The 144,179-nt window shown below is 41.3% G+C and overlaps 2 protein-coding genes across 7 annotated transcripts in view; one reads left to right on the top strand and one right to left on the bottom strand.

Moving 5' to 3' along the window:
- The first annotated feature begins 34,830 nt into the window (after nt 1-34,830).
- LRCH1 (leucine rich repeats and calponin homology domain containing 1) lies at nt 34,831-137,267 on the top strand. Of its 3 annotated transcripts, none has more exons than XM_072135224.1 (20): nt 34,831-35,281; nt 94,038-94,182; nt 97,968-98,094; nt 98,944-99,049; nt 102,568-102,704; nt 103,931-104,061; nt 104,733-104,817; nt 107,010-107,118; nt 107,930-108,042; nt 110,029-110,096; nt 111,071-111,157; nt 112,648-112,725; nt 112,811-112,847; nt 113,754-113,798; nt 114,056-114,125; nt 115,184-115,285; nt 121,294-121,403; nt 122,693-122,830; nt 123,308-123,385; nt 136,582-137,267. In XM_072135224.1, the coding sequence occupies exons 1-20, from the start codon at nt 35,032-35,034 to the stop codon at nt 136,693-136,695; spliced, it is 2,130 nt and encodes a 709-aa protein (XP_071991325.1). In that variant the 5' UTR covers nt 34,831-35,031; the 3' UTR covers nt 136,696-137,267. The 3 variants fall into 3 exon arrangements, with proteins under 3 accessions (XP_071991325.1, XP_071991326.1, XP_071991327.1); XM_072135226.1 differs by lacking the exon at nt 34,831-35,281 and adding an exon at nt 83,952-84,060; XM_072135225.1 differs by lacking the exon at nt 115,184-115,285.
- A 5,078-nt stretch (nt 137,268-142,345) lies between these two features.
- ESD (esterase D) overlaps nt 142,346-144,179 on the bottom strand; it is a 13,411-nt gene continuing 11,577 nt past the window's right edge. For all 4 annotated transcript variants that reach the window (XM_072135220.1, XM_072135222.1, XM_072135221.1 and 1 more), the window contains 3 exons: nt 143,340-143,438; nt 143,058-143,225; nt 142,346-142,932 (listed from right to left, as the gene is read on the bottom strand). In XM_072135220.1, the coding sequence (XP_071991321.1) occupies nt 142,852-142,932; nt 143,058-143,225; nt 143,340-143,438 (348 nt within the window). In that variant the 3' untranslated portion in view covers nt 142,346-142,851. The remainder of the gene's footprint in view (nt 142,933-143,057; nt 143,226-143,339; nt 143,439-144,179) is intronic.

Raw genomic sequence — 144,179 nt, 5'->3', positions numbered from 1 at the left:
GCACGGAGAGGGCTCGCGGGCCGAGCCCTCTCCATAGTCGGTAAGTCTCTGCTGCATATTGCAGCAAAGGCTTACCGGTAACACCCGCGATCGGTGCCGTTTTTCACTGCGTTTAACCCCGTAACGGAAAATCGCGTCCAAAGTCAAAACTGGCACTTTTTTGCCATTTAAAAAAAATTAAAAATTCTATAAAAAGTGATCAAAAGGTCGTACAGTCCTAAAAATAATATCATTGAAAACATCATCAAAAGTCGCAAAAGATGACACCCCCCTCATCTCCATACAACGAAGTATGAAAAAGTTATAAGCACAAGAAGACGTCAAAATAAGGTTTTAATTTTTGTAAATGTATGAAAACATTATAAAACCTATACAAATTTGGTATCCCTGTAATCGTATTGACCCAAAGAATAAATTAGATGCGTCATGTGTGGCGTGAAGTGAAAGCCGTAATATCCAAGCCCACAAGAATACGACACAAATGCGTTTTTTCACCATTTTCACTGCATTTGGAATTTTTTTCCCGCTTCCCAGTACATGGCATGGAATATTCACTGCGATCACTATGAAGTGCAATTTGTTACGCAAAAAACAAGCCATCACATAGCTTTTTACGTGTAAAAATAAAAAAGTCATAGATCTTTGAAGGTGGGGAGTGAAAAATGGAAATGAAAAAACGGGAAAGGGCCCGGTCCTTAACCGGTTAAAGCGACATCCCTGGCTGGCTGGACTACAGGATGAGCAAGAAGGTGTGGATAGAGATGGATTGTCATTGGAGCTCCTGCTCTGGGTCCCCTGATTCCTCCTCTTCAGGGAACCCTGGAGGGAAGCTACAATCCAAATTTCTCCATCCTCTTTCTACTGTATTTGTGAACTCAGGATGCCAATACGATTAAAACCTGAGATAAAGCAGGGATCAATAGGTTACTGCTTAAATTGTCAAGTTGGCACTTTGCGACATATAAGTGGGTTTTGGTTGTAGCTTGGGCACTCTGTCTCCAAAAGGTTCGCCATCACTGTTATAGAGTGTTAAGTCATGATAATAGAGATGATTCATAAAAGTGAGTGAACTCTGCCTACTATAGTTAGTATTTGTACCATTTTCAGCAGGTGTGTGCCATCTTGTGGACTAAAATGTACACTGCATGCTAGTATTTCCTTACTGGCTCAAGCCTTGATCAGTACTGCAATACTATTGAGGAAATTACTGAAATTACCGAAATTACAGCATAAAGAATTACACTAAACCCCATAAAACCATATTCTGAACCATGTTCTGAAAGTAGATACTTGTCCCATCAAAATTGCACCAAGGAGTTTAAAGACATAGGTACCCTCATGCAACTTTAATAAAAATGGTGACATTCTTATGAAATATGCATAAAAATTGACTTAGATGTCAAAAAATGTGCCCCAAATAGAAAATAATTTACTTCACACCTTCTAAATGTAACGGATGTGTTCATCTATTATATATATTAGATGGGAAGCAAATACAATTCATAGATACCTAATGGTCACATATTTACATGAATAAATTATCATAAACTTGCAAAAACGAAAAAGTTCATAAATTTTCAACAATAGGTTATACTAACCCCAAAATGGTAACACTGGAAAAAGCATCTCATCCCGCAAAAAAAATGCCGTCACATGGCCCCAATAACGCAAAAGCTAAAATGTTATAGCCTACAAAAGGAACCAATGAGGAAACTAAAATCCTGGCAGCTGCAGGGCGCTCCTTCCCTTTTGCGCCTCGCTGTGCCCCCATAAAACAAGTAGCGGCCAAATGTGGGGGGTCTCTGTACTCGGAAGAAATTGTAGAACAAATTGTATGGTGGGTTTTCTCTTTTTATCTTTTGGAAATGTGTACATTTTAGGGCTAAATAAACAGTCAAGTCTGTCCCCATAGATGATTAATAATAATAATTCTTTATTTATAGCCTACAGATTATGCAGCGCTACACAGAGCTTGCAAATTGGTCCCTGTCCCCATGGGGCTTATAATCTAATCAACCTACCAGTATGTTTTGGAGTGTGTGAGGAAACCAGAGGACCCGGAGGAAACTCACACAAACACAGAAAGAAAGTAGCCTATAGGTTATTAAAGTGCCCATGGTACCCCCATAGATTACTGAATGAGTTGTCCACTTTTAACAAATATTTGAAATTGTTTGTGTAATTAAAAGTTGTGAAAAGTTATAAAATTTGCCAACATACTTTCTATATCAATTCCTCAAGGTTTTCTTGGGGTCTGCTCCCAAGTAATCACAGTGCTGACCATATGCCCCAGTAACCAGTGCTGGCGCCAAATACTCACACTGCTGCCCCCATGCCCCGGTAGCAAGTGTTCCCATTAGGTAGTCACACAGCTGCCCCATGTCCCAGTAGTCAGTGCTGCCCCCAGGTAATAACAGATCTGCCCCCATGCCCCATGTAGCCAGTACTTCCCCCAAGTCACCAGTGCTGCCCCCAAGTAGTCACTGCTGGCTAAGAAATGGGACAGGAGCTGGGTGTATGCACCTCCTCCAGCAACACCAGACATCCCCCGTGCTGGGGTCAGGTCGGCGTTCGGGTATCCCTCCAATTTTTTTTTAATAAAAACACCTCCTCCCCAAGCCTAACCCCACTTCCTTTGGGCCGCCCTAGGCCCCGTACACCAGTGCCTAGTAGGTGGCAATTACGGCCCTTCATCCACAAGTTGTTATAGTACCAAGTGTCCCCATAGAATATTATGCAGACCTACAGACCTAGATTGTTATAAATAAATCAATTATTATTATATTATTGATTTATTGGGTATTACTTATTATACAACACAGTTGGGCACATTTACTTACCCAGTCCTGTCGCGATCCCCGAGGTGCATTGTCCGGCGAGGATGAAGTCTGGCACAATTCACTAAGCTCGTGCGCCTGAGTTCCTGCATGTGTCGCTTCCCTGCTGAGGTCCGCCGGAGTTCTTCTTCTTCTTCCCAGTGTATGTGAGTGCATGTCTTACGACACAATTACAATGTTAAATCCCGCTCTTAGTCCGAATCAGTCGGGTTGTCCGACGGCCGAGCCCCCCCCTTTTGTGTCGCATGAAAGTCAGCGCAATTGCACCAAAATTCGATTGTGTGCAGCAAAAACCCCTGTTAAATTCAGCGCAAATCGGAAATAGTTGGGAAACCCGACGGAAATGCGGTGTGCGGACCCTTAGTAAATGTGCCCCAGTGTTCCCCATATATGAACACAATTCCATGGTGTTCCTATAAAGGAATATGTAGTCCCCATCATATATTATCATACAGTACCTCCATGGGTTATTATAGCATACAGCTATATCATAATATATACTGTACTGTTACTGACAGCCAATACACACGTGCCAATAAACTGACGTGACTTAAGGCAGAGGCCCCGCCCACGCGCTGCACATTGTGACGTCTCCAACGGAATGTGCAGGTGCCTGTCAGTTAGTGGCGCAGAGGTGATAGCGCAGCCGTTATTAGAGGAGGACCTACAGCCAAAAGGAGAACCCATGCGCCCGAGGAGGAGGAGCTATAGGGCAGCAGCAGAGGAGAAGGAGCTACAGACAAGAGAAGAGGCGGAGGAGAGGACCTGACAGCCAGAAATCGGGGGAAACTCCTATTGCAGGTATGAAGATTGTATTTTGTAGGCACAGGCTCCATCTAGTGACCGATGGGAGCAGGTTTATGGTTGCACCAGCGGTGGTGTAGGGCTTCCGGGGATTTAGGTGTTAATAGGATCTTGGATGTTCTGTGACATCCTGAGGCATACAAAAGTCCTACAAAAGTGACTATGTCGCATTCATCTGTGTACTTGCATATATGTTGATCTATGTGTACATGTACCTGCTGTAATGATATAATAAAGTACCTGCTGTATATAATAATATAGTGAAGCACTTCCTATTCTAATCGTGGATAGTTCAATAATTATGTAAGAAGTGCTATTTGAATAGTGTATAATATTTTTCTATTAATCAAACAGCAAGAGTTCTGCTAACAATTTTACTTGAATATTAAATATCATATGGTTCAAGAATATATATTTTCTGTGTACTGGTATATGAATATATATAAAGGGTAAAGCCGGTATCTTGAATTCACCATTTGGGATCAATGGCATGTTTTTTTCCAGTGGGAATTGATTATGTAGAATATAAGGAATCAAATATCAGATTTTAAATATCGCTTTTGGCTCAAAAGTTATGAAAGAGTGATTCATGCAGATTCATAACGCTTGGGTCCAGTGCATTCAGCTCTATATTTAGCTCCATGGACAATAGGTTGTATAGCTTTTAAACCACAAGAGATATTCTACATCTGATAGCAGTAATAAATATTTGACCAAATTTTGGTCTTTGTTAATCTGCTATATGATGACCTTCCCATTGACAAAATTTGCGCTTGATCCAATATGGAGGCTTTCAATGTGGTGGCCATATTTTGCATAATATATTTTATGGTCTGGATATTGCTGTATTTTTGGATGTCAGGTCTGAAGAATGTAATATTAATTGTCCGGTTGGAGAACAGTGTGATGTTTGTGGGATCTGTATACTTATTGACCCATTGTTGCATGGTCCGTATGATTCTCCCTCTTCAAGTCTGTGTTGTTTTTCATTTGTTGTTATAGGTCTGTATCCATATTAACAGTTGTTCCAATCATTTTGGGGGAATGTCCTCAGTTTTTGTTATTTTTCATTGTATTGTACTTTTATTTATTCAATCTTCAATGGTCTGTAACGTGTTAAACAGTCGCAACAAAAATAGGTTGTGGGTAAGTTTCTCTGACTGGGTCCTCATCAATTTACTCTTATTTCACAAAAAAGGCCTGGAAATGGCCTCACAAAAGACCCATTGGTCAAGAGGTTGGGAGGAAATTCATATTCACTATTAAAATGTTCATCTTTATTCAAATCTGGTACGGAATGAAGACACCGCTGGGCTGGAACCCTGGAAGGCACCGCAGAAGCACAGGAAGGCAGGATACTGGTACGGAGTGGGGGCACCGGGAGGCACGGCAGAAGCGCAGGAAGGCAGGAGGCCACCACTGGGCTGGAACCCTGGAAGGCACAGCAGGAGCACAACCGCACGGGAATGGACCACAGGAGACGGACCACAGGACTTGGACCAAAAGATAGGGACCATCAGACACGGACCACAGGCTACGGACCACCGGACACTGACCACAGGATATGGACCACAGGATACGGACCACAGGATATGGACCACCAGACTCAGACCACAGGCTACAGACCACCGGACCCGGACCACGGATATGGACCACAGGACACGGACCACAGGGATGCGTCTGGAAGCGCACCAGAACATGGAGGCGTCTTGGAACGCCCAGGAAACAGGACCTTGGGATACACACAGGACCAGGACCTTGGGATACACACAGGAGGCTTTCACTTCAGTGGGAAGACATGAAGATCCGCCCAGGAGTGAAGGTAACTGCAGGGTTATATGGGAAACCCCGAAATGACCAGCGCCAATGGGGAGGATGCTGGCCCTTTAAGTTCAGGGAAGTGAGCGCGCGCGCCCTAGGAGCAGGAGCATGCGGCCTGGAGGCAGGAGGCGTGCGGCCTGCACGCCGGGACCCGGAGCACAGACAGAAGCCCGGAGAGGTAAGTGAGGGCAGGGGGACGGGGACCGGCAGGCAGCGGAGCACAGGTGTACCCGAGATCCGAGCAGGTACACCTGGGCCTCTCTTAGGGCCTCTCTTCTCTTCTTTTTCAGCCTCTTCTTGCACTTCCTCCAATTCATCTTGGTGATGGGACACCTGAGGAGGAAAGCAGAAACAGGACAAACCTTGATGAGGTGCTTGGACTTGGCAGGGAACAAGCCGAGGATACCCTGGAGACATCTGGAGAGTCTTTTGGCCAACAGATGGATAACTTGCTATGAGCCCTCAACAAGCAGTACGGCCGGGGCTGAAATGGTTCTTGGAAGACCGGAGCAGCACTGGGAAGCTGCGGAAGCAGGGATGGCTCTTGGGAGGCCGGAACAGCACTGCGAAGCTGTGGAGGCAAGAGTGGTTCTTGGAAAGCAAGGACAGCTTTGGGAAGCACTGAAGGCTGAAATAACTCTTGGAAGACCGGAGCAGCACTGGTAAGCAGCGGAGACTGGAGCGCCACTGGAGCAGCACTGGCAAGCTGCAGAGGCTGGGGCGCCACTGGAGCAGCACTGGCAAGCTGCGGAGGCTGGATCGCCACTGGAGCAGCACTGGCAAGCTGCAGAGGCTGGGGTGCCACTGGAGCAGCACTGACGAGCTGCGGATGCTGGAGCGCCACTGGAGCAGCACTGGCAAGCTGCGGAGGCTGGAATGCCACTGGAACAGCACTGGCAAGCTGCGGAGGCTGGGGCGCCGCTGGAGCAGCACTGACAAGCTGCAGAGTCACTGGAACAGCTGTGGGAAGCTGCAGAGTCACTGGAACAGCTGCGGGAAGCTGCGGAGTCACTGGAACAGTTGCGGGAAGCTGCGGAGACAGTGGGGGTTGGTATGGGACCCGCGGTGGTGGCCAAGGCAATGGATGCAGGAAACAGTCACAACTTGAGATGACAGCAGGGACGCAGAGGAGCACTGGAAATGCTGGGACAGAATGAAGACACCGCTGGGCTGGAACCCTGGAAGGCACCGCAGAAGCACAGGAAGGCAGGATACTGGTACGGAGTAAGGACACCGCTGGGCTGGGACCTTGGGAGGCACGGCAGAAGCGCAGGAAGGCAGGAGGCCACCACTGGGCTGGAACCCCGGAAGGCACAGCTGGAGCACAGCCGCACAGGAACGGACCACAGGAGACAGAGCAGAGAACTCGGACCACAGGATACGGACCACAGGCTACGGACCACTGGACACGGACCACAGGATATGGACCACAGTATACGGACCACTGGACATGGACCACAGGCTACGGACCACCGGACACTGACCACAGGATATGGACCACAGGATACGGACCGCAGGATATGGACCACCAGACACGGACCACAGGCTACAGACCTCCAGACCCGGACCACGGATATGGACCACAGGACACGGACCACAGGGATGCGTCTGGAAGCGCACCGGAACATGGAGGCATCTGGGAACGCTCAGGAAACAGGACCTCGGGATACACACAGGACCAGGACCTTGGGATACACACAGGAGGCTTTCACTTCAGTGGGAAGACATGAAGATCCGCCCAGGAGTGAAGGAAACTGCAGGGTTATATGGGAAACCCAGAAATGACCAGCGCCAATGGGGAGGATGCTGGCCCTTTAAGTTCAGGGAAGTGAGCGCGCACGCCCTAGGAGCAGGAGCACGCGGCCTGGAGGCAGGAGGCGTGCGGCCTGCACGCCGGGACCCGGAGCACAGACAGAAGCCCGGAGAGGTAAGTGAGGGCAGGGGGGCGGGGACCGGCAGGCAGCGGAGCACAGGTGTACCCGAGATCAGAGCAGGTACACCCGGGCCTCTCTTAGGGTCTCTCTTCTCTTCTTTTTCAGCCTCTTCTTGCACTTCCTCCAATTCATCTTGGTGATGGGACACCTGAGGAGGAAAGCAGAAACAGGACAAACCTTGATGAGGTGCTTGGACTTGGCAGGGAACAAGCCGAGGATACCCTGGAGACATCTGGAGAGTCTTTTGGCCAACAGATGGATAACTTGCTATGAGCCCTCAACAAGCAGTACGGCCGGGGGCTGAAATGGTTCTTGGAAGACCGGAGCAGCACTGGGAAGTTGCGGAAGCAGGGATGGCTCTTGGGAGGCCGGAACAGCACTGGGAAGCTGTGGAGGCAAGAGTGGTTCTTGGAAAGCAAGGACAGCTTTGGGAAGCACTGAAGGCTGAAATGATTCTTGGAAGACCGGAACAGCACTGGCAAGCTGCGGAGGCTGGGGCGCCGCTGGAGCAGCACTGACAAGCTGCGGAGTCACTGGAGCAGCTGCGGGAAGCTGCGGAGTCATTGGAGCAGCTGCGGGAAGCTGCGGAGTCACTGGAGCAGCTCTGGGAAGCTGCGGAGTCACTGGAGCAGCTGTGGGAAGCTGCCGAGTCACTGGAGCAGCTGTGGGAAGCTGCCGAGTCACTGGAGCAGCTGTGGGAAGCTGCGGAATCACTGGAGCAGCTGTGGGAAGCTGCGGAGTCACTGGAACAGCTGTGGGAAGCTGCGGAATCACTGGAACAGCTGTGGGAAGCTGCGGAGTCACTGGAACAGCTGCGGGAAGCTGTGGAGTCACTGGAACAGTTGTGGGAAGCTGCGGAGACAGCGGGGGTTGGTATGGGACTCGCGGTGGTGGCCAAGGCAATGGATGCAGGAAACAGTCACAACTTGAGATGACAGCAGGGACGCAGAGGAGCACTGGAAATGCTGGGACAGAATGAAGACACTGCTGGGCTGGAACCCTGGAAGGCACCGCAGAAGCACAGGAAGGCAGGATACTGGTACGGAGTAAGGACACCGCTGGGCTGGGACCTTGGGAGGCACGGCAGAAGCGCAGGAAGGCAGGAGGCCACCACTGGGCTGGAACCCCGGAAGGCACAGCTGGAGCACAGCCGCACAGGAACGGACCACAGGAGACGGAGCAGAGAACTTGGACCACAGGCTACGGACCACAGGCTACGGACCACTGGACACGGACAACAGGATATGGACCACAGGCTATGGACCGCCAGACACGGACCACAGGCTACGGACCACCGGACACGGACCACAGGATATGGACCACAGGATACGGACCACCAGACATGGACCACAGGCTACGTACCACCGGACACGGATCACAGGATACGGACCACAGGATACGGACCACCAGACACGGACCACAGGGATGCGTCTGGAAACGCACAGGAACACAGAAGCATCTGGGAAAGCTCAGTAAACAGGACTGCGGGATACACACAGGACCAGGACCGCGGGATACACCTTTCGCTTCAGTGGGAAAACTTGAAGATCCGGCCAGGAGTGAAGGAAACCGCCGTGTTATATGGGAAACCCGGAAATGACCAGCGCCAATGGGGAGGACGCTTGCCCTTTAAGTTCAGGGAAGTGAACGGGAGCACGCGGCCTGGAGGCAGGAAACATTTTCCTCCATGTCTCTACACATTCTTATTTTCTAGCATCTCTTATGTGTCTAAGAAATGAAATACACATTTTGCGTGTCCTTTTCTGGGTCACCATATTTTACCTGAAACTTGGAAAAAGGAACAGGTCATATTTGATAAGAATTAAGAGGATTGGCAACACTTATTTGATACCCAGGAGGACTACCTCTGAATAAACTGAATGTATGTTTGCTTTTTCTGCACCCATTGGAACGTGGAGCGAGGACTGTCTCATGCTGGTGGATCAGGCATGTCGGATTGTCAGGCCTTCCAAACCATCAGATGGTTTACAGGTAGGCAGATACATTTTTGTCCTTCATGTTTCTACATATTCTTTTTCCTAGCAAGTCTTCTGTGGCTCAGAAATGAAAGACACATTTCTTGTGTTGTTTTCTACGTCACAGTATTTTACCTGATGCATGGAAAAAAGAGAACTTTTTTCTATTTGTAGACTATCACACTTTTTGGACCTCTGGAGATGGAATGGTCAGCGGTAAGGGGATGAAGGAGGCTGGATCTTTTAACACCATATGTAAGCTATGGTGGCTACATATATAATGTTAAATTTGAAGTCCTAAGCCTGATGATCCAAAATATTTACACGCATGTAAATCTTTAATCATGTTATGGTAGGGTTTTCGTATTGGCGTTGCACACCTGTTTCTTGCTCTCACTGTGAGCAAGGAACAGGTAATTTTTGTTAAGAATGAAGAGGATTGGCAACACAAATTGGATACCCAGGAGGACTACCCCTGAACAAACTGGACGGATGGTCGCTTTTTCTGCACACATTGGAACATCGAGCGGGACCTATTGTGCACTGAAGGAACATGGCATGTCGGAGGGTCAGGCCTCCCAAACCATCAGATGGTTTACAGGTAGGCAGATACATTTTTTTCCTCCATGTCTCTAGACCAGTGATTTTCAACCTTTTTTGAGCCGCGGAACACTTTTTATACTTAGAAAATCCTGGGGCACACCACCAATAGCACAAAATGACACTAAAACAGTCATATTATATATATAGTTTATAATATAGATTCTAAATTTATTTTACTCACTCAGTAAATGAGTGTGAAACCTCTTCCTCAACAGTTCTCGGTTTCTCCCTGTTTTTAGTATATGGTGCTGATTATTATGTGGCTCATATACTGCAAAATAAAGGGGTACAATGAGAAGTACTATGGCCATGAGGCCAGAGTACAAGTGCCAGCTCATATACTCAGCATATGATCTGGTACTTGTAGTACTCCAGCCTCATGACTATAGTATTTCTCATTTTACATCGCTGTGCATTGCCGGGAAACAAAACACAGGGGGCACCATAGTTTGGGGAACTTTCCCCGCGGCACACCCGACCATGTGTCGCGGCCCACTAGTGTGCCACGGCACACTGGTTGAAAATCACTGCTCTAGACAATCTTTGTTCCTAGTATGTCTTCTGTGTCTCAGAAATGAAAGACATATTTCATGTGTCCTTTTCCGGGTCACAGTATTTTACCTGGTGCATGGAAAAAAGATAATGGGGCAGATTTATCAAGTGTCTGAAAGTCAGAATATTTCCAGTTGCCCATGGCAACCAATCACAGCTCCCCTTTAAAATATTCATGAGCACTGGTAAAATGAAAACCCAGCTGTGATTGGTTGCCATGGGCAACTGGAAATATTCTGACTTTCAGACACTTCATAAATCTGCCCCAATGTTTTACTATTGATAGATTGTCAAATTTTTGGACCATCTGGCAGGCTCTGGAGATGGAATGGTCAGCTGTAAGGGGATGGAGGAGGCGGGATCTTTTAACATCATATGTAAGCTATGGAGGATACATATATGATGTTAAATTTGAAGTCCAAAGCCTGATGATCCAAAATCTTTACACGCATGTAAATCTTAAAATCCTGAGATGATAGGGTTTTCAGATTGGCGTTGTCCACATTTTGGAAGCCCATGAAGAATACCACTGAACATTCAGAAAGGATGAAGGATATTTCTGCACCCACTGGAACATGTAGCGAGGAGAAGTGCGCGCTGGAGGATAGCGGCAGGTCAGACTGTCAGGCCTTCCAAACCATCAGATGGTTTACAGGTACAGTACATTCTTTTTTCCTAGCATGTCTTCTGTGTCTCAGAAATAAAAGACACATTTCATGTGTCCTTTTCTGGGTCAAAGTATTTTACCTGATGCATGGGAAAAAGAGAACTTTTTCTATTTATTTGAGGATTGTCAAATTTTTGGACCATCAGGCTGGCTCTGGAGATGGAATGGCCAGCTGTAAGGGGATGGAGGAGGCTGGATCTTTTAACATCATGTGTGAGCTATGAAGGTTACATATATGATGTTAAATTTGAAGTCCTACACCCGATGATCCAAAATATTTATATGTATGTAAATCTTTTAATCATGTTATGATATGATTTTCGTATTAGCGTTGCACACCTGTTTCATGCTCTCACTGTGAGCAAGGAACAGGGCTTTTTTGTTAACAATGAAGTGGATTGGCAACACCCATTGGATGCCTAGGAGGACTACGCCTGAACAAACAGGACGCATGGTCGCTTTTTCTGCACCCATTAAAATGTGGAGCGAGGACTATCACGCTTGTGTCGTTTTCTGGGTCACAGTATTTTACCTGATGCATGGGAAAAAGAGAACTTTTTCTATTTATTTGTGGATTGTCAAATTTTTGGACCATCAGGCTGGCTCTGGAGATGGAATGGCCAGCTGTAAGGGGATGGAGGAGGCTGGATCTTTTAACATCATGTGTGAGCTATGAAGGCTACATATATGATGTTAAATTTGAAGTCCTAAGCCTGATGATCCAAAATATTTATATGTATGTAAATCTTTCAATCCTGTTATGGTTTGGTTTTCGTATTGGCGTTGCACACATGTTTCTTGCTCTTACTGTGAGCAAGGAACAGGGTATTTTTGTTAAGAATGAAGTGATTTGGCAACACACATTGGATGCCCAGGAGGACTACCCCATAACAAACAGGACCCATGGTCGCTTTTTCCGCACCCATTGGAACGTGGAGCGAGGACTATCGCGCGCTGGAGGATCACGGCATGTCAGTTTATCAAGCCTTCCAAACCATCAGATGCTTTACAAGTAGGCAGATATATTTTTGTTCTCCATGTCTCTACACATTCTTTTTTCCTAGTATGTCTTCTGTGTCTCAGAAATGAAAGACACATTTCATGTGTCCTTTTCTGGGTCACAGTATTTTACCTGATGCATGGGAAAATGAGAACTTTTTTCTTTTTATTTGTGGATTGTCAAATCTTTTGGACCATCAGATGGGCTCTGGAGATGGAATGGACAGCTGAAAGGGGATGGAGAAACCTGGAGCTTTTAACATCATATGTAAGCTATGAAGGCTACATATTTGATGTTAAATTTGAAGTCCAGAGCCTGATGATCCAAAATCTTTAAATCATGTTATGGTAGGGATTTCGTATTGGCATTGCACACCTGTTTCTTGCTCTCACTGTGAGCAAGAAACAGGTCATTTTTGTTAAGAATGAAGAGGATTGGAAACACACATTGGATGCCCAGGAGGACTACCCTGAACAAACAGGACAGATGGTCGGTTTTTTGCACCCATGGGAACGTGGAGTGAGGACTATTGCGCACTGGAGGATCACGGTAGGTCAGATTGTCAGGCCTTCCAAACCATCAGATGGTTTACAGGTAGGCAGATACATTTTCGTCCCTCATGTCTCTACACATTCTTTTTTTCCTAGCATTTCTTCTGTGGCTCAAAAATGAAAGACACATTGAAGGTGTCTCTTTCTGGGTCACAGTATTTTACCTGATGCATGGAAAAAAGAGAACTTTTTTCTATTTATTTGTGGATTGTCAAATTTTTGGACCATCAGGTGGGCTCTGGAATGGACAACTGTAAGGGGATGGAGGAGGCTGGATCTTTTAACATCCTATGTGAGCTATGAAGGCTACATATAAGATGTTAAATTTTAAGTCCTAAATAGAGATGAGCGAGCACTAAAATGCTCGGGTACTCGTTATTCGAGACAAACTTTTCCCGATGCTCGAGTGTTTGACTCGAATAACGAGCCCCATTGAAGTCAATGGGAGACTCGAGCATTTTTCAAGGGGACCAAGGCTCTGCACAGGGAAGCTTGGCAAAACAACTGGGAACCTCAGAAAAGGATGGAAACACCACGGAAATGGACAGGAAACAGAAGGGGCAGCATGCATGGATGCCTCTGAGGCTGCTTAATCGCACCATTATGCCAAAATTATGGGCAACAGCATGGCCATTAAAGAGTGACCGAATGAGGCTAGATATCATCTAAAACATCCAATAATTGACCCTGACACTATAGGGGACGGCATGCAGAGGCAGTGGCAGCAGCGGCAGGCTAGAGAGTGTCATGGCGACATACACATACATACATGGCGCTGGGCAGCGGACCATACTTACATAGGTCCCCGCTACCGGAGACCGGAGACAGCAGATCTCCAGCGGGAACTGCAGACCACGCGGCACGAACAACTTCTGCTGCGTGGTCTGCAGTTCCCGCTGGAGATCTGCTGTCTCCGGTAGCGGGGACCTATGTAAGTATGGTCCGCTGCCCTCCTCCACCTCCCCCTCACCTTCCCCGCGTTCCCCGTCGCGTCCCGTCGCCGCGTCCCGTCGCCGCGTCCCGTCGGGTCTCCGCCACGCCCCCGGACCCCGCGCCTTATAGTCCGATGCGCCTTATATATGTAATTATTACATATATAAGGCGCATCGGACTAATGCGCCTTATAGTCCGGTGCGCCCTATAGGGCAAAAAATACAGTAAGCACTTTAGTACACTTAGCACAATGTGCACTTTATTCCCATTTAATCTTTCCCCTGACTTTAGCGTTCTTCATGCACCTCATGCATATACACTTTCCAAAATGGTCTTAATAACGGTTATACATTTTTTACCATTTACAGTCATATTTCATTAATTTCATTAATAACACATAAGTACTATTACTACATGCACTCACTATATGCACTTTATATCACACACCATGTGTACACTCACACATTCATAGTATCATAGTATCATAGTATATAAGGCTGGAAGGAGACGCAAGTCCATCAAGTCCAACCTTCAAGTCCAACCTTAGAGTTTATCACAACCATTTTTAGGAACTACACTTTATTCAACAAGGTAACTGTCACGCATATTCAGTTCCGCAACGGTATTGTAGTGGTCACAGATGTATTTTAGCAGTATTGCAGTGTTCACAGCTGTACTGATTCATGGATTCTTTTAGATATTTTTATCTTTATTAATATTAATAAACATATTAATTTCATATTAAATTCACTAGATGGCGCACTTTAACTTATGCACATGTCACTTTAGAGTTAATATTAAATATATACGAAATAAAGGGTTAAGGCTGCACTATGCAACTTCTATATAAAATGGTTACTATTATTAATATATATATTTTCTAAGGTTATAATTGTATTTATGCCTGTTCCATTAAAGATGTCCGTGATATTTGTATATATTTTTAAGGTTATAATTGTATTTACGCTTGTATCATAAAGAGGTCCATGATGGTTATACATAGTATTTAGTTTGCCCAAACTGTTGCCCTTACCTGACATGGCTTGGTATTGCGCATTGCTTTGGCGCATGCGCGGATCTCGGCGGCGGTCCCGCACTTCCGGTCCATGATGACGCGCAGGACCGCGGCAATGCGCTCACACACACACCTGCCATGTTGTCATAATTCAGGTAACATTATTGGTTATAATCTGGTCAAATGTCTGTGCCATACTGTGTATATATATGCGGTCCCTACAACACCACAGCACACCCCCAGGAAGAAGCGCCGGCGAAACGTGCGTCGGGGTGCTGTGGTGGTGGTAAAGCCTTTCTCCCGCAGTTTTGCATTATGTCACGCCCGGGTGGGTAATATGAATGTGTATAAAACTTGGCTCATGTACTTGGTCATTACAGTGGAGATGTATTTATATTGACTTGCTTTGGACCACCACCACACTCTTTTGTGTCTTGTGGAATATTTTATGTGTTTTAACAACATATGTCTTGATTGCTGTAAATAGCTTATAATAAAGATTGTTGATATTTTATTCCCAACGTACGGTGTTTGGTCTATGTTGGGTATTGACTTTTTGCCCTATATGCCTTTATTGGTATTGTTGTTGTTGTCTTGGTGTTAGGATCTATACAGGAACTGGGTTGTCTGATTGGTATTCACGACATAGTGACCAAGTTCCATAACGTATCTGGTGAAACACCCGAAAAATGAGCCTGACACAGCTCCTTTGATAAGGGGACGACATGTGGAGGCAGCCATTGAGACGACTTCCATGATTAAGAGCGACAGTATGGGGCATTCATATTGCGCTGCTACGATTGCAACTTCAGGTCTCCAGCATGGCGGTGACAGATGGGCCGAGTTCCACTATGTATCTGGTGAAACACCTGAAAATTCTGCCTGACACAGCTCGTTTGATAAGGGGATGATGTGCTGCATATCCTCTCGTGCTCCAGCATCTGGGGTATAGAGAGTTGAAAGTTGCGCATGGAGACATTGGTGGACGCTGTGGAGGATCGTGGAGGCAAAATGGACAGGAAACAGCAGGGGCAGCATGCATGGATCTAATCTTGGGATGGATCTGGCAGTCCACTGCCAGCCGAGCTTTCGCCTGTCCAAGCCCCTGTCTCTCGGGTCCTCCCCACCCCAAATGGGCCTGGGGGCCAGAAGCGTTTACTTTGAAAAAATTATAATTTTCAAAGCAGGCCGGGTCGTTTGAATATTTCATCTAGGAATAATGGAATAGGATAGCGGTTCTATTTTTAATTGTTTTGTCGGAAAGGTTCCATGATTAAGAGCGACAGTATGGGGCATTCATATTGCGCTGCTATGATTGCAACTTCAGGTCTCCAGCATGGCGGTGACAGATGGGCCGAGTTCCATCATGTATCTGGTGAAACACCCGAAAATTCTGCCTGAAACAGCTCGTTTGATAAGGGGACGATGTATGGAGGCAGTGAACTAGTAGTAGATTAAAAGTGCTGCAGTTAAAACTATGTCAGTTGGATCTTGGGATGGAGCTGGCGCTCTGCTGCCAGGCGAGCTTTCGCCAATCCAAGCCCCTGTCTGTAGGCTACTCCCCAAACAGCACTTCTAAGAACCTTTTGTATAAGATCAAGTGTAGTAGTGTTCTTATAAGTTTGGGTTATGGCGGGTGAGGGGAATGTAAACAGATGCGCAAGAAGCGCTGAAATAATATCGGTAAATGATAAAAGTTTGCCAGTATATTTTGTGGATTACACAGCAGGGTGGCGACAAAGTTAACAAGTTTGATGTGGAAGCCATGAAAACAACCCAAAATTCTACCTGACACAGTTCGTTTGATAAGGGGACCATGTATGGAGGCAGCTATATGGACGACTTTTGGAGGCAGCTATGGCGATGACGTGTGGAGGTAGCAATGGAGACAACGTGTGGAGGCAGCTAAAAAGACGACGTGTGGAGGCTGCTATGGAGAAAATTTAATTTGGATAGTGCCTGTATGTGGCAGTCCAAAAAAGCTTTCAAACCAGAGGAGCAGGTAGGTGGTCCTCCAGAAAAATTAAATAAATTGAGTGCCTGTATGTGGCAGTCCAAAAAAGTTTTCAAACCAGAGGAGCAGGTAGGTGGTCCTCCAGAAAAATTAAATAGATTGAGGGCCTGTATGTGGCACTCCCAAAAATTGTTTAAAACAGAGGACAGAGAACAGAGAACAGAGGTGGCCCTCCAGAAAAATTAAATACATAGAGTACTATAGCTAGAGCCAGTTGGCCCTGGCAAAAAATAGCCAGTTTCCTCTGCTTTAGTGTACAAAGAGGAGGAGGAGGAGGACAATGAGGAGAAGGAGTGCATACATTATTCAGGTTGAGCTTCTTTCACCTGGTGGAGAATGAAAATCCGGAGAAATCCAGGATTTATTCATCTTGATAAGCGTCAGCCTGTCAGCGCTGTCAGTCGACAGGCGTGTACGCTTATCGGTGATGATGCCACCAGCTGCACTGAAAACCCGCTCGGACAACACGCTAGCGGCAGGGCAGGCAAGAACCTCCAAGGCATACAGCGCCAGTTCATGCCACATGTCCAGCTTTGAAACCCAGTAGTTGTAGGGAGCTGTGTGATCATTTAGGACGATGGTATGGTCAGCTACGTACTCCCTGACCATCTTTCTGTAAAGATCAGCCCTACTCTGCCCTACTCTGCCCTACTCTGCCAACGCGCAAGAATTCACTCCCCTCACTGGCCTGACTGTCCCTTTCCTCCTCCTCCAACTTCTCCAACTCCTCTTCTTCTGCCCATACACGCTGAACAGTGAAGGACTGAACAATGGTCCCCTCTTCTGTCTCGCCAACATTCTCCTCCTCTTCCTCCTCCTCCTCCTCCACCTCCTCCGATATGCACTGAGAAACAGACCTAAGGGTGCTTTGGCTATCAACAAGGGAATCTTCTTCCCCCGTCTCTTGTGACGAGCGCAAAGCTTCCGACTTCATGCTGACCAGAGAGTTTTTCAACAGGCCAAGCAGCGGGATGGTGAGGCTGATGATGGCGGCATCGCCACTGACCATCTGTGTTGACTCCTCAAAGTTACTCAGCACCTGACAGATATCAGACATCCACGTCCACTCCTCATTGTAGACTTAAGGAAGCTGACTGACCTGACTACCAGTTCTGGTGGAAGTTGACATCTGGCAGTCTACAATCGCTCTGCGCTGCTGGTAAACTATGGATAACATGGTTAAGTTGAATTCCACCTCGTGGGCACGTCACACAACAGTCGGTGAGCGGGCAGTTGGAGGCGGCGCTGCGCTGCCCTGAGAGTGGAAGCATCTGTGCTGGACTTCCTGAAATGCGCACAGATGTGGCGCACCTTCGTGAGCAAATCAGACAGATTGGGGTATGTCTTGAGGAAACGCTGAACTATGAGATTTAACACATGGGCCAGGCATGGCACATGTGTCAGTCTGCCGAGTTGCAGAGCCGCCACCAGGTTACGACCGTTGTCACACACAACCATGCCTGGCTTCAGGTTCAGCGGTGCCAGCCACAGATCGGTGTGCGCCGTGATGCCCTGTAATAGCTCTTGGGCGGTGTGCCTTTTATCGCCTAGGCTCAGCAGTTTGAGCACCACCTGCTGTCGCTTAGCGATGGCACTGCTGCTGTGCCTAGAGCTACCGACTGATGGCGCCATGCCCACGGATGGTAATTCGGAGGAGGAGGTGGAGGAGGGGTGGGAGGAGGAGGAGGCATAGTAGGCCTTTGAGACCTGGACCGAGGTAGGCCCCGCAATCCTCGGCGTCGGCAGTATATGACCAGCCCCAGGGTCAGACTCGGTCCCAGCCTCCACCAAGTTAACCCAATGTGCCGGCAGCGATATATAGTGGCACGAATGATGTTCTCTGACACGTGCTTGTGCAGGGCTGGGACGGCACATCGGGAAAAGTAGTGGCGGCTGGGGACCGAATACCGAGGGGCGGCTGCCGCCATGAGGTTTCGAAAGGCCTTGGTCTCTACCAGCCTATACGGCAGCATCTCCAGGCTAAGCAGTTTGGAGATGTAGACGTTGAGGGCTTGGGCGTGTGGGTGCGTTGCACTATACTTCCTCTTGCGCTCCAGCATCTGGGGTATGGAGAGCTGAACGCTGGTGGATGCTGTGGAGGATCGTGGAGGCAAAGATGGGGTTTTCGCACGGGAGGTGTTTGGGCCGTGGTCCTGGGCAGGGGGCTGACTAGCAGATGACACAGGGGAAGGAGCAGTGGTGTGCCCGGCCGGAGGTGAACGGGCTTGGTGCCATTGAGTGGGGTGTTTAGCATTCATATGCCTGCGCATACTGGTGCTAGTTAAGCTAGTAGTGGTGGAACCCCTGCTGATCCTGGTTTGGCACAGGTTGCACACCACAGTCCGTCGGTCATCCGGTGTTTCTTTAAAGAACCTCCAGACTTCTGAAAATCTAGCCCTCGCCACGGGAGCTTGACTACGGGCAACATTTGGGGCTGATGCACCAGCTCTGGCCCTGCCTCTCCGTCTGGCCCCACCACTGCCTCTTCCAACCTGTTCTGCTATAGGACTCGCCTCCGTCTCAGAAGCACTGTGTTCACCCGGCCTATCAACCCAGCTTGGGTCTGTCACCTCATCATCCTCCGATCCCTCAGTCTGCTCCCCCCTCGGACTTCCTGCCCTGACAACAACTTCACCACTGTCTGACAACCGTGTCTCCTCATCGTCCGCCACCTCTTTACACACTTCTTCCACTACGTCAATAATGTCCTCATCACCCACAGACTGCGACCAGTGGAAAACCTGGGCATTGGAAAATAGCTCAGCAGCAACCGGACAAGTGGTTTGTGACTGTGGGAAGGGTCCAGAAAACAGTTTCTCAGAGTATGCCGGTTCAAATGCCAAATTTTGCTGGGAGGGGGCAGACTGGGGGGAAGGAGGCTGAGGTGGAGGAGCTGGAGGAGTGCTGATTTCGGTGACATGGGTGGACTGCGTGGAAGACTGACTGGTGGACAAATGGCTAGAAGCATTGTCCGCAATCCACGACATCACCTCTTCGCATTGTTCTGGCTTCAACAGTGCTCTACCACGAGTCCCAGTAACTTGAGACATGATGAACCTAGGGAGTGTAGCTCTGCGGCATTCCCCTGCTCCCTCATCAGCAGGTGGTGTCTCACCCCGCCCAGGACCACGGCCTCTGACCCCTGCAGTAGTTGGACGCCCACGTCCACGCCCTCGTCCTCTACCCCTAGCCCTCAGGTTAAACATTTTCCAAATTAAAGTGTAAACTTTAAATTATTTTTTTTTGTGTTTTTTTTTTTTTTAACAAAACGATGCTATCCTATTGCTATGGCTAGTTTCTAACCTACACTGACAGCACACAACTGGATTTTGTGCTGTGCCTGATGACTTTGAGTTATAAAAAGAAATAAACGTAAAAAAAAATAAATCAGAAGACTGTGCCTAATTCAAATCAAACCCCTAATATTTGTCCCACTTCGGTGTTTGAGGTGGATATGTGTGTCACTAAGAGCTAAACACAACGGTCGCAAGTCTCCCTGCAAAATCCTCACAATATGGTACTAGCTGCACTACTACTGCCAGCAAGCCCAGCCACAAGCAAACAAAAAAAAAAGTAAAATATAAGGTTATTGTAGGCCTAAGTAAGCCGTTGGGGTTCTCCTATGGCTATTTTCTAGCCTACACTGAAAGCACACTGCTTTGCCAGATTACTTTGAGTTATAAAAAGAAATAAACGTAAAAAAAAATAAATCAGAAGACTGTGCCTAATTGAAATCAAACCCCTAATAAATTTTCCCACTTCGGTGTTTGAGGTGGATATGTGTGTCACTAAGAGCTAAACACAATGGTCGCAAGTCTCCCAGCAAATTCCTCACAATATGGTACTAGCTGCACTACTAGTAGCAGCAAGCCCAGCCACAAGCAAACCAAAAAAAGTAAAATATAACGCTATTGTAGGCCTAAATAAGCCGTTGGGGTTCTCCTATGGCTATTTTCTAGCCTACATTGAAAGCACACTGCTTTGCCAGATTACTTTGAGTTATAAAAAGAAATAAACGTAAAAAAAAACAAATCAGCAGACTGTGCCTAATTTAAATCAAACCTCTAATAAATAGTCCCACTTCGTGTGTTTAAGGTGGATATGTGTATCACTAAGAGCTAAACACAACGGTAGCAAGTCTCCCTGCAAATTACTCACAATATGGTACTAGCTGCACTACTAATGGCAGCAAGCCCAGCCACAGGCAAACCACAAAAAGTAAAATAAAATTTTTTTTTTGCCCTAAGAAGGGCTGTTGGGTTCTTGTAGAATCACTCCTGCCTAACACTATTCTAATAGAACACCCTAACGCTTTCCCTGACCAGCAGCCGCTCTCTCCCTAGCGGCATCCAGACAGAGAATGATGCGAAGTATTCGTCCGTGCAACGAGCCGTTTCGAGTACGCTAATGCTCGAACGAGCATCAAGCTCAGACGAGTATGTTCGCTCATCTCTAGTCCTAAGCCTCATGAACCAAAATATTTACATGCATATAAATCTTTAAATCATGATATGGTAATTTTTTTCGTATTGGTGTTGCACACCAGCTTCTTGCTCTCACTGTAAGCAAGGAACAGATTTTATTTGTTAAGAATGAAGAGGATTGGCAGCACACATTGGAAGCCCAGGAGGACTACCACCGAACAATCAGAAAGGATCAAGGCTTTTTCTGCACCCATTGGAACATGGAGTGAGGAGAAGTGCGGAGGATCATGGCAGAGGATCATGGCAGGTCAGACTGTCAGGCCTTCCAAACCATCAGATGGTTTACAGGTAGGCAGATACATTCTTTTCCTCCATGTCTTTACACATTCTTTATTCCTGTTATGTCTTATGTGTCTCAGAAATGAAAGACACATTTCATGTGTCCTTTTCGGGTCACAGTATTTTACCTGATGCCTGGAAAAAAGATTTTTTTTCTATTTATTTGTGGATTGTCAAATTTTTGGACTATCAGGCAGGCTCTGGAATGGCCAGCTGTAATGGGATGGAGGAGGCTGGATCTTTTAACATCATATATAGCATGTTAAATTTGAAGTCCTACGCCTGATGATCCAAAATATTTACATGCATGTAAATCTTTAAATCATTTTACAGTAGGGTTTTCGTATTGGTGTTGCACACCTGATTCTTGCTCTCACTGTATGCAAGGCACAGGTTATAATTTTTAAGAATGAAGAGGATTGGCAACACACATTGCTTGCCCAGGAGGACTACCCCTGAACAAACAGGACGGATGGTCGCTTTTTCTACACCCATTGGAATGTGGAGCGAGGACAATTGCGTGTTGGAGGATCACGGCATGTCGGAGGATCAGGCCTTCCAAACCATCAGATGTTTTACAGGTAGGCAGATACATTTTTGTCCTTCCTGTGTCTACACATTCTTTTTTCCTAGCATCTCTTTTGTGTCTTGGAAATGAAAGACACATTTCTTGTATCCTTTTCTGGGTCACAGTATTTTACCTCATGCATGGAAAAAAGAGAACTTTTTCTATTTATTTGTGGATTGTCAAATTTTTCAGGTGGGCTCTGGAGATGGAATGGCCAGCTCTAAGGGTATGGAGGAGGCTGGATCTTTTAACATCATGGGGCACATTTACTAAGGGTCCGCAGCCGCGAATCCGACGGGTTTTTCCCGAATATTTCCACTTTGCGCTGTCGTTCACTGGATTGTGGCGCACGCGATCGATTTTTGGCGCCGACTTTCACTCGACAGAAATCGGGGGCGTGGTCACCGGCCAACCCGAAGGATTCTGAAAAAACACGGAATTTAAAAAGCCATTTGTGTCGCAAAATCATACACCAGAAAAAAGCAGGTGAACTCCGGCGGACCTCGGCGCAGCAGCGACACCTGGTGAATATCGGCGCACGGACCTTAGCGAATCCCAGCGGAACCCGAAGCAGCACCGGAGAACCCTCCGCTGGATCGCGACTGGTCCGGGTAAGTAAATGTGCCCCCATGTGTGAGCTATGAAGGCTACATATATGATGTTAAATTTGAAGTCCTAAGCCTGATGATCCAAAATATTTATGTGTATGTAAATCTTTCAATCATGCTATGGTTTGGTTTTCGTATTGGCGCCATTTATTTGTGGATTGTCAAATTTTTGGACCATCAGGTCAGTTTTCGCATAAATTAATGTATTTCCCCAAAAAATTCAAAAGTTTCTAAATCGCAGGTGAAACACTCAAAGGGTTAATAGACTTAAAGGGGTATTCCAGGAATCGGCATAATTCATATACAAGTGGGCACTTAAAATATAAGCTAATGTGTAATTAGTTGTTATTTAAAATTTTGCTCCCCTTAGCAGAAAATGCTGGTGACATAGACTGTAATGAGGAATTAAAATGCTACTGGCCCTTTAATCAGTCCGTTAATTTCCTCCGTGCGGTCCGTTGCAGGACAGAAGATGGCTGCTGGTCACATGTCCACATCACATGTCCTGCACCTGCCTGGGCAGGGTCATGTGATCACCACTTTTTTGGCTGTAGTCGGTTGGTTGCAGTGCATCCAGTATGGCCAGTGTTGTGGTGATGGCAGTTACACATCATTACTATGGTAACAGATCAAGAAAACCTGTTACATCATCACTGGGAGCAGAGCATAAGTGGTAGGAGGAGTTACTGAGAACTAAAGGATCATGGAACTTGTAGTTTCCAGTGGCGGCCATCTTAGTGATAACTCCACCTACTTTAGAGAGGCCATAAATTTTGTAAATCAAAATTTATGGCCGTTTTGTGACTAATGACATTGAGTTTTGTTGTATTCATTTATTTATATCATCATGGGTTTTTGTGTCAGACGTTCATATTCCCGGAATACCCCTTTAATAGAAGTTGTTTTACATACGTTGAGGGCTGAAGTTCTATAGTGGGGTAATTTATGGGGTTTAACTATTATTTCAAAGTCACTTGGAAGCTGAGTTGTACCTCAAAATGTGAGTTTTGGGGATTTTCATGAAAATGAGAAAAATCGCACCTAAAGTTCTGCGCCTCATAACATCCTAGAAAAATGACAGGATGCATAAAATATCATCTCAGCATAAAGCAGACATATCAAGCTTTTTGGGTAGTTTTACTTCCTGTCTAGAAAGCAGAACATTATAAACTTGGAAAATGAAGAATTTTTACGAACTTTTGCCAGATTTTCACTTTTTTTCAGACCGAAACGCAAAACTTATCACTTAAATTTTACAACTAACATGAAGTACAATGTGTCACGAGAAAACATTCTCAAAATCACCTGGATATGTTAAAGTATTCCACAGATTTGAAAAATCGAGTCTGGTCATTAAGCTGAAAACTAGTGTCGGTGATAAGGGGTTAAATCATGTTATGGTAGGGTTTTTGTATTGGCGTTGCACGCCTTTTTTTTGCTCTCACTGTAAGCAAGGAACAGGTTATTTCTTTTAAGAAGGAAAACGACTGGCAACATGCTTTTGATAAACAGGTGTATTTCCCTGGAATTGAAAAAAAGGATTGTGCTACTTTTTGAACTCTGGGTTGTGGAGCGAGGATAAGGAAGTGCTGGAGGATATGTGCATGTCAGATTGTCAGGCCTTCCAAACCACCTTCCCTCCATGTCTCTACACTTTTCTTTTTCCTAGAACCTTTTCTGTGCTAGAAATGAAAATGGAAGACTAATATCATGTGTCCTTTTCTGGGTCACACAATTCTACCTGATTCCAGTCAAAAAGACATTCTGGACTATCAGGAGGGCTCTGGAGATGGACTGGCCAGCAATAAGTGAGTGGAGCAGACTGGAGTTTTTTAACATCATGTCTAAGCTATGAAGGCTACACATATGATGTTAAATTTGAAGTCCTGAACCTCATCATTCAAAATATTTAAATGCCTGTGACTACTATATACAGTATACTACAGATACCTGAGTATATGAAAACAATAATCTCATATAGTTGTAGCTCCCGGCATTGCCCAGGATGGTAAATAATGGCTCTTTGCTTTACCAAAATAGAATCGCTATTATATCTAGGTATCTATCTATATCTATTTCTCCCTGTCTCTCTCCCTCTCTTTCTCTGATTTTCTCTCTCTCTTTGTCTTTCTATATCTTTCCTGTCTCTATTTGTCTTTCTCTGACTGTCTCTCTCTATTAGTCTTTCTCTGACTGTCTCTGTCTAACCGTGTCTGTCTCTCTTTAACTGTCTTATTCTCTCTTTATTTGTATCTCTCTGACTCTCCTGGTTTGTCTTTATATGTCTCTCTTTAATTGTCTCTCTCTCTCTGGCTGTCTCTGTCGCTTTTTGTGTGTCTGTCTGACTGTCTGTCTTTGTCTCTCTGTCTGTCTCCCTCTGTCTTTCTCTGTATGTCTCTCTCTATCTCTGACCATATTACCTCACACATAAGCTGTCTTATACCCATTGCCTATAGTAACCAATGAAAGCTCATATTAATGACCTGTGGCAAAATAGCAACCAATCACAGCTTAGCTCCTAACTGCAAAAGCAGTGTAATTTGGAAAGCACAGTCCCTGAGGGAGCAGCTGTGCAGAACTTGTAAACCCGACGGTGCAGCTTTAAATATTAGATATAATGCTTGGATGTCCAATCTCCCGAACAGCCGCGCCAGAACTGTATTAACTATGAAAGTTCCATTGTGGTCGTTTGGCAGACGGGACTTCCAAGCCTTACATATTTCTATATAGTGCAGGGATTCCCACTATTAACTCTAACCCGCACACAAAAAGTGTCAGCTCTGATACACATGGTGACAAGATGGAAAAGAAGCGCTTGAGGGTGAGTATAGTAGAATTTTTCTATCGAGGAACTGCATGAGGCATTTTATTACTGGGGGAGGGCTACCTGGCACATTTCAATAGTGTGGGCTTCTGCATCTCATTAGTCGGGAGAGGCTGCTGGGCATTCATTTTCCACTCTAGGCTTATACTGAAATCAATAGGTTTTCTCAGTTTTTTTTAGGTAAAATAAGGTACCTCAGCTTATACTCTGGTCAGCTTATACACTAATATATACGGTATTTAAATCTTGGTAAGGTAGGCATTTCATCTTGGTGTTACTCACTTACTTTTTTGCCCTTGCTGTGAGCATGTGACTGTTCATTTCTATTAAAGGGGTATTCGGAGCAAAAAATTAACACAAGATGACCTATAGCGGGTCACTGCCTCCTATATTAAATTCTATTTGTCAGCAACAATTGGAGTACATTTAAAACTAAATTTTATTAATAAACACTTAAAATAGTAGTAATATATTCACAATGCAAAAACTTGCTGTGGGTTTAATGAAACATCCGTATCTCATATAATGTATCTTCACTATACATGTCCAAAACCACCCTATCATGAATAGACGATCGAAAGGTAGGTCTTACCAGATTATTTTGTTATAGTGAAATTCATACCCACTTGTAGTGGATGTAATTTAAGACCATAGGTTCGGTGATCCACTTTCTGGAGGGTACGGGCAGGTGCAAATGTAAAGCCCTATCCCCCTTCAATAGCTCCCGCCCTAACAAGGGCAGTCCCAAATAGTACTGCCCCTAACAGACCACTTGCACCTCCCGGGAGTAATCTATAAAGCAACCTGTGTATGTGGCATGGAATACATAGGTAAAATAATTCAAGAGTTCCGGAGGAGAATAGGGGACCATTGAGGAGATATAGAAAATGAAAGGGATACCCTAATTGCCCTTCATGTGCACCTGGCCCATGGACGCACACCATCAGTCCTGAAATTCATGGGAATCGACTTAATCCCATATCCCGTGAGAGGAGGGGATTGGGATAGGAGGGTCCTTCAAAGAGAGGCAAGGTGGATACACCGCTTGAATACGGTGGCCCCACAAGGGCCTGCATTTATGCTTGTTTTCTGTAAATGATGGATGTATTTTTTTGGATACATATGAATACTTTTATACTGTCACTTGTGTGCATCTATCTATATATATATGGTTCTTACCTCTATATAACTCCTACCCCTCCACTTTCTTAGAAAAAGAAAGACAAGTTTCTTAAATGTAATGAGGATAACAAAATAACATATTCTCTAATTCACTGTTATTAACAAAAATACAGCATTTCACAGATATAAGTCTAACCTGTCTCTATCAGTCATGGTGTACACAATTTCAGTTGCCTCTAGACACAATCATGTAACTTCTGACTTCAGGTCAGGGACACCATCTTGGATTTCTGTGTGACACTGTGCAGCTTAGATTTCTGTCTCTCTGCTCCATACACTCTTGCCCTTTTCCCCTGCAGTCCAAGATGGAGCTCACAGACACTAACTCACTTCCTGCCAACAAACAGCACATTGTGCTGTGAGAGAGGCTGCAAGCTACAGGCAGATAAGTTATCTGGGGGGAAGGGGAGGCAGGTACATATCTGTGAGAACAGATATCTAGCAGAGCTGATAGTGTGTGATAGGCGTCTCATTTATCTCATTTCACTTTCTATGTGTCAGATACTAGTACAATGTTCAGAAGCTTAATAAAAATGTATATAAACCCTGTAGACTGATAATTTAACCACACTGTCCGTTCACAGAACTAGATGGATCATAATGTCCCATAGAGAGGTCATGCCCACACCCTGGAATCTCACACTCACCAGCCTAGGGAGTGATAGGAGCTAAAACAGCAATAAAACTGAGTAAAATTGTAAGGGGTTAAAATGATCTTTATTGTGTAAACATCACTAGGGGATTGAGATCTGAGAATTTTCTTTTGTGGGATGACCCTTTTAAGAATTTAGACACATGAGTTGGATGCCTAGGAACAAAGCCCCTAAAAAGACAAGGAGCATGGTGTTTTCAGCAGGTAGTTGATAGGTAGGCAGATACATTTTTTTTTCCTTTTACATTTCTTTTTTGAAGTAAAAATACATGTCTTGTCTCCTTTTGGGTCACAATATTTGAGTTGATGCCTGAGGGGAAAAAGTGAACTCAGTTTTATTTTTGGATTGTTACATTTTCCAGAACATCAGGTGGTCTCTGAAGATGGAATGTGTATATATGATATTGCTGCATTCATAATATCCAACCCGTACTATAAAATTAAATCATTAATAAACCTTGAAGGACGTAACAAAAAAAAATTAAAAAACTGACCAAATATTATGATTTTTACCCATCTTGTCCCACATATAAATAAATACAAAGTAATCAAAAGCACATTTCAGTTACAAAATGGAACTGGTATAAAGTACAACACTTCACGCAAAAGAAAAGCCCTCAAACGGCTCCATAGACAAAAAAATAAAATTGTTGTGCCACATGGAAGACTGTGAAGCAAAAACAAAAGATTCCTTTTGTCGGCCGGCGCATACTATTGCGTCATCAGCGGCCGCATCATGGTGTGTGCCGTCCGGCAGAGTGCATGGCCACGTCTCTGCCAGCTGTTACAGCAGACAGAAGACAAAAGCCGTGGGGACTGGAACATTGTGGAGAAGACAGAAGAGGAACCACACCAAGCATCGGGGTGCCGCACCAAACATCGGGACCACTCGAAGGTGAGTATGTAAGTTTATTTTTTTTTAAGTGCTGGGCAAACTTGGGGCTGGCTGGCTACTAAAGGGGGCTGGCTGGCTGTATCCTTCTGGGGGCTGGCTGGCTATATTCTTCAGGGGGTTGGCTATATACTAAAGGGGGCTGGCTGTATACTTCTGGGGGGTGGCTATATACTACTGGGGGCTGGCTGGGTATATATTGGGAGGCTGTTACCAATGCATCTCCCACCCTTGGCTTATACTTGAGTCAATAGGTTTTCCCAGTTTTGTGGTGGTAAAATTAGGGGCCTCGGCTTATAGTCAGGTCAGCATATACTCGAATATATACGGTTGTTGGATGGTAAAAATATCTGAAAAGCAGATAATTCAGAATTTTGAAAATTTTCTAAAATTACTTCAAATTTTTGTTTATTTTTTAATAAAAAGATTAAAAACATATCAACTAAAAACATGAAGTACAACGTGTCACAAAAAAATTAAAGTGTTCAAAAGTTATAACCAATTAAATGGACACATTAGGTCTGCCCCACAAAATGCCCCACCCAAATAACTTGGGTTGTTGAACTCTAAATTAATTGTTAAGGGGGGGCTATTGTACTCAGTTAATAAGAGGGGGTCAGCTATGGTACATATAAACCCCTTAAAGCTAGTTAAAACGTAATAAAAGTTTAAAGATTTTTTTTCATTTTCAGCTTTATTTGGTGTTAAAAGTGTAAAAAGGCTTTTTTGTAATTTATAGTTTATATTTATTGTGATTTTCAAATGAACTCAAAATGAACATTATTAATAAATTTCCTATTTTGTTTCAGTTGTTTTGATATGTTTATTGTGTAGTGGGGGATTTTTTTTAAATTATATGGGGAAATGCAAATGTTTTTCTATGAATATTTATGAATATTTTTTGTCTATCAGTATTTTTACTTTGTCATAAAAGACCTCTGATGGACATTTTCAGAGTTTTTTTTAATTTTACATTTTTATTTCTTACAAGGGAAACGTCCACCTGTGACTGGTGATGCTGATCAGAGCTGTACTGGGTCTGATTACACCCAGCAGCTCTGGCTAACCCCTTTAGACCAGGCAGTTCAATGACAACTGAGTATATAGACCCGGATGCAGTGCTAGTTCTGCTCCTCTATGCATCGCACTACTTCAGTATGATGCTGTGAGGAGCGTAGAAGCAGTAATAAACTGCATCTCCCCTCTCCCTACAGACCCGGACCTGCTCCCACAAGTAGCACGGAAGCAGTAGAAAACTGCAGTCTAAAGACGTGACATCAGTCAGTGCTTCAATTTCCCCCTCACATTGTGTTCCCCCAGCTCCCTGTCACATTGTAGCCTCTCTCATATTGTGCCCTCAGGTCCTCCTCATACAGTGTTAAAACCCCCCAGCAGCTCCCCCTCATATGGTATTAAAACATGATGGTATCACCTGTTGGCTCTGCTAAACAAAGTCGAATCAGAGGAACAGTGATAGTGCAGGGAGCTGCCAGCTCTCTCTTCAATCACGGTAATCAGTTTATTGAGGATGCCTACAGAATTGATGTCCTTGCACAAACCTCCCACTGAGCGGGGCAATCACGATTTTCGAGCCCTGTCCCGCAGCATCCGGGATGGTTGGGAGGTAAGGTTTTACTACTACAGTAAGTGGAGGCCACATGTGCAGCTTACGCCATTTATATTCATATTCATGCTGTCGGGATTACTGTGACATATGTTATAGACAGGTATAGCTGATGGTGAGACAGCACCAGGATGGTGTAGTTTCATATGCTTAAATTAGGGATTACCCCTAAGAACACTATATTGGACACCTTTACTGGTGGATGTAAATTACCATGATATGCATAAGGAAGCCTAACACCCCAGTCAGGGTTTGTATTACCGTATTTTCCGGGCCATTAGGCACACCGGAATATAAGGCGCAACAGTCCGATGCGCCTTATATATGTAATAATTTTATATATATATAAGGCGCATCGGACTATAAGGCGCAGGGTCGGGGGCGTGGCGGAGGTCCGGGGGCGGAGCGGAGACCCGACAGGACGCGACGCCGAGAAGAGACGCGGCGACGCGGGGAAGGTGAGTGGGGAAGGTGAGGGGGAGGTGGAGGATGGCAGCGGACCATACTTACATAGGTCCCCGCTACCGGAGATAGCAGATCTCCAGCGGGAACTGCAGACCACGCGGCAGAAGTTGTTCGTGCCGTGTGGTCTGCAGTTCCCGCTGGAGATCTGCTGTCTCCGGTAGCGGGGACCTATGTAAGTAGGGTCCGCTGCCCTCATATAGGGCGCACCGGACTATAAGGCGCACTTTGGATTTCCAAGGAAATCCAAGGCTTTTAAGTGTGCCTTATAGTCCGGAAAATACGGTAGTTGCTTGCCTTTTCAAGTCTTTTTTTTATTGATCATCCACTTGGTCCTTGGTTTATATGCTCAGCCTATGTGGTCAGGTCCCTTGGGACTTGCATAGGTTACACCTTTTATAAGAATTTCATCTGTTATCATGTGTTATATTTAGTATTTGACTGAATTGTTATAGCTCTCTTGAGACTTGCTCATGTGACTATTTATCTAAAAGGTGATCTGCTGCATACCAGTGACACCCTATACAATATTTGACTGTGTTTGCCTGCGATTGACCTGCAACTACCAGATTGTTTTATGTCTAGGGCTAGGGGTGGTGGATTCAGTGTTTCAATTTTTGTTGGGTGCATATTTCAAATTTTTTATTGCGTTTAGAACTTATATGTATCTGTGTTTTGTCTCTGTATTTGATAGAAATAAAGATTGTTGTTTTTATGACCTTTTTGGCTCATATATAGCACACTTCCTTTTCTTGTATAAGATTATTGCATATTAACGTGTGTGAGCATATTTGGCATTTAGCTGTGCATACCCTTTTCCTCAAGAAAATTTGGTTATCAGCATGAAAATATTAACATAGGATAAATGCATCAGCCAATGATGTCACAACAGCAAGATATTTGCCCCACAGGAGGCACCCCCCCCCTAAGTCTGAGAACACACATTCACTCACTCATTCACACCTCACACATACAGAGCTATCCCTCCTCCTCTACCGAATCAGTCTGGGCTGTTACTCACACATCCCAGATCTAAGAGAACCAATCCGATTTAATCCCCTTGCACGCCCAGAACTCAAAGTCTGGCAGAGATTTCAACTCAGGTAGGAAGGGGTTACACCACAAGGGGGTAACAGGAGACTAAGTCCCAGATTCATCCCCCCGATAGTCCACTACTCTGTTCCATACTGTTACGGTCGCCACCATGTTAGATGTGTAATGAGGCCCGTGTACCGTCCCTCCCCTGTAAGCAAGGTTGGTCAACGCTTCATATGAGCCCATAAGTGCCGCCTCCAGCTAAGCATTATTGTTAATCCTGGTTCTTATGACAATCCAACATTTTTAAAATCCAATTGTCACAGAGACCAAAAAAATTTTGGAGCTACAATTATAAAATATACAGTTCCGACTTACATCCAAATTCAACTTAAGAACAAAACTAACAACCTATCCTTGTACATAACCCGGGGACTGTCTGTATGTGTTCCACACTCCTTTCCTTTTGCTCGATTATTTTCCTGAAAAGTAAGAATAATATTGTGGTGCGATACAGAGCGCAGTATTCATTTCAGCCAAATGTTCCATAAAGCACATGTTAAAATATTGAAAATATTGAAAAATTACCCCAAAAGCACTCAATAAGGACTCTCTCACCTTGGCGTTGTTTTTCACATCCGTGGTTCAGTGATTTCCATGGATGCCTCCTCACAAAGCCATTGATTTCTATTGGTGTTTTCACATTGGCTTTTTCCACTGTTATCAGTGGAAAAAATTATGAAACGTGTACTATTTTTTCACTGTTGTGGATCACAGAAGGCAATAGAAGTGTATAGATCCGCAAAAAAAACTGATGAAACTTCTTTTTTTTTTTCACCGATGAGGCTAATAAATCGGGTGTAATGTTTTCAAAGCAATGTCAATCCTTCACACTTTTTTTGCGGAAATGGAGACAAAACGAAAATCCGTTGTCAGTGCACACGCAGCACCAACGCCAATGTGAGAGAGCCCTAACCAGCACAGAGGGTTCATGAAGCTTGCTGGAGCTTCACTCAGGATCTTTCCTGAATGGTTTAAAACAACTAAAAGCAGATCATGAAAAGAAAGCAATGATAAAAGTGTACATTTCCTGGTAGGCACACAGCAACTAGACATGTGGAGTCTTGCTTCCTATTGATTTACACGTTTGGCTGGAGGTGTTTTGTAGAATCATTTTGCAGGTGAAGAGGCATCTTGGGCAGTGTCCCATTAAATACTGGATAATACTGAGAAGAAAGCGGAACAGTCCACCACAGGAAAAATAGCAAGTGAGGAAGTGTCTGAAACAATGCTGTGAGCTAAGAAAATCGTGACGTGATATAGGAAGCAGAGGCAGAGATTTCTGACAAAAATATTTCTAAAATATATTTCTAAATATCATATTTAGCCTGGTCTGCAAGAGGCAACCTTTAGGAATCAATGGTAATGGTATAAAAGTGTTTAGGGGAGCATTCACACTGCATTTTTGTACATCTTGTTGCACATGGTATTTCTACTAGATACAGTACAACAGAATAAGATTCCGATTACAATAATTTTCGGACTATAAGGCGCACAAAAATCCTTTGATTTTCTCAGAAATCAAAGGTACGCCTTATAGTCCAGTGCGCTTTATATATGAACCCCACTTACAGACAACAGCTGCCTTGAACTGTGCACAGGTCTGCCACCTGTCCAGTGTGCCTTATATATGAACGTAGACATTTTAGCAGGCATTTATTGATGGTGCGCTTTATACTCCAGTGCGCCTTATAGTCCGAAAAATACTGTAAGTCCTTCCTATAAGAATGCACTTTAAGAGCTTTTCCCGCTAAAATAGCTGTTGTTTCAGCCGTATTGTCAGAACTCTTTTATCCCTTCTGGCTTACAAAAATTAGGGATAAAAGTGACCTTTATAGGAAAATTTGGACCCTTTTTCTATTTAGGGCCTAATTGAATCATACACCTGTATGGGCAAATAAACATATTATACCTTGCTAAATTCCCTAAGGGGTGTGCGTTTCCGGTTATACCACTAGGGCTCTTCAAATGCATGTAAAATATTTTTGGTAAATTTCGCTTCCAGAAGACAAACATCCCTCTTTCCCTCTACTGTGCGCCCATACAACATTATATGTGTCAGGTGGGGTACTTCTACATTTTTTATCCCACATGGCTATAAAAAATTAGGGATAATTGTGACTTTTTGGGGAAAATATTCCTCTTTTTCCTTTACAGGCAAACACCTTTATGGGCAAATACACATATCACACCTTGCTAAATTCTCTAAGGGGTGTGCTTTCCTAAATGGTGTCACTTGTTGGGGTTCCCCTCTGTTTTGTACCACTAGGGCTCTCTAAATGCATCATGTAAAGGATGTCTGTAAAACAACGCCCCTCTTTCCCTTCTGAGCCCTACTGTGTATCCATACAACATTTTATATGCACACATGGTGGGGCAATTCTATACTAGGGAGAAAACACATTTTTGGAGTTCTTTTATCCCTTGTGGCTTGCAAAAAGATGGGTTAAAAGTGATCTTTTTTGCAGGTAAATTTTAATCTTTTTCCTTTTTGGGGCATAATTGTATCAAACACCCGTAGGGGTAAATACACAAATTACACCTAGCTAAATTCTCCAAGGGATGTATTTCCAAAATGGTGTCAGTTGTTAGGGTTCTCCTCTGTTTTATACCACTAGGCCTCTCCAAATGCATCCTGAAACATGTAAAGGATGTATGTCAAATCTGGCTTCTTAAAGGCCAACATCCCATTTTCCTTTCTGAGCCCTACTGTGTACCCATACAACATTTTATATGCATGTGTGGGGAAATCTTCACTTAGGAGAAATAGTTTTACACATTTTCAGGGGTAGTTTCATCTTTTATCCCTTGCAGCTTACAAAAATTTGAGGTACAGGTGACTTTTTTCGGAAACATTCTGACCTTTTTCCTTTTTGGGGCCTAATTGAATTACCTACAATCAAATACACATATTGCACCTTGCTAAATTCTCCAAGGGGTATACCTTCCCAAAATGGTGTCGCTTGTTGGGGTTTTCCTCTGTTGTTGGGGTTCTCAAAAAGGAGGTTTGCTAGTAGCGCGAAACAGCCTGTTACCTTTTGGACCTCGGCGTCCTCACATGTCTGCTAAATAAAGTTTGTGGATCGTATCAGCGAGTGCCGTCCTATCCTTGGATCTGAACTGATCTAAGAGATTTATGATAAATCTCCCCCTAAGTATCTTATCCTCACTAGCATCTCGTGGCTTTAGTGCTCATAAATGCTGCTTTTCCCTCTTGCACTATTATTGGTGCTATTTTTGGGGAGTTTGGTGCTTTGGCAGCAGACTTAGCAACTATCATATAGGCACAAGTGTGGTTTGTGGATGAGCCCCATCCATTTGAGGCTGTGCTGGTGATCCTGATACCCTGATAGGGTTGTGTGCAGGAAAACTAGTGGCCATGAGGTGGGCAGCACACAGTGACAACGTTATTACCCGGGCCAGAGGGCTGCCTGGCAGGGGAGAGGAGTTATTACAGGAGGAGAAGTTTTGTGTGTGGCAGGAAGCTGCCTGTGAGGAAGAATTGCTGGTACGTCAGTGCAGGATATACAGCAGGGGAGGACATGCGCCCTTTGCCTCCGCACTCCACAAGGCAGGAAACCTACAGGAAAGAGCTGGGTGCTGCTGCTGCAGCTGCTGCCTCTCCTACTGCACATAGACACAGCACCAGGGAAGATGGCAATGCTGGCCAGTGAGGCTCAGCCGCTCTCCAGCCTCCCAGTCAGCGCCCTGCTCCAGCAGCAGCAGCAGCACAGCGCCGTCACCGGGGTCACTAACTTCAGCCTCAGCCTGCCCCTCAACCGCGGGCTGGAGAGAGCCCTGGAGGAGGCGGCCAGCTCCGGCATCCTCAACCTCAGTGCCAGGAAGCTGAAGGAATTCCCCAGGACTTCAGGGAACCATGATCTGTCCGACACCGTGCAGGCAGGTAAGGAACTGCTGGGTGCTGGCCAGGGTGCCGGGGCTACAGGGGGTGCCTGAGGTGATGGCATGTACCATATCACACTATTTACCCTCAACCTTATGAAGGACATCACCTTGGTCATTGTATGTCCATTACTTCTCATACTGTGAAGGACAAGTTATATCTTCAGAGAAATGGATAATACAAATTGCCACATACAGCTCCTCCGAATTCAGGTGCTGCGCCTCCACTGCAAAAATGTCTCACTTAAAGTTTATCAGATGCCAACCTACCAGAGGGGGTTTATAGCACCTACATAGGTCAATAATTGTCCATATACAAGGTAAAAGGATACGTACCCTGCATACCAATGGCTACGGTGGTTATACTCAGGGGGACTTGGCATACCAATGTACACTGGGGGACCTGGCATACCCATGTACTCTGGGGGACCAGTCATACCCATGTACACTGGGGGACCAGTCATACCCATGTACTCTGGGGGACCTGGCATACCCATGTACTCTGGGGGACCTGGCATACCCATGTACTCAGGGGGACCAGTCATACCCATGTACTCTGGGGGACCTGGCATACCCATGTACTCTGGGGGACTAGTCATACCCATGTACTCTGGGGGACCTGGCATACCCATGTACTCTGGGGGACTAGTCATACCCATGTACTCTGGGGGACCTGTCATACCCATGTACTCTGGGGGACCTGGCATACCCATGTACTCTGGGGGACTAGTCATACCCATGTACACTGGGGGACCTGGCATACCCATGTACTCTGGGGGACCAGTCATACCCATGTACTCTGGGGGACCAGTCATACCCATGTACTCTGGGGGACCAGTCATACCCATGTACACTGGGGGACCTGGCATGGTATGGGGACATGGTATTTTAAGGTCATTTACAATCAGCGGTCGCAGTGGATAGACTTGGAAGAAACCCCCACATAGGGTTATTAATCAGTTTTCATTTAGGCACCCTCTATTATAGCTCTGGTATACACTACTGTATCTAATGACATGCATTGGCATGGTGTGTGGGTTGATGTTGCTATACTGTATGTATTTTATGGGTTCAGTATTTACAGATCTGATGCCATGTATTAATAGTCACGATGCCAGTGTGCCCAGGTACTTGTATAGTGACAGATCCCTGCAGTCTGCCTCACACTGTCTGCGATGATAGTGGAATAATGTACTAGAATCACTATATAGTAATAACCCATTCTGTGCCAGTGCAGAGAGTGGATGGCATGGAATACCAATGGCAGAATGCAGCTGGTGACCTGAAGTTACTTTTTATGAAAGTAAAATTGGGCATGAAATTGGGCAACATTTAAAAAATTGTCATATGAGACCTTTAGCTTTCCTTTATGTGCAGTATGCCTCTGATTTTCATGAAAAAATAGCGCAATAAATGTTTTTCATCCAGGCTCTTTACATATTCAGACTGAGGATGCATGTCTTTCATGAACTTCTGTACTGTAGTTCGCTACGATACACAACTGCACTTTTCTGGCTCATTACACATGACACATTGGATACACTGCAGCACATCTCCGTTTTATCTAGTAGCCACTAGTAACTTTTGCTCCACATGTCAGTGTTTTCATGCCAAAAGTGTCTCCCACAGGATGGGACTTGCACCCACTTCAGATCCCTAATTAATTTGGGCCCTCAGTCTGAAGTTTCTAGGATGTTTTCTAATATATCTGCCAAGTAGCGGAATAGAAAATGAAAGTGTTGCATGAGAAAAACAGATTGTGATAGGACCACACAGACTTACAGATAAAACTGTCACATTGTACATTCATTTCTATTGTATCCTGAACTGATCAGATTGATATGTAGTTTTTAGGGAAAAGATTCAGTATAGCATTCATTGCTGTTTGCACATTTTGTGACTAACAGGTCACTAACAGGACCACCCATTGGACTCCATAGAGCACAGATCAAAATATATGCAGTACTAAGTTAAAGGGACTATATACCAGTCTGCTGCGCTCCTCCTGCTCTATAACATGTTACCTGCCAATGTAGTTCCCTACCTGTGATCTCGTACTCCATTATCTACTAATATATTTATCACTATTGTTACCTTCTCATTATCGCTATTGATACTACTATTGGTACCTTAGACGCACTTAATTCACCTAGAGGCTGAATAGCACATCTCCTTTATGAAACACATTAGCAGTTTGGTCAGTTGGATTGTTTTACTAAATGTGTCTGAAAGTTTATATGGAATTAAACTAGACTAACATATGCTGTGACAGATTTATTACGGTGTTTGACGATGGATGATAAATCTTGCTCAGTTATGACCTTCTCTTCAGATTTTACAACTAATATTAATTGACTTAGTTTACACCGTTTAATTTTAATGGTGTACTCTGAAGCGGGACTTGTAATTATTTGGCACAGTTTTTGTGCACCTTATGGCAACTTAGGCCCCTTTCACACTGCCATCTTTTCTCACGTGAGTTCTGCGCCTCAGTTCACTCCTCACCTTAGCCTATTTAACATTGGAGAAGATTTATCATGGCTTGTACAGCCATGAAATAATCCCAAAGCTGGTTCACAGTATCCCCTTTATGCCACCTCCACACCAAGGGGGTGAAAGGGGCATGCCCGGCCCGATCCTCTATCCCACCCCACCCCAGTCTATGTGCTGTGACTTTTTATGTTTTTTTTTGCGACTTTTTTTGTGACTGTATCTGACTTTTTCTGTGACTGCCCCTATAGCATAAGAACATTGCCAACAGATTTATCCATGAGTTGCATAGTCTGCTTGTACAATGCATCCTATGGCAATGTCCTTGCATGTCTATAGTTATGAATTACTTCCTTTTAGTGTAGAGTATATAGCAATGTTCTCTATGCTCTGGATCACTAGGCCACCCCTGCCATGCATTTGTATTCATTAAGAGTTAATATCATATTCCTAGATTCCATTATCAATCAATATTTCCTTGGTCTCCTCTCTGTTAATGAAACAGGATCAATAATGCATTTAATTAATGATGGAAATGATGCACGGTTTTGCTTTTATTGTAGATGCTTAATATGGTTTTCTGTGGTTTTGTTCTTCACACAAGCTCCTTATTGTGCCTCTTCTATAGCAAATTAAACACGACGAAAAACAAGATGTGTTCAGCACAGTAGTATATTCTCACCCAAACCACCAGCCCTTCTTCCCATGCTGCCCAGAGGTATTTTTAGATTACGAGGAAAATAAAGATGATATCTTCCTCTTTCTGGTTGGAGGTCAGCTGCTGAGTCTGGGAGTTCTATAAAATACCGCGACACAAGTGCCCAGCTGGCGGTATGCGGCTCTCCTCATTCAGTCTATTTTAGAGAATTTAACAACTTTGTTACATGAGATCCAGCCAAATGTCTATGATACTGTTGATAAATGTGTTTATATTTCTTTTGATGTGAATAAAACCAGGATTCAATAGTGACCACAACAAGAATGAAAGTGGTGAATCTGGAAAAGCCTCGGGTGCATGGACGGGGTAAAAAGAAAGGAAAATCACTTACCCCACTGCAGTTTCAAGTTTCTGTTTTTTGAGCTCACCCCCAGCAAACTGTTATGGGAAGGTGAGTTTTTGGTCACTATACTCACTTCAGCCAATGAATTGCCTCCTCAGATCAGGGGACAATAAAAGAAGTGAAGTCCCCTGAAAAACGGACTTAAGTCCCATGAACTGAAGAGGACGTTTATTGGCCGAAGTGGGACTTGTGATCCCCTGGAATGGCTAGACACATGCCCGAAAACCAGAAGTGCTAGATTCCTGGTAAAACCCTTTAAGTCTATTACTATGGAAAGAGCAGATGCAACTTCTCACTTTGCCTCTGTGTCTACGCTCTACACTTGCAGAAGGGAAAAATCTTTACAAAATTCACAACGGGTTTTTATGGGCTAATAAAAGTGTGACCTACCCTTAGAATATGTTCTTAATATCCACCAATCTAATATTGCTAATTTGTCATTAGAATATTTTAGCAACCCCTTTTAAGCATCTAAATGTTAAACTATCTGACCTATTAACATATGCCCTTTAATTACTAAATGTAAGCAAGACTGTGTTTCATAACATACAATTTGTCCTGACATGAAAACTTGTTGTAGCTTGTATGAGCAATACAAGGATGAATCCATTGAATTATTTAACATCCTAGCATGTAACTTGTGTAAGGGACAATGCACCATATGTAACTATAATTACATGTACTTAGCAGCTTTCAGATGACAAGATTACTCAAGGTATAGGCGTATGAGCATTTATAGGTATAATCATGAATTACACAGTACAATGATACATACCACCTCATTATCTAAAAAATGGGTCCTTTGGGTACAATATATGTTTGCTACCTCACCATGTCCTGAAGCAATACAACTTTGAAGAGTTTGGTTATTATATAGGGGTTATTTGTGGAATTATTACAGATAAATATTAGACCATGGCTGGATGTAATTTTGGGAAATTTTATAGCTGGTGTGTCCAGTATAGTTTTTAATTTAATATTTGAGTGGTGGGTGAAAAAAAATCAGAATAAGTAAATTATGACACAGAAAGTATTTGATGCAGAAAGTTCAATTGATATCATATTCATCTGAATAGGGCTGGTAGAAATACATGAACTGTATGTGCTGTAGATAGTACCCCATAGTAAATCTTCCTTGTGTCACCATAGGATAAAGAGCTGCACAGTGTATAGTGCCTGAAGTATATATCTCCATACACTCCGTTGTAACCGAGGAGGGTTAATGGAACTCTGCACCCATTACCCATTCAAGTAGTTTCTATAAACCAGTATAGCGGCCATGAAGCCGACTGTGTAGTCCTGACACTGACATATGCTGTTTTTAGCTGATCAATTGGGATGCTGGGTGTCAGACCCCCAGAGATCTGATATTGATCACCAATCCTAAGGACATGTTTTCAGTTTCTAAAGATTGGAACACTCCTTTAAGGATATAATGAAAAATAAAATAAGAAGCAGTACTCCTTATGTGTGTAATCTGCACCTGGACATCACTCATACTACAGTGGTAGGTCAACAATACAGCTATGGAAACCTGTCATCTCTGGGCTTGCAGACAATCAAGCACATGACATAATAGTATGATCTCATCGTCCATCACTCAGTGTGTCTGCATACACATCCTCTCAAGAGTGCGGTATATACATAGTATATACATGTAATGTATAAACTAAGAACCATTTCATATGTAGAACCCTTATACACCATCATAAGAAACCAAAGACAATAAACATTAAGGTTAGCAGCAGTGCAAAATAGTTTTAATAGTTTCATTTAACACATTTAGCCTGTGGGAAAGTATAGTCAGAGTGTCTATGACATCTGAATGAGTTTCCTGCAGTCATTGTTCATTAGGAAATCCTTCAAGCTGACAAAACTACGCCATTTGCCAAACTGAACAGTGAATATGTTTACAAAGCAAAAAAAATAAAAACAAGTTAGTGGTTGACACTTTGCCATGGTAAATGTTTGATGAATTAGGTGCACTTAAAGGGTTTTGCCGCTTGTACCAAAGTTTTAACAGTAATAGGGTCACCCGTATTATACTTGCCCTGTTAAAGGTTTTTTTTTTTAAGCTGCCTGGAGCCGCAGGTCTCAGGACTTTCAAACTGTGCAGTCATTTCTGTATACACATTCCCTTCATTTCAGCCACTCGAAGGGGCATGGGGTGCCCTCCATCCATGAATATGGGAGTGGCTATGACTGAGGGGGCATGTATACACTAATGATTGTATAGCCCCCCTTGATCCTCTAGTATTTTTACTGGATCCACAACCTGATGTTGATATAATCAAGGAAAAAATTTAATATTTTGTGCTGTTCGTCAGCTACATTCCCATATTACATTGTGTAATGTTATAGAGGATGTTTTTGTGTGATTTGCTCATAAATCACTACATATTTGTTGAGCTGTGAAATTCCAGCAGGCCTTGATTTCCTTCCAAGACCCTGAGCTGAGCATCCTTTATACCAGAGACGTGGGTGTATTCTGAATCCCTCCTCTATATGAAAGAGACTCCATGCATGTAAGGAAACGCTAAGGATTGTTTCTGAACGGCAGCTGGAAAACTCCCTGGATCCAAAAGGAAAACCTCCCGTGGAGTTCTATCATTTTTCTCTAGTTTAACATTAAAGGCGAACTATATTAACTGTAAAAAAAATGAAAATGGTTATTACTAATGTGACCCATTGTTTATAAGAAGAAATGTGGCATAAATCTTGATGCTTTATAACCAAAAATTTACTGCTTTTGTAATGAGTGGCACATGACCAATGCTATCCATAAGCATTTGGCAAGAAGTCGAGATGACAGTAAATATCTGCATTTAGAGGAAATTTACCTTTACGAAAAAGTAAAAAAAAATCTACAGATACTCACCTGTCCTCCTCTTCATCTTGATCCCGGCGCTTGTCTTCACTAGTCTTGAGACCCCGGGATCACCTAGAAAAGAGACTTATAATTAGCGGCATGGAAAGCGGGGACGCGATGTCTGGCATTCCAGACTGCTAATTATTCACACCCCCTGCGTGATGTCACCTCCCTCTCCAACACGGGTGAGGGAGGCATCTATCTGGCAAGAGTCATGAATACACGCCTCTCTCGTGACGTCACCTCCCTCTCCCAGCATGAGGTGACATTGGCCCACATGTATTAATGTGTTTGCGCCAGTTTTCTGTCTGTTATTAATGTGTCTGCGCCAGTTTTCTGTCTGACTTTGCACGTATTTATAAAGTGTCTGGGTCAGTGTCACAGCTGCACTATGTCCGAAAAGATAGAAAAAATGAGCCTTGTGTTACTGCTTAGTAGGGCCGTGCACAACAATCCTGTCCAAGGTGCGCCACAACTCCTCAGCATTAGCAAAGTGCACCAAAAAAAGGTGCATTGTGCCTGAGCAGTGCAGGGGATGCCAGATTCATGAAATTCATTAAAACTGTGCTCCGCAATTTTGAGCCCTCACCGTCAGATGACTGTGTGCTGGAAGCTATTTAGGTTCTGTCTCCTGGTGGTGGGTCCACTGTGGTCTTCATCCTGTGTCATGGGTGCCATATTTACTGCATGTCTTTAGAAACCAGAAGCCAGGTAGCTATTCCCAGGCTTGCAGACTTTATGACACAGTGGGGGAGATTTATCATTAAGTTTCTGAGGTAAAACTGTTCTAGTTGCCCATGGAAGCCAATCAAAGCTCAGCTTTAATTTTATAAACAGCTGTGGTAAAATAATAGCTGAGCCCTGATTGGTTGCCATGGGCGACAAGAACAGTTCTGCAGTAAGAAACTTGTGATAAATCTCCCCAAGTGTGTTACTGTACATTTAATATATAAAGCTGAGTGCATGTATGTATGTCCACTAAAGGAATCCACACTGTCACATTTACTATCACAGCATGATGGAGCTCAGAGAAACACTGGCTGTGTGTGATTTTCTGAAGAGAAATGAACTCCCTCACTCCCCCTTCCCTCATGCTAAAGGCGAGGCTGTGGAGGAGCCTTATGAATATGCCGGACTTACAATGGCTTATTTGCATACATGCTTTCATAGAATGTGAAAATTTATAGGTATGAGGAGGAACAATTAAGAGATGGTTGCATTGTTTTCTAATAGCAGTTTGTATAATTGTATACTTATTCTGTGGGGTTTTATGTACTGTCACTTAAAGACAATAAGGCCAATTCTATTTTCTTATAGCCAAGAGCAGTTATTTTCTGTCTCTGGCAATGCTGGCTACTACAGATATTTTTTATAAATTCAGAGGAATGTTGATATTTATCAACTTTTACATGTTAAATCATTAACATGACCCATTTATTTCAGATTTTATCTAAAAATGAGGTTTTGAGCTATCATCCCCTACTGTAAAGAAGGGGCAAAGCTTTATTTTGTCATTATAGAGTTAGCAAAAAGTTTTGGCCGTATTACATAACTTCCACAAAATGTAGATATCTCATTTAATAAGACACCTAAAAGTATTTTACCATAGCATCACAGATGAAAAAAGAATGACAAGTGTTTTGTGAAATGATGATTTGTATATCTGGGGTTAATATTCTTGTGTGTGTATTAAGCTTCCTTAAATTCTGCTTTGTTATGACCAGACACGTTGGGATCATTTTATTGGGTGCGCATTGTGTAAAGACAATCACGGCTGCACATTGTGTCCTGTGTAAACATGTCATTAGACGTAGGTGGGGTTGTTTTATTGTGACGCTTCTCCCATCCTTGGGATGTAAAGCATTAGCTTCCTGTGATGAGTTATCAAATCCCTAACCTCAAACAGTCCTGGTTATGTATTCCTGGCAGGAGTCGTGAGGCGGATTTGCGCTCTGTGATGAGAGATTTTGACTTGGAATGTCATTTTATTTACTTTCCAAATCTTTTTTTGTTTGTTTTCCCTGTCTTATATAACATTTACATAAAACCTACTTAAAGGGGGGTTCCCATTTAGGCATTCACATTTATTTAATTCATCTGCCGTAGATGCACATTTCTTCAATTGCATGTTATTAACAAAAATTACCTGTGTGAGGATAATTTCCCATAAATGTTCTCATGTAGTCCTCTAGAATTGAGATAGCTGTCCTTTGATACGACCACCACCAGATGAAATAAATTAAAATTCAATGCTGAGGTGAGAATACCCCTTTAAAGGGAACCTACCATGGATCTACCTATAAAGCTCGGCTTTGGAGCAGTGACAGCGCAGCCACGGACCAGCTGTTCTGCGTATGCGCAGACGGCAGGTTTCTCGGATGAGGGCGCGCAGCTACGAGGAGCTGCGGGCCGAAGATTTCTGCTAGGAGGGTCAAAGAGGCTACTGGGGCATGGAGTAGCCACGTCGTGTAGCCTCAGCTCCAGCTACTCCATGCCCCAGTAGCCTCTTTACAAAATGTACATATTAGGGAATTAAAAGTTAGTAAAATATTGCGGGGACATGAGGATTAGCCCTTAAAAGGGATATCCTCACATCCTATAGCTGCACCTACCACCCGATCTACCTTTATAGGTAGATCTGTGGTGGTAGGTTCCCTTTATCACTACATACAGAATTAACCCAAGGCTGTGATCACACTGTAGTTGGAGGCTTTGTCGGTTACGGTCAGGCCGAGGAGACGCTGAATTCTCCAGGTTGGCAGTCTGAATAGTACCCAAGTGGCTACTCTGCGAGCTTTGCCTTGGTCTAGTAAGGATTAACATGCTCACATTGTGTTCTGCCCCTTTCACCTGGAGTAGACATCCCACTCTAATATATATCCTGTGTGTGCTGGTTATATTCTCTGGCTATCTCTATTGTCCAAGCTTCATTGTTATACTTCTGTGCTGCTGGTTTCCAATATTTATCTCTCGTTCTAGACTATTTTTTGTGTATGCACTTTTGTACATTATATGCTCTCTCAGTTGTGACCCACATTGTTGACCACCCTTATTGTGCTTGTGTATCTTATTTGTATGCACTTTGGTGTAGGGAGGGATTGTCTCTGTGGATGTTCACCACAAACAACAGACAGGACTGTTGGGAGCTAGATTTTTAGGCTGCATTGTCTCCTCTGTTGCCCCTGAGTCCTGTGTCGCCATTACACTGTCACCAATGGATATAGCACTGCCTGGAGAACTTTTCTATCCAACAAAATAATAAATGATAGAATGAAGACCAAACGGGCCTTTTCTTTTCACTGGGATCTTTTGCTGTTCCTTTGATGTCACTCTTCCATCTGATCTGTATTTTTTATCATTCTGCTCTGTTTAGGGCAGGGGTGCACTATCCAGCACTTGTACCTTTCTTCTCAAAACCAACCATTATGTGGGTTAGTGATGCACATGCTCATTGAAACTTTGGCACTGGTAGTGGTGAGTACATGTGACAAGTACTCACCACTATAGAGCCCTCTTGTTTTCTCTGCATTTCTTAGATCCATCTGCTCTATAATATGGTGCCAGCACATAACACACAATGGGGCAGATTTACTTACCCGGTCCATTCGCGATCCAGCGGCGCATTCTCTGCGGAGGATTCGGGACGTCGGAGGTAGTTCCTCCGACGTCCACCAGGTGTCACTGCTGCGCTGAAGTTCATCGGAATGCACTGGAGTACACCAAACCAAGCCGGGTGCAGGTAAGCGTGTGTCAAGCGACACTTTTTCCAAATCCGTCGGGTTTTCGTACGGCCACGCCCCCTGATTTCCATCACGTGCATACCGGCGCCGATTCGCCACAATCCGATCGCATGCGCCAAAATCCCGGGGCAATTCAGGGAAAATCGTCGCAAATCGGAAATTTTCGGATAACCTGTCGGCAAAACGCGAATCAGGCCCTTAGTCAACGACCCCCACTGTTCAATCTGCTCAGCTCCACATGCTTTAAAACACAGTGCCTACAGATAGGAGAATATATAATATCTGCTCAGCTCCTACTGCTCTATAACACACTGTCTGCAGGCAGGACAGAGTATACAGCATGCTCAGCTCCTTCTGCTCTATTACATGCTGCCTGCTTATTGGACACTATGTACAATCTGTTCAGCTTCAGCTGCTCTATAACATGCCGCCTTCAGATAGGACACAATGTACCATCTGCTCACATCCCCCTGCTCTATAACATGCTGCCTGAAGACTGAACTGTAATTTACTTCAGTACAGGAGCTAAACAATGTTTCCATGGTAACCAGAGAAATGTATATTGGGTTTGAAAGGTGAACATATTTTTTCATATTTAAAACGATCATTGCACCAAGGCTCCACATGTTTAAGCCATTTTGGAGGCTGCACAGTACTGCATGCTGTGTTACACAAGAGTCTGACAAGTCACGTGTGTACGGTATTATCAGTGCTAACAATAATATTATGTCTTACAACCATAGAGCGATGTCTACCAAGTCACACCAGGTGACAGATTCAGGACACTCAGCAGCTATACAGACAAGTATTAGGAGCAGTGACACTTGGATAATGTATATGTGACATGTACCATCAAGGGCACTTATCTCCACATCATTGATTGACTAAGGTAGCAAATGAAAGAACACGTGTTTCCAAAAATGGTTTTGTATATACAGGACACAGATCACCTAATGGGAGCCGCTCTGTAGTATCCTGCTATATGGTGGGGATAGTCTAATAATTCCAAGTCCCTTACTATGATTATTGCCAGCCATCTGCCAAAAGACACCTAGTTATGGTTATACTGTGCCTAATAGTCTTGTGGATTATTGAATTGTTCATACTGCTCTTGTTTATAGTTAATAAAGTTGTATGCCATATTACTTTAGAGTCACTCTAGTTAGTATACCTTTTTGGCCAGAATTGCAGTTTAAGATTTAATTTAAGAATAAGAGGTCATAGGGAGAGATTTTTCATACACCGGTGCTCCACTTAGGCCTCCTCATGTATCTGGCAGGGCAGCCAGGCATTTTCCCTTGTGAGTACAAGGTGGGGGAGAGGATGCAGCATGAGTTGAAGAAAGAGACAGAAAAAGTTCTGTAAAATGACAGAACTGAAAGGAACAATTGAAATCATGAATCTGGTGCTTCTCTGCACTGTCCAAACTTTTATGTGGTGCACCTTTATTATAGAATGTGCGACAGACTTTGCATGTTAAATCGGCGCACAGTCCGACTAAGTACCGGAGCGCCCCCTAATTTGTGTCACATGGTGCCTAGTGCTGCTGCGCCACAAAACAGTCGCATGCTACACATTTGTGGGGCAGACACTTCTTAAATACCTGTGCAAGCAGTTTCCACTAGAAAGAACGTGCAAAGTCCGACAGCAAACTGGCGCAAAGCCCTTAGTAAATGTGCCCCATTGTCTTGGAATTGTGTGTTGTGTAACCAGTCGTCAATAATTCTTTTATTTCTCCAAGGCTGCATAACGCAGAGAATGGGGAATATGCAGTATATCTGTTTTTTTAATGCAGTAAACTCAAGCAGTCGTATAGTAACCAGACATTTTTATGTCACATGGATAACCGTGTGCCAAGCCTCCTTATACATAAGTAGGACAGACCCGTGTGAAAGTGAGAGTTCGCATTGTCTGCCAGTTATTATTATTGCTATGACTTATTATTATTACTACATTAGACATTGTCTTTACTGTAGATGTGGCTTGAACGAAGCTATTCCTCACAGAAAACTTAGAATTCCTTTATTTTTCCTCTAAATCATACGGCTGACATTTTAACATGTAAATTTTGTTTTTCCGGTTCTTTATTTTTCTTGGCTACATCTGCTCAGATTTAATAAAATTTAACTATAGAAATGAAAGGGAGTTGGACAGATCCAATGACTCACGCGCCAGCAACAAAATTGCATGTTTTTCTTATTAATTCCCTCTTGGTACCTTTCTTCCATTTATTTTAATACAAGCTGTCTAATTTAGGATGATTGTTATTGGCAGATGCCACTAGCAGATATCATGTTGTTTCTCTTTGTATCTGAAGTGGTTTAATTCTTATCATAATACATTTTTATATGGGAAATTAGATATGGGCATCCTATTGTATTAGGCAGAACAGATGCTGCACTACAGACATATATGGAAGAAGTCCACCAGTGTGACCGATTTTATTCCATGAGGTTAAAACATGTTCGCATGGGACTTGAAACTTCACGTCCTTAGTCATGACCAGGGCCGGCGTTAGAGAGTGGCAAACTGGGCATTTTCCCAGGGCTGCCTGTTCTAAAGGGGCCCCCGCATGTGGATGTATTAGTCTTTTAATACCCCTTGGTTGAATGCCTGGGTGAAGATTCTTATCATCTATCTCCTGTCTATATATCCGTCATCTATCTGTCTATTTTTTATCTCCTATAATTTATCTACCGTATTTCTTTGTCTTTCTATATATCTTTTTGTCTATCTATTTATATATCTTCTATTTATTTACCTATCTATCTCCTATCTTATATCTATCATATCTATCTCCTATCTATTATCTGTCATATATATCTCCTATCTAGCTATCTATCCAACTATCAATCATACTTATATCTCTCTTCCATATCTATATATTTCTCACATCAATCTACCTATAATCTGTCTATCTCCTATACAATTCTCCTAAAGTCTCATATTACAGATTGCCTTACCATACTACTGTTTGTAGTTAGTGTCAGTGTTTGTAGTTATAAGTTAACTATAGTTATAAGTTAAGTGCAGGGTCTAAAGGGAGCCTCTTACTGAATGTGAATGTTCATAGTTTTATTTTTGGGTCCCATTTTTAGTTTTACCCTGGGCCCCTACTGTAAAAACCGGCCCTGGTCATGACGTACGGTAAGTCTATGGGGGAAATATATCGACTAGTTGTGATACTCCACCCCGTTATCTATCTATCTATCTATCTCTATATATATCTATCTATCTATATCTATCTATCTATATATATATACTGTATATACCTCTATCTATATACCTATATTTCTAGAAACATATCTGATGCATCCAAACATTTTCAAGTGTACATGCTTCCTCTGCACCTCAATGTCAGTGCATTCAAGGGGTGTTGGATCTTAATTCTGAATACAAGTCATCCCAATGCACATATTAAACTTCAATAAGTCACTACTAACATGTTTTGAGTTGTATGTGCAAAGAATGTGTGCCCCAGGGCATTTACAGGTGGTGTCTAACACAGGTGAGAAATGTTCTTTTGCCCAGGTCATACCCTTTATAGGGGAATTTTATCAAGCACTGGCACATTGTAATCCTGGCCCCCATGTACATTAGGTGCATCACTGTGCGACCACATAAAACCTGGCTTAGGATTGCGCAATAACATGCACCTGGAACGGGCTCAGGCTATAGATAGGGTGCTGCCCGGCAATATTTTTAAAGACCTATACTGGGGGAGTTGGAAGGGTGATATCCGGTTCAAGGGTCTGCTGCCATGCACATGGCTCCATGTATAGTGGTCATACTTCAGTGGCCAATACACGGTGGTAAGAGCCATCTGCTCTGGCTCTTCCCTCTATATCAGTGATGGCCAACCTATGACACGCATGTCAGTGCTGACACGCATAGCCATTTTCAGTGACACGCGGCCGCCGGAGAGTTAAGTTTCATCCTCGGCTCCTACACAGCCAGGTGCAGTAGCCGGGAGGCTGAGAGATTGTCCAGCACATTGTAATAAATAGATGATATACCCATGCACTGTACTATGGCAGTACATGGTAGGATCAATCACACAACGTAGGATTAAAGTACCCTAGAAGTTAAATAATTATACATATTTGTTATTTAAACAATAAATATCACAAAATTATGTTTTTTTTGTCAAGGTGACACACCACCTGAGTTATGCTCGGTTTTTTAGCGAATTTTGACCGTATTAGAGACATTCAATGCCTATCTGCTGGGATAGACACTTTGGGACACAGTTCATTACAAGCTTGGCTGAATTTGTCCATGGCTAGTTCTCCTGTGTTACTGTGCCTCAAAGAAGAAATGTCATCCACATGCATTGAAAAGCTAAGATAAATGTTAGGTGTCAGTCAATGGGATTCATTTTCTCCAAGTTTTCGTATCAGAATTGCATGGGTTATTCCCATCTCAGACTTTTACTTGAATGAGAATAAGTTATTGAGAAAGCTAAACAATGCTGGAGGTAAATCGGAGTTATGGAGACTGTATACCACAGCGACGGACACTGTCTGGTATGGGAATACACCTAGTGATATGCATTTGTATAGGGATACGCTTGTACATTTCTTTTATTGATAACTTTTCTTTGTATTTTACACAGTTGAGTTAAAAACCTTTTTATTGATTCATTAATAGTTATATATCTGTTTACATCAGCCCCTCCTCATAAAACTTTGCAGTCTATATATACATTGTAGAAACAGAAGGGAAATCGATGCAAATCCAGTGAGAATATTAATTATTCATAGACATAGTGACCTTTTGGGAACTAAACAGATAGGTTAAAGCAGTCATATGCCCATCAGCTATGTCATGAGTAACTGCTGGGACCCCGGCCAATGCTGAGAGCATTAGTCCGCGCAAAAACAAAACATTGGTACAACATTGTCATCAAAGTCTGATGCTGAAAGTGTTAAAGATTGGTACTTGAGCGCGGAGATGTACATGCCATAATCAGATTGTTGGTACAGCTTTCCATAGTGACTGTAGATCTATCTAATGTAATTCTATAATTCGTTACCTCAAATAATCTTTCTGCTAAGTTCACACAAAGAAGGTCTGCCATAGATAACATGAGCAGACCAGTCCAGCTGCACATTACATTCTGACTCTGCCGGGCTCCCTTGAGACCTGTTCATTGAAGGGAAGAATTGTGACTTTGAGAAGTCAGCTCAGCTAACTCGATAATTAATTTGGGATTGCTGAGTCGGCGCTAGCACTGTTTTATAATTCACCTAAACTTTGCATATTAAGCTGTTTCCTCTAGACTTAGCTTTGGTTTTTGTTGGCAAAGTAACAAGAAAATCAGTGTTATACGACTTTAAGTGGTTATTACTGTGCATGGATATTATGTGATAGAAATGTTCTTATTTTGGTGCAGAGTAGCAGGAGACCAAAATGAGTTTCATGTACAGTATTATTCGGACTATAAGGCGCACTGGAGTATAAGGTGCACAATCAATAAATGCTTGCTAAAACATCTAGGTTCATATATAAGGCGCAACTGATTATAAGGATGAATGACCTGCAGTTGGCAGAGCTGTGCACAGTTCAAGGCAGCTGTTGTCTGCAAGTAAGGTTCATATATAAGGCGCACTGGACTATAAGACGCACCTTTGATTTCTGAGAAAATCAAAGGATTTTTTGGGCGCCTTATAGTCCGAAAAATACGGCATATTTGAAATGATATTGAAGTAAGGGGGTGTTTAAATCTTGTACAGTATGTTATACTATTTATCGCAGTCATCATCAATGTGACACAATGCAACACTATAACAGCTTGTGAAAGTGCAGCATGGAGGGGCTTTGGTTAACCTTCAGGGTCATTAGAATAATTTAAAAAGTTTATTTTAGAAGGAAGGATGCCATGGATAACAAATATAATAAGATTATCACAGTCACAGTGTATCTATGTGTAAGTGCCCCTGGTTTAACACTGTATACACTGACAACTGAGACATAAAGTGTCTAATGACTTAACTCTTTACAGACATAGGGCATAATCAGAAAGGGAAATGTGCTGTAGCTATCGAAAGAGTTAATCATTAACCTTTTTTATCTATCTGTAGTGAATAGACCTCAGAAGGATTTCATATACAGTGTTCACTGTAGGAGAAAGAAGCAGAAAAAAGACACAGAGAACTCTTATTGTTCCATATGACTTTTTGTAATGTATTATTTTATTTGTGTATATCCCCATATGATTTGTAAACCAAATAGGCTCGGAAGAGATATTGTTTTTCTGTCTGACTGCTGAGCTTCTCTCTCCCTCTAGCCCAAGGACAAGCTCACATAGACACACTAACCCCTCGCTCACAAAGAAGAGCCGGCTCTTTTGGCTCCTGAAAGTCTCCCTGTTAAATATATAATATTTAATAATCACATTGTTCCCGAATGACACATCACTAAGACACATGCAGAGACTTCCTGCCGGCATGAACACAGCGTGAGGAGAGTAAAAGTACAGGCAAATAAGGTCTTTATCCAGGGAAGGGGGAGGGTTGTATGTAGGAGAGCTGTGTATGCTATGGCTGAGATAGCAGAGCTGAGAATGTCACGTGTAATATCCATCTCATCGATCTCATCATCTCTGATCTGTCTCATTTCTCTTCCGACGTGTCAGGTACTAATACAATGTTCAGAAGCTAAATGAAAGTGTATATAAACCTTGTACCCTGATAATCTAACCACATTGTCAGATCACAGCACTAAAGGAATCATGAAGTGTCTGCTTAGAAAGTCCCCACCCGCACTCTTGAATCTTACATTCACCATCACCGAGTGATAGGAGCTAAAACAGCCATAAAAATTAGTAAAATTGTAAAGTAAGGGGTTAAATATGATTATTGTGCACACATCACTAGGGAATTGAAATTTGAGAATTTTCTTTCATGGGCAAAGCCCTTTAAGGTTATTGGATTAATTATCAATATTATGGCTGGAGGGACCCCTGCACTACAGATAGTGCTGTGTCCCCTTCATTGTCTAACAGGCACAGCACTTGTATTGTAGCTCAGTCTGATTCACTTCAGATCCACCACCAATAAAGAATTGAAAGTCCAGAATGGAGAATTCCCTCCTTTTCTAGTAGTAGGGGATATAGACAGGTGGTATAAACCAGAAAGTTGCATCTTATCTAAACTAAATATATTATCAATGACATTTAATGATTTATTTTCCCATGTTCTCACCATCCCCGTTGCTGCCTCTATAGAGCCCCCCTCTTCATCGTCTTTCCCGTCCTCATCTGTACAATGATGCATTCTGTTATTATGTGTCAGATAGTTCAGCTAATTCATGCTGAGGACGGAATCTTCTGAAACCTTCTTAGAGTTCCACTTCTTCATCCTGACCAGTTATTTGAAGATTATATAGGTTCTGGAAAGTTTTATCAGCGCACAGCTGACTTGTCTCTATGAGAGTGCAGGGCATGACATCTTTTGGAAAGGTTCCCGGTTAAGTCGGGATGGTTTACAGAAGACATTTTTCTGATGTCTCATTGTTTATACAACCTGACTCTGAAATTATGCACAGAATGTGAACCCATTCAGACGAGACATCTAGCCTTTAGTTTGTGTGCTTTGTCCTCTGCACTGTTTTTTAGTCTGTTGATAGGTCATAGCATAAAACATTAATAGTTGATCAGTTGGTGTTCGATCGCTGGCACCCACTACATCTGAGACTGTAAGGACACATCTCCATCCGGAGTGGCGCCACTCTTACTCACTACATTGAGAACTATACCTGCAGTGAGGCTGGATGGACAGAACTGTCCAGCTCCATCTGTAGTGCATGATTTGTTGCGCCCCCATTGATCACCTACTAATGTCCAATTGGTCATTAATAGTTGTGGACCTGAGAACCCCTTTAGAGTTTATGGCCTATGTTTAATGTACCTTGTATGGATTGGGATGTTTACCATAGAGTGGCATCTGAAGCCTGTAGGCTAGTGATGGCAGACCTTTTAGGCCCCACAATCCCAAACTGCAACCTAAAACCCATTTATTTATCACAAGTGCCAACATGCCAATTTAAGCAGTAAGTTTTTTCTAAACTATTTCTCACTGCTCTGGTAGATTGTAGCTTCCTTTCTGGGCCTCATGAAGATGGCAAATTGTGGGGCCGGGGCAGGAGCTCCAACGATGATCCAACCATGTCTACACCTTTTCACTTCTCCTGAAGCCCTGGTCAGCTCAGGACATGATGCTTTAAAATAGCGATGAGCGCAAAAGGTCCTGGTCTTCAGGAGGAGGCCTTAAAAAGTATATTGGAAAATTGTATAACTTTTCATTATTCAAACAATAACATTGATTTGCTGAAATGGGAATAACCCTTTAAGTTTTTTCCGGTGAACTTTATGCTGGTGTGATGGCCTGTATGCCCACAGAAAGGGCTCAGAGTACTGCCTCTGGCATCTGGCCAGTGTTGTGAACAAAGATCAGACAGTTATGGTATTTTCTGTGGATATTCCATAAATCTTACAACCAGGAATGTCGCTTTTGCATGTTTTTTCATGAATTACCCCCCTATTTACAGTCCTCTGGTTGCTGCCAGCTTTTTGTTTTAATACCGTGTTTCCCCGAAAGTAAGACAGTGTCTTACATTCTTTTTACCCTCAAAAGTCCCACTATGTCTTACTTTCGGGATATGTCTTATATTGGAAAAAAAATGATAATTTTTGTTTTATACATAAAATTAACATTTATTAACAACCTGAACAGTATGGTAATCACCACAAAACAGTTTTAGAAAAGCAAGTGCCAAGAATTATACAGTGTGGGGGGTGGTTATACAGTGTGAATAGGGGCATTATACAGTGTAAGGGGGCATTATACAGTGTGGGTGGTTATTCAGTGTGAGTAGGGGCATTATACAGTGTGGGTGGTTATACAGTGTGAATAGGGGCATTATACAGTGTGGGTGGTTATTCAGTGTGAGTAGGGGCATTATACAGTGTGGGTGGGTTATACAGAGTAGGGGCATTATACAGTGTGGGTGGGTTATACAGTGCAGGGGGATGGGTGTTTTAACACAAACCATAGAACTGTGCAAGCAAACACACTGACACACACTACATTCATACATTATGCATGTGAATAAACATGTACACAATGTTCACATATAGATCAGACATCACACTACATACACACAGCACACTACACAGAAACATACATACTTTCCACAGTGTTTCTGATGGGCACTGACTGCAGGGCTGAGTAGAGCCTGGACCAAGCTGACATGTGCTCCCCTGCCCCTTCCCCTCCTGTTCCGACTGATGTAGCAGAGATTAGCAGCTACACAGGAGGAGGAGGAGCTGCACAGAGCAGGAAGCTGCTGCAGAGTGCATAGTGTGCAGCCCTGTGTCCTCTGTCATGTGACCAGAGCCTGTACGGAGTAGCAGAGCTCCGTTCACATAATGTTCTATCCATGAAGAGGCTGCAGTCCGCATCTGGAAACCCGCTCCAACTATGTCTTTCTTTCGGGGTACGTCTTACATTAGCTGATCCCCCTAAAAACCCCACTACGTCTTACAATCGGGGGTGTCTTACTATCAGGGAAACAGGGTATTAAAATACCAAAGGTGTACTGGCATCTCTACATCACCTGCCTTAAAGGTTTGCATTTTACCCACAACATGATGGACAACTTTATCTGATTAACCTAAGGATAGATCTGTAAGAATGCAAGTTCTGGAACATTTCCAGCGGTGGTGGGGCTGCAAACGACAATGGTTTGTACTTCTTGGTGCTGCTTATTCCTGTTAGGTCACATATGGTTAGATATATCACAGTGCAGTGTTGGGAACTTTACAAGATGCCTAAGAATACCTTTTTTTCTGGCAACATGGTCAAAAATGACCGCTGGGTACCACAAAGGTGGCTGATAATACTACAGTGCCTTTGCTTCTAAGGAGTCATCAGCTTCACAGCCACTTCTCACTTCTGAGTGACAGCTGTAGTGTCCAACCAAGAACCTACTACACCTGTCCCTAGAGTAGCACTCTACTGTACTGTACTGCTGTTAGTGAAGCTTTGCACTCCTATGGTGTCATATGGCAAAGCATCATAGTACTGAATTTAGCAGGACTCTTTTACCATATTTTTCCCATTCATTACCGCCCCTTCAGTTAGGGTATGAATTATCTTTTCTAGAATTCCCTCTATTATGTGAAATATCACTTGTTTACCTGTAAAAAAAAATCTTCAAAGTCATGAAAATGAGAAGAGAATAGTCATATTTAACCTGAGATGAGTCAGGTTAAGACGCTGCAGGGGGCTGCTTTGGTTTTGGCACAATCATTTTGGTGTCATATTAAAGATAATAATTATATTTCAGATTGCAACAAGCTTCTGATACTAAATAAACCATAGATTAGGGTGCCTAAAATGACTTTCCCCTTTTAGCCTCTAAAGGGAACTCATCTAAGGCAAAAAGGGACTCTTCTGCGCTCATTTTTACATGAAATTACTTATAGGTTAAAAGGTGAAATTTCACAGGTTTCAGAGTTTGTTTTAGAGTTTTAGAAATTATATTCTATATCCTACCTGAGGATACTGGTAGGTTAATAGGGTAAAATCTGGGGACAGTGCTTCTTTAGTATAAGTATGTATAAGGAATTCTAGCTGGATGTGGCCTGTAGCTGTCTACATTGTGACAGCAGTTGACATTTCTCTCACAAGCATTTGAGTTATGCGTCCAAATGCTTCCTTGTGGGTGCTATACTGTACACACACAGATTATCTGCTAATAGTTCACAATATTTTTACTATTATTTATGTACTAGAAATAAATTGACATGCAGCTTGTTTGGTAATAGCTTACGGTGTCTTTAAAAATCTAGTGTATCAAAGGTGTTTCTGATTCTGTCCACCATATTTCCCCTCCCTGCACCATCCCCAAACCGTTTATAGATAAAGCTTTATTTTACCATTATGCAAATGAATTTCAGGGGTTACTGGGAGCATGGAGTAGCCTCCTTGAGCTACAGAGGCAAAGGCTACTTTGGGACCCCTGAAGCCTCTGGAGATGCACCTGGCCGCTCAGCGTTTTGAATTTGTGCGTGTCTACACCAGCAGGGAAGCTGTACCTATGCTCCCAGCTGTAGGCACGTTTCTGACAGAGCTCGTCAGCTGCCGGAGATGCATATAAAGTCAAAACGCTGAGCAGGCAGGTGGGTCCAGAGGGTCAGGAGGCATGAAGAAGCCCTTGCATGTGGAGCTACACTAGCATGGAGGCTAATCCATGCACCCAGTAGCCTCTGAAATTAATCTGCATAATGGAAAAATAACGATTTATCAGAAAATGGTTTGGGGATGGTGCCGGGAGGGGAAATCTAGATTTCCTTTAACATTTCTTGAATGTTTAGTAAACAAGCAGGAAGCGCAATGTTTACTCCATGTGTGATTGAGAGTGGAGCCCTGTTGGTTACTCTTTAAGCGGGGTTGTCTAGTTTATATTAAAAAACAAAACTGCAATACAGTTGTTATTTCTACCTCTGTTTATTATGCCCAGCAAAATGAAAGACTCCTAAGCTGAATCCCAGTGGACCCATGATTATACTTGCCATTAGACCCTTAAAGGGGTTTTCCCAAGAAGACTAGTTAGGCCCTATCCACGGAATAGGGCCTAACTTGCTGATCAGTGGGGTTCTCAGTGCTGAGACCCCACAGATCGTGAGAACGAGGGGTGTGACCGACCCCTCAACGCTCCTAAGACTAATGGAGCAGACGGCCGCGCATGACCGTTCTGCTCTATTAATCTCTATGGAGCTGACTAAGATCACCGAGCGACAAGGGGTCAGTTGGACCCCTCGTTCTTGCGATCTGTGGGGGTCTCAGCACTGAGATCCCCACTGATCAGCAATTTAGGCCCTATCCCGTGGATAAGGCTTAACTAGTCTTTGTGGGAAAACCCCTTTAAGGGCCTGTGCCTAGAAACTACATTTCATCCAACAAGGATTGGCAGATTAAGCTCAAAATGATTTCACGTCAAGGGAATAAATTGGGATACATCTAAATACAAGAGGCTACCTATAAAACTCTTTGGGGGTCATTTATCTTACAATTTTTCTTAGTTTCTCTCTTATTTTTGCAACTTTTTAAAAATACATTTGATATATTTGTGTCTACATTTGTGACTTTTCCACCCTCCTAGCAAAGTTAGCTGCACAAGAATTTTTTCAGTGTTTTACCGGATATTTCTTTAAAATCCAGATGTGGATGTATAGAAAAGTTGCAGTTGAAAAAGGTTAAAAAGAAGAAAATGAACTCCAGTGCCGATAAGCCATAGAAAACGTTAGAAGGGGTGTGAGAAGAGTTGTGACTTCTGTGCGACTTTTTAATTAAAATCTCCCTGATATATCAACCTCTAAGATAAATCAAACAAGTCCAAAACCCAGAAAAACAAGAAAAGACACAGACAAAAACTAAAGATAAATGGACCCCATTTAGTAACAGCTTTTCTAGTTGATTTGTAGCTTTTGTATGGTAACAATATGTCAAATTTACATATAACAGCATATGATTTTATGAGGTTTGGCTTCTGCATCTGTGTCCCGATGGATTGTATCATGTCATTTATTTAGAGATTATATTGTATTTGTGCAAAAAGGGCAGCTCTAAAAATCATTCTAACACTCTTAGCATTGGGAAAAAGTTTGTAAAATTAGATTTTCAGAATCGTGCCAGGATACCTTCCATACCTTGTTTACATGCTAACAAGTCATAGTTGGGGCCGTGCGGTTTATATGTAAGGATATTCACAGGCTGGCTTTGTTAGGATCTGAAACGCGGGACTCAGAGTTTACATAAGCATGCTGTAATAGATTTGGCTTAGAAAATGAAGGAATGGTATTTTTCAGTGAATATAGCGTAAAGTGCTTTTCTGGCAAACAAATAAATGAATACAGTGAAGCTCGGGTCATTAATATGTCACAACCGCCTCCATAGAATCAACAGCACTTGCTGCAGGCGATACGGGGGGCGGTATTACACTCTTAACCTCTGCTTCATAAGTAGATCATACAGAGAATAAAACTATGAAAAACAAAAACAACAAAGTCTAACAAACACTGAAATACAAAAATAACAAAAATAACAATTTATCATAAAGCAAAGAAAACTGAATTACACATCTTACCAGCCAGTATCTTACCATTATACCATGTCTTAGCAAAGCATTGGTAGCTACAGAATTCAGCCTCTATCATCTGCTTTATACATTTCTAAATCTAAAGATGATGTGGGTGATTTATCTCATTTCTGTTCTTTTTGTAATCTTCTTCTCGGCTCATTGTGGGTTTGTGGGTTTTTTCTCCGCACATCAGACACTTTCCCTGCAACGTTCACTGTGCTTGCAATAAAACAACAAACTCTAAGGCCTCAAATGTTGGTATTTTTTCAGTCTAGTTTTTGCGGGAGGAAAAATTCACATATTTGTCTTATATGCCACCGTAAGCGAGTCATGTCTGCAAAAAAGGTAGACTTCTAAGGAAATACTGAAAAAACGTCAAAAATAGGACATATTTCTTAATTTTAATGTTGAGGTTGGATGGGCAGTTCACAGTGCTTTGAGAGATATCGCGATCATATAGATTGCCAAATTTCCCATTAAAGTAAAAAAAAACTTGTGGTGGCCATTTTTGCACGTAAAAAAACGGTTGTTTGCATGAGGTCTTAGATGAATGAAACAAGCCCAACCCCCCAAAATAAAACAGGCACACATTTCCAGAATAAAGATAAATGATCCTCAATATTCATAGGCTGCTGATATATAAAGAGATTCTCATACTAAAGTAATCATGACCTATGCTTAGGAGATTTGACACTGCCGCCAGTCTGCTGCTCATGGTGGCACTGCCAGGCTTGTGACATCGTGTCCACCAGTCACTTGGTCCATTAGCAATTCAGCCCTATTAACGGGGTTTGTCCAGGATTTCTAAGTTTGGACTCAGGGCTATAAACATTTGTATACAGAGGCTCAGAAGTAACGCAGGCTTGACATTGTGTGCCAGCTTTAGTCTCTGGTTGTGGCTTGTATTAGGCTTTAGTAGGTGCACAACTATCGGTATGATTGGAGGCACAGTAGAGCACCGGCGACATGTTATAGTATGTTGAATATTTTTATACTCCGTGAGGCCCATATTATAAAAGCAGCATTCATTGTATGGATATTATTATTTGTACATAGAATTAGGGGTTACTGGGTAATTTGCTAAATCTTGTTAAAATTCTAACTTACCGTATTCCTCATAAGTCGCTGAAAGGCCAAAATGTAATGTGTTTTCCAACAGTAAATACGTCAGATACTTAATATTCTCCTCCTATACTAAGGCCTTAAACAAAGTTGGAGAACCCGGCATGGAAAATCAGATTCAGTTTCCATTGTGTTTAGTGAATGAAATGCATCTGATGATTCAACTGAAAAGACAAAGAATTTGTCAGCGTACCAATAAAGCTTGTTTCTTTTTCCTAAAACAACACGGCCGAGGCCCTATCTGATGCAGGATCTTCAGAGTTTGGTCTCTTCTAGAAGGATGTTTTTGTTTGATCAGTGCTGTTTTTCTGTTATGTATTATATATTGGTTTTCTGCCCAGTAGAAGACAAACATAGATTACCAAACCATGAAAACAATTCTGAGACTGCAGAGTAAACTCGTATCCTGACATATCACAGAGCTGTTACTGTAAACTTACATGCAGTATTACAGCGGGCTATGTAGGGACAGTCCACTTTCCTATTAGCAGAAAGCCCATAGAAACAGTCTCAGTCCACTGGGTGCCAGTCTGAAGATGTGCCTTATTTGTGAAGAGGCATACACTTCTGATATAGGCACATATCAGAAATCTGATGGGCCATAGGAGACTAAGATTCTTACTTCTCCAGCAAAATTACAGAATGCAACCTTGTAATCAACCTCAAAAACAGCAAAAATGTTAGTGCATTTAATCCAAAGTGTCTTTTATCTGAAGTGTTTGCTTATTTGCTTACGTGTGCCAGGGCAGGGGTCAGAAAATTCTATCTTGTAAGGTGGGGATGTGGGTCCCTATCAGTTCAATGATATGTCCAGTTGTGGAGTCAGTGGCCTCAGTGGTAAAAGCAGCAGATCATGTGAAACAGTGCTGTCACCAGCACCCAATCAGTGACCTCAGAGGTCAGATGAATGCTTCTTGTCTTAAATCTCAACAAACCAATTATTTTACCCCTGCCCGTGCATCCTGGCAAAATATCTTTAAGGTTGATCCTGGGATTTGTTCCGATTGCAACATTTGGAGTCAGAAATAAACCTCTTCTTCTAAGATTAGGAAAATTGTGTTCTACGTGCATCAGAAGATGACGTAGAGATGGCGTATTTGCTATTTTAATCACAAATTCTTGCGCTGCACACACATTTGCGATGATTTCACTGCTTCTACACCAGAAAATTCTGGGTGGAGAAGAGTCTGTCAGAAGTTTATTCTCATTTCATCATAGAAATAAACTGACAGCAGGCAAGTGGTCAGTCTGAAGCCATGTGTTATCGCAGCAATGAGTGTTTTTTCCCTTGAACCAGATTTTACTGTATTTTGTAATATCTTATTTATCCTTCTAAAGAAGCGCTTCTGCCAGCATTGCCTTTCAGCTAAGAAAGTGTCTTTGTTTGCTATTTTTATATCAGCATTAGAAGTTAATAGTACTGTTATTTCCTCTCCTGGCAGGATCTAATGAACATTCAGGCCATGCTGTGAATTGTAGCCCAAGTTGCAGCTGCATAGAATAGCCAAGTTAAGGAAAATAAAGAAGGTTTGATTTGTTAATGTTCTGGTAAAAAAATCCCAGAGTGCATGACTTAGCAATGGAAGAATGAGAGTTATATTGGGTGCACTGATGTCATTGTTTTTCAGTATCTTCAGACACAAATGGAAATTCAAGTCTCCTGCCGAGAACTCCTGTGGTTCACAAGACTGTCAGTGCCTCAGGATTGTGGACAACTTTTCTCCCTTGAAAGGTTTTCAGGTCTTTATTATATTCTACTTAATTCTAATGAAGTATGATATAATATTGCACTGCCCTCATATGCAATGTACAGCAATGTACAGCAATGTAGTGGAGTCATCACAGACTACAGCTGCATGATTGGGTTACATCTATGCCAAAGTCCCTGTCCCTCGTTATTTATCATCCTATTGTTGATGCATGTGGTCTCACATTTTGTTGTCTACCACTGTACTGAAGTGTACAGGCCTGCGTACCCTACTGTGGCCCATGTCTTTTTCTACAATGTCAGACTTTGTATTGATTAGTTTGCAAAAGTTATTAAGTACAGAACCAGTGGGGTGCCAATTTGACACCACACAAAATATAGGGCATGGAGGGCAAAATCTGCATTGGAAAACCCATCAGCAGATTTCCACACAGTATTTGACACTGATTGTAGGGCATAAAATCCCTGTCACATACCTCCATGTGAATACACAGTTACTTATCTGCAACTGCAGGCTTTGTGTTATATACTGTATTAAAGGGGTATTCTCATGTCAGCAAATTAGTGTTATTGTTTGTATAATGAAAAGTTATGCATTTTTCAAATATACTTTCTGTATCAATTTCCCACGGTTGTCTAGATCTCTGCTTGTTGTCATTCTATTGAAAGTTTCATTGTTTACTTCCAGTGGACAGAAATCTGACCATGGTCACACAGGTGCACAGCTCGTTATATCACAGAGAGTAATCAGAGCTGTGTGATATCACCTGTGTGACTATGGTCAGATTTCTGTCCACTGGAAGTAAACATAGAAGCTATCTATAGAATGACAGCAAGCAGAGATCTAGAAAAGTGTTAGTAATTGATATAGAAAGTATATTGGAAATATGTATAACTTTTAATTATACAAACAATAGCATGTCTTTGCTGAAATGGGAATAACCCTTTAAGCATAGATGATAAAGTTATTCTCACAGTATAATGATGGGTGAGCTGAACCTCTGGTACCTCCATGCTGACACTATTGTGTCAGAGGTAGAGGGCTATAGCAGTGTAGCTACATATGTAAGTTTGGCGCCAAGATGCATTTACTTCTTGGGAGGACCCCCCCACATCTCCAGAGGTGTTTTAATGCTTATGGCTCTATAGGAGCAAAAGTGTTGATGTTGCGATTGTTCAGCAGGTGTCCACTCAAACGATTCCTGGTCACACTGTAGCCATGGATTGGCTCAGTGGTCATGTTCATATGAAAAGTGGTGTTTTCTGAGACCTTGATCCATGGCAGAATAATAAAAATAATTCCTTTATTTATATAGTGCCTGCAGATAATGCAGTGCTGCACAGAGCTTGCCAGATCAGTCCCTGTCCCCATGGGGCTCACAATCTATTCAGCCTACCAGTATGTTTTGGAGTGTGGGAGGAAACCGGAGGACCCGGAGAGACCATACAACTCTTTGCAGACGTTGACCTGAATGGGACTTGAACCCAGGTCCCCAGTGCTGCAAGGCTGTAGTGCTAAACAATGAGCCACCATGCTGCCTGAGTATGTTTTTTTTCTCTTTTTTTTTTTTTTTTAAAACCTTTCCCTCAGGTTACATATATATATATATATATATATGGGCTACATATATATTTTGCTATGTATGTTATGTAGAGTGTATGGATCTTCACACACTGGAGCTGTAAAGCCCCGTCGAATATAGCACTATATTATGATTTATTACTATGGTAAACCAAATACAGGCAGTCCCTGGGTTACATAGAGGATAGGTTCCATAGGTTTGTTCTTAAGTTGAATTTGTATGTAAGTCGGATCCATATACTTTATAATTGTAACCCCAGCAAAATTATTTTTGGTCTCTGTGACAATTGTATTTTAAAAATGTTGGATTGTCATAAGAACCAGGATTAGCACTAAAGCCAATAACTGTTATAGCTGTTTATTGTAGCCTAGGGCTAGGGTTGGCCTATGGTACAGAAAATTACCAATTACCAGAGGTCCGTTTGTAACTAGGGGTCGTCTGTAAGTCGGGTGTTCTTAAGTAGAGGACCGCCTGCACTCCCTCTCTCTTTGATCCTCAACCTCTTGTATCCTTTTCCTCCCAGAGCTTAATGGAAGCATGAGACACATTATCACTGGTGAATGTCACTACACATACAAATCAGTAACACGCAAACTGAAGCTCCAACACCTTCTCATGCATTGGCAGCCTGGGTGCTGGGAGGGCAGTGTATGCCAGCTGTACTCCCTGACAGCTTATCTTGTACTAGCAGCAGCAGACACATGCTTTCCCTGTCTGTAATTAATAGCTGGGATTCTCACAGCATAACATCAAGCTCTTAGGTTATTCTGGCTGTGGCTTTCTAAATATTCAGTAACCACTTAGTTATCTGCCTGCTTGTTTCTTGAGCTTTGTTCACATCTCCAGGTTATTTCCATTGTTCTGCTTTGTTATAGTAATAAATAACAGACTTCCTGGATCTATTGCAAGCTGGACATGACCAATGCACTGGGTGTATGCCATAGGGCAGTGGTGGTGAACCTGTGGCACGGGTGCCAGAGGTGGCACGGGTGCCAGAGGTGGCACTCTGAGTGCTCTCTGTGGCCACTTAAGCTCAGCACAGAGTTCACCAGATAGGACTTAAAGAATCTAACAGCAGTTCCACACAAGTCAACATTTACTAATCTCAATGCTATTTTAACCCTTTAATCGCCAAGGAAGTATCTCATAGTGTGGATTTGCCCTCCTGCTTTCAATTGTATCAGTGTCCTTAGGAGGCTGTTATGTTAGGAGAACAGTTCAACAAATAAATAAATTACTGCTTATATTGGCACTTTGTGATAAATGTGTATGTTTTGGTTGTAGTCTGGGCACTCCGTCTCAAAAAGGTTCCCCATCACTGCCATAGGGCCTGGCATTTTACTGGAAATGCAGTACTCTGTTTTATTATGCCCCGCATTGTGAGAGGAGTTTCCCATGGGGATCCTGGTGGAGCAGGGAAAAAGTAGAATGTTTTAGGAATCAGTTTCATGTTTAACGGTAGACAAATGTAATCTAGACTGGTATTCAACACTTTTTGTGTGTATAAAAGACATTCACATTATCTTCTAAGGCGGTGTTTTCATTCTGTAGTTTCTGTTTCAGTTTTAAGAGACCAAATGGAGAAATAGAAATCTATGTAGATGGTATGATGAAAGTGATTATAACTTCTGTTGAATGTGTTACTGCTCACTTCTGCCTTATAATGTCTTTCATACTGCCCCAAACAACAGAAACAATGTCACCAAAAGTATCATTCCACTTTATAGCCCAACATAATATAATGATCTACAATGGTCTATAAAGTCAGCAAAACTGACTTCTATATTTTTCCCTCATGATGCATTTGCCCTCTGATCTTTTACTGTTATACATAATCCATATTTGCTAGACAATCTTATTTTATGCAATCTCACAGTGTTTGTTCGCAAGCTCACAATGATGAATGTATGAAAGATTTGAACTTGTACAGTGTTTACATCCATGAACATGGAATACATATATTTTGTACTGTGAGAGTTTTTAAGACGCACACAATCGATTAATGTTGGATATATATGAGATTCTGCACTGTTTATATACATTTCCCCATGGAAATGAGATAAATATGGGTTCTGGCAGTGATCATATACATACATAATTCTAGGAGTGTATTTATCCATATAAGTGTGTGGTTCTGGCAGTAATGATTTACGTTCCTCATTTACGTCATCCTTTAGAAGTTATTTTTCCTTATGGAAATAAAAACATGCATATGCACACAGAAAAGGAGACACATACTAAATAGTGTTTTATCCTTAAGTTGCACAAAGTATTTTATATATAACCACTGGTTGTTGTTGCCAATGGATTGCCAACCTCTTTCAGGATTATCATCCATCTGTCCAATTTTTTGGGTGAATATGAATGATGTCCACTGAAGATACAAGGCCGGCACTGCTAAGAGTATCCAAGGTCATGCATCAAAATAACCGTACCAAATTAGAAAGAAAAAAAGCGATGCATCAAATGACCAGTATCAAAAAAACACAATCTTTATTCAATTATGGTATTTAGCAACAGCACAGAAAATAAAAGCCATTAAAAAGGTGCCCATTTAGCACCTGTAGAGAAGACAAGGCCATGGCCCTCATATATCCTCCCCTTTCCCCGCTGTAATAGAGGTGAAGAAAAGAATAAAGTCTTATCCAGACAATAAAGTGCGCATCAGATTCAATACAAAAGCAGTAAAAAATCCACACAATAGCCCTCTAATGAGGAGTACTCTAATGAATAGTGATAATGGTCACATAATGGAGGCTAAGGTGAGTGATAGTATAGAGGGAAAAGTCAATAAGTTGCTAAGTAAAAAACTTGGATGGAATGAAATAGCAGGGTGCGGGGGAGAAGGACCCCACGCGTTTCGTCACTCCTCGTGACTTCCTCAGGGGTATATGAATATGATGTTGGCACCAAATACCATTGATTAAAAGTCACATGGGCTGCTAACACCATGCACTTGGCTTATGATGTGGTGTGTGTTTTTTTACATTATTTTTACATTAGTTTAATGACTCTGGCATGGCAGGAGTTATCAGGGCTTCTGTATGCTGGTCTTGATAAATGTCCCACAATGCTTATCATGGTCCTACAAGATTCCTATTTTCCTTTCTTAATATAATTTTATACCTATACTATCTAGGTGGGTTGCTTAGTTATTTGACGTGACCTTTCAACAAAATTCCATAAATGAATAGTGCAGATGATAGTAGTAAACTTAAATGAAAGAATATGTTCATGTGTCCTTTTCCCTCTACCTTTCTTCTTTATTTATGCATGGATATAAATCCACTTTCTGAGATAAAGTGTCTAATTACATAAAGGTAATCTACCACATGATTTAACCCCTACAAAGCACCAACAGAGTGTATGCCCACATACTATTATCAATAGGGTTACCTAGAGTCTCTCCGGGGTCTGGTTGCATGTCCCCCGCAGCCCTGCTAAACCTCCCACTGCCTCCTCCAACCCTTCCTTCTGTCTGCTGAGCCAACTAATATCATCTGGAGGGGCGGGGCTGCAGAGGTCATGCAGCCAATGCCTAAAGGGGCTCTGCAAATACCCCCCAGAGCCCTTCAGGCTTATTTAAATAAATATTAAAGACTTTTTTAGCAGCAATCACTCAGCTATTATCTTTGATAATAGTATGCCAATGTGCAACTATTCAACTTCTACAAAGCACTGGTGGTACTTTGTAGAGTTTATATGATAAATTTAATGGAAATCGACCTTTTATATTAAACTAAATTAACCTAAAAATACTTCCCTATAGACCTCTTCTCCAGAATCACGGCACTTGTCTTCTTTAGTCTTGATGAGGCAGGATTGACTATAAAAAAAAAAGAAAAAAGTATGCTATGTCCAGCTCTCTGGGCTGTTAATCACACCTCTCACATGACATCACTTCCTTCTTCTGTGCTGGAGAGGAAGATGACTTCAGGAAGAGGTGTAAAGTTCATTTCATTTTAACTCTTTACAGACATTCACTGGATAGTCTAACCTCGTTACAGAGCTGAATCATTAAGGTAAATGTTCTCTAGGTATTAGCCTCCTTATCTCTCTGACGTGGACCAACTTGAGAAAATTTTCAGATATACTTCTCACCTGGGCAGAATGACATAGTAACGCCCTGTTTATATACAGTTTTTCTCATTGTCTACCACATTACAAATATTTCTAAGTATGGTTTGGTCACTCGTATTTCTAGATCCAGGCATCAAGACAGATATTCAATGTTTTCCCATCATGCAATGTGAATATCTTTAATGCTTTGTTAAGCATAAGAAAAAACCCCTTAAGCCCTACTCTGCTGCCTGCATAGATTACTGCAGGTAGTAATTCAAAGAATTGTACAGCTGTAAGAAGAAGCAAGCAGCATGTTATGTATAGAAGCGGTTTCTTTCTTAAATATAATTATCTGACTTATAACAATTGGCTGCTGAGATCTAGTATAATGTTAGAAACACATATTTGCATTGTAATTATGCATTCTGGGTCCAGAACATTCCCTTCTTAACCTTAAATGCTGGTTTGTAGAAGCCTTCCAGCTGTGGAATGATGTCAGAATCAGAAGCCTTAGAATGAGCCTGTGCCACTGGCCCTGCAGGATGCCAACCGGCTAAATAGATCCAAGTGCCAAGTTCATTTTTCTTGCACTTTGGAATACTGTATTTGGAAGCTGCACTGATGTGCCAATACCTTCATCATGAATCTGATCTGATCTGTCACAAACTGCAGATGGCCCAAATTTATCAAAAACAGTACAAACTCGAGTGAAAAAAGAAAAAAAAATGTTTTCAGCTCACCATACATCTACTCCTTTACAGTATGTGCAGAGGGCACCAGATTCATGATTTGTGGCACCCGTTCTTCATGACTCTGGCACTCCCTGCGCTGCTCCATCAGGGTGCACCAACTTTTTTGGTGCACCTTTAACATAGGGCGTGCAACACACTTCTGTCGGACACTTCATGATAAATGTGGCACATGGTCCAACTGTGCACTGGAACTCCTCGATTAGTGCAGTGCACTATAGTGCAGCCACAAGAAATGTGTCACAGACATGCAAAGTCTGACAGAAAACTGGTGCAGGGGCTTTAAGAAATCTGGGCCATAATGTGAAGGGAGAATGAAAGGTATTACATAGAGAAATAGATATATGAAAGAAACTATGGGGTAGTTCTACTATTCCTGTCTAATACGCATCTAATGAGGATACACTGTTATATCCAATTCATGCCCATTTCTTTCTCGATGGCAGATATGGGGAGGTATCTGGCAGTGGCTTTCTCCTTTCACAAAACATACTGTAAGCTATCCATAGTGTAGGGGCTTAATAGTAGATGTATTTCTGTGGATTATACTGTATCACCCAAAATAATGCAACTTTATGTACCTTTGTCTATGCTATCTATTGGTTGACATTGTTAAATCTGCATTTTGATCACTAAAATGATAGTAAAGGAAGTCTAACAGATCCGTTAAAATATCCACTTATTTCAATGGACTTTTAATGTCTTCCAAAAGGGTCAGTTTGAACCACTTGTGTTATTTGAGACAGAACAATTAGTGTTACAGCTTCCATCCAATTTCCCTCTGAGACTACAGAAGCACTAGCAGAAATGGTGCAAACGGACACTAACAGAAGCCAATAAAGCCCATTGAAGTAAATGGACATCCTTTAGACTTCTATTATGATCATTTTAATGACAAAAGATAATAACGAAAGTACAAATACATATGTGAATTGGACCTTAAAGAGAAACGTCACCACTAGTTACCTACCTGAATTAACTACTGTTGTGTTTTTAATTTCCAGATGCTCCTTCCATGCCAAAACTTTAGTTTAGAAATGTGCAAATTAGGCTGAAGTGCTTTGGCAGAGCCCCTCAGGCCCTGGCTCCACTTCTCACCGGACCTAAGAGTGACATAGCTGAAGGAGGAAAAATGAAAGCAAAGGCTGGGTTCTAGAAGTGTAGCAATGGCATTGTCATTGCTGTGGAGCTGGAGCTCTGAGGTGCTCTGCTAATGCACTCTGATGGACTCATTTTCATATTTCTGAAGTAACATATTGGAATTAAAGGAACAGCTGCACACAATGGTATGGGTGGCATCTGTGGGCATAGCCCTTCATAGCATAGCAGTTACTTTGGGTAGGTAAATAAGGGGTGACAGTTTCCCTTTAAGCCTAACTTCTTTCAATTCCCCCCTTCCAGATAAGCCACATTCCTTTTTGAGAAGACATAGCTACATTTTGATTACATCATTTCTCATTCTGAATTATTTAAAAAATCTTGTTTTTAATCTCATCATTACATACATTAATGTCCATAATGTGCACACATGATCCATTGCATTCAAGACAGAAAGAAAGTAGATATAATCATGACTATTTCACTATAAGGATGAATTGTAATTGTAGAGGGTCTAACCAACAAGGCTACAAGTAACCCCCTTTGTTGTCATTAGAGAGGGTCTCTTGATTTGTGATTTACAATTTCCTATTCCTCTGGATAATTGTTTTTGTCGGAAAACCTCTTTAAGGAAGATTTTACACTAAAATGTTTTCCAAAGGTCAGCTTAAATAAAATGAATTCTCTTTAACTAAGTAGATAGAAGCAACAAGTCACTGCCCACACTTCTTTCTCATTAAAAATGCTGCAAAAATATTTCTGGTTCAGCCCGAGCAACGCGTCCCACGTACTCTTAGGACTCTTGTGTTGCGAGTTAAGTTGTGTTCTGTTTCTTTGACAAAGTAAATCACGTAAACCAGAACATATGTTATGTACAAGTGTCTCTCTAAGGCTGTGATTCAGAGGTCATAGATTCATACACATAGAGTTGAAAATATTTCTGTACTCAATGTAGTTTATAAGGGGAAGAATATTTGTATGACTACATAACTTATAAGGCTGGGTTCACATCACGTTTTTAGTATAGGCTCAGTGTATACGTCGGGAAAGCCCCTCGCTTTACATAGAGCACACCCATTGACATATACCGTATTGGCAGACAAAGGCATAGTTGCCTTCCTCTGACCAGTATACAACGGATCCTGCTCCCTCCTAGTGAGTGACATAATACGCTCATCGAAGATAACACAAGCCCATAGGGGGTGAATACAATGTCCCCCAGCCTCTGCTGAGCGGATACATAATTCAGCAGGAGGGAGGACGCTGGTGATGTCATTGTCCATATAAGGACAGTGACCTCCCTGGGGAAACCCCTCTAACATCAGCAGCCAATCACTGTCTGCTGATGTTGTTCACTCTTCCCCCCTGAATACAGAGTCACTGGGAGAGGTATCCCACTGTATAAGCATGCAGTGGGATACGTTTGTACTATATGTTGTAAAGACATGTCGGGAATCCACCAACAACATATAGAAAAAAATGTGATGTGAACACATCCTAAGGTTGACACATTAAGAAAATACTAATCAATTACATGGTTATATAAAAACAAAATTGTTAAAGTTGTAAAATAACGGAGCCCACAGTCCTACAGTGTTCATCTAGAGCAGTGGCGGCGAACCTATGACACTGGTGCCAGAGGTGGCACTCAGAGCACTCTCTGTGGGCACCCAGGCCATCACCCCAGCACTGTGCTGTGATCAGTGCTATTTTAAAGCTACACATTGTTAGCTGCCCAGGACTACAGGAGGAGCAAGGAGGTGCACACAAGACCGTGTTATTATTGGAGCTCCTGCTCTGGGCCCCTAAGTTCTTCCTCTTCAGGGGACCCTGGAAGGAAGCTACAATGATAATCTGAATTCTGAATTTCTCCTCTTTATTTCAACTTTATCGGTGTCCTCAGGATGCCAATACAATTAAAAACAGTGACAAAATAGGTAGTAACATGTTACTGCCTAAATTGCCATGTTGGCACTTCCTATTTATACAAGTGGGTTTGGTTGTAGTTTGGGCACTCTGCCTCAAAAAGGTTCACCGTCACTGATCTAGAAGAAGGCAGAACATTGATCAGAATAAATCTCTGGATTAAAATGAATTTTTTCCAGGAATCCAGTGTAAAAAGTTTAGTTGGCTATGACAAGATCCTGTGGCAGCCAAAACTTTTACTGCTCCTAATGTAAATAATCTGTTACTAAAGGTAAAACCATTTTTCCCTTAGAAGTAGGGTATACCCCTGGTGATGGCGGGGTTGTAAGGAGGCAGTAGAAAAATGTCTGTATTGAACAGTCATAAAGTTGTCATTTCCCATTAGGTCACCACCAAGCAATATTCATTCCAATCTTGGAGAGCTTGCATCTAAAAAGTATACAATTGTTATAGTCATTAGAGTGTAGCATCCAAAAATACATATGTAATTCCTAATTCTAACAATTTACAGATCTTATTCTCCAAAAATTATAAAGTATAAAATACAACACTTTTTAATATGTGTATCGATGTTATCATAGCAACATGTAGAGTAAGAGTAAGATGTTATTTATGTCCCGCGTTGAATGACACAACATGTAAAACAAAACACATGGCCAGAATTGCTGTTTCTTTAAATTCTGCCACTGAAGACATTAATGAGAGTTATGTGCCCCAAATATGGCACCATTAAAAAATACAAGTGGTTTTGCCAATAACAAGCTCTTATATTTTAGCTATTGGTCTAGGATAGCGACAATGAAAAAGTAAAAAAAAAAAAATAATGATTGGTTTTTCCATTACAAATAATTTTTTTCCAATTATACAAGTCCATAAAGATATGAATTAGTGAGCTTGGTGTGAAAAAAACCTTTATATGAACCACAACTTAAATTGTGAGCCAAGCCATCTTGTCTCTTTCACGGGTGACTGACTTCACAATGGGGGTCATTTACTAAGGGCCCGATTCGCGTTTTCCCGACGTGTTACCCGAATATTTCCGATTTGCGCCGATTGTACCTGAATTGCCCCGAGATTTTGGCGCACGCGATCGGATTGTGGCGCATCGGCGCCGGCATGCGCGCAACGGAAATCGGGGGGCGTGGCCGAACGAAAACCCGACGTATTCGGAAAAACCGCCGCATTTAAGAACCGAAAATGTGTCGCTCGGGACCCGCTTACCTTCACTCAGACGGCCTCGGTGAATTCCGGCGCGTTAAAATGCTTTTCAGCGCAGCAGCGCCACCTGGTGGACGGCGGAGGAACTTCCTTATTAAATCCCGGCCGGACCAGAATCCAGTGCAGAGAACCCGCCGCTGGATCGCGACTGGACCGGGTAAGTAAATGTGCCCCAATGTCTTTGGATGTAGAATGGGATAATATAAAAGTTTGTGCGGGTATCTCAATGCTTGTGCATATATTGTGTATGTAACATCTGTCTCATGTTAACCTTTCTCCTTAAGGTAAGGCTGAGGGTGTGCTGATTGTATCAATGCGATTCACTCTGACATTGCTAGTGTGAACACTGCTTTATGGTTGTTGGCTACCCTGACTGAATGTGTGCCACACTTGTCCGTCTCCTGCAGCTATGCCATGGTATTTCAGTAGATAACCTGCAGTGATGGGCAGTTTTTTTTTCAATCACCTTCTAGACCGGGATCATGACTATGATTAAGACGGATCCCGTCGAAATGCGTTAACCAGCCCTTGTCCTCGTGCATGCTGCATTTTATTCAATAAAGGAAGTAATATTTGGCACCAGTACCCCTGTGACGTCCTTCGTGTTGTGCCAGTCTGACTGTTTTTCTCTGCATATACCATACGGCTATGGATGGATTCTTTCCGTGTACCAGAAGACTGGTATTTTTTGGGATCATAATTATGTTATAAGCTCTTCATGTTCAGTACTTTGTGCCTCCTATAAACTAGTTTGTAGGAAGCTCCTGGTATTTTTGTATCCTGTTTTGTCTGTACTAACGTATTTTGACCCTCTGCTTGTATTCAGACTATCCTTTCCAGACTTGCCTTGTTTTTTTCATTGCATTTGTCCTCCTGGTTGTGACCAGGGTCTAGGCTAAGTAGAGACAATCAGGCAGGGACAGTTCAGAAGGGTGTTTAGTCTAAGGCACTGGTGGTGAACCTATGGCATGGGTGCCTCTTTCTGTGGGCACTTAGCACAGAATTTACAAGATAGGACTTAAGGCTTTACCCACGCTCAGTGCTATTTTAAAGCGACACATACTTGGCTTCCAGGACTACAGGAGGATCGTGGACAGAAGGTGTGGACAGAGATGGATTATTGTTGGAGCTCCTGCTTTGGGTCCTCTGATTCTTCCTCTTTAGGGGGCCCTGTAGGGAAACTACAATCCAAATGTCTCCTACTTTCTATTGTATTGATTTCCTCAGGACACCAATACAATTAAAACTTGTGATACAGCAGAGATCAATAGGTTACTGCTCAAATTGTCACGTTGGCACTTTGCAACATAAAAGTGGATTTTGGTTTTAGTTTGGGCATTCTGTATCTAAAAGGTTCCCCATCACTGGTCTTAGGGCTCACTGCCTCTGTGTAATCTGTCCATTCCCAAAGCCTGCATTACAGTGTATATTGTACATTACCACTTTAGTAGTAATGCTTTTTTTTTTTTTTTTTTTTAAGAAAAAAAAATATTTTTAATTTTTAAATATATCTGGGCATTTTGGTTTCTATCTTACTTTATTTGTTCCAAAGAAAGCTGTGGTAACATATCTGTAATCTCAGGGAAAATCCACAATAAACTGTTACAGGGGAAACCCAACCCTTAACTAATACAAATGAAACCTAATACATTCTACTGCATTAGTGTAACTTTGTGTTTAATATTGTCCACAATCATTTTGCGAACCTTCAGTGTCTTTGGGAACTGATTAAAAAGTAAGGACAGCAGTTTACTAGCAAGGCAGCACATTGTACTTTATATGTAATTGTACTTATATTGTACTTATATGGAAATCTCCACAAGGAGAAGGGGGAACAGGGCTAAAGGACAAAATAGAACACGTACCTACTGCTCTAACCCGCTTTGCTCTTGTACTTCCGGTTTCATGCCCTATGCCCAACTATAAGTTCCTTTGGGGGTCACAGAACCTAGTTCATTGAATGACTGGTCTCCTTGGACCAGAGTGCATCACAAGAAGTGAAATCCCCTGGAAAATGTAAGTTATTTCTCATGTACGAGTAGGCTGGATGGCTCAATGGATGAAGCACGAGCTGAACCGGAATAAATTTGTGAACTTTTTTCTTACCCTGGACCCCTGCATGCTTTACTATTTTCAAGGAAAAGCCATTTAGTAACCAGATGACTATTTACCTAAATGGTAGTAGCTCACAATGAGGGTATGGTGCCACTCTGCAGCCATCAAGATGAAGCGAAGTGAACCCGAACACCGCATGTACATTTTATCTGTATAGACTCTATAGACCTGGCATCGGATGTGTCTGAGAGCAGAACTGTTTTAGTTGCTCATGCTTTCATTTTATAAACAGCTGTGGGAAAATTAAGCTGAGCTCTGATTTTGCCATGGACAACTAGAAGAGTTCTGCTCTCAGACACTTCTGATAATCCCCCCCCCCGCCCCCTTGTCGTTTCATTGATAATTTCATGCTGATGTTGGAAATACTGTGCTTTTACCATGATCTTTTTGGCAAACACAGGAACTTTGTCATGAAACTGCTCCAACTGCAGTGTGAAATCCTGCAGAATAACATTTCTATTTTCAGTCATCAATAAACTGTCCTGTGCAAATAACCAATTCCCCGGCCTTCAAGACATCGCCCTAGCCACATCTTATTTCTTGTATCTTTATGCATTGCTTGTGACTCCCATGTAGCGCTATATAGTACACCAAACTTACTACAGTTTATTTTCTCAATGAAATAGAAGCTGCAAACAATGTATTGTAGCTTTTTACTATAAGCCACTTCCTGTTTTCAGTTTGAAACTTTTTTTAAACTTATAAAATAGTAGCCAAAAAAAGGAACATTGTGAAGAAGGAAGTAAGGTGTTAATCATCAAATCCCCGCAGAGAATGGAGGTCACACAATGCAGGGGTTGGAAAAGTTAACATAATTCACATTTGTTTTCATTGTTCTGAAGTCGCACTGTATAAAACATTGTACCTGCTGCTTTCCTGAGGTTTGCTTATTAATAATCAGAAAATTGGATACTGCAGTAACAATATGGAATATAAGGAGAACCATCATTCAGTTACCGTATTTGAATGCAGAGAGGATTTTCCACTAAAGTGAAACCATCACTAAATATGGTACTAGAATTGTCACATCAGGTTCTGGTAAATTTGGGTGAAATGCATTAGTTTATAGGGGGTTGTGCCCAATATTAGTGCTACGGATCACTATATAATACATGAAATAACGGTGCCTGAAAGGAGAAATAAAAAGCACATTCCCCCCCACCATCAAGCATCCAGTGCTAGAACTCTTGGCCTAGAAGAGACGACAGATCTTATCACTGCTACTACTAATGGTTGTGGTGTTGTACAGTGTTTCATGCACTGAGCAAACAGCAATGAGGAATACATTCCGGGCTCTTTGGAAAAGTAAGCTACATTGGAAATATGTGTGGACACTATCAGCATTATGAAACATGGGCGTGCCAAATTTTTGTCCATCTTTCTACTAAAAAGAATGTCTTTGGGGCTTGTACATGTATATATGAAGTGCTTGTCGCGATTGCACAATGTCCAACACTTTAGAAAACTGTGGCTTTCAGCTTATAATGTTTGGGCAAGTTTAGGTTCATTTTACAGCAAATGCAATAAATATCTGACAGATTTGGTTATGACTTCTAGGATCTATTGGACCATCCCAATCTGAAGGAAGAGGAAGATGTCCATCTCTATCCATTCACCTCTTTAGGACGTTAGGAATAATTCAGGAGACAGATGCAAATCCTAGATGTGTGACTCGTATCTTTTAGAAATCAGGGGCATGTTCTGTGGAAATGCTAGAAGTCCTTATTCACATGAATGTCCACAGCAACCTCAAAACCAATGCAGCTCTTTGGATCAATTCATACTGGGGCTCATTTACTAAGGGTCCGAACAATTTCGTCGGGTTTCCCCAATATTTCCATTTTGTGCCGAATTGCCCCAGGATTTTGGCGCACACGATCGGATTTTGGCCCATTGGCGCCGGCTTGCACTGCGCCCCTCCCAAAGGGAAAAAGACGCAAGTCCATCAAGTCCAACCTTTAAGAATTAAACAAATGATTTTTCCCCCATAACCCGTGATATTTTTTCTAGACCTTTCCTGGCCTCTCCTGAACATGTACATAGAGTCCGCCATAACAACCTCCTGCGGCAGAGAGTTCCACAGTCTCACTGCTCTTACAGTAAAGAACCTTTGTCTATGTTGATGGTAGAACCACCTCTCCTCTAGGCATAGAGGATGCCCCCTTGCCCTGGTCACAGGCCTAGGTATAAAAAGATCTTTGGAGAGATCCTTGTACTGTCCGTTCAGGTATTTGTACATTGTAATGAGGTCTCCCCTCAGTCGTCTTTTTTCTAAACTGAATAATCCCAAATTTTATAATCTGTCATTGTATTCTAGTCCCCCCATTCCCTTAATAATCTTGGTTGCTCTATTCTGCACCCGTTCCAGTTCTACTAGGTCCTTTATATACACTGGTGCCCAAAACTGTACACAATGGGGGTCATTTACTTAGGGCCCGATTCGCGTTTTCCCAACGAGTTACCCGAATATTTCCGATTTGCATGGATTTTCCCTGAATTGCCCCTGGATTTTGGCGCACGCGATCGGATTGTGTCACATCGGCGCCGGCATGCACGCAACGGAAATCAGGGGGCGTGGCCGTACGAAAACCTGACGGATTCGGAAAAAACGCCGCATTTAATAAAAAAAAAAGTGTCGCTGGACTGGCACTTACCTTCACCAGGAATAGGCCGGTGAACTTCAGTGTATTCCGGCAGGCCTCGGCGGACTTCAGCGCAGCAGCGACACCTGGTGGACGTCAGAGGAACTACCTTAGTGAATCCCAGCCGGACCCAAATCCACCGCAGAGAGCGTGCCGCTGGATCGCGAAGGGACCGGGTAAGTAAATCTGCCCCAATATTCCATGTGTGGTCTGACCAGGAATTTGTATAAGGGCAAAATTATGGGGAAGATTTATCAAGCTATCTGAAAGTCAGAATATTTCTAGTTGCCCATGGCAACCAATCACAGTTCAGCTTTCATTTTACTAGTACTCATGAATATTTTAAAGGGGAGCTCTGATTGATTGCCATGGGCAACTAGAAATATTCTGAATTTCAGCTTGATACATCTGCCCCAAAGTCTTTATCATGGGAATCTATTCCTCTCTTCATACATCCCATAATTTTATTTGCTTTTGCAGCAGCCACTTGGCTCTGGTCACTAAAATGAAGTTTATCATCCACCAATACCCCCAAGTCCTTTTCAGCTCCAGTTTTACCAAGTAATTGACTGTTAAGAATATAATTGCACTTTTTGTTTCCGTGGCCCACTTTACGTTTATCTCCATTAAACCTCATCAACCATTTTTCTGCCCACTCCTCACGCTTCCACAAATCCCTCTGTAATGATAAACTAGTGGAACTGAAAAATCTATCCATGTGTTTTTATGTCATTTTCAACTGTGCAACTGTATACAAAAACTTTATTGGTAAGATGCATACACTGACATTATAGCCTTGTACACATTTAGCAGGATAGAAATCATGTCAGCTTGGAGCTAGCACTTACCCACTAGTTACTATTACATAGTCATTATGGTTACACAGATGTCAGATACACTACAGTATAAAAATAACTCAAAGCCTTCTGCGGATACAAGTGTTTGCATGTGTTTATCCACTGGTTACCAGGTTTTTGTTATTCAGAACAGAGACATATATATTTAATGTAAGCAGTAGATAATCTTGACGAATTTCTTTATCGGAGTCTTTATCTTTGGTTGTTAATCTTTTAGTAGATTAACTACTAAATCATTGTAAAGAGATAAATCATTGTAGCCTCCAGTTTACTGTGTATTGTACATATTAACCCCTTAGGCATTGGATAGGTAAAAGGAAATATGGCATTGTCCACAAACTTCACAGATCTACCATAAAAGATGAGTCTTTAGGAAAATGGTAATCGGCATGTATGGTAAATTTTACTGAATATCAAATAGACTTCCCTATTGAAACTTGCACATTACTTGTAGATAATAGAATCTTTCTATCCTGATCCGTCAATGAACATGAAAGATAATACGCCTCTCACAGCAAGTCACATGTTCTCTGTGTAGGGTTATAAATATGCATGGCTTATGCAATGTGTTCTGCCTTGTTCACATTGAATATTTTTTCAGCTTGGCATGCCTTCAATAGATTCCTTGTACTATATTTTAGAGCCATACAGTTAATCTGCATATGTGATAAGGAGAACACCTACTGTCTGACCCCACGTAATATGTAGGAAATCTACCACGAGGATGAAGGATTGTGAACCAAGCACGCCTACATGCTACTGAAAATGTATTTGCATACTTCCCAGAATTCCTTAGTGGAGCATCTATGGCTTTAAACGGGTATTCTCGTCTAGGCATTCACATTCAGTTTGATAAATCTGCCATATGTAAACATTTCTTCAATTATATGTTATTAAAAAAAATGTTCCTGTGTTAATTTAAGTCTCCATATACCTTTCAGGTGGCCAATTAAACAAACCTAAAGATCCTATCTTGTACGTAACCCGGGGACTACTTGTAATGAACTGGCCATGATTGTGAAGGCTACATTTCTTTCCTTTGTTGGAAATTTTGGAGGTTGAATATTTTGCAAGTAAATAGAGCTTGTCTTTGAGTCTGCTAATAAATAGTTTAATCACCTGATAGTAGAAGGTGGTTATTTCTGAAGTATTTTTGAAGTACTGTTAAGGTTCGGCGCCTGCGACACATGCATGTGTTATCAATTATGCAAATCCTGTCTTAGCTCCCTGGGTTATCAAGAAAGGTATAAATACCCCCAAAGTGTTTATGATACCTTAATTTTCATAATTGGGAACATTAAGCCAATAATCAGTGTGATAAATTCACTGGGGGTAATTTATCATTAGGGTGGCTCCCTACGACAGTTCTATGTCTGTCTTTGGAGCAGAGAAAAGGACCACAATACGCAGGGAGGGGGAATGGGGCATTGTACAAGGTGAGAATATTTGGTGTAAGAGACATTATTTTAGGTATTGGGGTGGGGCAAGGGGCATGGTTTATTATGCAAAAAAATTATTACTTTTTCTCCCTCTTTCTGCAAACCAGAGGCTGGGAAGTGTGGGGTTGCTTGCAACAGTGTACACTCACCGGCCACTTTATTAGGTACACCATGCTAGTAACGGGTTGGACCCCCTTTTGCCTTCAGAACTGCCTCAATTCTTCGTGGCATAGATTCAACAAGGTGTTGGAAGCATTCCTCAGAGATTTTGGTCCATATTGACATGATGGCATCACACAGTTGCCGCAGATTTGTTGGCTGCACATCCATGATGCGAATCTCCCGTTCCACCACATCCCAAAGATGCTCTATTGGATTGAGATCTGGTGACTGTGGAGGCCATTTGAGTACAGTGAACTCATTGTCATGTTCAAGAAACCAGTCTGAGATGATTCCAGCTTTTTGACATGGCGCATTATCCTGCTGAAAGTAGCCATCAGATGTTGGGTACATTGTGGTCATAAAGGTATGGACATGGTCAGCAACAATACTCAGGTAGGCTGTGGTGATGCTCAATTGGTACCAAGGCAGGATGGATCCATGCTTTCATGTTATTGATGCCAAATTCTGACCCTACCATCCGAATGTCGCAGCAGAAATCGAGACTCATCAGACCAGGCAACTTTTTTTCAATCTTCTACTGTCCAATTTCGATGAGCCTGTGCAAATTGTAGCCTCAGTTTCCTGTTCTTAGCTGAAAGGAGTGGCACCCGGTGTGGTCTTCTGCTGCTGTAGCCCATCTGCCTCAAAGTTCGACGTACTGTGCGTTCAGAGATGCTCTTCTGCCTACCTTGGTTGTAACGGATGGCGATTTGAGTCACTGTTGCCTTTCTATCAGCTCGAACCAGTCTGCCCATTCTCCTCTGACCTCTGGCATCAACAAGGCATTTCCGCCCACAGAACTGCCGCTCACTGGATGTTTTTTCTTTTTCGTACCATTCTCTGTAAACGCTAGAGATGGTTGTGCATGAAAATCCCAGAAGATCAGCAGTTTCTGAAATACTCAGACCAGCCCTTCTGGCACCAACAACCATGCCACGTTCAAAGGCACTCAAATCACATTTCTTCCCCATACTGATGCTCAGTTTGAACTGCAGGAGATTGTCTTGACCATGTCTACATGCCTAAATGCACTGAGTTGCCGCCATGTGATTGGCTGATTAGAAATTAAGTGTTAATGAGCAGTTGGACAGGTGTACCTAATAAAGTGGCCGGTGAGTGTACATGCAAAAAGAAAGAAGCGGTGCAAATAGATGGCCGTAACAATATATTTAATTTTTATTAAGACATGATAGTAAAATATGGAAACACAAACAATATAAAATCAATTAAAATGTGCTACAATCCAGCACAACGCCCCCTAATGGGTGAGGAGACCAAAGTCCCACACCCCGGGGCAATCCCAAGGTACCACATACCCCCCCTACAACCAACCCTAAACTGACAATACAAGACAATGAAGATAATGCTGATGTGAACAAGCTAATGCATACAATACCTCAATGTGAAACCATACATGGATGATAAGTAAACCTGTAAGGAATAATTTAGAGATATAGGCAGATAAGAGGAGGGAGGGAGTGTGGGATGGGAATGAGAAACCCCACGCGTTACGTCATGTATCCATGATGGTCGCAGTAAGGTCTGTCCCGCTTATATAGTAACAAATCCCTAGATTACCTTGATAAAAGGTGATAAGCAAACAGTATCCGTGTACTTGCAACAATCACAAAAAAAACATCAAAAGGCTCAGCTCATTGACCTGGGGAAGGACTGGTGTTAATTTGCGCAATATGCTCCATGAATTCAGTCCTATTGTGAAAACTAGTCTCTTCCAATAATGAATTTGGTGAAAGCAGCGTCTATGTTAAGTGACTTTGCACTGTCCTATGTTAATTTGGCGCAATGGAAAATCACAGAATTAGTACCACAATTGAGCCAATACAACACCAAACATAGACAAAAAAAAATATGATATATCACCCCCATTGTGTGTATCTAGAGATGTTTTTACTAGAGGAACTGCTAAATATAGCATTATAATTTATGGCAGCTATGCCTCTTACCCACAGTTGACATCATTCAATTCACATATTTTTCATTCTGAAAGTTGCTGAGATATTTGACTGAGATCCTGTGATGAATTTACTGAGATATTTGCTGTTTGTCATTTTTATTTATATATGACGACCTCCATTGACCAACCATGTTCATAAAATCATGTTGATGCACCATTGCTTCTCTAGTGGCAATTCAGTGAATACGGGTCAGCCCAGTGTAACGCTAAAGTCAGTGCACGGGAGAAGAGGAGGGGGTGAGAGCTGCTCCACCCTGCCCCTCTCCACAGAGATAGGCGGCGCACGGCGCCGTATTACAGGGAAGGATAGGACATGTCCTATCTTTTCTCCAGGTACGGAACGGTACGCAAGTGTTCTGCACCGAACCGCTTCTTGCACCCATTGCCGCCCTTTGGGGGACATATATACAGTAGCCGTATATATGTCCCCCAACGTTTGTGTGAATTTACCCCAAGGCTTACTGCGTCCCTTGAACACTGATAACGTCTGAAAGATTGCTTGTAATCTCTGGCAGCAATAGGTACTGCTCTATCTTTTGTGGCTCGTGGAATCCATGGCCCTGGCCAGGGTCCCATGGAAGTAAATGGGGATGCGTGCTAGCCACTGAAACAAAGATTAGCACATCTCCCAATTACACGTTTGTGTGCATGAGTGGATCTAGAACCCTCTGTAGATGGTACCAACAAAGATTTAGTTGGACACCCCCACGTATTGTGCTTAGTCCCATTCAAAGAAAACAGAACTCCCTGTAAAATTGAAAACAACATAAACTTTATTTATAGTATGAAGTGTGAGTTTCCTGTGGTTTTTGACAAGGATTTTCTGCTCTCAAAATCCACTGTCGAGCTGCCAGATATACCCTATATTTTGAGTGGCATTTCTCTGGATTCGTTCTGGAATACAGGACCTATTAATTTATTTTTCCACAAGTGGACAATGCTGCTAAAAAAGGTTCAGAATTTTGACAAATTGTGTCAAATACTGCCCTGAGAATTAACCCTTAGTCTTCTTTTGACATGTATTTATCCTTTTATTCATGATTTTACTTGTACTACTGCTGCAGGTCTTTACACCTTTAGGTTTTGTTCTGTGCACCATGGGCATTGCTGAGGGTTTTGGGCCAACCTCTTCAGCTGCTCTCCACTTCCTTAGTGGTACAAGATGACAGTGTGGTTGGAATAACACATTCAAATACAAAAGTTTCTGTCCTACCCATAGTGCTTTATTCACAGAAGTGCTGCTTAGTTTTCCTTAGTTGTTGGCTTCTAACAAGTAGTTCTTCTTTACATTCAGCTATGCTCACATCAGTGTGAAGGTTTACATTTGAAACAGGTGCTACTGATGTACCAGATGTGGGTTAGAGGAAACCTACCATCATTGATCTACCTAATAAGGTAGATCCGGTGGTAGATCTCTTTAATATATTATAGCTTCATGCTTTTTACTTTTAAAAAACTTTTTAAAAACCTTTATGAAACTATAATCTAATCTATTTGCAAATTTTGTTTAGAAGCTACTGGGGTGTGAAGTAGCCCCAGTAGCTTCCTTCAATCCCTCCTACCAAAAAGGCTTCAGCATGCAGCTCATCGTAACCAGCCGTACTCGTCTGCGCATGTGCACGCTGAAGACTTCTCTGTAGGAGGGATCGAAGGAGGTTACTGGGGCACGCCGTAGCACGCACAGCGCGGCTACTCCATGCCCCAGTAGCCTCTAAGCAAAATTTGGATATAGATAAGATTATAGTTTTATAAAGTTCTGGGCCACTAACAGTTTTATTAAAAAAAGCATGGAGCTATAATATATTAAAGAAACCTACCACTGGATCTACCATATTATGTAGATTTGTGTTGGTAGGTTTCCTTTAAAATTGACACAGATGCTTTAGGCTGAAGATATTTTGCTTGCCTCATGCACAGTAACGTTTGCTATCTATTGATTCGATGGCCCCATCTTCCCGAGTCGTAAAGCTCAGAGCAGGTAACATTTCTTTATAGTCTTTTAGAGTCTTTGAAGCAAAAAAAAACAAGAGTTGAAGTGAAAAAGAGATGTAGTATGTGGCCTTTTATAAATTCTCTCCCCTTATGATCCACACCTTTATCACAACTTCTTTTCATCTCAAAAAACAAACAATGGGGAACATTTTGTCTAGTGTAAGACGGGATGTGTTTATAGAAAACGTCTCCACGTCTTATTACCATTCCTTCGGAGTAGCACCCACTGTTTAAATAGCCCTTGCTCAGCTGGCACTGCCTCTGCCGTACAGAGAATAACAGTCCATTAATCACAAGACTGAAGCTACAAAGTATAGCGGGACGAGGCTGGCGAAGACGTGCCAGACTATTTGCTGAGAATTACTGCAGAGGAGGATAGGCAAGGTTACAGACCAGACAGCAGTGGCACTGTGTGATTGAAGGGCGCTCTATAGTGCAGGCAGATGAACAACCCAGGCTTTAAAATGCGCAGCAACTGCATCTGTTTTCTGGATGGCTGCTTATTAGCTACTGAGCCAAATAAAATGAATGAACTCTTTTTATCTTTATGTGATCTCAAAATGTCAGCCTGGAATAAACAAGTAGCTTACAGTAGCTTCCTGCTGTGTACCCTCACCCCAGCTGGCTGTAAGCGGAAGAGGAGTCACATTATTAAAGGGGTTTTCTGATCTTCTAAACAGCCTCTTCAAGGGGCTAGTAAAATTATAAAACCTTACGACTCTCCTTTTCACCCTGTTATCGACACTTCCGGTCTCCTCTATACTTCACTTCCAGTGAAAGGTGAGGAGGGAGCAGGAGCTGAATAAGAGAGGAAATGTACAGACTCGTAAGTGCTTTATCAACTTTATCCTGTCCTGTTAGAGATACTTATGAACAGGAGGCATGGCATAATACAGGGAAGGGAGGATGTGGTGGATCCCTATGCTGAGGCAATGGCTTGTTTTGTGCTAGCTGTGCTTCTTCCGGCCACATATAATAAAGAAAGAAGTTAACTAGAAGATTTGTGAGTGCCGTTTGTCTTTCCTCTATGTTTTCTTATAGTGACGAAACATAACGTTTTTGGCCCCCTGAGGGGTACGCAAGGTCAATTAGTTTTTAGACACTCCCAGAACGCACAGGTCCTGTGAGACGCAGGAAGTGAGTGAGATCTGTCCACACAATCTCCGGATATGGCACAACAATAAATCATATCCCTGAGTGGGTGAAATACCCCTTTCACTAGCTTCAGTGAAACAGAACCTTATCAACCCAATTAGCTACCACCAGTTCTCATTTAATATAAGCCCAGTCAATAACGGGATGAGGAACCAAACCGGTAGGTAAACTTTAAATTAAATTGCCTTATGGGAACACTAGACAAACAGTACACAAAATATATATGTCCAGTTAGCAGAGTGCAAATGCAGTTGTAGGACTACAAGTATCAGCATGCAGAATGTTAGTTACCTTGTGTGGGCCTAATGGGAATGGATAGTCCACACTTTATGATTCTTCCTGCAATTGTGATGTTTCAGTTCCCCAGAAAAAGACGATGGGCACCAGTGGTGCTCTGATTAAAATAGGTGCAGAAGCAACCCTGCACACCCATAGGAGGGCTCTAGGACCTCTCGTACCTGGCATCAGATCCAGGACCATGGAGGAGTTCTAGTTTCTCAATCGGAAGGCTAAGGCTCAGGGTTCTAGTCTCAATGGATCCGGGGGAATCCCTGGATCACATTGATACCAAACCTCACCCATCTGCTATGTTCCCATTCAAACATATTTATATCCCTATGTCCAAGAATGCTATAATCTATTTAGTCATAGCTATTCGATACCCTGGCTATACCGATGCCAAAAATGTATCTGGCCTTGGGCTGCAAAGATGTTAGTTAAAAGCGACGACCTACTGAGCCAGAGTCCCTTTGCAGCTTTTGTAGTAGGACTTTCCCAGGTGCTCATTAATTATACAAGATAGTGGGGAGGAAAGTGGGGATTTGTACAAACACTGATGAGTATAAGGCCCCCACCCCCGGCCATATTTATCACAGGTGTCTCTTAGGCTTCTTGTCCACATGTGGGTTTGATGGATTGAATTCAGCTCAAACTTGCATCACTTGCTTTCTGCATTGTCCGTCCCGAAAGCTCAGAAACCGAAACTAAACTGACAATGCTGAGTTTAGTTCTGGTCTCTTAGCGTTCTTGAGGACACTGCAGCAAGCACACAATGTCAGTTTGATGCAAGTTTTATGCATCAAATTCGCTCGTGGGTAAGAGGCCTTATATTCCGAAAAATATGGTGTGTGCACATTCTGCATCTGTAGCTAAACCTGGGGACCAGCCTGGGATTGGTACTAATATATATTAACATATTTTGGTAATGGTTTGCTACCTATTAAGTCTATAAAGAAAAAAAACATTAAACTATCCTATCAAGTTAAAGCTTCTCATGTCATGAAATAAACAAAATAAAAATAGCAATGTAAAGCTGTTCATAAGAGCATAATAGTAATTACCTGGACATTGAGGTACCAATGACCCTCAGGAAATTGTTAAATTAAAGTACATCTACCAGCAGAATCAAGGATTATAAACCAAACACACTTGCATGCAGGTGTATGCCCCCTGTCAGTATCTGCTATTCATAAAGCTTTGTATACCTTTGTTTCTAAGAAAAAGGGCTTTAAACATTATGCAAATTAACCTGAGGGGCTCCATGCTCCATTAACACCTATGGTGCCCGGACCACCTCAGGCTAATTAGCAGAATTTAAAAGCCTTTTTTTTTTTTAAAAAAAACCACGGTATAAGAAGCTAAAAGAAGGGGAGATCCTGTCAGAGGTGGCATACACCAGTATGTTAGTGTTCTTGCTTTACAATCCTCTATCCTGTTGGTAGATGTACTTAAGAGTCTTTATACCTGTAAATCTATCTCTATTTTTGGATATGACATGGATTTCGCACATCTTGAAAGACATGTTAGGCACCTGTTCTTCCTTTCAATCTCTGTAACATAATTTACTTACAATCAATTTTAAAGTCCCATAATTTTATGGCAATTTGTTGCCTTTAGCTTCTATTTTTCATTTGTATCAAAGTTCGAAAGTTCCTCATATTGACTTGTGTTGATATGTGTAGTAATCTTTTTTATGTATTGCCTTATCATTTATCACTAATCTAAAAATGATAACGAGAAACCATCAACCACAGACATTGGTTTTATTTAGGCTATGATGTGGCTGCAGGGTGATGGACATTACTGCGTTCTAAATCTAAACAGAGAAAATGCATAGGCAAAGGACAATCTTTTTCTACATTAGCGGATGCATGATAACTTTCTTCTTATTTTTAATACAACTCAACAGAGAAGAATAAATCACAGCTATAATAAACCATAACCCCTCTATACACGGTCCATGCTGTACTGTGAGCCTCTGATTTACACTATAAAGCAGCGATGGCGAACCTTTTAGCGACGGAGTGCCTAAACTGCAACCCCAAACCCTCATTTGGGGTTGCGAGGTGCCACCCAAAAATTAAAGCAGTAACTTATTGCTCCCTGTTCTTCAACTACGTTTAATCATACTGGCCTCCTGAGGACACCAACATAGTAGAAAAAAAGATGGAAAATTTGCATCATTGTAGCTTCTTTTCAGTGTCCCTCTGTACAAAGAAAATTGTGGGGCCAGCAGAAGGTCTTCCAAAGATAATTAGGCCCTGTCTACACATTCTCCCTCTTCCTAAATAGCCATGTTAGTCACTTTAAAATATCACTGAAAGCAGCATATTTGCTTCCCAGTTGTTTGGAACGAACTGCAGGAAAATTCTTTGAGTCCACTCTGGTGTGCCCACAGAAAGGGCTTGGAGTGCCGCCTCTGGCACCCGTGCCATAGGTTCGCCACCACTGCTATAAAGGATAGACACATCACAAGGCTAGTCTTCTGTAACATGTTCATGTGTGGGTTGAAGGATGTTTTTTGTTAGGAATCTTCTTTTTATTTATGTGATTGATAGATCCTTAATAATTTTATTTCTAATGATGTTTTAGTTATTATTTAGCAAAATGGCCAGAATTACAGATATTGTTGTAGAGAACCATGACCAAGCCCCAAAACAGCCCCAGTGAGATGAATAGAGCTGATTTTGTTGTCAATCACAGGAAAAGTCCACAGAAACACAGCCTGTGTTGTCCTTTGGTCTGTGAAAATTTGTAAAATTCCTAAATTCCGGTTGGGAGATATTTTACCTCAGTTCCCTGGGGGTTTTCCATATTCACAGAAAAACCCTAAAAAACTCAGACATCATTTTTACAAATCAATAGCTTTTTTGATTTAGTAAAGATTGTGTGGACTTTGCACGTTCTTTTCAGTGCAAATTGCTTGCACGTGTATTTAAGAAGTGTCCCAGACACATTTCTGGTGCACATGACACTATTGTATATACCCAATGCGTCACAAAATTCTGCACTGAAATGGGAATTCCAGTGCTCATTCGGACCTTGCGCCACATTTGTCATGCAAAGTCCGACAAAAGTCTGCAAAAACAAAAATGGTGCACTCTGTTGGAGCAGTTCATGAAGAATGGGTGCCACAAATCATGAATGTGGCACCGTTTGTACATTACACAGACAAACTGCACATAGTGCACTTTTTTTTAGTAAATGTGGACCTATTATTTTGATTGCCTATGTGCAGCAGTTTTTTTGCTACTCTCCTTAGTTTAGCCTGGCTGTGTACTAGCTGTGTCTACTGGCTGGGCTGATTTCTCTTATGGTTCCATCTAGTTATTGACAGATACAGACTCACCGGTGGGGAAAGGCTGCTGCTCCCTGCTCACACAGAAGGAAGGAGGGCAAGGTCATGTGACAGTGCTCTGTGTGTGTGGTAGTGGTGGGAAGTCTGGCTCTTCTTAGTGAGCTGGATCATTAGGCTCTGCTCACTAAGAAGAGCCGTCTCCCTATTAAATATACAATAGGGAGCCAGTCACCCCATTCCACACCATTCTTAACCCGATATTACCAGATTAAAGGGGGAGTGGTGAGCTATTTAGGGCCGGCTTTATCGTTCACATGAAGGAGCTGGCTTTTTGTGCCGGCTTGTTTGCGGATGACCCATCACCAGTGTGTGAGAGGAGTGTGGTCAGTGCTGTGGATGCAGATATCTCCTACATAAAATAGTGAAGTAGAAGGTCTCCCTGTTCCCAAACAATCCCTTCATCCCAGTCAATAATTCTGTAGAACTTTCTCTGTCTCACTCTGCTCCTCATGGTGTTTCATAGAATCCTCTACAGCCCCTCCCCAACCTTCTGCTCTCTGAACACTTTTTGCACAGTGCCGAGAAGCTATTAACCCTTAGTACTCACACAGATGAGAGTATACACTTCATGTAACTGTTTCAGTTGGTTTAATCTACTTATTAAAGGCTGCAAGCCCCCCATGTGATGAAACCTGCAAGGCTTGTGTCTAAAAAGATCATGTATGTACACTATGTAGTGTTCAGTGAATTTACTTGTAGGAATCTCAGTTGATTCTCTTCTAAATTACTTGAATTAGAGAACACAAGGTATCATGGGAGGCGAGGGCATCCTAAATTTTACTCAGCTTCAGAGTAGGTACAGGAAGTGAAACTGCAATATGCCAAATGGACATTATTCTGTTTGTTCATTTGACTATTTGGTAAAACAAGAAGTAATATAAGATCCATCCATTTTAAGCGGGGCAACATTTAGAATTTTTTGGAAAAAATTATTCGATATATGTAATTGTTTTACTGAAAATTGTTTAATAAAGATTGTTTATAAAACATAAAAAGAGTGGCCACTTTTTATTAGGAGTCAAGAGAAAATCTATTTAACATGTTTTCAGCGTATAGACAAACAGAATTATGCCAGTGGGCACTTTGGCATCTTTACGATACAAACATTGGAGATTGTTCAGTTCTAAAGAGAGCATATCATTTAAGATTCTTAACATGTTTATTCACAGACTAAAAACCTGTTTTCTTTTGGTTTGTCCTGGCGTGTCTACATAAATCACTCAGTAACAGATGTCTGGCAGACATATTTCACAATTTCAGCAATAAGTAAATTTGCGCTTTTTCAATACCATTACTTACCCACCAGAATGCATTTGTCACCCGAATTGCTATATTACAGGACACACACAGCGACTGGAAATCTATAGACCTTAGATAATGTAAATGTAGAATTAGCATTTTTTGGAAACTATCAATTCTGATGTAAGAAAAATTCTAGTTCATGAATATTTTGTCACCTTTTAACTCCTTTAAGGGATATTTACAATCAGAATCAGCCATTGAGATCAAGCTCACTTGCATGTTGATTTGTGTATCCTCGACTTGTGTATCGGTCTAGATCCGTTCTTATTCTCATTTTCGTAAAAAAGGGGTTTAAAGTATGCAAATGTGTTTGAAAGCTTTGCCCAAAGCTGATACGCTTGGTATATGGGAATATCCATAAGACGGCTGACGTCACCGACTCTCTGGCTGGGGAGGAGGTAATCCAGAACAAAGGTGTACATAATTAACAAATGGCGTAGCCCACTGACACTCTGGTCTCGCCCCCAATGGTGACTTTCCAGTGGATCAAGGTTTGGTCTGGTAAATCCTGCCAGTTCATGGAGCGAGTTTCTCGGACTGAACTCGCTTGTGGACAACATGCCTTATCTTAGGATTTCTGCTATAGATTATCAGCCTGCGCTATTAGGGATTTGCATGATGGGAAGCCCCATCCAATGCATGTAACTACCCTATGATGTTTTCATGCAAAAACCATCTCTAATAATTCTATTTTTACACAAAATTGATTTGAAATCTGTACATCACACACATTTCCATTAAAGGTAATGGAAGGGGAAGTAAAGATGATTATATCACTGAAGCTGGTGTAAAGCAGATGACTATTTGCTGTTTCTGGAGCTCAGGTAAGATAGGAGCTCCCATAATCTTGACAAGCTAATAGAATAAAAAGACATGAAATGATTAGAAAATGAAAATTGACGAAATGATTAGCAAAGCTGATATGCTTTAATAAGTAAAAAATGATTGCATCAGAGAAGAGAGCATTTTACTGGGATCCATCCCATTGACAATTGTTTTCCTTTCTAATATAAATGTCTACCGTCCTGTGCAAATATTCCTTGGAAATTGCCTGGGAACTTTCTGTGGGAAATAATATCTTTGCTAAAAACAGACACCAGCCACAGCTTTAACCATCAAAATAAGTTGAGAGATTTAAGCACAACAGATTTCTAAGTGAAATAAGTTATCATATTGACTTAGAAATAAAGATAATTATTCCTATAATGCCTATACTCGGGCAGTTCCCAGAGCCCCTCTGCGCTGCAGATTCACCAGCTCCTGCAGTGCGCAGTAGCATTCCCCCCCCCCCCAACACAATTTGCTGAAACTTCCTATGCTGCAATGAGATTACATCAGGCAGGGGAAGGAGGAAGTGCTGAGCAGGACCAGAGGGGCAGGGTGAGACAGTCTTACAGCCTGTGAATATGCAGCATGGAGGGGGTCTGGAGCCCTTACATATGCTATAACATGATCTGTCCAGCACAGGAGAGGCAAAAATGAGCAGTTTCCATCAGTTTTTGCTGCAGTGTGAGTTATAGCACTTACAGCTGTGATCCATATTCTCATTGTAGACTAATAAAACATCTGTTATCAGTCATGTTTACTTGCTGCATGTGCAGTATCCACGGACATGATGAAGACTAATTTATTGAAGAGATTTTTGTGAAGTGTTGTAAATAAGTTACTATGGTAAAGTATGTCTGTTATAGTGGTGTGGGAAATGCTGGGTCTTACAGAATATCTTTATCACAGAGTTTATTTAAACAAAAAAAAAAACATATAAAAAATATTAAAAAAACCTACAAATACTTACCTCCGCTCCTCTTCATCTTGATCCAGGAACTGTTTGTCGCTATTCTTGACATGCCATGATCATCTAGAAATCAAATCTATAATTAGCAGTACAGGGACAAGATGTCCAGTGCTCTGGGCTGCTAATTATGCACACCCAGCATGGAAGAGGGAGGTGCGGGTGATGTATCAAATGGTCACAGCAGGTATTTGCTAAAGAGCTGAAAACAGACACGCATAAGGACTAATGGGGCATTTATTGATTGTGTGGAAGAAGTAAAGTAGGTATGGAAGTAGGTATTCATCAAGTTTTTCACACCTGGATTTTGGGATCTGTCCATAAACAGAGAAGGTCCAGATACAAACAAAATTCTATATCTTTGTTTCTTCAGAAAGCTCATCACATCAGGTACATGGATTTGGGGATCCTATGTAATTCCTCTTAGATGATCCTCTTCAGTTCCCTCAGGTTGGATGGTGAACGTTGGTGGACGCATTATGAAGTCTCTCCAGAGATGTTCAATTTAGGTATAGGTCAGGGCTCTGGCTGGGCCGGTCAGGAATGGTCACAGAGTTGTTCTGAAGCCACTGCTTTGTTATCTTAGCTGTGTGCTTAGGGTCATTGCTTTGTTAGAAGGTGAACCTTCTACCTATTCTGGTGGATCTTTTTCCCCCTTGCTGCGACTTGTGCACCATATTTAAGAAGTGTTTGCACCACAATATTTCTCCTTTTCAGACACTCATGCTTTTTTTTTGGTCGCTCAATTTGGGGTAGGTTTAGTAATCCTGACACTTTTCATGCGCTTCCCCACACTATTTTTCGTGCACAAAAAAAGGAACTAAAAGCTTGTCAACCAAGTTCTATTTCAACTTCATGGATGTGGAGAGAGTTCGGATTCTTTTCGGTCTTGCGCCAATTCATTAACCCCTTGAACCAGAATCTAATATCCCAGTGTTAATAACCTTGTGCACCAAAATCACACACCCTGCGCCACAATTGATGAATGCCCCTCAATGGCCCACATTGATAAAAAAAATAGGGCAAACTGTGCATGGTGCGTCAGATTCATGAATTTTGGTGCATGCTCTTCATGAATTTGGCGCTCCCTGCGCTGCTCTGACAGAGTTCACCACCTTTTTTTTGTGCACCTTTAACATTGAGCTTGCTGCACAATTCTGCTGGACATTGCATGATAAATGTGGCGCATGGTCCGACTGTGCACTGGAACGCCCCCTTCACTGCTAAATTTTGGATCAGGAATAGTGCAATGTGTAGCGGACACTTTATAAATACATGTGCAAGCAGTTTGTACTGAAAAGAACATGCAAAGTCAGACATAAAACTGGCGCTGTTTAAATAAATGTGGGACAATAATGTTTCTAACTAGAAAGCACTGGTCTTTTTCTGCGCCAGATTTATCAATATGATAATAAACTCTGGTGCAGTATAAGACTGTTGGTTCCTAGTTTAAATCTAGTCTCATTTAGTCTAAACTGTGCAACAGAATTTTTGTCGCACAGATGAATTTCCAATGCCCATGCCCGTGTCAATGAGGTCACGTCCCCTCAGTGGCACAAATCAGAAAAGTGCAAACAAATGGTGTTAAAAACCTTGATAAATGTGGAGCAAGGCATTTTAGACAAATTTTTTGGTGCAAATCTGCCAGAATGATGTAAATTCCATTTTTTGGGCTGAATAAATGGATACAAGCAGCAGTATATCCATTTGCTTCGATATGTAAGCAAATAGATGGTTTATGCTTGTGTTATGCCATTCATGGGATCAATGTTTGGCTCTAAATGATAGATTACAGACGGTGTCATCTCTAAAGTCTGTAACCATATAATGTGACATCACAATATATTTTATTGACCTGTATTTTAATATTGTATCTGGTGAGGGGGTGTTGTGAACATTCTTCTAACATACAAGGGAATGATGTGGGATTCTGTAGGTAATGTGATTTATTTAGAAATTACATGTTTTTTTCCATTATATAACCAATAGAAGAGCGTTCATGGGACTGTGAGATCATTCTGAATATTGTGTCTGTGCCTGGTCAGCATCATAACAAATCCAACACTTTGAAGGAATTTCCTTTTGACTTACACATCCTGGTTTTGTCCTTGGTGGAGTTAGAGATACTGTAGGTTCTCCATAGTTGTACACATTTTCAGGCAGTGTTTATGTAAGACATAAGCAGACTTATAGTCTGAGTTTAGTTGAGTAGTAAGTTCTTTCACTCCCTTGAGGCTTATATATCCAGTGAGTACAGCAGATTCATTCCCATATATCACACATAGTAAGTTCCCAGTAGTAAGATGCTACTTTCTCGTCCTGTGTTCTCCTCTTTAATATGCTCTGTAAAGGACATTTTTTTTTCTGCTTGGGCTAAGGATTTTTCCCAGTGCCTTCTGCACATATTACCTTGGCTTTGGCCATAAATGGTAAACTCAGTGCTTGAAGAATGTGTTACTGCAGCACAGATCTCCCAACTCACTCTTTACAGATGCATAATACAATATGTATGGGTTCAAATCAGCACCAGCCCAGAAGTCACAAAAGCATATATCATATAGAACATATGTCATATCTTACATATGCAAGGTAATGAGAGATACAAGCTAGATAAGATCACTATCACAGTAGGATGATATTTTCTTGGTAGCAGTGACATCAAAGAACACTCATTCTATGCAATCCCTCTCAAGTGTGATGCTTATGTGTGATTGTGGGGGGAATGGGGAAAGTCTGGCCCCCTGGGAGGGATACGTGTGTATATTGGAGAAACCATATTCACCCCAAACAGATGGTGCTATTAAAGGAAATGAAGAATATGGCAAAGAAGCTGTATAGTCTTTTTCTATATATTTGTCTTTTATTTTATGACTATTTGTGATGGAAGGCTAATAATATTGTCTTTTTTCCCCTACAGATTTTTCTAAGAATAGGCTGACAGAAGTTCCTGTGGAAGTTTGTAATTTTATATCACTTGAAGCACTCACCTTATACCAGAATTGTATCAAAGTTATTCCTGACACATTAGCAAATTTGCAAATGCTGACATATTTAAATATAAGGTAAGTAAAAAAAAAAAAATCTAAAGTATATAGCGCTATTTCCTTACTCTCTCCTCCTGCTGACCTAAGTGGTTGCTCACTGCTAGCTACATCCTGCCTTTGCCCCCCCCCTTTAATCCATGTCTGATGAAGGTTTACTTGAAGGTTTGTTTGTTACACTGACAACTTGAACTAAGGCAACAAAGTAGTATGGCGGGCACATATCGGCCCCAGGGAGAGGAAGAAGGGGCTCGCCCTCCTTCACAGTGATATTTGGCGCATGGCGCCGTATTCCGGGGAAAGATAGGACATGTCCTTTCTTTCTCCCGGCTACGGAACGCCATGCGTCCATTGCCGTCTATGGTATATACGTCCCCTATACGGCAGTGTGAATGTAGCCTAAGGGTGTATACATATATATATGTATATTATCTATCACTTGAATGTATCATACTCATGGAGTGCCAAATGCGGTAAGGTGTTCTTGGAGCGGTAACTGTGGCCCCTGTGTAGGGCTGTGTAACCTGCCCTTGACCCTGGTTGGGCTGACATATTGTAGTAGACATAAAGGTTATATAAAGAATTCTGTTTTCTAAACACTAATTCTTTGTGGTTTGTGGAATTTTATCATACATTCTGGTGTAAACAAAAAAATGTTTGCAGTAACCCGTCTAGAATATGTATGGTTTGTGTAATCTAAAATGTATTTATTTTACAAACTGCTTCCAGGAATAAGCATAATATATATATATGCATGTTGCTGTGTTGTAACTGAAATGTTTTTGTAGAACATAGATTGTGTAAATTCTTCTACAGGTGTCACATTGTTTCATTCCTTCTTCTAGATAAAACCCCACATTTTTTAGATTACTCCCTTTACGCACAACAGCCTGTATATATAGTTCCTCATAACTCTATTTACACACATTTCATTAGTCAGTATATATCAATATTGGTAAAAAAAAGAGCTCATAATGTGAACATAATGATAATTTTACAAAAAATATAAGGAACATAGCAAAACTGTACACTTTAATGGTACACATAAATTATTGCATACTTATTGATACCTGTACCTTCATGCAAAGTGTAGATAAACTAGAACAACCATTTACTGCACCCTGTACAAGTATAGAGATGGCTCATGGGCCAGGCCCTCTCCATACAGGGCGGCTGTTTTAAAAAAGATACACAGCACCTTAGTCTTGATCACAGTTTTTTTTGCTGCCCATAGAATATGAATGAAAAGGGATCAACAGGCTGTACAGTTCCCAAAATTGTATCAGTGAAAATGTCAGCTCCTCCTGCATAAATGACACCTCACACAGCTTTGTAAAAATGTGGATATGCAAATGATAAAACACAGTAATGTAAATTTTGTATATCTATAATCATCCATTCCCAAATAATAAAGGGGACGGGTCAGTTGGACTGCACAGTAGAAGCCACAATACCTGGAACCTGCATTTTTGGACAATTTCACCACAGTATAATTTGTTTCACAGAAGCTTCGTAAACAGAGAAATAAATACTTTTGAATGGTGGGGAGTAAAAAATGAAAATGCAAAAACAGAAAAGGGTTATGAAAAATATTTCTATTTACTGTATATGTATATACATACCATCGCTTGTTGTTGATATTAAAGGGAACCTACCACCACAATTCTACCTATAAAGGTAGATCGGGTGGTAGGTGGATGTATGGGACATGAGGATAGCCCTTTTTAGAGCTAATCCTCACGTCCCCGCTAGCTTTTTAAAACTTTAATACCCTAATATGTAAATTTTCTTAAGCGGCTACTGGGGCGTGGAGTAGCCGGACATGAGGCTACTCCACACCCCAGTAGCCGCTTAAGAAATTTTACATATTAGGGTGACTACATTCACATCTTGTTTTTTGGATACGTTCAGCATATATGCCAGGAAAGCTCCCAAAATGTGCTGAGCTTTTTCATAGACATATAATGCCAGATTATTTTGCCTCTGTCTTCTCAGTATACCTTGCATACAGCAGCAAGCATGGTTTCTTTGTGTTTCCATCCTACTTCCGCCTGCTGAGCGACATAGATGCTCAGTGGAGGCCATAACAGCCTCTAGGGGACAGATGCAGCTGTATTGCATCCATCACAGGCCTCTGGTGAGTGTAAGGACCCCAGTGATGTTACTGTATATATACGTTAATATGGGAGACACCTTGAACATTGGCAGCAGCCAATCACTGTCTGGTCCTGATGTCTCTCCCCTTCCCGCTTTCAGAATAATGGGAGGAACATGACCACATACCCTACAGTATGAGCATACAGTGGGATACATCCTGTCACTCTGTTTTATGGACTGGAATAATGTCTGGAATACTCCCACCTGCCCTTATAACTGAGGGCTGAAAACAAGATGCGCACCTAGCCTTATACAGCTGTGCAATAATATACATACAAAAGAATAAATGCTACCTATATAAACAACTACTATGTGCCACATTTATTCCAGCTTATATGCCTAAAAACAGTCATGCAACATCTCCCCCCTATACGCCTAAATACTGCCTATAGCCTGCGCCTGTTCAGGCAGAGACAATGGCACAATTCCATACCAGGTCAGACCTGGTGTAGAAAAGCGGGGGCAGGGGCAGCATCATAAGCTGGTGACTTAGTGCCAGTGTATGATCAATATGTCCCTTTATACATAATGCATCCACAGAGCCAGCAATTATTACTAACCAAAGGGCAGAAGATAAATGATTCTGGATATACAGGCAGTCCCCGGGTTACATACAAGATAGGGTCTGTAGGTTTGTTCTTAAGTTGAGTTTGTATGTAAATCGGAACTGTATATTTTATCATTGTAATCCCAGCCAGAACTTTTTGGTCTCTGTGACAATTGGATTTAAAAAATGTTGGGTTGTCATAAGAATCAGGATTAACACTAAAGCTTCATTACAGACACCAGTGATAACTGTTTCAGCTGATTATTGTAGCCCAGGACTAAAGCACAATAAATTACCAATATCCAGAGGTCCGTTTGTAACTATAGGTTGTATGTAAGTCGAGTGTTCTTAAGTAGGGGACCGCCTGTATAGTGATATGCAATGTATATTAAAGGGAACCTGTCTGCAGGTATATTGGTAAAAGTAAAGGTAAATTGATTGTATAAAGTCAAGGAGGTGGAGATTTTGATCCTGAAATCAAACTTTCTTTTTCTCAGAAAGCCTCCTCACTGTTTTTGATGGCCCTGCATCCAGAAACATCACTAACCAGATCTCCTGAGGTCCAATGAATGATTTCACTCACAGAGGAGACAAACAGAGCTCCCCATCTTCACTTCAGTGTTACACTCTCTGCCTCCTTGACTTTATACAACCAATTTACTTCTTACTTCAAAGTTGATTTGCAGCATGATTCCACCACACTGGAACATGAAATGAGCAAAAATTAGACAGTGTTTTGCTGTATGACAGCTGTTTATGGTTTATTAGTCCAATTGCTGATGACAGGTTCCCTTTAAATATTGAATGTTAGCAGTAAAAGCTGTCAGGATTTAGAGCTGTGCTTATGGGAAGTTTTGTACAAGTATTCCATGCGTTCTATCCCAGAGCTCTTCTCGTGGGCCTTTTCTTCCTCCTACACAGTAATCTGTATATAGAGATCTGGCTGTGAAACAGTCTTCACATGGGGCTCTTGGACACAGTTCAGCTGCACTTTTGGAAACACAAGGGAGCGCGCAGCTCTTTTTTTAAATGTCTTTATGAAGCACTTAAGAAAATGAGAGCCTGGCTCAGAATACTACCATTTTCTTTATATTTTTTTTAGTCGAAACCAACTCTCCTCTTTGCCAGCTTGCATATGTGGTCTTCCTCTAAAAGTCTTAATTGCAAGTAATAATAAGCTTGGATTTCTCCCTGAGGAAATAGGACAACTACAGCAGTTAATGGAGCTGGTATGTCACTCAGTATCATATTTTTATTTCTAGCTTGCATCTTCTCTTTTCATTGGGGGACGGGGGAGGGGGGCGGTAAAAGTTGTAACCTGAAGCTGATGTGTGGGATCTAAGGTGAGCCAAATTTATCAAACCCCGTGGGATATTGTGAACTTTATCTAATGACTTGAAAATTGGTACTTTCTTATGAAAGAAAACAGAAATCTGGCAGGGAAGTTGCTGAAAGACCTTTGGAAAACCACTTAGTGAAACGGATTTATGAAAAGGAAAAAGCTAAAGTGACAGCGGTGAATTTGTCACAAATGACTTTACTGAAAAGAAGCATTATAAGAGAGGCAGCACATAGTAATCATGTAGGATGCCCCCAACTGTGCCAGTGTTCTTGGGTATAGTGATGACGCAACGGGCAACGGAACGTGTCTTATTTATAGTAGAGTGGTCCTGCTAACATACTAGCCAATTACAGCTCTGTACAACGCTATATGTAATCCCCTACATTCCCTCCTTACAAGCTTCCATGTGTACAGAGAGGATTATCGCCAAACCCCCATCCTGTTGAAACCATTGGCAGGCCTTAAGGTCTTATTTTTGCAATGGGTGAAGCCATAAGAAGAAAGATGGCCAATACCCAGCGTAATATGGGATATGAGTCAGAAAGACTAGTTGCTGATTTTCTGGCATAGTATTCTGGCTTGTGAACATACCCTTATTCGAAGAGTAGCTTTCTTCATAGCCAATACAGTCAATGCATGCCCCAATTCTACATCATTTTAATGTTCATCTGAAATATTGCCCACTGCCTCCCCATTAGTGATGTGAGTGATGACTTTATTCATTTTATTACAACAGGACATCAGCTGCAACGAAATAACGTCTTTACCACCACAAATAGGTCTACTTAAGTCACTCCGCGAATTAAATGTAAGAAGGAACTATCTCAAAATTCTACCTCAGGGTAAGTGGTGAAATTATTTGGTTACGTATTTGTTCCTTCAAATCTATTAGAAGCTGAGAAAGATTCAGTGGCCAGGAATTACTTAGAAAAATTTAGGCCATCAAAAGTAATTCCTGCACAACGATATACATATGGTTTTTCAATACCTTTTTTTTTACATGGGTATAAAAGATATCCAGGATAAATGGTTCTCTTTTTATGATTTATTCCTGGTTTTAACTTTATAAACTACACAGAAAAACCTGGATGAGTAGATTGCTTACATCATGTGACAGTAGTAGCAGGCTTCTGGTTGGATATTACAGCTGTTACTCAGAACAGAACAGAGGGGGTATAAAGCAGCTCTTCAGGAGAAATGACCTCCTAAAGTAGCACTTGCAGAGCTTTAGCAATAGAATAAAAAATGTTCACAGTCCTGCTGCTACTAGCTACATACACAAAGGTTTATTTACACAGATGTCCAGGTCTGGTACCTGCTTACAGACCACCTCAAGGTGAAGATTCAGTGGTGCTAGTTTAATAGTAATTTAACATAAAGTAGAGAGTACTAGTAATTCAGATAATATTTTACAGTGTTTGTGGGGGCATATCCGTTGCTACTCTTCGTTATGGTGTATAGGGTAAGCAGTATTATATTATTTTTATGCAAATTTCCATAGTGGACCCTTTGTACTGTACATAATCTTTAAATAAAATAAATGATTTAGAATTTAATTTGCATGTCAGAAATGGATCCATCATGGGGATAACAAATGCATTGTTGCATTTTTCTACGATAATGGAAAGGAGAAGGTATTGGGATTTTGTTCCAGTTCTATATTGTATTTTTGTTGGTAGGTTTGCAAAATGAACCTGAGGCAGTATAAATTTTCATTAAATTCACTCCTGTGTTATTCTTGGAACAGTCGTAACAATATGAGGAATTTTACATGTGATCTGTACTGATCACATATTTTATAGGGGACATCTAAAAAAAAGTCTATATAATTGAATATAAGCTTTATATGCATTTTTATTAGCTGTAAAGTCTCAGCTTACACTGAGCTACTCATATGTGTATTTTAACATAGGTTCTTGTAATATTGTACAATTTATTGTTACCACATTGCCAAAACATGATCTCTAATAAAAGCCATAACTTGGCATAAATCAGGAATTAAGACATGAATCTCTGCTCTCTATGAATATTTAAAAACCTCCTCAGTTTTTCACAAAAAAAATAATACACTAAATTGAAGACTGGGAGAAGGAGAGAGATCTGCTGTTTTTCAGTACATGCAGCTGGAGAGAGCTTGGAGGAGCTCCAGGAGGAGACGTCTTAATGACTATAAGTTTAAAGGGAACCTGTCACCAGGGACCTCATTTTCACTAAAGACAGGTTGCAGAAGTTTATCACACCTGCATTGCAAATCTGCCTCTCTGCCTTTTCTAAGCATTTGCATTACAATATAATTGTGAGTTATAACTTACCTTGCACCCTGACAAAATCCTGGGGTAGTCATAGGGGCTGGGCTTTGGTTTGGATGCATTTCAAAAACAACATGTGACTTGTCTGTGTTACTCATTCCTCAGAGCTTAGCCCCCACCTTTGTGCTCCTGTATACCTCCTCCTCCTGCTCCTTCTCAGAGGTCACAGCCTGGTCAGCCTGACATCAGTGGGGGAGGGATAAGCTTTACAGGAGCACAAAGATGGAGGCAGCCTGCACCACAGTCAAGTCACATGTTGTTTTTTGAATGCATCCAAACCAAAGGCCAACCCCTGTGACTACCCCAGGATTTTGTCAGGATGCAAGAGTAAGTTATAACTCACAATTATATTGTAATGCAAATGCTTAGAAAAGGCAGAGAGGTATTTTTGCACTGCAGGTGTAATGGGCTTTTACAATCCGTCTTTAGTGAAAAATGAGGTCTCCGGTGACAGGTTCCCTTTAAAGAGGACCTGTCACCCCCCCAAAAGACCCCAACAAATATGTCCCCCATAATCCTCCCCCAGCCCTATTCTAGCAATGACATTTTTAAAAAAGATTTAGATTGGCAAAGTTAGTTTGCCGGCTACTCTTACAGGTCCCCACTGACAGGGGCGTGGAGGAGGAGTGTCGGCCGCCCCCCCTCATGAATACGACCGACTGCCAGGGGACAGAATACGAGGATCCGACCTCTTATTTGGTAAAACTAACTTTGCCAACCTAATTTTTTTTTTAAATGTCATTGCTAGAATAGGGCTCGGGGAGGATTATGGGGGACATATTTGGTGGGGAGGGGTTTGGGGGGGGTGACAGGTCCTCTTTAAAGAATAGCCCTTACATAGCCCACATGCTGCAGCAATGGGGTGGTGGAAAGCCTTTACCAATCACAGCAGAAGTTTACCAGTAAAACAAAGATATTGTGAGCCTACTACCTTTCCAAGAATTATACTATGCTGGCAGCATCCTGTAGGGCCCACTAATTTATTTTAGTTTTCTTCTAGAGGTCTCCTAAAGCTATCCCTGTAAATTGGACAGAAATTATTTTATAGGTGTTAATGGAGCCTAGAGCCTCTCAGGATCATTTGCATACAGTCTTTCATCCAAACAGTAGATGTGCTTTAAAGGGAACCTGTCTTTGACCTTAAATTGACCTAAATAACCATTACCACTATGTTGTGAAGCGGATTAACACCTTCCAGATCATGTTTCTTTCATGACTAAACTGGTTAGGTGTAAACTGGTTGTATAAGGTAATAAAGGTGGAGAGCTCAGAATTGAAGTCAAACTCTCTCCACCTCAGACTAAAGGAGATCTGGTTAGTGAAGTGTCTGGATGCAGGGCCATCAATTACAGTGGCATACTGAATATAGGAAAGCTTGACTTAAGTGTTTAACTCTCCGCCTCCTTGACTTTATATAACCAAATTATATGTCACTTCAACATTGATTTTCTGGACGTTGCCACAACACTGGACCATGAAATAGACATGATCTAGAAGCTCCTTGATAACATACTTGTAGTGGTTTATTTGGTCAATTTCTGCTGACAGGTTCCCTTTAAACAAGGATAAATAGTGAAAATTGTATTACAGTGGATATAAAGTAAAAAAAGCTGTCTACAGAAATCCGACGTGGATTCGTCTGCCGGGATTCACTAAGGTCGTGCGCCCGATATCCACCGGGCGTAGCTGCTGCGCCGAGGTCCGCCGGAGTTCACCATCTTCTTCCCGGTGCTTGTTAATTGCGTGTCAAGCGACACAAATTTTTTTTAAACACCGCTGCATTTCCGAATCTGTCGGGTTTTCCAATGGCAGCGCCCCTCGACTTCCGTCACGTGAAAGCCTGCGCCGATGCACCAAAATCCGATTGCGTACGCCGAAATCCCGGGGTAATTTGGGTCAAATCGGAAATCACCGGGAAATGTGACGAAAGTGCGCGATTTGGACCCTTAGTAAATGAGCCCCATAATGTTGTACTTCAAGCTGTGGTGTTTATTGGCTTTTGGCTATTTCATATCTTGTACTACTAACTAAAAATCTGTTCTCGTTTACAGAAATAGTAGATCTTCCCTTGGTAAAATTAGATTTTTCCTGCAATAAAATCCTGATACTACCACTCTGTTTTAGAAAAATGGTGCAATTACAAGTATTAGTACTTGAGAATAACCCACTACAGTCTCCTCCTGCACAGGTGAGTGTTATAGACAGCTTTGTATTGTTCTCATTATTTACTATTTTATACCACATATTAGCTGTTTTTCAGGTTGTGTTCTCTGTGTTAGGCTAGAAACTTATAACTGTGGTTTATCTGTGAATCACGGACCTTGCCCATGGTGTTTATCATGGACCAAACACAGAGGATGGGACTCCAAGCATCATAATGATATGGTATCATGATTACAGTTTGGTGCTACTATTTTGTGGGGAAAATATATCACTATGATGCTTGGATTCCCGTCCTCTGTTTGTAACATGTAATCTGCCCAGCGCACGGTCCGTGATTCATAGCTGTGTGCTTCTAGCCTATGATCCAGTGCTGGAGGTGGAGACAAACATCTGGCAGATGGAGGTGCCAGGGGTGGGACCTGCACAGATCTCAAATTAGATACAAGCCATTAATCTCTATTACTTGGAAAACCCCTTTAAATACATGCAATATTTCTTACATTTCTTGAAATGTAAATATTTGAGTAGGAGGCTTTCATTTTCAGTACTAAACCCTTTTGTTTGGAGTCTTAGTCATATTAATCTAGAGTCCTGTGCAGGTGCATTGGCCATAGAACTGGAGAGCTGCTCTTTTGACAAAAGGAATGTACTCGGCTTATAGAACAAATGTGATTAGGAAAACAAAACCTTCAGATCAAAGGAAGGAACCAAAATACTATTCCCTGGTGAACAGAAAGATCAGGAGGAAATGTAAAAGTCTGAAGTGGAAGGGATGTGTAGTCTTCAGGATTGTGCCAGATGCAAACATTTTATGCTAAGACAAACAGTAAAGTCTCCATGTTTTGTTATTGTCTTGTTGGAATTTTTTTATTATTATTACTTTATTCCCTGCAGTTAGAAAAGTATGGGGAAACACCTTTACATCATGTGGAAGGAGAAGTTTCTTTATAGATATTTGTGTTTTGGGCTATAACTGATATAGAATTAGGCTGGATATTCATGCAAAAGCATTCTATCAATTTACATGTTTGCTACAAGTTTTGTCTGGATTATATTTTCCAGTATAATCCTAATATAGAAACCATACAAACCTGATGCAGATCATACAAATGTCCCATTTTTATAAATATCCTAATAAATGTCTCTTAAATAAGGATTCTGTGAATTTTGTGTTCTCTACCATCCTTATCATTGGGTTTGTGACAAGATGATATATCTGTGTTTTATATTAGCATTGTTTATCTTTTTTAGATTTGTATTAAAGGTAAAATACACATATTCAAGTATTTAAGCATCCAGGCGTGTCAAATGGAAAAGACGGGAGATGCCTTTTATCTGCATGCCATTGAGAGGCCAATATTACAGCAACATGCTGAGGAAAGGTAATATCATTTGTCTTTCTTTTAATGTATGGAGTCATGTAGATAAAATGGATTTGTGACATCTTTTTTATTCTATTTTAAGAACCTGAGGTCTAACCCCTAAATTTTATGAACATTTCATAATACTTTTTCCACGGGTTCCAATTTCCCGGTTCTTGGTGCAGCCATCTATAATTCATATTTTAGTATGTGGCTTGTATGTGATTTGTCCTCATTGTCCAATAAATGTTGTCCAATAAATTGTCTTAATAAACAATTATTGTTACCCCAGGCAAAAAATGTAAAGAAAAGAAACTTTTAGGATTTTGATTTTTATAGAATGGATTATCAATTTCATTGTTTGCTTCCTGTCGATGAAAAACAGTCTGTGGTCATGTGATGTCAAACAGGTGCACAGAGCACACACAGCTCTGATTACTTCCTGTGATACTAATGAGCTGTGCACCTGTGTGACATCACAGATTGTATAACAAAACACTAACAATTTTTTGAACGTGGATAACCCCTTTGAGTAATAATGAATCTGCAATTCCCTAAATTTTATCTATACTGTTGCTATCCAGGACTGCATTATCATCCAAATGGGATAATAATTCCATAACAAGACAATTACATCTTTCACACATGTTGTGTTTCCATATCTGGTAGAATGACTTTTTGTGTACTTTTAGTATTGAAGACATTTTCCCATTAAAGAAGGACTCTGATTCTGGTGTAGGGAGCGACAGTGGTGAAAAGCGATTATCAGCAATAGAGGTAACTCATTCCTGCTTTGCCTTTAGTTATTGTAGTCAATAAAGTAAGCATCTGTAAAACAATTTGTTAAACGTGTTTAACGGAAGATTATGTTTATATGGTAAAGACAATCTACCATCAAAGCATGATAAACAATGGACACTTACTCATAGATCCAGGCACTGTGACTGTGATAATATTCTTATATTTGTTATCCACGGCCTCATTCTTTCTAAAATCAACTTTTAAAATTATAATAATTAACCCCTCAGTGCTGCAGATTCACAGGCTAACGGCACTGCCAGATAATTAGAGGTTGTGCATCAATCAGCAATATAGACAAAAAAAGAAAAAGAATTCATTTCTTTGGATTTTGCAAAATACTAAGTCTGAATCTTTATTAATGCCACAGTGCTACAAAAAACACACCAAGCAATAAAAACACTTTGAAGGGATACAAAAAGTAATTCAACCAGAAGGGGCAAGGAACAATTCCAAAGCAATGTCCCAACAATGACCTCCCCAAAGCTCCTATAGGAGAAAAACCTGTATGAGATGACAAAAAGACAATAGACGTCCACTTGATCTCAGAATGAGTGAAAGTGCCATGTAGCAGATGTAGCTGAAAGTATCATGAACCCACACGTTTCATCACAAACTGTGACTTCCTCAGGGGTAAGTGCATGTGGCTGTTACATTGAGCAGAATATGTCTCACCCAACCCCCTGCTCTCTCTCTCTCCTCCATCTGCCTGTGTAATGTAGCAGCAGCAGGAACTTTAGGGGGAGGGGAGACCTACTTTTCTTATTGTAACAGCCTGTGAATCTGCAGCACTGAGGGGCTCTGGAAACACCTCTCAGAGCCCTTCAGGCTAATTAGCATAACAATAAAAGTTGGTTTGGCATGACATGGATAAGAAATACAAGATTACCACCGCCACTGCGTTTGGCTCTATGAGTAAGTGGTTTATCATGATGGATTTTGATGGTAGATTTCCTTTAGGGCTATACGCAATTATAAAGACTAAATTATTGTGCATGTAACAATTGTACATATGAAAAACACTGGATGGAATTGAGTTTACCAGTGAGTTTGTAACTAGAAATTTGATCTTCTATTTGACCTCCTGTATTTTAATGAAAACCAAAAAAAATTTTTGTCTGTGGTCATTGTTGGGGAAATCAAAACTTCCCATCCTGGGTAGTTATAAATAAAGTACCAGCTGCAGGAAACCACCGTGTAGGTTTCACCTGTGGAATAACCTCCATTGCTTAGTTGAAATGAGACGGCCAAGTTTGTTACCCGACTAGGAAACATCTGGATGAAAGCGAGTACTGCCAAACCGCAGAGTCAGATAGGAAGCCAACTGCTCCTACGCTACTGCATAAAGTGGTTAAGAGGGATTATTGTGATTATACTGGGTACTCAGATGATTCTGCGTCTGCTGGCATGGCATTCAATTGATGTTTATACTGTTTCACATATTGTAAGAAACACTGACTGCTGCCGGACTAGTTCATGATACTTTACTAGCTTTCTGATTTTTTGGGGTTATTCTGATCATATGAAACATGACTTTCCCTTATCTTGTTCCATCCACTCCTTCAGCTAACATTATGATTATGATGTAGCAAAATGATCAAGATTGTGATGGGTAAAATGAAACCCTAAGGCTATATTCACACTGCTACGGTACGGCGGGCAACGGCAGCGCGTGGGGGGAGGAGCAGGGGGTGAGCGCACCGCGCCATAATACGGCAAAAGATGGGACATGTCCTATCTTTTTCCCGGGTACGGAGCGGTACAGTGCCGCAGGTTTGCGGCACCGTACCGCTCCCGTAGGGCGCTGTGCGCCCATTGCCTTCTATGGATGGACGTATATTGGCCTTATATACGTTGGCCGTATATACGTCCCCCTTGCAGCAGTCTGAATGTAGCCTAAGAGAGCAGAAATATCACAGGCTGTTATCACAGCATTCTATTACGCGGCGCTCTGCGATCTCTCCGACGGATCCCTCGTTCTCACGATCTGTGTGGGTCTCAGCACTGAGACCCGCCTCATCAAGTTAGGCCCTATTCCGTTAAGCACATCTTGACGGAGCATACAGCCGAGCCACAAATCATAGAGACTGGCATCTGAAATCCATGTCCAAATAAATTTCCTCATGTTCCTTATTATAGTTCACTAACTTCTGTGTCGATCTACATCACAGCCTTGCGATGAAGATTCTGCCAGTCCAAGTGTGCCAATGTCTGATATTTTGGAAGAAGAAAGTTTTGCCAAAGAAGATCTTGATGAGCATTTCAGTAATTCAGTAAAAGGTAAAATTCAAAGTCCAAACAAAGTAGGTTTCTTTCATGATGCGCGGTTGGCATTGCTATCAGGGTTTCTGTTATAAGAGACGCAATGGTGGCAATGTGAACAAAACTTCACCTTTATTTTCTGAAAATTGAACCTGTGCAAAAAAAAAAAAAATAGAAATCAAACACTCTCAGACCGAGGACTAACAGAGTGTTGTCACTATGAGTTACCACGGCAAAATTGGATAAACTGCACAGATGTACTGTCACAGCTTAGTGGAAGGGGATTTACACTCTGAGTCTTAGGCCTAAAACATACAACTGTGGCTAGATCGGGGACTCCATCCATCCATGGTATATGATTCAAGGAGTCCTTTCTTTCCCACTAAACAGTTGCACAGAACTGTAATCATATTTGGTAGGGAAGAATGGGTTTTCTCAGGCTGCAAACCGGCCCATGGTTTGCAGTTCATGTATCATCAGTGTGTCAAGTCCACTCACACCAATGTCTGTAAAAAAGACTGGTCCAAGCCACAAACAGAATAGGACCTGCTCTGTACTTTTCGGTTCACACATGTTCTCATGTAATACAACAGATAGCACATGGGCAGAAAACTACATACATATGCAGGAAGCCTAAGTCTCAGGATACCATCTCATAAACATTTTACTGAAGACCTAAATTGGTTGATGGTTGGACTGATGAGTTATTCCTGATTTCGTTCACATAATGGAACAAATAAATTCACAGATAATTTGTGGCTTAACATGAAATCCATTAAAATTAATTATTCTATTTACTTCTGCAATATTTTCCTTGATTCCTTTTTAGCGGAAGGCTATCAAAATCATGTCCTGAGTGCTCCTGGTGAGCCAGATAAATCCATTTGCCAGTATAAAATAGATGCAGATGCCAACCTCACTGGATTTATGAGCTACAGCCAGGTAACTTAACTTGGAGAACAATGAGAAATCTAGCATTAAGTTTGGTTGATTAGAAAAGGATGATGCACTATAGTAATGGGTAGATACAATATTCATTATTAATTTATATTAATAATATGATGTAATATTGTCTGTGGTAAGCTAAGGGCACCTTCCAACAGAGGTAAAGGTTTCATGCCTTGTGTTTTAATGGTTGCCAGAAAAGCTCTTTGTCCTCTTCTAATGATCTGTGTCTAATTTGTCAACCTAAACACATTATAAATCCATAGATTATAGACATCTTAACAATCTGCCTTAAAAGTAAACATACAAGAAACATGAGTATCACACTAATAACTAAAGCAATGAGTAACTGACTAATAATTCATATTTGAACCTCACACATGGATAATGGATAATTATAATGCATAATGGATGGATAATGGATAATTACACTTACCTTGGGTGATAATGATCAATAATAAAGGTTACTATTAGGGATGAGCGAGCACTAAAATGCTCGAGTGCTCGTTATTCGAGACGAACTTTTCCTGATGCTCGAGTGCTCGTCTCGAATAACGAGCCCCATTGAAGTCAATGGGAGACTCGAGCATTTTTCAAAGGGACCATGGTTCGGGAATAAAATGTGTTAATTAATTGAAAAAGAATGTCTTCTGATAAGTTAGCAGATGTATGCAAACATCTGCAATCTATTCTTCACTGTTCCGCGCGTATATTATCTCCCGACAAGTTAGCAGATGTGAAGAACAGTGAAGAATAGAATAAAAACAGTGAACACAGTGAACACAGGATCATTTAAGTGAAAAACACAGTGAAAAACACAGTGAAGAATAGATTGCAGATGTTCGGCACATCTGCTTACTTGTCGGGAGATACGCTGTCCCGGGATCCGCTGCTCTTCTTCCACTGAAGTCTCCCCGATGTCTCCGTGCCGCTGCCCGATGTCTCCGTGCCGCTGCCCGATGTCTCCGTGCCCCTATGTCTCCGTGCCCCTATGTCTCCGTGCCCCGATGTCTCCGTGCCCCTATGTCTCCGTGCCCCTATGTCACCGTGGCCCGATGTCACCGTGCCCCGATGTCTCCATGCCCCGATGTCTCCGTGCCCCGATGTCTCCGTGCCCCTATGTCTCCGTGCCCTGATGTCTCCGTGCCCCGATGTCTCCGTGCCCCGATGTCTCCGTGCCCCGATGTCACCGTGCCCCGATGTCTCCGTGCCCCGATGTCTCCGTGCCCCGATGTCTCCGTGCCCCGATGTCTCCGTGCCCCTATGTCTCCGTGCCCCTATGTCTCCGTGCCCCGATGTCTCCGTGCCCCGATGTCTCCGTGCCCCTATGTCTCCGTGCCCCGATGTCTCCGTGCCCCGATGTCTCCGTGCCCCTATGTCTCCGTGCCCCTATGTCTCCGTGCCGCTCCGTGCCGCTGCCCGATGTCGCCGTTTCGAGTACCTTAATACTCGAACGAGCATCAAGCTCGGACGAGTATACTCGCTCATCTCTAGTTACTATGTATGTGATTTGGTAATTTCATACACATATATACAGGTGAAATTAGAAGTTTCCATACAAAAAACACATATACTTGTTTTTTTTTTCTGAATAAACCTTTCCCCATTTTAGGTCAATTAGAATTAACAATTTTTTTTATATTTGCCCGATTCCAGAATAATGAGAGAGAACTTTTAAGAAATTTTTATTACTTTCTGCAAAGTCAAATGTTTACATAAACTAAGTTCACTATGTCTTTAAACAATTTTGGACACCCCATATGAAGATGTCATGTCTTATTGGCAATATAATCAATCTCATATGTTCTGATAGAAGCGTGGTATCTTATGATCTGGCATTATAAGAGGCCAAATGAGATTACACACTTGTCCACTGGCTCGGCTACTTGGTCACCATAACTCAGAAGATACATTTTACTATGATTAGGTTTTATATAGTAACCATGAAATACTTTACTACATGTATCTTTTACCTGATTGTAGGATAAAACAGCTGCTTTTGATGAACCTTTGCAAATACAGGAGGACACATCATGGTCTATACACCATAAGTGAGTATATTACAATAGGAGAACAAATCCTTGCAAAGTCACACAAATCAAAGTTTGACTTACGATGAACAGATCTCTTCCTGGATTTCACTGCTTGCATTGCTAATATTAAGTTGTGCACTGCTGCATATCCTTATTGGTATCATCTTCCATGCAGTGGTTTAGGAACAATGTTATTAGTCTTCATCATCTTAAAAATAAAAATTATTTTCAATAATTATAAAACATGGGTACTTGGAATTGCAATGCAGATGTCATCTGGTAATATAATAACGTATATACGATAACACCTACAATATAGAGCTGCACAATGGGGAATGGATAGAGGTTATGTTTGTTATTTTTCTTTTTTAAAGAAATCCACCACCAAATCCATCATGATAAACCAAGGACACTTGCTCATAGATCCAGGCATAGGGACTGCAGTTATCATCTTATATTTGTTATCTATGGCCTCCTTCTTTCTAAAATCAACTTTAAAAATTATGCTTATACTGTCACCCGTCTCACTGTTTGAGATTTCACCAGGCAAAGAGAGGGAGAAGGGCAGAGGGGGAAGGGGAGACAGTGAAACAGCCTGTCAAGCTACAGTATCAAGAGGCTATGGTAAAGCCCCCAAAGGCCTTCAGACTCATTAGCATAATTTTAAAAGGCCATGGAAAACAATTAATAGAAGATTACCACATTCACAATACCTGGATCTATGAGTAAGTGTACTTGGTTTATCATGCTTGATTTTGTTGGTAGATTTCCTTTAAATTGCTTCATAATTATCAAATCTGTGGATTTGTGCAAACATTTGCATAAATCACTACAATACATACAATATGCAAAATTCACTAAATTAGTTACAAACGCATTTCAAGAAACTAACATAAAATTTCATGAAAAATATGCCCTGTTTTTAAATAGGAACAATAAACATTATTACGGTCAAATATACCAGCCGTGTTGATTTTTTATTTGTCTTGTAGCACTACATGTTCAGAAAGTAAAGAAATTAATTCTGGAATGATAGATCAATTAAGGGAAGCTGTTGATATGTTACAGGACCCCACAAGGTAAAGTAAAATTATCAGATTTTCTGTACCTGGATATGTTGTTGACATATAAAAGCCATTGACAAGTTTGAGTTAATACTTTCTCCCACTCTACTGTTAATGTGTTTTGAGTCAGGTTAAAGAGGTTGTCCAGTGACATGTTAGCCCATTGCCATAGGATCGGGGCCAATTTGTTGATTGTGGGGTCTCAGTGATGGGACCCCTACAGATCATGAGAATGTGGGTCAGTTGTACCATATAAGAATGGGGTGGCTGGTCACACATGTAAGCTGACGCTCCATTCAGTGTCTATGAAACTAATGGAGATAGCTGAGCATGGCGCTTGGCTATCTAGCTTAGCGCCAAAGAGATGAATAGAGCACCAGGGCACATGCATGACTAGCTGCTCTATTCATCTGGGGTACAACAGGGGTAAAATAGACCCCCATTCTTGTGATTCAAGGGGGTCTCATCACTGAGATTGCATAAAAATCATTCAGTTTTTTTGGTATTTATAAGGCCAACACTTAGTACCGTATTTTTCAGACTATAAGGTGCACAAAAAATCCTTTGAATTTCTCAGAAATCAAAGGTGCGCCTTATAGTCCAGTGCGCCTTATATATGAACTGACTTACAGACAACAGCTTCCTTGAACAGGTCTGCCACCTGCTGGTCATTCATCCTTATAATCCGGGGCACCTTATAATCCGGTGCTCATTATATATGAACATAGACGTTTTAGCAGGCATTTATTGATGGTGCGCCTTTTACTCTGGTGCGCCTTATAGTCTGAAAAATACTGTAGTTGATTTAAGAATTAAAATTAAAAGGAAATCTGAATAACATTACACTCCTCTGAAAGCATTGATTGGAACTTGGAAAAGCTGCAAATAGTTGTATTGTCGTTTTTCTTGATATGGATTTCATTTCTGGTTTAAACATACAAATGTTAAAGTAAATTTGAGATCTGAATACTTCCATCCAAATTGGGCTTTTGGCTTTGACCACATGGAAGGAAAGATTAACCTAAAAGTTTCCATGGCTAAATTTGGTTGAAGGAATCTCTGCAGATCTCTTGGTGTCATTGTATATGGAAGTGAGTAGATGATTATATGTTTCTGGTTACTAATCCACTGGGGGTACAGCTCATGTGTCCATAATGTTAGTGTTTTCACTTTTTTTATGTACAGTACTTAAAAAATCTATGAAGAGATGGGACAACATCTCAAAATAAAACATAAGCAATAGATCAAAACACTTTTTCTTTATATCCTTCTTCTGGTTTTGTAAAAGATAAGCAAAGGTTCGGCACTCGGAAGAAGCCACCAGGATGGGTAAAATGTAGTCTCTCTTTATCAGAAAAAATCTGATTGTGGATCCAAACATTACAGAGCTGCATTTTTCTCACTTTGTCATATTGTTACTTATATTGTTCAGTAAACAGATAACTTTGCTATTATATATTTTTATAATATATAGATTTTTTTTACCTTTTTTATATTTCCTTCAGGCTAAGAATGGAAATGGAAGATAGCACAGAGCTGTACAGTTTACAAGCTACTCCCACTGTGAATAGGACTACTGTGAAGTGTGTTTTATTCTTATGGTGAAGTATATGAAATAGAAAGCTAAATTATATCCACAGATCAGTGACTTTTATGTCTTTCTTCCAGTGGCCAAGTAGAACTACAGATGTCTCCAATACTGCAGGTAAATAAATGTCCATAGCATGTGTTTATAATAACATAATGTAACAATGTAGCTTTATATGACCATAAAATAACAGAAGAACAATAAGGTCCACATCATATTTTATCTGGAATAAACAAAAATATTATGGCATAATAAAGGAGAAGAATGACAACATTGCTGTGTTTGTTCATTCTGCCTGCTTAAAAAATGTCATTAAAAGATTATAATAAAATTTAATGTTCAACAAAATGGTAGCAATTAAATAATTAAACTCAAACTCTAATGCAATAGTGGTTATCTAGAATAACATTTTTAGGAAATCTACTATCAAAATTCATGATAAACCAGGGGCACTTACTCATAGATCCAGGCACAGTGACTGTGGTAATCATCTTATATTTGTTACCATGGCCTCTTTCCTTTTGAAATCAACTTTTAAAATTGCTAAGTCGCCACAAGTTGTTACACTGTCTCACCCCCTATCAGTCTTCCTGCTGTATTCTCACAGCAGTAGCACCAAGGGAAGGGGGGGGGGTGAGACAGTGTGACGGCTTGCAAAGACAGAGCATAGAGGGGCTCTGTAGGAGCCCTTCTGGCTCATTAGAATTATTATAAATGTAGATTTTAGAAGGAAGGAGGGCATGGACTCACTTATGAGTAAGGGCCCCTGGTTTATCATGATGGATTTTGATGGTAGATTCCCTTTAACTGTAATGGGTTTCTTTACTTTTGCCCATAGAGTAATGCTTAGGGTTTGTGACACTAGTAAAAGGGTTTGCAGTTTTCAGGAGTGCCACCACTTTTGTCCATGGGTTGTGTCTTGTATTATCTAGTTCTCTCTCACTTTTTCTAATCCCTTTTCTACAGGGACAGGAGGCCTGTGTGTCTAATATACTAACCTAGTAACGTTTTTTTACTGCACAGAATGAGATGAATGAGACTGAAACATGTTATAACTCTCAAGACGAGGTAGGTTGTGAGCTGTACCTATCTTGGTTGTAAATTGAAGTTGTGTGTTGGGCTTCTCTAACCTTGTATGTAATGCTACCTATCTAATGCAGCTGTGACAATGGAAATACTTTGATATTTATGGAATGCTCTATAGCTTAGCTTCCCTTCCAGACACACTTCTTTAGGTGTAATAGGCTTGGATTATATCCCCCTTATTATGAACTTGTAAATTTAGAGCACTATATTAGAATATTGAACTATTTTTTCCACCACAGGCAGAAGATGGCACCCCTACCATGTCCCCATTACACAGCGCATCAACCTTTGGTTTAAAACCACGATCTGGTAGGTAAAAGCTTTTACAATGTGAAAAGACTTTATAGCAGTGATGTTCAACCTTTTGGGCTTCAAAAGTTTCAAAAATTCGTAAAAAAAAGTATGGGGTAAAATGGAGCACAGTGAGGTCTTGGCAGGGTTAACTGTCTCTGACGGGGTGTTCATGTCTCTCAGTATTGCTGAGCGGTAACTGTAATGGATACACCGCCACAGCTTGCTGTGTGTCAGCAAAAACGTCTTGTTGTGTCACCTCTAGGTGAGCCATCACTGCTTTATAGCTTTTTATTAAACATCTTATCAGAGAGTATTTCTTTCTTCAATATCTTGTCCTTTGGCCATTTTCCTCATTTCCTCCTGATATTTACTGTTAAATAGATTTTTAAATTACTGTTAAATTTATTGTTACCTTATCACAGATAATATAGAAGTCAGTGTAGAACTTATGAGGGGAGTGAGTAAAAAGAGACACAGACAGAGACTGCTGGAGATAGTCGTAAGTTTCTATCTAACCCCAAGTGTTTCATTCACGTCATAAAGTCTTATTTGATCCTACTGATGAGGTTAGATAAGAAGTTAGATAAGGAGATGCTCTTATTTTTTTACATTATAACAACTGGACCCCATCCACCAGCTCATAGACATCTGAGAATTTGAGAGAGAGGTTACAGGAGGAAACTTTTTATTCAATGGACAAATAGTGTTAATTCTCCATTCCATTTTAATGTATGCAAATGTTGTTGAAAGGCTAGGTAGTCTCTAAAATCCACACATCATTATTTGCCAAGGCTGGCATTTAACATTTTGCATAAAGGATTTTCCTGTGCCAAAATCCTCTAGCATCTACTTTGAATGTACAGTAGTTTATCATATTGTAATACTGTCTATGAGATATCATACGGCTAGAAAAGCAGTAGAGACTATAGTTGCTTTATGCATCAGTTGTTCATGTTGAAGCACTCACCCAGCTTTATTCTTTGCTCAGTGCTCTGAGATGCTGTTGCTGTACCTGTGATTTATTCTGGTCCTCTTTTGCTTTATACGGACCTCCTCTGACACCCCTTCTACAGACCCGTCCCTCACTCTTCCTCCTATCTCCTTCAACAAACTTACACAGGCACAAAATATGGACAGTTATAACTTGGACATGTCATCCGGAGACATTGACAATGGTAGGTGGAGAGATGTGGAACAGCAGCTGCATGTTCACAGGAAAGAACCAGATATTGTAATTCACTGTCCATGAAATGCATTTGCACATCACAGGTTTTTTCATTGTCTACTTTATGTTGTCGTGATGATCATAAATCACATGGATGTTTCACTGGTATACATTTCACCAGACAAATCATTTAGTAATAAAATGTGTAAGAAAAATAGCGCTATATACATGTGTTTTTTTTCCAGTGACAGATATATGCAGTCATATAGGCATGCAATTGCACACAGGGGTTTACCTAGGAGAGGCAGGGCCCCATAGCAGACTACTGAATGGGGCCCCCTTCCAAATTAAAAATATACTTATTACACTCATATACACACACATTTATATACCTATAAAAAATCAGTTCTTCACTCATACACACATTTATACACATCACATATACACATCACATATACACACATACAGTGCCATATACAGCATATAAACACAATACAGTATATACACATCATATATGTTATATACATATTATGCTGTACAGTGTGCACAGGGTGCACATCCTCCCTGTTTTAGTTTCAGGACACTGTGGGCCCCATAGCGACTACTATGGCTGTTGCCACTATAGTTACGCCCCTGATTGGAAACATCCATGATGCACATTGAGTGCGTGATGTGAATGGAGCCTTGTACTGTATTGCATTCATGCGACACAAATCGGGGGTTGTGGCCGTCGGACAACCCGCCTTATTCGGACTAAGCGCAGGATTTTAAATTCAAATTGTGTCGGAAGACATGCACTCACATAGACCGGGAAGAAGAAGGTGAACTTCGGCGGACCTCAGCAGGGAAGTCACATGCAGGATATCGAGCGTACGATCTTAGTGAATCGCGACGGACTTCATCCTCGTCGGACAACGCACCTTGGGACCGGGTAAGTAAATGTGCCCCAATATGCTTTACAGAGACTCTTTTTTACTCCATTAAACTACTAGCCCCTCATGCAGTATATGAAATTTATTTTCTACCATTGCTACTTTTACGTAAAATGAAGCATGCTTAGCAATAAAAAAAATCACCCACAAAGTCATGTGAATATGACCTGAGAAGAGTTTAGAGGCTGCGGGAGGAGTGTCCTTTCAGATGGTTCTATCTTCCAGGCCATAGTACCTACATCCATAACTTTTTTTTATTACTGGTTACTGGAAAGCTGGAAACAAATACTAATGCAATGAAATTGTAGAAAAACACATTTGCACGCGTTTTCACTGGTCGCTAGAAAATACTTTTTTTTTTAGGGTGGGGGGGTTACGGTATGATGGTGGGAATAGCAATTTTATATAGGTTTTAGATTTCTTTTTGTACAAAAAAAATTGTTTACAGGCAGTCCCCTACTTAAGAACACCTGACTTACATACGACCCCTAGTTACAAACGGACCTCTAGATGTTGGTAATTTACTGTACTTTAGTCCTAGGCTACAATAAACAGCTGTAACAGTTATCACTGGTGTCTGCTATTAAGCTTTATTGTTAATCCTGGTTCTTATGACAACAAAGCATTTTTAAAATCCAATTGTTTGGATGGGGTTACAATAATAAAGTATACAGTTCCAACTTGCATACGAACTCAACTTAAGGACAAACCTACAGAACCTATCTTGTATGTAACCCAGGGACTGCCTGTATTTTGTTTCTTTTTTTGGTTTTCACTTTGCAAAAAACCTGAAGGTTTAACATTGCTTTGAAAACATCACACCGGATTTCTCAGACTCATCAGTGAAAAAAAACGATGCTTAATTAGTTTTTCTTGCACACCCATAGACTTGTATTGTCTACGTGATCCGCGTCATTGAAAAAAATAGGATGTTTCATAATTTTTTCCATGGACAATGGATCACTGAAAATACAAGCCAATGTGAAAACACCTATAGAAATTAATGGCTTTGTTAGGCATACGTAGAGTTTTGTTTGCGGCAACGTATGTGTTTGTGTTCAAATGCATCACAACAGCTGAGAAGAGATTTGCCTAAATACATTTCTGTCAACATTACATTTACAAAATGCATGCATTAACCTAATGTTAACACACATGTTAGCAAACACGTGTCTACGTGGTATTAACATATGCATTAAGACAGTGTTAACAAACACGTGTTAATGCAATCTTAACACATTCTGCAACATAAGGGTTAACAAATGCGGATGCATTTTGTAGTAAACACAATGTTGACAGCATTGTAATTAGGCAAATCTCCTCTTCTCAGCTATTCTGATGTGTATGAAAACGCATGGGTTACTGGAACATGTGAAAGCAGCCTGGGGGCGCAGTCACACGTTGCGTTATGGTGGTGTTTTCATTGCGTTTTGAAATGCATTTCTAAAGCTGAGCATAGGTGATTTGCCCAATTACATTACTTTAAAATTTGCATTTACAAAACACAATGTAAACGCAATGTTAATCTGAGTATAACAGGGGGCTAGGTAAGTGACCTGTCTGCCTCCCACTGCTTGATTTTTAATGGAGCCACTTTACTACACTATACTACGTTGATCTGGGAGCTGAAACTTGCCCTATGCTTCCCCCAAGTGGTCAAACATTATTATTACACCTTCTAAATACAATTTCTGAGAATAATTTCTTATCTGGGTTGGATAGGTTCCATCATGGCCTTCTGTTATTTTTAGCAAAAGAAATTTCCCTAAATCTTTAGTCTTTTTGTTCCTGCTATAAGTAAAGGATTCGTGCCATGATCTACCATTGAGGACATGGAATCCTATGGGAATGGAAGACTTTCCATTCACCTACAGTATTTTCTTTGAGCTATGCTCTTTTATAAAGGACGAGTGTAATGGAAATAATAGCACATACACTACAAAGCTACTCATTTATAAACATTTACATATTGCGGAAGTTTTTAGTAATTAATATGTGGAGTTTGGGGGCATATTGAAGAATCCAGAAAAAACCTATACAGAGAGAACATAATGGGGCACACTAAGGCTACATGTACACTGGCGTGTGTCCGCCGCACCGTAGCACGGCGGGCACACGGCACCACGGGGAGAGGAGGAGAAGGTGAGCGGAGCTCACCCCGGGCCCCTCTCCATAGCGATATATGGCCGCGGTGCCGTAATACGGGAAAAGATAGGACATTTTTCGCGGGCTACGGAGCGGTACGGTGCCACACGTGTGCCACACGTCCCACATACATGTGTGTGAATGCAGCCTTACTAAGGCTTGCGCTTTTCATGCGCATGTTCCGCGCATGCTTTTGATGTGCAGAACTTGCATTGCACTCTGACCCATTGTAATTAATGGGTTTTTCAGACTTGCATTCTTTTTCACGCACACACACGTGTTTTTTTTTAATGCACATTTAAATCTCAGCATGGTCTACTTTTGTAAGTCACACACTTGAAAGACACACCATACAAGTCTATGGAGATGCATCAAAAACGCATTGCACTCTGAGACACAAGGAAGTCCAATGTGTTTTTCCTGCATCAATTACCGTAGAAAAGATAGAGCTCAGTCCTGAGTCTTTTTCATGTGCATTGTCTGCGCATGAAAAATGCATTGAAATTGCCAAAAAAAATGTTTGAAAAACTGAGACACTGAACAAACTCTGACTGAAGACTGATTGCACTCTGATGCACACACATTTAACATGGAAAGTCTGACAGAAATGTGTTGCAAGCCCTATTTTAAAGGTGCACCAAATAAAAAGCGGTACACTCTGGCGCCCCCAGCACACTACATAGGCTAACTGCATATAGTACAGACTGCACTGTTATCAGTTAGGCCCCTTCCACACTGGCGTTTTTCACGCGCGAGTTCTGCGCGTGCATTTGACGCGCAGAACTTGCATTGCACTCTGTCCCATTGTATTCAATGGGTCTTTCTTCATTAGCGTTGGTTTTCACGCGCGTGCTTGCGTTCGTTTTCACGCGCGTCAAAATCGCAGCATGCTCTACTTTTGCGTGTCACGCGCGTTTTTCCCGCCCCATTCAAGTCTATGGAGATGCATCAAGAACGCATTGCACTCGCAATCATTGCAAGTGCAATGCGAGTGCAATGTGTTTTAAACGTAAGGGTTGCTAGGTGACCAGAATAACAGTATTTCCCCTGCTCGAGAACGATCATTTAATTAAAAAAAACACAATGAAGAACAGTGAAGAATAGAATAAAAACAGTGAACACAGTGAACACAGGATCATTTAAGAGAAAAACACAGTGCAGAACACAGTGCAGAATAGATTACAGATGTTCGGCACATCTGCTTACTTGTCGGGAGATACGCGCGGAACAGTGCGCCCAAAATAGCATGTGAAGAACAATATATATGTGTGAAGAACACATTGCAGATGTATTTAAACATCTGCAATGTGTTCTTCACACACATATATATTGTTCTTCACATGCTATTTTGGGCGCACCGTTCCGCGCGTATCTCCCGACAAGTAAGCAGATGTGCCGAACATCTGTAATCTATTCTGCACTGTGTTCTGCACTGTGTTTTTCTCTTAAATGATCCTGTGTTCACTGTTTTTATTCTATTCTTCACTGTTCTTCACATCTGCTAACTTGTCGGGAGATAATATACACGGGGAACAGTGAAGAATAGATCGCAGATGTTTGCAACTTATCAGAAGACATTATTTTTCAATTAAATAACACATTTTAATCCCAAACCATGGTCCCTCTGAAAAATGCTCGAGTCTCCCATTGACTCGCGCATGAAAAACGCGCCGAAAACGCAAAAAAAAACGCTAACAACACGCGTGTGAAAAACGCAAAAACGCTAATTACTCCAAGGAAAAATGGAACAAAAACGCAGCCAAAAACTTCAGTTTTTCACGCATTGCACCCTGACGTGAAATGCAACGCTAGTGTGGAAGGGGCCTAAATGTTCCCCACTAATTCCTTACAGAAGCTGCCCCAGAGTGGATTCTATCCAAGTGCTAATAGTAAGAACTGCATTGCTAAATTAGCAAAGAAAAAGCTCAAGAATTATGGCTTTCCAGAATCTCCTTCGGTGCCTACGAAAAGGTTAAAGAATCTCTAAGAAAAGTGATGTATTTTAGAACGAATATTTTGGAAATTTAAGAAAAAAATTTAAAACTCTCTGACTAGATCTCTCTAAATAAAGGGTAATACACTAGAAGTGAAATATTCTCTTAGGCTAAATATCACTCTCCTGATGGTGAGCACCTACTGTACTAGTAGTGTACCTGAAGTATATAGGACGAGGTTTTACGGTACTTGCTCTCCATTCCAAAATCATTGCTTTACTGGAGGAGCTGTTATAGATTTTGACTGATAAGATAATATCTGATTATATGACAAAAGACAGATAGCAGGGCCTCGGATATTCATGACAGCTTTATATCTCTTTAGCATGCTTGTAGGAAACCTACCACTTGAAGTGCTAGGTGTAAGAAGGAAATACCAAGCACCAGCTCAGGGTGAGCTGGTGCCGAAGCGTATTTTTGGTAGTGTTTTAAACCGCTGTATCGTGGTTTAAAGCACTTTTTAAACTTTATAGCCGAAGCTGCTTTGGCGCATAGGAAGTGAAGGAGAGCTGTGTGCACGGTCGGCCGCATGGTGCGGCGAGCGCGCACCTCCATGCGCCGAAGCAGCTTCGGCTATAAACTTTAAAAAGTGTTTTAAACTGCGATACAGCGGTTTAAAACACTACCAAAAATAAGCTCTGGCACCAGCTCACCCTGAGCTGGTGCTCGGTATTTCCTTCTTACAACTACCACTTCAAGTGGTAGGTTTCCTTTAAACATGACTCTTCAAGTGCTGGTTTTATTTGATGTTGCTAGTTTACATTTATGTGTATAAACAGTGATACATGAGGATTGCATGCTCTAGTCATTTTATGCTATATACATCATTCCGTGCTTCCTTCCCATGTGTCTGTGTATTCATTCCCATGACCAAACTGCGTTATTCATAGACTTGTTGTCAGATTTGTGAAATGGTTGGAAATAACTTTTATCTTATCGTATTCTAGTTTTCATTAGACCACAGAGGAACTTGGAAGCTGTAGATCCCCAGTTTACAATGCGAAGAAAAATGGAACAGATGAGAGAGGAGAAAGAACTGATAGACAGTCTGCGAGAGGTAAAGATTCCTTATTTATATTTAGTTTCATATTCTGATACCAGACACTCAGATCCTAATTTGAGTCCTAGTGAAAGAAAATATTGAGTATAATTTTAGTAATTTTATGAAATGCTGCTACGCTTAAAAGAATCGCATGTATTGTTTAATTTCTTTTAATACAGCAATATATTAATGTGTTTGATAACTTACCTGGTTTCCTGGCAATATCTCTGTGTAGTCCCAGGGGTTTGGTTTGGATGCATTTCAAAAAACAACATGTGACTTGTCTGTGCTGCTCACTCCTCAGCTCTCAACCCCCACCTTTGTGCTCCTGTGCAGCTCCTCCTCCTGCTCATTCACAGAGCTCACAGCCTGGTGAGCTGATATCAGTGGGAGATTATTGTTACACCGGGGTCCAAATGTAGAGTGATGTTTTCAAAGACAATGGAAAGAATTGCTATTCCCCAGTGAGGTAGTCGGAAGGACAGCAGTTGTTCTTTTTTAAGTGTCAATTCAAAGTTGCTGTGAGTTCTGGTTCAAAGGCACAGAGTGCTTAGAGGTACAAGGGTCTAGAAATACCAGAATAACCTTTAAGCTACTTAATGTCATATAGAAAGAGGGTAGTAACAAGCATATACATATGTATACAATTTGACATTTATTTCACATATATATTGACAAGGGACAAGCCTTTCGGGGATGTATAAATCCCCCCCCCCCCTCCCCCTCAGTGGGAGAGGGAGGTGCTGTACAGCAACACAAAATTGGGGGCCAAGAGCTGAGCAGTCTGCAGAAAAAACAAATCACATGTTGTTTTTTGAAATGCATCCAAACCAAAGCACAACCCCTAGGACTACACAGAGGATTCGGTCGGGTTGCAAGGTAAGTTATAACACACAATTATATTGTAATGCAAATGCTTAGAGAGAGCAGAAAGTCATATTTGCACTTCAGGTGTAAGGGGCTTCTGTAACCTGTCTTTAGTGAAAATGAGGTCCCTGGTGACAGGTTCCCTTCAAGGCACAAATAGGACACGTGGATGAGAGTGCAAATCTACTCTGCAGTTATTGACCACAGTGATGTTTAAGGTCAGCAGTAGATGACTGTGGTTTCACTGACCAATCATATGCACTGACCATATGTAGTGATATATGATATAAGGAGTTCCTTCCTCCCTGCTGTTATCATGGCTACAGTTCATAGCTGCTGTTACACAAGGAAGAAGAGATTTGTCTTATCGTACATCACTATCATTTAGCGTGATGACATGAAAGAATGACATTTATGTATTATTTCTTTTGCTTTAGAATATTGAAATAAGATTGAAGCTCTGTCTTCCTGAAGACTTGGGATCTGCTTTGATGGATGGAGTTGTCCTCTGTCATTTAGTAAATCAAATCCGCCCACGGTCTGTAGGGAGTATCCATGTGCCCTCTCCAGCTGTTGTAAGTCCAATTCAATGTAGTTACTGCATACACTCTATACATATGGGACACATAGTGAAGAAAATGAAGGCTGCATTTCACCCTCAGTGCTCAACCAGATAATGAATGTGAAATCCACTGATACAACTGATGCATGTGACTATGAGGAGAATGGGTTTCACAGTTGTAACTGGGAATAAAAAAAATAAAATTAGGCACAAATCCCTTTTTCTGGTTTTTCTCTTGTTTTTTTTGTTTTTTTATTTTTGCTAAACTCTAAAATCTCATCTGTACAATCCTGTAGTATGGCGTGCAGTCACCATTAGATTATGTAGAAGTCTATAAAAAGAGTAGGAAAAGCAAAATAAGTCCGAGAAGGGAGAAGTCAGGATGTGAGTTACTTTTAATATGTACATGTGATTCTTTACAGTGTTTTTCGGTTTTCTACACTGTATTAGGTTCACTGTGGTAAAATCTGTAATATTGTTTGTTTTTCAGCCTAAGCTTAGCATGGCCAAGTGCAGAAGAAATGTTGAAAATTTTTTAGAAGCTTGTAGAAAAATGGGAGTACCAGAGGTAAATTGTGTAATGTTTTTGCATTGTCTGTATCTGTATATGTTGCCAAAACTGGAAATATCTAATTGAACATGTTCTATACATCAAGCAACCCTATGCCATTTTCATGCTCATGGCTTCTGCATCAAACCATCTTTTTCTCCTTATGCTTATGATAACTGGTAAATTCTACTAATTTAATATTGAGTAAATTAACCAATTACTGGCAGATGCCTGAGGCCAGAGCCACATGGGTAATAACTGCTGTGATATAAAATAGCTGCTATGTGTACCTATACAAATCTCATCTACAGTACATGCAACAGAAAGTGTCTTCCACAACTTTCAACCTTTGCAATGAAAATGCATCAGCCTACATGGGAGTGGGACTCTTGTAATCACCTGTACATCCAGACCATGCTATTCTACCTTGAATCGTAGAAGCCATCAATATGTACTTTCGGGACAGCAGCATTATAAAATCTATATGAACAATGGAAACATTACCCCCATTTAGGGGGAAACATCCCAGTCCTCCCTTACCACCTCCCCTATTCCCACCCATAGTAGCACTCAGAATATCTAAAATCTAAGGATAGGTCTTGTCTGCCAATCCCTGAGGTGATCCACAATTTAACAGAAAGGTAAAATAAAACCCTTCCTTAAAGGGCACCTACCACCACGATTCTACCTATAAAGGTAGATCGGGTGGTAGGTGGATGTAAGGGACGTGAGGATAGCTCTTTTTAGAGCTAATCCTCACGTCCCCGCTAACTTTTGGTACACTTTATGGAACTAATATGTAAATGTACTTTGTTATGCGGCTACTGGGGCGTGGAGTAGCCGGGCACGAGGCTACACAGCGCGGCTACTCCACGCCCCAGTAGCCACATTACTCCTCCTACCCTGTTGCGTGCGGTGCGCAGCTCCTCGTAGCTGCGCGCCCTCGTCCGTCATGATGGCAGGCGCAGAACGCAGGCCGGCGGCTGAGCAGCCCCAGCTCCGAGGCCGGAGCTACTGCGCATGCGCAGTAGCCGGCTTGTCGGACAAGGGCGTGCAGCTCCACGCCCCAGTAGCCGCATAACGAAATTTACATATTAGTTCCATAAAGTGCACCAAAAGTTAGCGGGGACGTGAGGATTAGCTCTAAAAAGAGCTATCCTCACGTCCCTTACATCCACCTACCACCCGATCTACCTTTATAGGTAGAATCGTGGTGGTAGGTTCCCTTTAAATACATGATATACTCACTTAAATATTGATTCCTTATAAAATTCATACATTACCTTCCACATACATAATATCTCAAATGTCTACTTGTATTCATAATATTACATATAAATCACTGGTTGGTACTCATGATCAGTTGTGAACCAAGGTGGTGATGAGGGGGGAAAGCATGGTCGCATCATCTCTTCAGTTACTGGAACTCCACAGAGTACACTATCTGTATGCCACGTAATGTACTGTGACTCCACATGTCGTCATACTACTCACATGACCACTGCAAACATGATATGCATTCCAAAAACCAAGTCCCATGCATCCATTTAACCCTTTCCCGACTTTTGATGTAATAGTATGTCACAGTCGGGTGCAGGTGCATGAACAGGGTTCACAGGCTGATCCCTCTCCATAGCCGGTAAGTCTTTGGTACATATTGCAGCAAACACTTACCCGTACGCTTTTCCGGTCGCAGGTGTTAACCCATCTATCATTGCTGGCAAAGCTGCTTGCGGTTTCAAAGAAATGGCAGTGCCATCTTGGCGAAGATGGCACAACGTCATCGGGGGGCAGCGATTGACCGCCATGACAGCCTCGGGTCTTCCGAACACCCAAAGCTGCCTCATTTAAACCCATTGATTACATTGTGAGATTAGCACTTTGTAATGAATGAGGAGGGAAATCACCATTTACTGCCATACTGTAGTAAGGCAGTATGTTCCCTATCCCAAGGGAGGGGGAACTGGAGCAAGACTATTTTATTTCTCACTACAGCATTTTTCTGAAGCTTAAAAACACCTTCAAATATTGATACATTTTATATTTAAAGGAAATATTACAATCAAAATCCATCATGATAAACCAGGGGCACTTTCTCATTGATCCAGGCACCATGACTGTGGTAATCTTTTGTTATGTGTTATCCATGGCCTCCTTCCTTCTAAAATCAACTTTTAACATTATGCTAATTAGTAAGAAGGGCTCTGGGCGTCATTACCAGAGCCCCTCCATACTGCATCTTCACAGGTTGTTACATTGTGCAGTGAGATTGCATAAGGGCAGAGAAGTCAATGGTGGCCGTCATCTGATTATGGTCATGTGCATAGAGCCTCATATATAGCCGAGCAAAAGGGCTAAGAAGTAGCATGGATATGTGTAAAGAATTCGTCCTGGCTCAGCAATAAAGTAACTGTGGCGGCTTGAAAAGTTTGTAAAAGTTGGGGTATTTCAAAGAGAGGCTAAAAATTTACTCTACCACACACAGAGATAAAAATGGCTTTTAATCTGGTGTGCACTTTGTACACCATATGCCAGTGAAGGCGAACCTTTTAGTGGCCGAGTGCCCAAAAACAACCCAAAACCCCCCTTATTTATCGCAAGATGCCAACCAAAAATGAAAGCAGTAACTTATTGCTCCCTGTTCTTCAACAACTTTCAATAATATTGGCCTCCTGAGGACAGCAACACAGTAGAAAGATGCAAAATTTACATCATTTTAAGTGTCCCTCTGTACACAGAATTGTGGGGCCAGCAGGAGGTCCTCCAAGGGTTATTCGGCCCTGTCTATACATTCACCCACTTTCTACAGTCCCAAGTAGCGAAGTAAGTATCAAAATATGACTGAAAGCCGCATCTTTTAAGTTGCTTGGAACTGGAGGAAGATTCTTCGAGTCGTGTCTGGTGTGCTGGGGCAATGGCGCGGGTGCCCACAGAAAGGGCTCTGGGTGCCGCCTCTGGCACCAATGCCATAGGTTCGCCAACACTGCCATATGCTATATAATAAAGTCATCCATGTGTGGGTTTCCACTGGGTACACCAGTTTCCTCCTGCCCTCCAAAACCATATTTATTGCTTAGCTGGTTATGGGTATACTCCCAGACCAATACAACATATAATAGTCAGTACAAAAGTTTAATTGTCTCCTACAGATTAACAATTGCAGCTTAATAACAATCCACAACATTTATATATATTATTACTCATAATTAAATGTCAGAAAAAGATAGATTTTGACATGGAAATAAGAATATGATATCCTCAGCTGCCTGTAATAGCACGTACACATAAATCCTGTAATGGAAAGCCTCTCTCTCCCCCTTTATCAGCATTATTCATTGTATATGTAATCTCATAAATGCATTATTTTCTTTTAGTGTACAGAGGCTTAACCGTAAATAAAAACGTTTCAGCAATAAAAAGAGAAGACAATTATGTACTTAAGCCATGACACATTCAAGTGGGAAACCATGTTATTAACCCTTTGCTACCGGTTCCCACATCACTCTGGTACTGCTGGTTTTAGGACCTGCTTCATCCATAAAATATAAAAGCACAGAAGAGCAGCAGGAGGTACCTTGTTGGGCTAGGTTCACACACACAATTTTTGCTGCTTACCTTGTAAACCCCTTAGGTTTCATGCATGTAAATGAATCCTGATATTTGCATGACCCTTATGATAGCCTGTAAGGCTCATGTAGTACACAGAAGAAGTACGGGAAAGAAGAACGGGCCCGTATCTAGCGATGTTGAATATCCGATAGAAAGGAGGATTCAAAGAATCAACTCGATTCCAATCCGATTTAATGAATACTTAAAAATTGCAGAAATTACGCTTTACACCTGAAATGGGAGCTAAACTGTAATACCGTAGACATCTGCTCTTCACTAGTTAGTGGTGATGAGATCTCAGTGTTTGCCTGAGATTAAATCAAATGTGTGACCTATAAATAACACCGTATGCGGCACATTTACCAAGGGCTTTGCACCAGTTTTCTGTTGGACTTTGCAGACTCTTTCTATACAAACTGCTTGCACAGGTATTTAAGAAGTGTCAGTGCCACATTTGTGTTGCATGGGACTGTTTGGTGGCGCAACTGCACTATTCTTCATGCAACACAAATTTCTGCACTGAAGGGAGTGCTCCGGTGGTAAGCCGGGCTATGCGCCAGATGTATTATGCAAAGTCCGACAGGTGTGTCGCACGTCCCATGTTAAAGGTATACCAAAAAAAAGTGGTGCACTCTGTGGGAGCAGTGCAGGGGATGCCAGATGCATGAAGTATCTGCGCAATAATTCCTGAATCTGGCGCCCCCTACACACTACACAGGCAAACTGCACATTGTACAGACTTCACTGTTCTTAGTGAGTGGACCCCTATATGTTTTTGTACAATAGAATTTGGGTCTCAGAGGGGTGTATACCTTCATAAGCGTGGGGAGGGGTAGATTCATGTTCCTTATATTAGCAGTTTCCCAGCTAGAAATCCAGGATAAAAGATAATTTTTGCTATGATTATGAACAATGATATGCCATGAACAAAATAATAAAGTACACAATTCTAGTAGATCTAGCCAAGCTGCCTCTTTATCTGGTTTGGCAAATTGGCAAATTGTGGTTAAACCTACTGTAATGGATTAAAGAAGAAGGAGAATGAAACAACCATGAGACCAGTTGATGTTTTCTCAGTTATTCTGCACTGCCTGACTTATCCACTAGGAGGTGCTGCACTCCTATAAATAGAGTAACCATCTGCAGTGTTATGTAGAATATGTGGGGTTGTATTTCTACGAGTATATAGGGCAAGAATCACAATTCATTTCTGGCATGGAAAGCTCCTGACATGAACATAGACTTCTACTGTCAGGCAGAGGCCAGGAGAGTACTGTCCGGTCATTAAGTGTCAGTATACCGCAGGATGGAATAGCATAGTAGATATTGTACTACAGTATAATATTTTCGGCTCTTGTAGGTGGGCTGGAGGCATCATAGGAGACGGATGCCACTGTCTTGCTCAATTCAATAGGGACAAGAAGAAGAGACTGTAAATTTAGTGGTTATGTGATGAGAGCCATTCAGCTTTTAGAATCAGTATAGCCACTGAGTGTCTCCTTCGTGAAAAGTTGTACTTTACTGTGCTTGGTGTAGTGGTAATGCTAATGACATAGCATAGCAGGAGAAGGAAGCGGCAAGATGTGCCCTGCATTAGTATCAGCATTTGAGTCTTGAAAATCCCATAGGATTTTTGCTCCTTTGAAAGAGTGCAACCAGCCAATGTCTCCATCCTAGTCATTGGAGACCTTGTCTCATGTGCTGAGGGCACTAACAGTTACAATATAAGCTATTAGTCTTTATCAAGATATTATAAAGTTTTTTTTTTTTTTTTACTAATAGTTTTTTATATTTCATATCAGATTTTGGGGCAGCCACCCTGCTGAGATTTGCTTTTAAGCAGCCACTTGGACATAGAAAACCTTCATAAGACATTCTATTGTTTTAGGCAAACTCAGAAAAGAGGGCGGTGAAATGGGTCATCAGTGGGATCCTATGTGACCTTCCTTTAACTTCAATACGGATGGCTGAAAAAACACTGGGTCTTAGTAGTCATGTCACACACAAGCCATACATTTTAGCAGCGCTCTGCTCTTGCTTTAAGAGAGTATTAGGACATATTGAAAGGAGCTGTTTAGTCATTTAGTGTAATGTGTGCCTATAGCCTCCAGCAGTCCAGTAATATAAATATCTGTGTTTTACGCCTATATAATAAATGTCATTTAACCAGAAGAACATTTGTGAGACAATTAATCATTAGAGTAGCCGGGAGGACTTGTGATAAGCAGTGTCATTCCATCTCCGTTCATGTCCCATCATTGTGCTTATTGCTGTGTATTTCATCGTTACTGTGTATTCTGTCGGCATGGCCACCCACCAGTATCCGGTTATTCCTAGCAAGCCATGAATGCTATAAATGTACTTGAGCAGTTCTGTATGTACTTGGCACAAACATATAGACATTTCTAAAGACTTTGCCCGTGGGCCCCTACTTCATCATTTGTGCTCTAGTAATTTACTGGCTTAGAGGAATCTGCTGTTGTGGAAAACACATGTAGCAAACCTTCTATCATCTTAACCCCTAGGATATTATATACTTTATCCCGTTCTCTATCTGTGTTGTCTATTTAATGTTGTCCACTGTTTTCTTCTGTTCTGATGGCTGCCCTTCGGATAGGCTGACCTCTGCTCTCCAAATGACATCCTGCACTTGAATATTCGGCACGCTCACAAGACTGTTGATGCTCTTCTGGCCATGGGAGAGAATATCCCACCTTCATCTCCTTTCCTATTCTCCTGGGACCTGCTAGGCTTTTTTCTCTTGCACATACTCCTTTTTGTATTAATGTATCTAAGCTATCATTGGAATGCAGTGTCGGCATAACCTATTTGCATGTGCACACTTGCATCTGGAGCTTTGAAGGTACACATCTTATTCTCCTTTAGCTTCTGCTTTTAGGGCATTTTTTGTGGCTTCACTCGTTCTTACAGCTGCCTCATACTATTTGTTTTAATAGTCACAATTTCTGTGAAGTTATAGAGAACGTTTCCAGGGAAAGCTTTAGATCCTTTGCACTTTTAACAAAGAAAAAAGAAAAGTTTTATACCCTGAACTACTGATGGGATTACATTTTACAAAATGGAGAATAAGACTACATCTTATTCACAATGTGTAGCTGCACGTTGGGTTTAAAGAACTTTTCATAGATTAAGAAATGGATGACTAATCCTTAGAATAGGTCATACATAACAGATCTATGGGGGTGCAATGCTAACGCTAAATCCCACTGATGAGCTGGATGAAGATGCCTGAAAATACTACCTCCTCTTCTAAGCCAGTGACATCTTGTTTCTATTCTGCTTTCATATGAACGGGATTGAGCCACAATGCCAAGCATAGCCACGGGAAAATGTGCTTGGTGGTAGGTTATATGGCAAGCTCTTCATACAGCTGATTGGAGCCGATGCCATGGGTTATCCCTACACAAATCTGATATTGGTGATCAATCTGAAGGGCTGAGCTGCCTTACAAGACACAGCCACTAAACAATGTTTATTTCTTTTCTTGGGAAGTAATAAAACAACTCTTAAGCGGACTAGCACAAGTACAAAGTAACTGGCCCCCACCAATCTTATATTCATGATCTATCATAAGGCAAGATCGTCAATAAGCATAACTCTGGCAAACCCCTGCACACTGCAGTATATCCTATTGGTCGATGCAGTTAAGAACATGATATAGTCTCAGGGGCAGGCTCCCACATACCAGTCACAGTACTGAAGCTAAAATCTAAAACGTTTTATCATTCATAGTCAGTGAACCCATATTGCTTTAATTTGCTTCAGTGGTGAAAGGGAACCAGTTACCAGGATTTACACCACTAAAATTAACCCAAAGTCAGGCACATATGACTCTTCTCACCTCATGTTGACAATTTAATGGTTGAAGGAATAGTGTCACTTAAGAAAACACTATTTTCTGTTCCATAGCACATAGAAACATGATGCCAGTGTCATATTAAAGAAAAGAAACCATCTATCAGATCCATCCCAAGCTTATGAGTCTATGAGCTACTAAAACAGAGATACAGGTAGTTAAAGACATAGTGGGAAAAGATTCCGTTCCTTCCTATTTTTTAACCGCCTGTATGTCCAGTTCATAAACCTGATGTGATCTGAAAAATGAGATTCTTATCTTCAAAATGACACAGCTGCATGTTTCTAGGTGCTAGAGAATAGAAGATAGTGGCTTGTAAAGTGACACTGCCCATGTAACGACTAAACTTGACTCATCTCATGTGAAAATGTGATGAGAAGAATCATATTTGCCTGACTTTGGGGGAGACTTTTTATAGGTAAACAGGGGAGATATCCAATAATAGAGAGAATTCGACAAATGACATTTCATACTCTGGGGTAAAACCTAATGACTGGTTACCTTTAACTACTTTTGTGGACATCAAATATGAGATCGGTTCTAAAAACATGATCTAATATAAGAGCAGCAGAAACATGGTTCATTTCACTTCAAGGCACTAGAACAAAAACATTCTATATTATCTATAGTCATTGTATTTTGTTTTGTGTTTTTTTTTTTTTTTTTTGGCTTTTGTCAAGTAAACTCAATGACAGGTGGAAGCCATGTAAATTGCCAAGATTCCTCTGTGCTTGTTGTGGCCTGGCACAGCATGAACTGCACCCAGCTGAGGATGGGCATGGTAGCATGCTGCTTGGCGACCATAATCACATGCTGTGCTGCTCATTCTCTGCATGTAGTAAACTGGTGCCAAGCCATAGTTGCATCTTTTTCCATTCACATCACAATATTCTTGCATTAATGTCTCGAATACAATTTTGGCATTAAATGTTACAGTGACCTCCTTATTAGCATATATAGCATTCAATTATGTAAATGAAGGAGATAAACATTTCAATCCCCCTAATGTAAGCAATGCATGGCTGCCCTAATAAGCTGCAAGAGGGATTCAGATGTTTATGAATACTTATCCTGGAATTCATGCTATGATCGCTATTCATCCATAAGAAGAAAATGTCAAGATAATTTGGGGAAAAAAAGATAACGTCAATTTCTATGCTACAGCTATAGGTATGAAGTATACAGCTTTAAAGTGAATGGGAAATAATTGTGATTCTAAACTATACAAATATACTACAAATGGAATGAGTTTATCATCTTTGTTTTTCCGAGAGGAAGTGCAGCAGTGATTTTCTAGCACAATTATATTAATACTCCCACCCCTGCTAATACTGAAAATCCACTGATTATGTAAATGTACTGTCATCATGAGTATAAAATATTACATGGAACCTAATGAGCAAAAACAGTGAATGACTAAGCAATGGATTTCTATTGGACGAAACCAGTCTGTTTTCTCGATGATAGCCATTGCATCTACAGTATGGACAGCTTTAGTTGTACAACTTGTTTTGTGTGGAAAGTCCTAGGTTATTGTACTTATTTTCTATTTTCTGAAAAAGTAATATTGAAATGGACCAAAAACCTAAATGTTTCTAAATTTGTGCAACAATCAACAAATAAAGGGGTTCTAAAGGAAATCTACCATCAAAATCAAGCATGATAAATGGGGACACTTACCCGTAGATCCAGGAACAGTGACTGTGGTAATTTTCTTAAATTTGTTATCCTTCCTTCTAAAATAAACTTCTAAAAATATGGGCATTACCAGAGCCCCCCATGCTGTAGCTTCGTAAACTATTACACTGTGCAGGAGCACTTACCCCCTCCCACTACTGGAGATTACAGCAGGAAGAGGGAGGGTGAAGCACCTAGGGCAGTGATGGCGAACCTATGGCACGGGTGCCAGAGGTGGCACTCGGAGCCCTTTCTGTGGGCACCCAGGCTGTTGCCCCAGGACATAGTTTAGCAGACAGGACTGGAATCTTCCTGCTGCTCTCAATTCTCTTTTTAGATGACACATCCTTGACTTATTAGAACTGCAGAAAGAGTGAGAAGGTGTGAACAGGACCAGATTATCTTTTGATGGCCCCATGATTCTTCCAGTACAGAGAGACTCTGGAGAGAAGCTATAAATTTGCCCTCCTGCTTTCAACTATATTGGTGTACTCAGGGGGCCAATACGATGAATGTTGTGGAAGAACAGGGAGCAATAAGTTACTGTTTAAATTGTCAAGTTGGCACTTGATGGTAAATAAGTGGGTTTTGGTTTTAGTTTGGGCACCCAGCCTATAAAAGGTTCACCATCACTGACCTAGGGAGAAGGGGAGACATAGAGCAAGAGAGGCTCTGGTAACGCCCCCCAGAGTCCTTCTTGCTCATTAGTATCATTTTTAAAGTTGATTTTGAGCTAATGAGCAAAAAGGCTATGGGGAGGGGCCTTATCTTTTCTTTGATACATCCCTACAGTCTATAGAAGATTTTATAAGTATAATGGAACACCTGGAAAACTGGAAAACTCCTATTAAGGAGAAGAAATATGGCTAGGTGAGAAATATTTTACAGGTCAATTCTAATATCACTTATTTATTTGGTTTTCTCAAACAGTGGGATTGTTATTAGCCCCTTTAGTCTAAAAACAAAAAACAGTTTTCCCTTTCTTTCCTTCATTGCCACCTGTGTTCTCTGAAGGCTCTTGCACATGGATCCCAATGCAGGGAGGCATCAGGGAATTGTATCCACTGCTCCATGAAGAACATGATACATGGATACTGTTATAGTCCACAACCACCATTGGGAGTGGAGAACCCATATTTAAGGGATCCCACCATCTCCCAACTCACCCACAAATAAACATAGCATTGGTCCAGTAAATTCTACTTCTATATTTGTCTTGGTGCTTATACAATATGTATCATACAGTAAATGACATCCTAGGTGTTGTACGACACTACAATATGAATCATTCCCCTTGTATAAATATAACATTTCTCCAGACTCCAGGGAGACTTGTGAGTGTATTTAAGAATGGTGAGCGCTCTTGGGAAATTCAGGAAAGGTGACAAATCTGTCATAGGTCGGCTGATTTTTGGCAGCGCCAGGGATGTCAATTCACTGCTCATTAAGTGAGGATTGTCGTGGGCTTTTAATTAACAATAAAGCCTTTAATACTAGATGAAAGAACTAACAGGCGGCTCCAATGGAAGGGCCCATATTCCTGTTTCATGTTCTGTTTGCTTTGGAGCAGTCGTTTTAACACTTTAGGTGCCACTGGTAGAAAGCCCTGGATGAATACATTCTTCGTAAGAATTATGGTCTCCATCATACATTAGCCCACAGCTATCATCTATTTCATTTTCTGGGAAATGTAAATACTGATGTGTATCCTGCCTCATAGTTTATATATTTTTTTGTTAATCTTATGCTTTTTAGATACAGATCTCAATGGATAATGCTATGTATTGCCTAAAGCTCACCCCATACTACATTTTGTAGCAGTTTGAGAGCTATGAGTACTTACTTTATGTGATAACATAAGCCTCCATGTGTCAAAGATCACATATTTCAGTGGGAGGCCAATATGTTCCCATTTTCAGTGGGAAGCTTTTGTTCAGCACAGCCATGGAGGGCATTATCTGCAATCCTTTTGGCCAGGCCAACCCCTCAGCTCATTGCCAGGTCATCTTCCATTTGAAAAGGGGCTATCATCATGAGACATCTCCTCTAAGAAATACTTGTACATTTTCTTATTGGATAGAATATACATGTATTAAATAATAATCTACAACAGCGCATAAGTATAGTTCCAAATAACAGTAACAGCACTGTAACATGTATACACTACAGTATATACAGACTGTGACACCATGTAACTACACAGTAATAACTGATAATGAACTTCTGGGAACATGAATCAGTGGGCTTACAGAATCCTTCTTACTCGTATCACACAGATCAGTACAAGAAGTTGTAATACCTGTACTGAAATGTTCAAAATTATGAGGATTTGTTGTTTCGCATGTAAGAAAAAAATATTTTTAACATCTTACTAAATATATTTTTTAACTTAGATGCATTATCAAAGTCCATTTAAAAAAAAAAACCTCTGATCTGGGAAGTATCTGTTCTCCAGATGTCTGGATGGTGATCTATCCCTTTAATGAATGCTTCAGACTACAGGGACGGCATTCATCACACTCCAGACTGACAGAATTGTAATTAATAGGAGAGATTTCCAGATCTGATATGGCGTCCTGAAGAGCAGGCGATAAGCGACAATCTATTACAAATTGGTAGACACCACATATAAAACCTAAGAACTCGGAATAGATTTGTATTGTGCAGTGATGCTCTATATATTTTTCTATGAACAATTAGTATTATGTACATTTCTTCTTTGTTCATTTCTCTACAAGACAACTACTGTGCAGTCAGACCAGAGAGAAACCTTACAAGGGAAGAGCCTTCCCATCAATGCATTACATGAACCACATTCATCTGAAAGGCTGCTGTGTCACATTTCATTGTACACATTGCAGTGGTTTCCCTTGTTGAATGGCGAGGGTTAGGAAATCAGATGATTCCGATGTAAGGGTACATTCACACGAGGTACCGCAGCCCAGGTGAACATACAGCCGCATGCTGGAGAGGACATGTCCTATTTTTCTCTGAGCACAGTCACAATGACGGGGCATGATAGACGTCAATGCTGCGACCGCATGTTGGTCCCCATTACATTCGTGTGAATGAGCCATAACTTGTATTCAAAGAGAACTGGACCATATAAAGCATCCAAAGAGAGTGAAGCTGATAAGGCACTGGCAATCATTGCCAAAATGTAGTACAATCTTACTAGAAAACAACAAATAAAACTTTAGACGGTGTTAGATAGAAGCAACTTTCTAATCTTACCATAAAGCAGTGGTGGCGAACCTATGGCACGGGTGCCAGAGGTGGCACTTGGAGCCTTCTTTTTGGGCACCCAAGCCATCAATATAGCACTCGACATAGAACTCAAAGAATCATCCTGCAGTCCCAGGTGACTCAAGAAATGCTGCTCTCAGTGCTATTTTAAAGCAACACATTCTTGATTGTTTGGGACTGCAGGAAGAGGTAGAACATGTGCAAAGGGGAGGATCTTTAGAGCTCCTCTAGGCTTCTTCCTTTACAGGGGGACCATAGCCACAACATTAGTCCAAATTTGCCCTTCTGCATTCATCTGTTTTGTTGTCCTCTAAAGGCCGATATGATTTAACGTTGTAGTAGAACAGGTAGCAATAAATTACTACTTAAATTGCCATGCTGGCACTTTGCAATAAATGTGTTTTGGTTGTAGTTTGGGCACCCGGTCTCTAAAAGGTTCGTCATCACTGTCATATAGGGTTCCAGGGTTTTAACTTCTCTAAATGCAATGATGCATGTCATCACACTGCTATGGTCCTAGCTCTTTTCATTCATACTGCTCACCATCCCCTCTTCTCTGCATGACTACTGTAGTGTTTAAACAGAATCCTGCTACATTTCTTTAAAGCAAAAGAGAGGGGCTGTGCAGCAATTTAATGCAGAGAGCCAAGAGCACAGCAGTGTGAGGACAAGCCCAAGGGTATGCTGCAGTCTATGGTGTTACTTGTATAGATCATAACACATCATTCATACACTATTCAATAGAGAAATGTGGCCATTTTTATGCGGTTACTTACCTTGTTCATTTTGTTTCATTCTTCTGCAGGAGAAACTTTGTTTACCACATCACATTCTAGAAGAAAAGGGCCTGGTGAAAGTGAGCGTCACTGTCCAAGCACTGGTAGATGTAACCACAACCAAGCAAGCCTTATTTCTATGAAACTACTGCATCACATTTCATCTGACTGTAAGACAGGCTCTCTATGAAGAAAAATGGCAAATAATAATTGTTGCCTCACAGTCTCCTCTAAGGAGATAAATGATGGAAAGCATCAGCCAATCACATTCCACGAAGAGGGAGCATGAAGCGAAATTTGCACAAAAAGGTTAAAGTCTACATAAACTGTATATATTCAGCCCCTACTAACTACATAGCAGGCAATGCCTATACTTCTGTCATAGTGATGGAGCAGAACAGCAGACATTCGGGGGGACGGGATGCGTTTGCTGCTTCTGTTGGCTTCAGGTCACCTTGCACTGTATTTATTTCGATAGCACTAGCCATCCCAAACACTAATGCTGCTTTCATTCTGAACATTTGGATTGACAAGTTTCTAACTTGATGTAAATCTTCTTACATTGTCCGATAATTCACTGGAGTGATATGCAACGGAATACTAAGGATGTAATGTAATCGGGAAAACTGACTATTTTCAGTCTATTCAGGAGGATTCAGAAAACAAGTGGATGTTTGTATAAAGTTTTTTGTAAAATAAACTTTTTTTTAATACATTTTGGCTTAAACATTAACATGCACTTGGACGCTCTGGGATTCATTTAATAAGCTACATGGTTAGAAACATCAGAGCACTCTACAGAAATGTTTATCTCCAGGTTATGTGTGTGATAGCTGCACCTTATTCATGTTCTGGGATCTACATTATTAGGAGCCTATGACGTTCAGTACTAGAGGTTATCTGGTGCTGAAAGACTGGGTAATACCCATCATACAGTAGGTCAAGTTTACAACAGTGTTATATACATAACTAACAAGACGGCTCTGTATACCATGTGCCATATGGTGTGCCTTTACTGTACTAGAATATATGGTGGTCATTACTGCGGCTCATACTGTAATACCAATAACCAAATGACAAAAGTGGCGCTTATTTAAGAGGTTTCCAAAATTCAAAAATAATCTACCAGTTTTATGAGCTAAACCAGTTAAGGACCAGACACAATTTTCTGAACTTGTTCTTATAATAGCTCTTACTTTTTTAATTTTTTTGAGCTAGCGAATGAGGTTTTTGCAGCTTTTTTTCAGGAGAAATACTGGATTCTAATTTTTTTTAGCTCAGAATTTTAACTTTTACATACAATTTTAGGTTTTAAAACAGTAAAAATTTACATGTTTTTTACATTTTAACATATAGGGTGAGGTTGGTGACTGGAGGGGATAACACATTTTGGAATATGTTTTTAGTTTATTTTTTTTTAATTGATTCAGTCTTAAAAACATTTTTTATTTTTTATTTATGTCCAGCAGAATAGACCTTTGGGAACTTAATTTTTTTACAATTATTTTTTCCCCTTATATTTGACATTTTCACTGTAATGTAGTGGTGACTTCTATTCTAGTGACTATTGTCACTATTTGAGCTATTTTTGGTATATAGACTCAGCAGCAGCCTCTTAGCTTCAGTATCCTGGCTTTCACAAGCCGCTGCCTTTATTCTCTGTACAGCACTAAATTGAGCACTATGTACAAAAATAGACAAGACACAAGTGGTAAATGCCCCTTATGTCTTGTTTCTAGGGTCTCCTACAGCTGCTAACACTTGGCTGACTCCTTAGGTATGTGTGTGGTCCTGAACTGATTAAAAATGTCAACCTGTCCTAAACATAATGTAATGATTGCATTACAAACATTTTTAATACACATAACTCAGCCATAAGGGATTAGGCCAAGTTCTCACTTGCGTTCACAAGGTTCCATCACAGATTCCATTATTAAGAGCAGAGAAGAAGCGCTACAGCCCAAGTCTTTTATTCAGCAATTAATAACACATGTGCAATGCTTAATTTCTGATACGTTCTCCTTAAACAGATAATGTTTAATGGCAAGCCCTTAACTGGGCCTTAAATGGTTTGTCTGATGGATAATTGAAGGAAATCTGTCACTAGGATTGTAAACCAAGAACACTGATGCTGGTGTGTGCCCCCTCTCACAGTATCCACTCTTCTTTTAGCTTCTTATAACCTTGTTTAAAAAATATATATGCAAATGAGTCAAAGGTGCTCAAGTAACAGTTATGGAACCTGGAGCCCTCAGGCTCATTTGCATAATTTTTTAAGTCACTTTCTTTTGTAAAAACAATGGTATACGAAGCTAAAAGAAGATCAGATCCTTTCACAGGGGGCACACACCAGTTATGTCAGTGTGCTTGGTTTACAATCCTTCATCCTGGTGGTAGATGGTCCTTTAAATCTATATATAATAACACGGTGCCAATACTAAGAAGTACATGGAGTTATATAGTTCCGATGTTACCTGATGGGGTAATGGGGGCCACCCTGCTTTAAGTATTGATAACCTATCCTAAAAATGTTATCTTTTTTTAACTTTAAAACTGTATTTAAATCACAACACACTGTTACATAAGGCTGAACATACTGTTCATTATTGAGAAGCTGAATTGACATCCAACGTGGAGCAAAATAGCATTTTATAACAAATGGTTGTGTTTTCCATCAAGTGCCCTATTTGAAGATTACAACATGAATCCTTATATTGTGCTTTTATACATTATACAAAATTGCCTCAAATAGCTTTCCATTTTATGTAGTTAGCTTGAGACGGTAATACTGGACACAGAAGGTGCTATTTATCAGAACTTTACACAACTACAAAATATATAGCACAGTATAGGGATAGAAACTCATATTGTAGAACTATGCATTATGGCCAGCTATGTCCCTGCAGTGTTAGAAGCATGGTAAAGACGTGCATCACTGTCATTATTTATACAATAACACCATTAGAAATTGGGTTGCTTTTTTAAGGAGAACATAAAACTTAAAGGGGTTTGCCTATGAAAGAAAGTTCTCAAATTGTAATCTCCTAGTGAGGTGTATAGAATAAAGATCATTTTAACTTTACAATTTTACTCAGTTTTATCGCTGTTTTTTTTCTCTACAATTCAGTGATGGTCAGTGTAAGATTACAGTGTGTGGACTCTCTAAACAGACACTTCATGATTCCTCTGTGCTATGAGATGCTGTGTGCTGGCAATTTGCTTAGATTATCATGGTACATGATTTAGCTACACTTTCATTTAGTCTACTATTATCTGACACATAGAAAAAGAGAGAGGAGACAGACCAGAGTCTGACCAGATATGGATATAAAACACAATGACACACTCAGCCTGTAATATCTCACCTATAAAACACACAGCCAGATCTGCTTTACCTCCTCCTCCCCTCAGATCAAGATCTTATCTTTTCTGTAGAGCTGCTGCTGGACAGGAAGTACCTCTGTCTGTAGTGCTCTCTGCCTCCTGCCCCTCTCCCTACAGTACAAGAGAAGCTATTCATGTAAGTGGAACTTGTCAACCGAAATATAAACATCAGGACTGGTAGAGACAGGTTGAAATTATATCTGTAAAAATTCTGTATTTTTGTTAATAACATTGAATTACAGAATGTGTTATTTTGGTAGCCTGAGTATATTTAAGAATCTAGTCTTCGCGGAAACACCCTTATAACGAACAAATGTTTACATCTTCATGGGCTTTGATCCGCTAAAAACCTTTATACTTACCTAGAGATGGGTCAAATGAGGTGCATTGGTCCCATCTCTGGTGCTCCCGGCACATGCATAGCAATTCAATGAAGCCGGAACAGTACCCATAGCCACAGAGGAACTACTAAAAGGTGATTTGGGACACTAAACCACTGGTGCATATGGACCTGAGGGTAGTTTAGTGTTCCAAATCAGGCTGATAGGTGTCTTATAAGTGTTTATGTGTAGTCGTAGCTGAACAGACTTAAACTAATGGTATTATGGTATTTTTTTCTTTGGAGCCTTTTGAGCAAAAAGCACATTGTAGATTGGGGCAACCACAGAGAGTCCGTGACAGAGCACAGGATTTCTGAATGTAGAAGATGGTGGGGGGAAGCAATGAGCAGCACATTACTAGATTGTACTACTAGCCAGAGGGGGATACAGTTCGCTGTATACCTTCCACTGCTAATAGAAGGGCAGAATGTCCACAGAAAGTTTTTCTATAATATATAGAATCAAGGATATGGAGACAGGAGAGGTCAGGAGTAAGTGACACATAGCTGCATGTATTTTGTGTGTGGCTCCTGTATTAATGTAATCTCTTGATTCCTTATTTATTGCTTTGTAACATAATAATCTGCACTAGAATCACACGTAATATTTGTATGTATATGTCTCTAGTAATAAACACATATACAAGGAGACCAGTGGCCGCTAACATTTGGTTTGCTATAAACTATACACTCCACCTTCTTATGTTCGTCCTGGACAGTATAATGCTAGCCTATAGGAGAAATAACAGCCAATATACCTGCCGGGATGGAGTGAAGACATTGTGGATGGAACAACAAAATCATTGTGTTACAACATTGTGAACCATTGTAGAGGTTGAAATTTAAAAAAAAGTGAAAGTGCAGTTACCAGACATTTTTTTACATGTATATGATTTTTGTGAGATGCCGCTTCTGAACAATAAAGAATATGCTGAAGTCTTATACTGTTGTGTTCTTCCTGCTACTAAACAGGCATCAGGATATACTTATGGATTAACAATTCCTACTACTAGATAATCAAGCCATGTGCTTCTAGAATCTACTGAATGTATCCAGCCTCCTGTTATCTTATCTATAGGGGCTTGTAGACTCATCTGTGAAGACCAGCACAAATCCTTATCTTTTACTACAATGTATGTACTAGGTAGGTTTCAGCCTCAGTGGTTCCCAAAAAATATTTTGAGCAATATCATGAAAAATTGAATCTTTGAATAATGACATGCCGTCTTATTGCGTAGATATATTACATTGGAAGACCAAAAATCCATACAGATTGTGTATAGTGTAATAATTCCAATATAATATTATAAGACTATCTGTGGTACAATGTGTGTGTTTTACAAGCAAATCTAAAGCACTTCAGAAAGACATGACCCTAATGTATGTCTAATAGGTTTCACCTTCCTCTGGAACAAAGTACATATTTCTAAAGAAAAGTTTTGTAATATATTTTAAGGATACAAAGTGCTCACTTCGCCGCTTACTTCACTCTGAAATTGCAGTTCAACTCCATCTTGCTAGCAAGATAGACAGAAGATCATTTACTGAAAGATTACATAGAAGAGCTATGCATAGGGCAATGGAGTGGTATGTCTAATTTACAGACAGATACTGCATATGGTAATGAGTTAAAGACCTGTTAGGTCGATTTAGGACCCTAAATCAACTACAGGTCCTTTTGGACCTGTGGTTTAAGGTCCCAAATCGAGTTTTTCAAGGACTGTGCATGGAGGAAAAAGGAAAAAAAATTAACTTTTATACTTACCTAGATGTTTGGGTTTTTTGGTGCACAGTTCAAAAATCATAAAGCGCGATTTGGGACACCGAGTCACCGGTCCATAAGGACATGTGAGTGATTTAGTGTCCCAAATTGCCATAGTACGTTTAAAGGAGAGATATGAATTAAAATAAAAAAATTTGGGGGCATGGAGACAAAACAGAAGATCCAGTATCAGAGCAGGCATTTGCGTGATTGAAATTAGAAGTGTGATGTGTAAGGGATACACTGAAATAAAACAGCACAACATCCAGAGATTTGGGATTTGTTTTATTAGGTGTTCAAATACAAAGGCAGCGTTTCAATCAAAATCCCCAAATTTTAAGGATTTAGAAAAGGAAAAGTGCATGTCTACTTATATGACACTGACTGAGGGACCATTCTGGGAATTGTACGGTTGTGATCATCAGCTTCATTCTTAAACTAAATGTGACACTTTGAGCAAAAAGATTAGACATCTACCTCTACTAATGAGAGGAACCACCACTGGCTTCCAGGAGGGCTCTGGCACAGCCTGCATTTACCATGAGCTCAGCAATGGTTGACATATCTAAATAACTGGGAGAATGCAGAGGACCTCCTTACTGGATAAGTGCTATGGAAAGAGGTAGGAGCCTAAACTGCATGTAAAAGCCAAATACTCGCATTTTTTGCCCAGAGTTTCACTTTCTTAATTTTACTTTGTTTGAACAAATATTAAACCAATCGTGCACAGCATTGGTTGTGCTGTTGTGCAGCAGCCTTCTCCCCATCATTTGCTTAAGCATTCAGATACTTTGCGTGGTGTCGGATGTGGTCATTTACAAAAGTGGTGATGAAGAAGTAGCTGTGGTCATATCCCTGGAAAGAAAGAATAAGTATTCTGTATTGAAGTCTACTGAGACAGCGGAGGTTTAACTTTAATCAATAAGAAATGACACAAGGATAGCGATGGCATTTGGATAGCATTTGCTCTTGAGCCTTACCTCTTGTAGTCTAAATACTACAGGAATTTTCCTTTCAGTGCATGCTGCGATAAAATTATCAGGCAAGAGCTGCCCCGCAGAGAGGAACTGGTCATCTTTCCCCTGGTCAATTAGGATGTCTAGCTGTGAGCCTGAGTATGTCTTCACCAGATGAGTCGCATCATATGCCTTACAAAAATAAAAGACAGATTAAGGAAATAGTAAGCTGCAAATGGAAAGAAGAGGTGCGCTGTGTGACATTCATCCTGAGCATGTACTGGGCATACAAAGACACCGACATACCTCCCATTTACCCGTGTCTGACCCCAGGTATCCACCAAATGCTTTCTGACCCCAGGGACACTGAATGGGATTGCAAATAGGTGCAAAGGCTGAAACGCTCTGAAATCACAGAAAAGAGAGGATGTTACATGTCATTTTCCTAAAAATATGAATACAGGCAGTCCCCGTGTTACATACAAGATAGGGTCTGTAGGTTTGTTCTTAAGTTGAATTTGTATGTAAGTCGGAACTGTATATTTTATCATTGTAATCCCAGCCAGAACTTTTTTGGTCTCTGTGACAATTGGATTTTATAAATGTAGGATTGTCAAAAGAACCAGGATTAACAATAAATCTTCATTACAGACACCTGTGATACCTGTTATAGCTGTTTATTGTAGCCTAGGACTAAAGTACAATAAATTACCAATATCCAGTGGTCCGTTTGTAACTAGGGGTCGTATGTAAGTCGAGTGTTCTTAAGTAGGGGATCGCAATACATTGTAATCTGAACTAATGAAACCTACTTCTTACAGTATAATATTCAGTTTTTTTCTAGATATTTTTGTAGTCTTTTTCCAATAGGCTTTGCTTTAGGACTAAGAAAACGAAGGTTACAAATCAAAAACACAACCAAAAACGCTTTGAAATCATGATGCCTTTACAAAAAAAAAAAAAAAAAAAAAAAACACGGAGAATGAGCCAACAGGGGTACTTGAAGTTTTCTTAAGAGCTGACACTTCTCACTAATTATCGCTGTACTTGAACTTTATGGAATATGTTTTCTTCAGCGTCGCTGCCCTTTACTTAATTGCTGACAATCAGAACACAAGACGTTCACCGATCAGCAGGAGATGTAAA

Source organism: Engystomops pustulosus, chromosome 2, assembly GCF_040894005.1.
Source record: "Engystomops pustulosus chromosome 2, aEngPut4.maternal, whole genome shotgun sequence".
Taxonomy (NCBI): domain Eukaryota; kingdom Metazoa; phylum Chordata; class Amphibia; order Anura; family Leptodactylidae; genus Engystomops; species Engystomops pustulosus.
Note: the sequence above shows the minus strand (reverse complement) of the source record. Positions and strands in the feature narration are given on the sequence as shown.

Coding starts and splice junctions, on each gene's coding strand:
- LRCH1 (XM_072135224.1), top strand. CDS start 35,032: ATGGCAATGCTGGCCAGTGAGGCTCAGCCGCTCTCCAGCCTCCCAGTC. Junction 112,726..112,810: donor GTGAATAGGACTACTGTGAA/GTGTGTTTTATT, acceptor TCTTTCTTCCAG/TGGCCAAGTAGAACTACAGA. Junction 113,799..114,055: donor GTTATAACTCTCAAGACGAG/GTAGGTTGTGAG, acceptor TTTCCACCACAG/GCAGAAGATGGCACCCCTAC.